The 144179-nt window shown below is 38.2% G+C and overlaps 1 protein-coding gene and 1 long non-coding RNA gene across 8 annotated transcripts; one reads left to right on the top strand and one right to left on the bottom strand.

Annotated features, from left to right (window-relative positions):
- Nucleotides 1-66595: 66595 nt before the first annotated feature.
- LOC129657678 (uncharacterized) lies at nt 66596-122750 on the bottom strand. Of its 6 annotated transcripts, none has more exons than XR_008716965.1 (5): nt 122614-122750; nt 100388-100538; nt 72130-72176; nt 67253-67451; nt 66596-66746 (listed from the first exon to the last, which is right to left on the bottom strand). It is a non-coding gene; the product is annotated as an uncharacterized LOC129657678 (long non-coding RNA). The 6 variants fall into 6 exon arrangements; XR_008716964.1 differs by having other exon boundaries at nt 100388-100413; XR_008716968.1 differs by having other exon boundaries at nt 100388-100524; nt 122614-122741.
- Nucleotides 122641-132020, top strand: SPP1 (secreted phosphoprotein 1). 2 transcript variants are annotated; one of them, XM_055588082.1, is made up of 8 exons: nt 122641-122759; nt 124955-125092; nt 126181-126248; nt 126369-126407; nt 128887-128967; nt 129461-129502; nt 130274-130579; nt 131275-132020. In XM_055588082.1, the coding sequence occupies exons 3-8, from the start codon at nt 126195-126197 to the stop codon at nt 131593-131595; spliced, it is 843 nt and encodes a 280-aa protein (XP_055444057.1). In that variant the 5' UTR covers nt 122641-122759; nt 124955-125092; nt 126181-126194; the 3' UTR covers nt 131596-132020. The 2 variants fall into 2 exon arrangements, with proteins under 2 accessions (XP_055444057.1, XP_055444056.1); XM_055588081.1 differs by lacking the exon at nt 122641-122759 and adding an exon at nt 122803-122968.
- Nucleotides 132021-144179: the final 12159 nt, after the last annotated feature.

Genomic DNA, 144179 nt, shown 5'->3' with positions numbered 1-144179 from the left:
GGTGAAGGGTTTTTCACTTGTTGGGCCAATGTTTGCTGCTAAGTCTCCATATCCCTTACCTACTGTGTCCTTGGCAGTGTATTGATTGATATAATTGGTGTATAGAAATGTAAGTAGTAGCCTCAATGTTTGTAACCTTGAACCCTTGAGTTAATTCTTTTCTTAATTGAGCCCACCTCACCTTTGCCCTATAGGAATGCAACTTTATCTAATAAAGTTTTGGAGGCTGGCGCCTGACTTTAGAATAATTACCTTTAGAGAAAAATAAGTTTCTTAAAATGTTAACAGGCCTCCTGGCTAGAAGATGATGTAAATCACCTAAACTTTTGCATATGATAAATCTGAAAGCCTGGCTTCGATTAGGATCAGGGACTGCTGTCCTTGCATGACTCTACCCCTTCCCCCATTATCCTCTATGCACAACTTAAGGTATAAAACTACTTTGGAAAATAAAGTACGCCTTTTTGTTCACCGAAATTTGGTCTCCCCATGTCGTTCTTTCTCTCACCTTCTGGCTGAATTTTTCCTCTGGGGCGGGGAAGCTCGTCAAGCCTACTAATTTTGCCTGGGCTTCTAAGATCTGACCGGGGAGGCCTTAGTGTCTCCTCTCCTTCGGGAGAACGGGAGGACGCCTGCGGCCTACGTAGGTGACACAAAATTCCTTATTTTGGAATTTTATTAGCTTTCCTCGTAAACCAAGTTATTCAGCCTCTTTTCTCCACTGAATTTCCTCACTGAGCTATCCTTATTTAACCACTCTTTATAGCTTTAATTAACATTTAAATAAGCTGTTGTTTCCTGATCGCTGAAGCCATCTCCCCTTCGCCAAGGTTGAAACCTAAGGTAATATATACATTTTGAATGATGTGTCAATGTAGGTTGATCCTTGGTAACAAATGTACCATCTGGTGAGTGATGTTGATAATGGGGGAAATTATGCACATAGGTGGAGGGAGTATGAGGGAAATCTCAGTACTTTCCTCTCAATTTTATTGTGAACCTAAAGTTGCTCTTTTAAAATTATTTTAAAAATAACAATAATAGATGACTTCTACTTCAGTGAAGATAGATTAGAGGTACTTTTCCCTATTCCTCTTGCTAAGCACAACTAATATATATGGACATGTGTTACAAATATAATGGACATACATATAAAACAAACCAGTGAAAACACTGAAAGGTGGAGAGAATTAGGCAGACTAGTCAGGGACCATGGGACCCAAGGAATGACAAGTTATTAAATTCCCTGGGTTTTCTTTTTGCTTTCTATATCTCTGACTTGGAGCTGAAGATATTGACAACATAGCAATGCCAACCAGAGTAGACCAAAAAAGCCCCAGCTGAAGCCTACACTCTGTGGTCAAAGGAACTGGAATGGGGTCACCTGGCAAGACTGAAAATTTTAGGCAATAATGGCTATACTTCTTAGTTATTTATTTATTATTTTTGGTTGTGCTGGGTCTTCATTGCTGTGTGGGTTTTCTCTAGTTGTCAGGAGCATGGGCTGCTCCTCAATGCAGTTCGTGGCGGCTTCCCTGGTGGCTCACATGGTAAAGAATCTGCTTGCAAAGCAGGAGACCTGGGTTCGGTTCCTGGGTCAGGAAGGTCCTCTGGAGAAGGAAATGGCTACCCACTCTGGTATTCTTGCCTGGGAAATCCCATAGACAAAGTAGCCTGGTGGGCTACAGACCATGGGGTCACAAAGAGTCAGACATGACTGAGTGACTAAGACTGTCTCTCTTGTGAAGTACAGGCTCTAGGGCTCTCAGGCTTCAGCAGTTGCGGCTCCCAGGCTCTAGAGCACAGGCTCAGTAGTTGTGGTGTATGGGCTTGGTTGCCCCCGTGGCATGTGGGATCTTCCCAGATCAGGGATCAAACTCGTGTGTCCTGCATTGGCAGGAGGATTCTTTACCACTGAGTCACTAGGGAACCTTAATGGGTATACTTCTGCCCCACGTCCCACACATACAAGCAAAGGGGAGCCCAGATTTCTATGCTCAAGAGACTATAACGAGGTACCCTAGTGCCCAACCCCACCACAGGATGGAGTCAGAGAAATCTAGAAAGGGAGCTGAAACTTTCATTTCAGCCAGCCTGTGGGGAGCTGGTCCTGTGGTGTCAATGGAGACCAAGTGGGAAGCCTGGGTCCACTCCCACCCAGCACCTTCCTGCTGAGGTGATATAGGGGAGATTTACTAAAGGGTTAAGACATTCACTATCACCCAGCAGTGATCATGCTACCCACCCAGGGTGCCAGTGGAGACCACTTGGGGAGCCAGAAATCTCACTCCTGCCTGCAGTAATGCTGAACCACAGACACACAACACTGAATGTCCACAGAGCCCATGTGAGAAAACTGGGCTTCCATCTCTCCCTGACCCTGACGAGGTAGGGCATACTACTCACTGGCTGCTGTGGAGCCACAGAAGGTCAGCTAAAACAGAAATGAAATGAGATCTAGAGTTTGAGAATATATTATAAAAATATCTAGGACTCAACCAAAATATCCTGAACCAAATGAAAAAAATACATGCCATGAAACAATAGATGGCAACACAGAGATGACAGACATGTTAGAATTACCTAACAAATAACTTTAAAGCAATCATCATAAAATGCTTCAATGACCAATTAAATCAACACTTTGCACAAATGAAAAACAGAAAGTCTCAGAAAAGAAATAGAAGATATGAAGAACCAAATAGAACTTTTAGAACTAAACAATATAATAACTGAAGTAAAAAAAAAACTCAGTGGATGAGCTCAATAAAAGAATAAAGGGGACAGAGGAAACAATCAGTGAATACAGAGAGAAAATAGAAAAAAAGTGGAAAGACTCTAAGAGACCAGTGAGACTATCATATATGTTGAAACCTAATCCCCAGTGTCATGGTATTAGGAGGTGGAGCTTTCAGAAGGCAATTAAGTATCCACAAGAATGGAACTTAGTGCCCTTATAAATAAGACCCCAGAGAGCTCCCTTGCCTCTTTTGCTTTGTGAAGTTACAGGAAGATTCTTCTTCTTCCTGTAACTTCTTCTTCTACGAATCAGAAGTGGGCTGTTACTAGGCACTGAATCTGCAGGTGCCTTGATCTTGGACTTCCAAGCCTCTAGAAGTGTGAGAAATAAATGTTTGTTGTTTAAGCTACCCAGTCTATAACACTTTTTTATAGTGGCTCAAACAGACTAAGACAATGACTATCATAAACTTCTACAGAGTACTCTCAAAAATGTTTGCAACAAAACATTATGATACAAGTTTAATAGGTGAACATGACCACTTACAGGAGAAAACTCTCAAAAGATGTGGTATAATTAGTAGAATAAAAATGGTAAAGATCTACAGAGACAAGACCCAGCTATATAATTTGTGAGGCCCAGTATAAATGAAAATGCAAGGCTTCTCATTCAGAAAGCAGGGGGAATTGTTATTAAAGGTACTAAACTAGAAAACACCTTCTTTTCTCCTGTACACATCATCTGCTCAAGAGCAGGCTGCATTGTCCCATCAGACTTGACTTTAAAAACACAAGTTCAAAGATAATTATTAAGAATTTCAAGATGGCAACACCAGCGCATTAAATCAAGTGTGTGTCCCTTTTAGGTGTGGGTCTATGTGACAGCACAGCCCACCCAGCTGCCCATGGAGCAAGCCCTGCAGGAGGTCACTGCCATTCAGATACTACTAGGCTCTACTGATGCATATAAAAGCTAGAGACTGTCTTTATTTCTTCTTTTTTTTCCTATAAAAACTTCTTATGTTTTGTTTTTTAATTAATTAGTTTTAATTGGAGACTAATTACTTTACAATATTGTAGTGGTTTTTGCCATACATTGATATGACTCAGCCATGGGTGTATATGTGTTCCCCATCCTGAACCCCCCCTCCCGTCTCCCTCCCCATCCCATCCCTCAGGGTCATCCCAGTGCACCAGCCATGAGCACCCTGTCTCATGCATTGAACCTGGACTGGTGATCTATTTCACATATGTTAATATACACGTTTCAATGCTATTCTCTCAAATCATTCCACCCTGGCCTTCCCCCAGAGAGTCCAAAAATCTGTTCTTTACCTCTGTGTCTCTTTTGCTGTCTCCTATATGGGGTCATTGTTACCATCTTTCTAAATTCCATATATATGCATTAATATGCTGTATTGGTGAAAAACTTCTTATATTTTAAATGGTTGTTTCCTTATAGATAAAATAGAAGAAGATTTAGATGAGATCGGGTGCATTCATGGTGGTATGGCTGTAGACAGAATAAGACGTGATCAAGGATGCTAAGAAGAGGTGTTTTAGTTGGGCATAAAAGTAAGACATTTTAAGTGGGGTGAGAGGCAGGAAGGCTCCTGGAGATAGTGTCTTTCTGGCTAGCTTACTGAGGGCAGCCAGTCAGTCCAGGACATGGCAGATTATTTTACCTCAAGTTCAAACCAAACATTTCCCATGTAGGTGGGTTTCAGTAAACATCCTAAAGCCCACTTTATACAAAACTTCATGGAAACACAGTAAGACAGAACTAACATCTCCCAACCCACTCTCTCCCAACACATCATCCCATTCCACCTCATTTCCTATGCTTCCTGTGGCTGCCATGTCTAATTCAGTAGACAGTCACAAAAATGCTGCCTATTAAACAACCTGAGGTTAATTTATTTTTTCATCATGTTTTGGGTTTTTGCCAAAATACACATGGGTGAATTGAAGGAGTATACTAGCTCTAAAACTAAGTTCCTTTAATTCCCTGAAGCATTTCAAGTGAGTGCTTTCTTATCTTTTCAATGATAATTTTCTCCCTGGGAGAAAACCACTTAGTTAATTGTATGCCCTATATTCTTTATTATATACTTTATATTATTATATACTTTGGCCACCTGATGTGAAGAACTCACTCATTAGAAAAGACCCTGATGCTGGGGAAGACTGAACAGAAGCAGAAGGGGACAAGAGAGGATGAGATGGTTGGATGACATCACTGACTCAATGGACATGAATTTGAGCAAACTCCTAGAGATAAGGGCTCCGCTGGTAAAGAATCTGCCTGCAATGCAGGAGACTCTGGTTCAATTCCTGGGTGGGGAAGATCCCCTGGAGAAGGGATAGGCTACCCACTCCAGTATAGTTGGGCTTGCCTGGTGGCTCAGATGGTAAAGAATCTGCCAGCAATGAGGGAGAACTGGGTTTGATCCCTGGGTGGGGAAGATTCCCCTGGAGGAGGGCATGGCAACCCACTCCAGTATTCTTGCCTGGAGAATCCCCATAAACAGAGGAGCCTGGAGGGCTATAGTCCATGGGGTTCCAAAGAGTCAGACACAACTGAGTGACTAAGTACATAGCCTCGAGATAAAGAAGGACAGGGAAGCCCAGCATGCTGCCATTAACGGGGTTACAAAGGGTTAGACACAACTGAGCAACTGAACAACTAAGCATGGAATTAATTACATACTGAATACAGCTTAACAATATAACATAATGTGTAAAAGTTCTGTATAAATATCCCCATCTTCCCCCCAAATGAAGCCAATTTTAGATGTAAATCTTGATTTTGATGCAGTTTCCTAATTAGTACACAATAATTCACAGTGTTACTCAAATCTGGTATATGTATATGTTGAGAATATCAGCATGAGGTTACCATATTTCAAACCCATTCATTTCTGGACCCATTTGTGGTACAGCACAAATTTCCATAAATCATTTTGAAATACTTTCTGAAATTCTTGAAAAAGTTTCTAAACAAAGCAAACTTTAATTGCTATTAATATTAACCACCTAATAGTATAGGAAAAACTGGGGATATCATAAAATCCATTTTTAAAATATCAAGTATTTTTTTCCACTTCCACATAATTCTTCTATCACTTCAATCATATTGATACCATCTGAATCAAGGTTGGTATCACAACTATACTATCTCACATAACTATACTACCTCACAACATAGGTTTAAGCAAAAATGAACAATATTTGTAGTAAGGGAAATAGTAATTATTAAAATATAATCTATATAATAAAATGAAATCTTAGAATGATCCTAAGGAGGAAAACTCTTAGAGAAATGAGTTGAATTTTCCATGACTCTTCTCAAACAGAGAAGAGGCAAAGAGAAGGAAGAAGTTTTAACAGTAAGGACTAAAATTTCCCCAAAGTGAGCATGAGGTAAAAGGTTTTCCAGTCACAGTGAAAATAGAACTTGCTGACAAGGTCATGATCACATCAGACAATGCACAACTGGGAAAAAGAAATTTACAAAACCATTATTTATTTTTAACTATACAACTTGGAAAGTTTCCAAACTATGTCTGGGAAGTCCCTGCTTGCCCTTGACCATTATATTGCTCCTTTTCTATCTTCTATCTCTTATTCCTCTACCAACACATATGCCAACCTAAAGCTAGCAAGGAGTCCACATACATGAGGTAGCTAGAATAGCCTTAAACCCACAGAAGCAGAGTAGACTGGTGGTTGCTGGGGGTTGGGGGAAGAGGGTAAGTGGAGAGTTGATTTTTGATGGGTGCAATGTTTCAGTTATGAAAGATGGGTATAAAACATTGCTCCTCTTGTTATCAACATTGTATCATACACTTAATTTGTTAAAAGGCTAGATCTCATGTTAGAAATTCTTACATTTTTAAAGGAAGTAAGAAAGCACTTAGTTGTATTTAATTCTAGATGTACTTTGCTCCTTTAATTTATAATATATTAATATAATTGATTCAGGTGGCTCAGGGACTTATCATTGGTAAGACATTCCTTATTAAATGTACTAGAACATCTGTGCTCCTAATATAAGGCAAAAATCCTATGCCTTTTTGACCTTTGAGGTCTGGCACTATTTCTGAGAAGTCTAATTTGGTACTTGTATTGAAATCCATTTAACAAACATCCTCATACTCTAGTACAGTGAAGTAAATCTTCCCTGATAACAAAAAGACTTTATTTACAATACAATTGATGATTCTGAGTACATCACTCACAGTGGAAAATGGACCATTCACCTGAAGGAGGATCCTATCATTTTAAGCTAGTAAGTAGAACAAGATGGACTTGAACCCATTTCCCAAGAATGACGTTGATTTTTGCAGTAAGATATCTGTAGGGTCATTTCTCTACATCATCAGAAGACACGACTCCTTCCTGACATTATATCTTTGGATTTCTCTGGACTGGTGGCATTCATACAGAATATGGGTATTCAAAGTTTTGAATATGGGTATTCAAACTTTGAATATGGGTATTCAAAGTTGAATAAAATATACTTGAATGTCTTTGAGGCAGCTTTAAAGAAATGAAACACACACCCAATAGACCATTCAGCCTAAATGACTCTGGAATAATTACATAAACTCCATAACCCAAATAAAGTTCAGGGTTCATGAGACCCAGTCTCTTCAGGTCCTGCTTTCAAAGAAAATCAATTGTTGTGGCTTCTAAATAACATGGGCTTAGGGAGCTGCATTATTGGAGTGTTCAAGAGAACCCATGCTGGTGGCATTTTGTAGCACGGATACAAGATTGACTCTTTGATGCCACCACTAAAGTTCAAAGTAAGTGTAAATCCTTACTTCTTTAGACCAGGATCAAAGGGATTTTATTCACAATCCACATTAATACTTTTTAACCCTCTTTCCCCAGTTCTCTTGCATTCATTTCCTTTCTCCCCACAGATCCCTCAGGTGTTTCTTGCACTCATAATGTTTTCCCTGAAGCCAATTTACTTATTAGCTTTTTTCATTTGGTCTCTTTTCATTTTCACTGTACATACTAAATCTCATCTTTTGATTCACAACCTCTCCCCACCCATAACTTCTTCCCAGGCTTTTGCATTCTGAATTACTCTAGTCTATATCTGTTTTGCAGTTTTCTCTTTATTACTGCATCCCCCAAGATGAAATTTTAGACATATTTTCCCTAGCTCCTTCTCATGAAAATTAAAAAAAAAAAATTTATCCATGTGTTTATTTTATTTATTATTGACTCTGCTGGGTCTTTGTTGCTCTGCAGGCTTTTCTCTAGTTGCAGTGAGCTGGGGGTCAGGGTTACTCTCGAATTGTGGTGCTCGGGCTTCTCATTGCCATTGCTTTTCTTGTTGCAGAGCACACCGGCTGGGGTGCACGGGCTTCAGTAGTTGTGGTACATGGGATGAGTAGCTGTAGTTCCCCGGCTCTAGAGCACAGGCTCAATAGTTGTGGCACACAGGCTTAGTTGCTCCACAGCATGTAGGATCTTCCTGGATCAGGAATCAAACCTGTGCCCCCTGTATTGGCAGGTGGGTTCTTTACCACTGAGCCATCAGTGAAGCCCCTCTCCCATGAAATTAAAAAAAAATTCTCTAAATAAACCCTAAATCACAAAAGAGTAAGTCACTCAGGTGACACATGCTTTGCCTCTTCATAATACTTCAGAGGCATCCTCTTACCCATCATCTCTCTCCCCACTAACATTATCTGTTTCTCTAGACTGGAAGCCAGTGGTGGAGCGGGGAAGAGAGCACTTTTTAATATATTTATATTCACCATGGCTTTTAGTATGGTACATCGAGTTTTGCTGAATGGGCTGAGTTTGGCTTTAAAACTGAAGCCAAAATGAATTCTCAGTTCCATATATTTCTCATTTTAAGAAGTAGTCCTGGGGGAAATCCAAGTCCAGTGGTTAGGACTCCAAACTTGTACTGCAAGGGGTGTGGGTTAGATCCCTAGTCAGGGAGCTAAAATCCTACACACTGCTCAGAACAATCCCCCCCCAAAAAAGGTAGTCCTGCTTTACTTCTGGTCCTCAGCCTCTTCATTCATCAACTAAAAATAAATAAATCTCTGTTTCTAGTAATAAATTTCTTAATTCTGATTAAGATTTCCCTGAGAGGCTGTACTTTTCAAATTTCTTTGGCTCCAACACATAGAAAGCATTACATTTCACATCATGACCAAGACTAAGTCCTCTTACATACACATAAAGAAGTCTCACAAAACAATGTGGGATGTATTCTGCTCATTTTTATCTTATTTCTTAAAATTATAGTTGTCATCCGCTAATTTATTCTCAAGACACAATAGTGAACTGGGATCTGCAGTTTGCAGAACAAAGAATGGAGGTCGAGAGCAGCTGTGAGGTTTGAATCAGAGTCAGAGATGGGGCCAAACTAGGGCAATTTGCTCTAAGAGCTATGTGCTGCTGAATAAGTGATTTAGCCGATGCAGGCTTTGGTGCGCTTGCCTTTAAGACAGAAATAATAACAGTACTCACCTCAAAAGACTGTTGTAGGGGAATAAATAAATAATGCATCCACGGCCCTTTGTTCAGCATATGGCAGAGTGCTAGCTGTTGTTAGCTCTTACAATTTATACCTTGAATTTCTTTGTGAAACTTGGAGAAAGACGCATGTGCAAGTAAAATATAATATTTGCATTTTAGTCACTCTGCACTTAATTATACTCTATAATTTTATGCCCTATTTCATTCAATAATTTTATGTGCCTGTAAATCTTGTCTTCTTGGCTGTGTTTTAACTCTCTATTCTGGGGCTGCTCATGAAGTTTTTCCTCTACCACATGTAGCACTGAGCCCAGAGCTGAGGTTCAAGTTCTATAAAGTTCACGTCCAGCTACTTTTGCAAATGACTTTTTATAAAATGTAAAGGAAAAGAATAGCATAAAATAGACTGGGGAATAGGGAAAGGAGAAAATTACTTGCAGCTTTGTATTAATTCCTCCAGCAATGGCCAACATTTATCTTAAAACACTTAGTTTTCATTACTATAATATGGAACTTTTCCTAAACAGTAACTTAAAATAAATATGAGAACCCCAAATCACAGAATCATGGTGTTTTGAAAAGTACCACTTAGAGCGAAAATGTCTTATGAAAACAAGCACTCTTTACTTGTTTTGCCCTCATAAATCAGGAAGCGGTATTCTAAACCAATGTAGAAAAACAGTGAAAAACAGTTTTTTAAGATCACAAAATTCTATATTGCTATACTCAGAAGTCTAACAAGGCTCCTCCCTAATGGAAGACTATGACATTTTGGTATTATACCAAAAACGCATGTTTTTATGAAAGCACTTTATACATATAACAATAGTGTTAAAACTGATAATAAAATAAAGTGGGTCCAAATTATGCCAGAAAGAGTAAAATGAATAATTATTCACTGAACACCTAAACTAAATATTGTGGGGAATCCAAAGAATTAAAAGATGCTCAAGAAGTTAGCATCTGCTTGGGCAACAAAGACAAATACATATAAAGTCTTCCTTAACAAAATGAATTAAATGATATGTTGAGATAACATGAGAGCTGGCAGAGAGGCATGGATGCTAATTGAACAAGGCATGGCCACTTGTTCAAGAGGGGCAAAGATTGCAGAAGTCCCGATGATGAGGGACTACTTTCTAGAGTGAAATTGAAGACTTGACATCAACTAACCTCCACAGCCACCCTTGTGGGAAAGGACTGGTATACTCTGTCTATGCCAGGAGAAGCCCCTGCCAGGAGGAGCTAGTTAAAGCATTACTGAGTATGTTGAGTTCTGAACTCAACCCTTGGCTGGACCCAGGACATAACAGGGCAACAGAATGCTTCCAAAATTCTGATGACTTCTGTTGTTTACAAATCGGAAAAGAATGATATACTTTAGAGTCTGTGGGTGCCACTCTGGCACCCGTAGAGGATCCACACAATTCCCTCCCTTTTTAAATATAGTAGTTGTGTACTTAGGACTTGGGGTTGGACACATGTTAAAATATGACACAAGTCTTTCCTGAGGGATAGCTCAGAACACCCAGTTATAATTATGTAAACACTGAAAAATGTTACAAAGGAAGTGAGAGGTTTACATATTAAAATGAACACTGGCATTACCAATGGTACGCAAATATAATTTAAATCTATTCTAAGAAAAAGTCCAAGATGTATTCCAATTGTTTCTGCCAGATTTTGCTCTCACTTTGTACTAGACTTTTTAAAGAGTAGAAAAAGTCTTAAAGAAAGATTTGGGTTTTATATTATTCAGGAAGATGATTTTCTATTAATAATTGTCCCCTGGTGGCATCTGGAGGCTTAGCAAGAATAATGAAGACAATGGGACTAGTGATTAAGCATTATTTTATTGGTTTTTCAATTTATCCTTCTTTGATCAAGGCTTCAGGGACTTCCTGAAGTTGACAACCACAGAGGCCCACCAAAGAGGAAATGAGTTGGAACAAAAACAAACCCAATAGTTGGGAGGATAATTTGCAGTTAAATATAATAAGTATGTATCTAAAATTACTCTGAACCATACTTTAAAAAACATTAATAGCTAGACAAACTAATCAAATAAAAATTTGTTGGCCTTGGAGTAAACATACAGCCTTTCCATTTTTTTTTTTAATTTAGTTATTTACTGCAGAGTAAAATCACAGAAAAGAAGAAACATTATCTGTTTGAAGGTTTAAGCAAACACTTTCTGTGTTTGCCTAATTTGAGTTCACACTGCAAGAACTGACCAGGTGCTCTGGGCTATGGGTCTTGTTTCACAAAGCAAATGCCCTAGAAAAATGTCAGGAATGTGTTCCTCTAAATGACTACACAGGTATTCAACAATTTTGTCCTTTAATTTAAAATGCAGGAAAGTGAGCTGACCATAAACTCAATATGAATCAAAGGTGGGACATGTGTCAAAAAGCTAGGAATTACTTTAGCTCACAAACAGATACTCTGGCCAGATTATACCTGTCTGAAAAAGTTAAAAAGCTAACATGTATTAGGAATAGATATTGTCTATTTTTACATAGAGAATAGCACTTAAAATGGAAATTGGAAGAAAAGATTTCAGCCCAATAAAAAGGAATTTTCAATTAAAATAGTTGATCTTGCAAATTAGTAAATCCTCCGTGCCTCTCTCTACAGGTTTAAACAAAGAATGCAAACTTCTCAGGAAATGTTAGAGTGGGGATGAAAAGTTACAACAGAGATGCTAAGGATTTGAAATTCTAAGCATGAAAAATTTTATATTCCATGTCTCACTAAGTCTTATGAACACAATCTAAAACTTTCAATTCAAGCAAAGTTGCTAGAACTCACAGAAATGGAGAAAATGTATTACAGGACTATGGGAGAGTAGAAGTTTTACGGGAAATTGATTGAAAATACCTATTATACCAGTTCCTCCATTTGAAATGTATTTAATCAAATAGAAGTTACTAAATATGAACATGATCATACTTACTGGCTGATTTATTTCAAAAAGCATAGTATTCTGTTACTCTTTTGAAATCTAAAAATACCCTTCCCCTTGAATAAATAAAATATGTTATTTAGACATAATAGTGAGGGAACATGTAGGCTTGACTTTGGTTTAAACAGCAAAACAAAGCATTCTGCTTTTGCCAGTTACAAAATATGGAAAATTGTAAGCAGTACTGTTGGTTGCACTAATCATAAGACCTAGTGTTTCTATTTTTCCCCTCCTCTGCATACTGCTTAGACTTGTTGCTTTCCTTTGCTAAATATAGCTAGCTTCCTGCTATTTTCACAGCCAACTGGAGAATTTCATTAGGAAGGTGGAAAGCTAACACTGTCACTCCGATGAGTAAAGTGGTCAGCTGATATCTCTCCTTGCTCCAGTGGAAAAATTTACAATGACTAGAGGTGCTGAGAGGCAGAGTTTCACTAAAATAGCCACTTAGTGCAATAAGCAAAAGGTAAAAGGTGTTAGTCTTCTTGTCACTGTTTTCTTTTGGCAGGCAGGTGTTAAAGCTCCTGTTGGCTCAGAGTACAAAAGAATATAGTCTTCTCTTCTTGTTCAAACCTCGTCTCAAGGGTGATTTCATGCCTGTAGCCTTATAAAATATGATTAGTGATCACTCTTCCCTGATTCAGTGCAGTTCAGTGAGTCTCTCATCCACCAATTAATCCTATAAGTTTTCAGTGACTTCTTACTGACTGCAGAATAAAGGCCACACCTCTAAACCAGGCTTCAAGGCCCAGATACATTTTCTAACCATACCTGCTTGCACTTCCTCTCTAAGTGAACCCTTAGTGCCAACCAAAGAAGTCTGCTCGCCTTTGTCCAAGCACATCATTACATCTTTGTCTGAAATGCCAATCACACCTGTCCTACCTATCCAATGTACCAAGTCAAGCTCAGTCTCCTCATCTCATCTCTGATCATTCTTTCTCCAGTTAGAACTCATTGGTCCCTCTATCACTTACATAATATCATGCCCTAATCCAGTGTTCTGACCTCCTTCCAACTGACATGAATCATCAATGCAAAGAGCTAAAGTTCCTAACTATTGCTCATTGCCATTGGTTAATAATGCTCAAGATTTAAAGCGAGATTGACCCTCATGATTTAATGACTGTCAACTGTAAGATTCTGCATATGCACTAAATGTCCTTACAGAAATACTGAACTTCTATCAAATTATTTTTCCCATCTTATCTAAAATTATAGATTACTTATTAGGTTTTATTTTTCTTTTAAAAAGTATTTTCATTTTTTAAAAAACTGTAGGATTGTACACAATTCATAGAAACAGACTTCTACTTCCTGCTGGGTCACAAACACTGAGTTCACAGACTGTAAACTCTCCATATGAGTACACAAAGGTTTACTTAATACTTTCTAAAAATGTCACAGCAGTTCACTTGCTAGGATGTAAAACTGATCAGTCTTCTGCTAAAGGAAATTGAGGGTTTTCCCCCTTAGTTTTTATTATAAATAATATTTTAATAATTTATTCATATATCCTTGGAAATTTATCTATAGGATAAGTTTCTTAGAAGTGGAATTTCTAGTTCATAGGTTTTCCTGCATTTTTGATTTTGAGAGATCTTGCAAAATTATACTTTAAAAATACCAACTAACTCCCTAACCAATAACTTAAAAGTTGTTTTGGTGCTTACTAGTTGAATTAATTCATTAATTTTTCTTATGACTTAAAGATATTAATGTTCCAAATTATTAAGAAGAAATACATTACTTTGATTCTTGTATTTCAGGAACACATGACCTTAATTCCAAGCCCATGCAGATGTGTCAAGGAACTTGTTGATAAAAGTCGACAAATTTATGGTTACCAAAGGGTAAAGGGGAGGGGTGGGATAATTAGCAGTTTGGGATTAACATATACATTCTATAGGTAGCTCAGTGGTAAAGAATCCACCTGCCAAGCAGGAATCACAGGTTCCATCCTTGGTTCAGGAAGATCCCTTGGAGAAGGAAATGGCAACCTACATCAGTATTCTTGTCTGGAAAATCCCACAGACAGAGGAGCCTGGTGGGCTACAGTTCATGTGGTTGTAAAAGAGTCAGACACAATTTAGTGACTAAACAACAGCTACTATATATAAAATAGATAATCAACAAGGAGGACCTACTGTAGAGAACAAGGAACTATATTCAATATTTTATAATAACCTATAATGAAAAAATCTGAAAAAATAGATATATATGTAAAACTTTGCTGTATATCTGAAACTAACACAACATTGTAAAGCAGTTATACTTCAATAAAATAGTTAATTAAAATTTAAGTCTATAAACATTAATTCTAAGTTGTACCTTAACATTTGTGAAAAATTGAGAATTCTTTTTTTTTTAGTTTCCTCTCTTTTATTGTTTTTTTTTTTAATTTAATTTTATTTCTTAGCTTTACAATATTGTATTGGTTTTGCCATATATCAACATGAATCCGCCACAGGTATACACATGTTCCCCATCCTGAACCCTCCTCCTTCCTCCCTCCCCGTACCATCCCTCTGGGTTGTCCCAGTGCACCAGCCCCAAGCATCCAGTATTGTGCATCGAACCTGGACTGGCGACTCGTTCAGGTCCTGATTCTTGTTGGGAGAGGGAAGAACAGGACGTAAGTCATTCTATTACTAAACAGAGATTAAAAGTCAGTAAAATAATACCATTATTCTTCAACTCTAATGAATTAATAGGTATTTGTTAACCTTACAAAAATGGAGATAGCCAGGAAATGTGTGCCTCCTGATGAAAGCACTTGTAGAAGTATATACTGAAACACTTATAAATAATATGACATGATACCTGGCATATGCCTCAAAATACCCTTGATGGGAATAGAAGTGCAGAAGAAACAAGATTGGCTAAAAGTTATTAATTGCTGAAGCTGGTTGAGAGGTACATGGAAGTTTGCTTTGCTATCCTCTGTATTTTCTGCAGGTTTGAAATTTTCTACAGTCAAACATTTAAAAACAGACAAGGTTTGCATTAAGATGTTTTGGAATATTCCTTCCTAACTACTAGGATGCATTTAAAGAGGGTTGCTTTAGGAAATTTGAATGCTCTCACATGATGGCCACAAGCTTCACTAAATGCCCAGAGGCTCTTTTCCAAGCACTCTGCCTATGATTTCAGGCAAGAGCAGAACAAGAGTTAGATGGTATGGAAAACATACCACCAAGTTGGATCATAAGCCAAATGAAAACTATAATTAAGGGAAGGAACTGACTATCCTCTTTAGCTTTCAAAATGTTTTTGAACTCAGAAAGGAGCACGAATGGTGCTCCAGCACAAACGTGTAATCTTTGGCGCAGACAAATGGATGCTTTTGTGGACAATGACAATGTAGAATTTGTCATTTCCTTCACATGGAATTTCTTTGGTTACACCGTCTCACCACATCCTTCCTTAGGGGTCCTCTTTTTCCTCTTCCACTTTATACATTCTCCTCCCACTTCAAACTTGTACCAAAGTAAGGAAAACATACTAGTTTCTTTGCCCAGCTATAGAAAAATGTCAGTGTGAGAAATTACCTTTCAATTCATAAAACACTGGATTACTTCTGACCAGTCTTGTTTATTTATTTCTTTATTATTTATTTGGCTGCACGTGTCTTAGTTGTGGCATGCAGAACCTAGTTCCCTGACCCAAGATCAAAGCCAAGCCCCCTGCACTGGGAGCTCAGAGTCTCAGATTCTTAAAATGGATCAGCAGGAAAGTCCCAGTCCTCTTTATTAATCAACTCTTTACTTATGATGCTGGGAGGGATTGGGGGCAGGAGGAGAAGGGGACGACAGAGAATGAGATGGCTGGATGGCATCACTGACTCGATGGACGTGAGTCTGACTGAACTCCAGGAGTTGGTGATGGACAGGGAGGCCTGGCGTGCTGCGATTCATGGGGTTGCAAAGAGTCTGACACGACTGTGACTGGACTGAACTGAACTGAACTTACTGCAGTTAAAGCCCCAGACTGATTAGTTTATCAGAAGGCTGAAAACATTGCCCCTCTACAAGTTCACCATTGTTTACCAGAGTATTCCTAGAGAAGGAAATGGCAACCCACTACAGTGTTCTTGCCTGGAGAATCCCAGGGACGGGGGAGCCTGGTGGGCTGCCGTCTATGGGGTCACACAGAATCGGACACGACTGAAACGACTGAGCGGTGGCAGCAACCAGAATATTCCATCATTTCTTTGTTTTTTTAATTAAAACTCAACATAGAGTGACCTTGAAATGTGCCTTTATTTCTATTCAGTCATAACATTACTCCTTCAGCTTCATCATTTCATTAATTATATGTAATGGTGGTGGTTTAATCACTAAGTAGTGTCTGACTCTGGCAACCTCATGAATCTAGCCTGCCAGGTTCCTCTGTCCATGGATTTCCCAGGCAGGAATACTGGAGTGGGTTCCCATTTCCTTCTCCAGGGGATTTTCCTGACACAGAGATCGAACCCTAGTCTCCTGCATTGCACGTAGATTCTTTACTGACTGAGCCACTAGGGAAACCCAATTATGTGTAGGGGTCATTTAGGAATCTTGGAGCTAGAGCTCAGGAAGTATGTTCTAAATCTCTGAAAACTAGCAAGATATTCCAAAGCTAGTATAAGGGAATAAAACCAGGAGTTGTACATGTTAGTCCAAGGAAAGAATCTTCCCACAAAGTGACTTAAAGTCTCTACTTTCATTGTGTACCTTTTTTGCTTTCAAACTTTCATGCATTTTAATATGTAATTTTGTCTGTTGGTGGGTGGGTGAAAATATTATTCTAAATCTTAATGCAAAATTTTTAAATTATAATTTACTTGGTTATCCATATTATTATGTATATCACTCCCTGTCTGCTCCTCGAAATAATGAATTTATCAGCCTATTCCCCTATTCAGGAATTTATTACCTGGGAAAGTTGGAATATACACTAACATTAAAAGTCCTCAGAAATTCAGCAGTAAAGGAAACTATTTAGCACAGTTTTCCTAAACTTACTCACCTTTTTACTTGTGAGATATATTAATATCCTGAAAATACATTTTAGACTTGTGAATCTCCCTCTCGATCACTTTAGGAATACTTTGGATTAAGGAAAAGCCAAAAGAAAGGGACAGCAAAGATGAGTAAGTTGTTTCTTTGAACATTTTCATGGGACTTTTATTTTAGAAATGAATACATGGCATATTCTCTTCTGGGAAGATGGCATGGTCATACTTTTCCATACTCTTCCCACTAAGGGAAACTACAAACTTTGGGCATTATATATAAAATAAACATAAGAAGACTGCAAGGCAGACTGGCTAGGGACCTTGGGACTTGAGAAACAACACAGTGGTTAAGTTCCCTAGGGTGTGTTTGTTTGTGTTTTTTTTTGTCTCATACATTCCAGACATGAAGCTGAAAATCCAGCAATCAAGAAAGGCCAGTGGGAACAGACTATAATCCCCAACAAAAGTCCTATCTCTCTAACCAAAGAATGAAGCCAGGGTAGTCTAGCCAAACAGAAAACTTTCAGCCGATAACCTCTCTGTGTGCTGTGCTGTGCTTAGTCGCTCAGTCATGTCCAACTCTTTGTGACCCAATGGACTGCAGCCTGTCAGGCTCCTCTGTCCATGGGGATTCTCCAGGCAATAATACTGGGTTGGGTTGCCATGCCCTCCTCCAGGGGATCTTCCCAACTCAGGGCTCAAAACCAGGTCTCCTGCATTGCAGGCAGATTCTTTACCAACTGAGATACCTGGGAAGCCCAATAACTTTTCTACTCCAATCAAATGCCACAGAAAAACTGATGTCCCACTCCTTTCTTCACCAGCAAAGACTCAGTAGGAAGCCTAGGCTTCCACCCTCGAGAGGCTGTGACAAGGCATATTAATCCTTCCATCAAGGTGGCATCTGAGAAAGCCAACTAGGAAGCCAGGGCTTTCATCTGCATTAATCTATAAAGAGCCTCCACACACCCCTTCCCATGGTGTCATGGGGGCTCTGTGAGGCATCTGGATTTCTACCCCTTCCCAGTAGTAAAGAAGTAGTACTCCTTCACCAGAGGAAACCTCATGGAGATTCAAGACTTTGACCACTGTTCAGCATAATGAGGCCACCACCTATGGGGTCACTGGAGACCACATGGGAAAACAGGCCTTTCCAGTGACAAAAAGGAGCCTCTAATACCTTTCAGAGTATATATATGTGTGTGTGTGTGTGTGTGTGTGTGTTCCAATGGGAAACCTGGGTTTCTATCTCTACCAGACAGTAATGGGTAGAAGTTTTCTTTGCTGGAAAAAAAAAAAAAAGGTAACAGTCCCCAAAAAAAGCCAATTAAAAGAGAAGGTTTGAAAAAGACACAGTCTCATAGCATAATCTGAAAATGTCTAATTTTCAACTAAAAAAAATCACTCATTATACCAAGAAACAGGAATCTCAAACTGACTGTAAAAAGAAAATTCACAGATACTAACACCAAGATGATGGAGCTATTAGAATTATCTGACAGAGATTTTAAAGCAGCCATAATACAAATGCCTCAGTGACCAATCACCAACACATTTGAAACAAATGAAAAAAAAAAAATCTTAGTGAAGAAATTTTAAAAGAACAAAATTAATTTTAGAACTGAAAAGTGCAATAATCCAGACAAAAACATCAGTTAATGGGTACAAAAATAGAATGGAGAAGATAGAAAAAAGAATCAGTGAACTGGAATATGGAACATGGAACAATATAAATTATTCATCTTGAATAACAGAGAAAAAATGGAAAAACAAATAAATAGAGCCTCAGGAACATTGGAACTATACCAAAGGAACTAACATTTGTGTCATTAGTGTTCCAGAAGGAGGGGAAATTTTTTTTAAGACAAATTTTAAAAGTACTTGTAGAAATAATGGTTGAAAATTCCCATATTTGGCAAAATATAAAAACCTACAGATTCAAGAAGCTGAATAAATGCCAAGGTACATCATAATTAAACTTTTGGAAACTAGAGACAGAGAAAACCTTGAAAGTAGCCAGAGAGAAGAGACACTTTTGTATGAATGAGAAAAACAAGTCTGATGGCAGATAATTTCTCATCAAAATTCATGGGGCCAAAAGAAAGTGGTATGTGAGCCTACAATTATCTCAAAACAAAATGTTTATTTTTTACAAATCAGTCACTGTGATACACCACATTAATAAACTGAATAATAAAAACCATACAGCTCTCGAATAGATGTAGACAAAGCTTTTGACAAAATTTAACATCCATTTAAGATAAAAACTCAGAATAACGTGGGTATAGAGGGAACATACCTCAACATGATAAAGGCCATATGTGGGAAGCCCATAGTGTAACATCATACTCAACAGAGAAAGGCTGAAAGCATTTCCTATAAAATCAAGACAAAGATAAGGTGACTTACCTTCACAGCTTTTATTCAACATAGTATTGGAATTAGCCACAATAATCAGACATTAAAGAGAAATAAAAGGAATTCAAATTGGAAAGGAAGAAGTCAGATTGTCAGTGTTTACAGATGACATGATACTATATGTAGATAATCCTAAATACAGTTCGGTTGCTCAGTCATGACCGACTCTTTGCAATCAAATGGCCTGCAGCATGTCAGGCTTCCCTGTCCATCACAGACTCCCGGTGCTTGCTCAAACTCATGTCCATTGAGTCGGTGATGCCATCCAACCATCTCATCCTCTGTCGTCCCCTTCTCCTCCTGCCTTCAGTCCTTCCCAGCATCAGGGTCTTTTCTAGTGAGTCAGTTCTTCACATCAGGTGGCCAAAGTATTGGAGCTTCAGTCCTTCCAATGAATATTCAGGACTGATTTCCTTTAGGATTGACCTAAAGGTCAATAATACATAATCTTAAAGATTCCCCCCCAAAACTACTAGATCTCATCAATGAATTAAGTTACAGAATTCTCCAAGCCAGGCTTCAGCAATACGTGAACTGTGAACTTCCAGATGTTCAAGCTGGTTTTAGAAAAGGTAGAGGAACCAGAGATCAAATTGCCAACATCCAAGGGATCATCAAAAACCCAAGAGAGTTCCAGAAAAAATCTATTTCTGCTTTATTGACTGTGCCAAAGCCTTTGACTGTGTGGATCACAATAAACTGTGGAAAATTCTGAAAGAGACAGGAATACCAGACCACCTGACGTGCCTCTTGAGAAATCTGTATGCAGGTCAAGAAGCAACCATTAGAACTGGAAATGAAACAACAGACTGGATGGGAGTCTAACAGATAGGAAAAGGAGTACGTCAAGGCTGTATTTTAACGTGTATGCAGAGTACATCATGAGAAACACTGGGCTGGAATAAGCACAAGCTGGAATCAAGATTGCCGGGAGAAACAACAATAACCTCAGATATGCAGATGACACCACCCTTATGGCAGAAAGTGAAGAGGAACTCAAAAGCCTCTTGATGAAAGTGAAAGAGGAGAGTGAAAAAGTTGGCTTAAAGCTCAACATTCAGAAAACGAAGATCATGGCATCTGGTCCCATCACTTCATGGGAAATAGATGGGGAAACAGTGGAAACAGTGTCAGACTTTATTTTTCTGGGCTCCAAAATCACTGCAGATGGTGACTGCGGCCATGAAATTAAAAGACGCTTACTCCTTGGAAGGAAAGTTATGACCAACCTAGATAGCATATTGAAAAGCAGAGACATGACTTTGCCAACAAAGGTTCGTCTAGTCAAGGCTCTGGTTTTTCTTGTGGTCATGTATGGATGTGAGAGTTGGACTGTGAAGAAGGCTGAGCGCCGAAGAATTGATGCTTTTGAACTGTGGTGTTGGAGAAGACTCTGGAGAGTCCCATGGACTGCAAGGAGATCCAACCAGTCCATCCTAAAGGAGATCAGTCCTGGGTGTTCGTTGGAAGGACTGATGTTGAAGCTGAAACTCCAATACTTTGGCCACCTGATGCAAAGAGCTGACTCATTTGAAAAGACCTCGATGCTGGGAAAGATTGAGGGCAGGAGGAGCAGGTGACGACGGAGGACGAGATGGTTGGGTGGTATCACTGACTCAGTGTACATGAGTTTGGGTGAACTCCGGGAGTTGGTGATCGACAGGGTGGCCTGGCATGTTGCAGTCCAAAGAGTCGGACACAACTGAGGGACTGACAGAATTCAAAATTAATATATAGAATCTGTTGCATTTATATATCCTACTAACAAATTGTCAGAAACGGGAATTAAGAAAATAATCTTATTTACAGTTGCATCAAAAAGAATAAAGTACCTAATAATAATTTTAATCAAGGAGGTAAAAGACTTGTTCCTGGAAAACCACAACACTAATAAAAGAAACTGAAGACAACACAAACAAATAAAGAGACACACTGGCCTTATGAATTGGAAGAATTATACTGTTAAAATGACCATATGAAAAAAGACAATCTACAGATTCAATGAAATCCCTATCAAAATTTCAATGGCATTCTTCACAGAACTAAAACAAATACTTCTGAATTTGTATGGAAGCACAAAAGATCCAAAATAGACAAAGCAGTCTTGAAAAGAAAAAGAACAAGAAAGAAGATTTCAACATACTACAAAGTTCCAGTAGTATTAAAAAATATGTATGGTAATGGCACAAAAACAAACGTATAGAACAATGGAACCGAATAGAAAACCCAGAATAGCCCTCACTTGTATGCAGGTCAGGAAGCAACAGATAGAACTGGACACGGAACAACAGACTGGTTCCAAATAGGAAAAGGAGTACATCAAGGCTGTATATTATCACCCTGCTTATTTAACTTATGTGCAGAGTACATTATGAGAAATGCTGGACTGGAAGAAACACAAGCTGGAATCAAGATTGCCGGGAGAAATATCAATAACCTTAGATATGCAGATGACACCACCCTTATGGCAGAAAGTGAAGAGGAACTAAAAAGCCTCTTGATGAAAGTGAAAGTGGAGAGTGAAAAAGTTGCCTTAAAGCTCAACATTCAGAAAACAAAGATCATGGCATCCGGTCCCGTCACTTCATGGGAAATAGATGGGGAAACAGTGTCAGACTTTATTTTTCTGGGCTCCAAAATCACTGCAGATGGTGACTGCAGCCATGAAATTAAAAGACACTTAGAGACATTACTTTGCCAACAAAGGTCCGTCGAGTCAAGGCTATGGTTTTTCCTGTGATCATGTATGGATGTGAGAGTTGGACTGTGAAGAAGGCTGAGTGCCGAAGAATTGATACTTTCGAACTGTGGTGTTGGAGAAGACTCTTGAGAGTCCCTTGGACTGCAAAGAGATCCAGCCAGTCCATTCTGAAGGAGATCAGCCCTGGGATTTCTTTGTAGGGAATGATGCTAAAGCTGAAACTCCAGTACTTTGGCCACCTCATGTGAAGAGTTGACTCATTGGAAAAGACCCTGATGCTGGGAGGGATTGGGGGCAGGAGGAGAAGGGGACGACAGAGGCTGAGATGGCTGGATGGCATCACTGACTTGATGGACGTGAGTCTGAGTGAACTCTGGAAGTTGGTGATGGACAGGGAGGCCTGGCATGCTGCGATTCATGGGGTCGCAAAGAGTTGGACAGGACTGTGCGACTGAACTGAACTGAACTGATACAATCAACTAATCTACAAAGGAAGCAAGAATATACAATGGAGAAAAGACAGCCTCTCCAATAGATAGTATTGGGAAAACTGAACAGCTGCATTCAACATACTCACTTTTCCATACCATATACAAAAATGTGCTTGAAATAGAAATAAAAACTTAAATTTAAGACCTGAAACCATAAAACTCCTAGAAGAAAACACAGGCAATAGATTCTTTGACATTGATCTTAGAAATATTTTGGGGGGCAGGTGTCTTCTGAAACAAGAGAAACAAAAGCAAAAATAAACAACTGAGACAACATCAGATCAAAAAGGTTTTGCACAGTGAAGGAAACCATCAAAAAAACAAAAGTGTAGCCTATTGAATGGGAGAAGATATTTGCAAATGACAGGTCTGATAAGATGTTAATATCCAAAATATATAAAGAATTCATACAACTCAACAGAAAAAAAATTTTTTAATAGATATTTTTCCTAAGAAGACATACAGTTGACCACAGACACATGAAAAGATGCTCAACATCACTAATTATCAGGGAAATGAAAATCAAAACCACAATGGAATATCACCTCATACCTATCGGAATGGCTATTATCAAAAGCAGAATGAATAACAAGTGTTGGTGAGGATACTGAGAAAAGGGAACATAAAGTGGTACAGCTAGTATGAAAATCAGTATGGAGGCTCAAAAAATTAAAAACCTAACTACCAAAGGATACATCAACTCCACCTCAGTGTATTTTTCTGAAGAAAACAAAAATAGTAATTTGGAAAGATATATTCACCCCTATGTCCATTACAGCATTACTTACAATAGCCAAGATGTGGAAGCAAAGTGTCTATTGATAGATGAAGGATAAAGAAGATGTGAGATATAGATATATATCATATATGTATCATATGTGCATACATATATATAATTTATATATGAAGTTACTTAGCCATAAAAAGAATGAAATCTTGCCGTTTGTAACATGGATGTATCTACAGGGTATTAAGCAAAGTGAAATAAGTCAGACATAAAAAGACAAATGCTGTATGATTATACTTGACATTTCTCCAAAAGAAAACATACAGATGACCAATAAACACATGAAAAGATGCTCAACATCTCTCATTATTAGAGAAAAGCAAATCAAAACTACAATGAGTTATCACCTCACACTGATTAGGATGGCCATCATAGGGAAAAAAAAAATCTACAAACAATAAATACTAAAGAGGATGTGGAGAAAAGGGAATCATCCTGCACAATTGGTGGGAATGTAAATTGATACAGCCACTATGGAGAACAGTGTGGAGTTTCCTTAAGAGACTAGGAATAAAACTATCATATGACCCAGCAATCTCACTACTGGGCATATACCCTGAGAAAATCATAATTCAAAAGATGCATGTACCCCAATATTCATTGTATCACTATTTACAATAGCCAGTACCATGGAAACAGCCTAGATGTCAATCAATGGATGAATGAATAAAGAAGTTGTTATATATACAATGAGATACCCCATGCCCCTAAGCCCGAGGCCAGGGGCGGCGGCCGGGAGGAGTAACCCCAGGACCGAGGAGCCATGGCTGTGCGGACGCAGGAGGGCCTAGAGGAGCTATCCCATGTTGAAGGTCAGGAAGGGTGACGGTGAGGAGATACCCTTCGTCCAAGGTAAGGAGCAATGGCTGCACTTTGCTGGAGCAGCAGTGAAGAGATACCCCACGCCCAAGGTAAGAGAAACCCAAGTAACACAGTAGGTGTTGCAAGAGGGCATCAGAGGGCAGATACACTGAAACCATACTCACAGAAAACTAGTCAATCTAATCACACTAGGACCACAGCCTTGTCTAACTCAATGAAACTAAGCCATGCCCGTGGGGCAACCCAAGACGGGGGGTGGGGGTGGGGGAGGGTCATGGTGGAGAGAGCTGACAAAATGTGGTCCAATGGAGAAGGGAATGGCAAACCACTTCAGTATTCTTGCCTTGAGAACCCCATGAACAGTATGAAAAGGCAAAATGATAGAATACTGAAAGAGAAACTCCCCAGGTCAGTAGGTGCCCAATATGCTACTGGAGATCAGTGGAGAAATAACTCCAGAAAGAATGAAGGGATGGAGCCAAAGCAAAAACAATACCCAGCTGTGGATGTGACTGGTGATAGAAGCAAGGTCTGATGCATAGGAACCTGGAATGTCAGGTCCATGAATCAAGGCAAATTGGAAGTGGTCAAACAAGAGATGGCAAGAGTGAATGTCGACATTCTAGGAATCGGCGAACTGAAATGGACTGGAATGGGTGAATTTAACTCAGATGACCATTATATCTACTACTGCAGGCAGGAATCCGTCAGAAGAAATGGAGTAGCCATCATGGTCAACAAAAGAGTCCGAAATGCAGTACTTGGATGCAGTCTCAAAAACGACAGAATGATCTCTGTTCATTTCCAAGGCAAACCATTCAATATCACAGTAATCCAAGTCTATGCCCCAACCAGTAATGCTGAAGAAGCTGAAGTTGAACGGTTCTATGAAGACCTACAAGACATTTTAGAACTAACACCAAAAAAAGATGTCCTTTTCAACATAGGGGACTGGAATGCAAAAGTAGGAAGTCATGAAACACCTGGAGTAACAGGCAAATTTGGCCTTGGAATACGGAATGAAGCAGGGCAAAGACTAATAGAGTTTTCCCAAGAAAATGCACTGGTCATAACAAACACCCTCTTCCAACAACACAAGAGAAGACTCTACACATGGACATCACCAGATGGTCAACAGCGAAATCAGATTGATTATATTCTTTGCAGCCAAAGATGGAGAAGCTCTATACAGTCAGCAAAAACAAGACCAGGAGCTGACTGTGGCTCAGACCATGAACTCCTTATTGCCAAATTCAGACTGAAATTGAAGAAAGTAGGGAAAACCACTAGACCATTCAGGTATGACCTAAATCAAATTCCTTATGATTATACAGTGGAAGTGAGAAATAGATTTAAGGGCCTCGATCTGATAGAGTGCCTGATGAACTATGGAATGAGGTTCGTGACATTGTACAGGAGACAGGGATCAAGACCATCCCCATGGAAAAGAAATGCAAAAAAGCAAAATGGCTGTCTGGGGAGGCCTTACAAATAGCTGTGAAAAGAAGAGAAGCGAAAAGCAAAGGAGAAAAGGAAGGATATAAACATCTGAATGCAGCGTTCCAAAGAATAGCAAGAAGAGATAAGAAAGCCTTCTTCAGCGATCAATGCAAAGAAATAGAGGAAAACAACAGAATGGGAAAGACTAGAGATCTCTTGAAGAAAATCAGAGATGCCAAAGGAACATTTCATGCAAAGATGGGCTCAATAAAGGACAGAAATGGTATGGACCTAACAGAAGCAGAAGATATTAAGAAGAGATGGCAAGAATACACAGAAGAACTGTACAAAAAAGATCTTCACGACCCAGATAATCACGATGGTGTGATCACTCACCTAGAGCCAGACATCCTGGAATGTGAAGTCAAGTGGGCCTTAGAAAGCACCACTATGAACAAAGCTAGTGGAGGTGATGCAATTCCAGTTGAGCTATTCCAAATCCTGAAAGATGATGCTGTGAAAGTGCTGCACTCAATATGCCAGCACATTTGGAAAACTCAGCAGTGGCCACAGGACTGGAAAAGGGCAGTTTTCATTCCAGTCCCAAAGAAAGGCAGTGCCAAAGAATGCTCAAACTACCGCACAATTGCACTCATCTCACACGCTAGTAAAGTAATGCTCAAAATTCTCCAAGCTAGGCTTCAGCAATATGTGAACCGTGAACTTCCTGATGTCCAAGCTGGTTTTAGAAAAGTCAGAGGAACCAGAGATCAAATTGCCAACATCCGCTGGATCATGGAAAAGGCAAGAGAGTTCCAGAAAAACATCTATTTCTGCTTTATTGACTATGCCAAAGTCTTTGTCTGTGGATCACAATAAACTGTGGAAAATTCTGAAAGAGATGGGAATACCAGACCACTTGACCTGCCTCTTGAGAAATTTGTATGCAGGTCAGGAAGCAACAGCTAGAACTGGACATGGAACAAGAGACTGGTTCCAAATAGGAAAAGGAGTACATCAAGGCTGTATATAGTCACCCCGTTTATTTAACTTATGTGCAGAGTACATCATGAGAAACGCTGGACTGGAAGAAACACAAGCTGGAATCAAGATTGCCAGGAGAAATATCAATAACCTCAGATATGCAGATGACACCACCCTTATGGCAGAAAGTGAAGAGGAACTAAAAAGCCTCTTGATGAAAATTAAATTGGAGGGTGAAAAAGTTGGCTTACAGCTCAACATTCAGAAAACGAAGATCATGGCATCCAGTCCCATCACTTCATGGGAAATAGATGGGGAAACAGGGGAAACAGTGTCAGATTTTATTTTTCTGGGCTCCAAAATCACTGCAGATGGTGACTGCAGCCAAGAAATTAAAAGACGCTTACTCCTTGGAAGGAAAGTTATGACTAACCCAGATAGCATATTCAAAAACAGAGACATTACTTTGCCAAAAAAGGTTTGTCTAGTCAAGGCTATGGTTTTTCCTGTGGTCATGTATGGATGTGAGAGTTGGACTGTGAAGAAGGCTGAGCGCCGAAGAATTGATAGTTTTGAACAGTGGTGTTGGAGAAGACTCTTGAGAGTCCCTTGGACTGCAAGGAGATCCAACCAGTCCATTCTGAAGGAAATCAGCCCTGGGATTTCTTTGGAAGGAATGATGCTAAAGCTGAAACTCCAGTACTTTGGCCACCTCATGCGAAGAGTTGACTAATTGGAAAAGACTCTGATGCTGGGAGGGACTGGGGGCAGGAGGAGAAGGGGACGACAGAGGATTAGATGGCTGGATGGCATCACTGACTCAATGGACATGAGTCTGAGTGAACTCCGGGAGTTGGTGATGGACAGGGAGGCCTGGCGTGCTGCGATTCATGGGGTCGCAAAGAGTCGGACACGACTGAGCAACTGATCTGATCTGATATATACAATGGAAAATTACTCAGCCATAAAAAGGAATGAATTTGAGTCCATTGAACTGAGGTAGATGAACATAGAGCTTGTTATCCAGACTGAACTAAGTCAAAAAGAGAAAAACAATATCATATATTAACACATATATATATGGAATCTAGAAAAATGGTACTGTTGAACTTATTTTCAGGGTAGGAATAGAGATGCAGAGATAGAATCAGACTTGCAGACACAGTGGAAAAAGAAGAGAGTGGGATGAATTGAGAAGTAGCATTGAAACATACACATTGTTGTTGTTGTTGTTGAGTTGCTAAGTTGTGTCCGACTCAAAGCCCCATGAACTGCAAAACATCAGGCTTTCCTGTCCTTTATTATCTCCCTGGGTTTGTTCAAACTTATGTCCATTGAGTCAGTGATGCCATCCAACCATCTCATGCTCTGTCACCCCTTGCTCCTCTTGCCCTCAATCTTTCCCAGCATCAGGGTCTTTTCCGGTGAGTCATCTCTTCCCATCAGATGGCCAAAGTCCTGGAGCTTCAGCTTCAGCCTCAATCCCCCCAGTGAATATTCAGGGTTGATTTCCTTTAGGATTGACTGGTTTGATCTCCTTGTTGTCCAAGGGACTCCCAAGAGTCTTCTCCAGCACCACAGTTTGAAGGCATTAATTCTTTGATGCTCAGCTTTCTTTATGGTCCAACTCTCACATCCATCCACGACTACTGGTAAACCATAGCTTTGACTATATATAAAAATTAGCTAATGGGAAGTTGCTGTATGACACAGGGAGCCCAGTCCAGTGCTCTGTGATAGCTTAAAGGGTTGGGATGGAGTGAGGTAGGAGGAAGGTTTAAGAGGGAGGGCACATACATAGGTCTATGTCTAATTTGCACTCATGTATGGCAGAAGCTGATGTATGGCAGAAACCCACACAATATTGTAAAGCAGTTATATGCCAATTAAAAATAAATAAATTTTAAGTAAAGAAAAAAGATAATTTTGAGACTTAGAGACAGTGAATACTAAGAAAAAGCAATTTTAATTCAAGGAAATTCTGCCCCTATCAACTATAACACAAAATGAAGCAATTTTATAAGATCTGTTTTTCCATGTTCCTTGAGAAAGAGTTAAAATACAACCATGAATTCTTAATCTATTAAATAGTACATCCCACTGATATTCAATTCTAGTTAGTATGTTTAAGGACATTAAGTTATTATTTATCTTAGTAGAATATTTCTGAAATAAATGAAGGAGGCTGACTTGGTTAGAGTAGGCAATTTAGGGTAAGGAATTATGAATAACAATAAAATTTGCATATTAAATAGAAACACACTAGGTATTTATAGAATACTAGTTTCTTACGTAAGCCCACATTTACTGAGAGGTTCCTTGTGTGTCACTCATTGCACTGGGATCTACAGGCAATCCATGAATCATTAAACAGATTGTTTTCTAAAGATATATTTATGAAACTGTCTTTGAGTTGTGTCATTATATGCATTTTTTTACATAATGTGTTAAATGTGTTATATCTATTAATCAACAGATATATACAAAATCAACATGTACAACAAGATAGATACATAATCAACATATACAAAACATACCACTTACACATTTATATAATATTTTTATTGATTCCCTGGTGGCTCAGATGGTAAAGAATCCACAAGCAATGAGGGAGACCTGGCTTCAATCCCTGGGTTGGGAAGATCCCCTGGAGAAGGGAACAGCTACCCACTCCCGTATTCTGGCCTGGAGAATTCCATAGACAGAGGAGCTTGGCAGACTATGGTCCATGGGATTGCAAACAGTGGGACACGATTGAGCAACTTTCATTTCACTTTACTTCAAACATATAACATATATACCTAAGAAATCCGAGGAAGGCTGAAATAATTTTATAAATATATTTTATATGTGTATATATAAATAAATAAACATGTATATATATGTGCACACATATAATTCTAGAAAACAAAAAATACTCTACATCATACCTATACAAATTTTGCAAACCAAATAAAAAGGGTGAAAGCTTACCTAAAAAAATACCTGGATACAATCATTAGAGAAAAAGAAAAACTAACATTTTGTAAAACTTTCATTCCATTTAAAACTCACAACCACCCATGAGAAGATCATCATATTTATTTTACCAGTGAGGAAATGAGACTCAAAGAAAGTAAGGGACTGACTTAAGGTCACAAAATCAGCAAATAACAGAGCTGAAATTAGATTTCAGGTCTTTTCATCTTCAAGTCTCTGCTTTCTTCATCACAGTAAATTGTATTATAATACAGGCAAATAAGAATGTTTTAAATGTGTGAAAGTATCTGAATATGCTGTAATGGAATCTTAAAATGATCCCATGAGTTCAGAGGGTAGATGTTATTCTATGCACTTTACAATCAATGAAACAGACATGGGAAAAGGATAATGACTTACTCAAGGTCAACTGGCAAATCAGGGCTGAAGTCAGGGCCAGAAGCCAAATCCCCACTTTACTGGGCTGGAGCTATGTTTCACAATGTCATACCCTCTCTGGTGTCCCTTTAAAATACAAAGTTCATGACAGGCCTAGGAGCTGTTGAAGGAAAATCCTCACCAGCCTCAGGAAGTGGCATTGAGCTGGCAGGAGAGGGTGGCACAGCTATGACTCAGAGCTAACAACGTCCCAGGAGGGCCGGGAAACCCACCCTTCAGGTGAAGCAATAAGCCACATCCTTGACTATTTCTGTGGAGACTAGAGGAGGTCCCCTAGGACCTTCTTTAAGCACTGCTCTTTGACCTAAACTTGCGAATTTCAGTTGAACAGAAATACTTTTCCAAGAATTGTAACTAGATACCCTTTTCTTGACTTCTTGACCTGCAAGTGTTCCTCAGCCCTGTGCAGTTTTACATGACTCTCTCTACCCTGGAAAAGCCTGTCCTTTCAGGATAATCACACTATTCACAGTAGTAAAGTTCAGGTAAGAAGAAGAAGAACATAAGAAAGATAAAATGAAGAAGATGAACAGAGAAGGAGCTAATGTTTCAGGGCTCGGTCTATGCCAGACATCATGCCAAGTTCTTTATATGGATAAACTCATTCAATCCTCACAACACACTGTGAGGTAGGTGCCATTATCATTACATAGAGAGGCTGTGTAATTTGCCTAAAGTCACACAGCTTGATAAAACTAAGGTTTGAAGCCAAGAGACTCAAAAATTTTAACTCTGCTGGATATGATATCATTTAACCATCCAGCTTTTATATCCTTGTCTAGAGAGTAAACAATTAATGACCCATACTTATAAGCTGAAACTACTACGTGTTGTTGCTCAGTCGAAAAGTCATGTCCAAATCGTTGCGACCCCATGGATTACAGAATGCCAGGCTTTCCTGTCTTTCACTGTCTCCTGGAGTTTGCTCAAATTCATATCCATTGAGTCAGTGATGGTATCTAACTATCTCATCCTCTGCTATCCCCTTCTCCTTTTGCCTTCAGTCTTTCCCAGCATCAGGGTCTTGCTGTCCAAGGGCCTCTCAAGAGTTTTCTCCAGCAACACTCTTTGAAACCATCAAATTCTTCAGTGCTCAGCCTTCTTTGTGGTCTAATTCTCACATCTGTACATGACTACTGGAAAAACCATAGCTTTGACTATATAGACCTTTCTTGGCAAAGTGATGTCTTTGCTTTTTAATATATTGTCTAGGTTTGTCATAGCTTTCCTTCAAAGGAGCAAGTGTCTTTTAATTTCATGGTTGCAATCACTGTCTGCAGTGATTTTGGAGCCCAAGAAAATAAAACCTGTCACTGCTTCCACTGTTTCCCCATCTATTTGCCATGAAGTGGTGGGACTGGATGCCATGATCTTTGTTTTTTGAATGTTGAGTTTTAAACAAGCTTTTTCATTCTCCCCTTTCACCCTCATCAAGAGGCTCTTTAGTTCTTATTTATTTCCTGTCATTAGAGTGGTATCATCTGCATATCTGAGGTTGCTGATATTTTTCCGGTCAATTTTGATTCCAGCTTGTGACTCATCCAGCCTGACATTTTGCATGAGGTACTCTGCATGTAAGTTAAATAAACAGGCTGACAATATACAGCCTTGTCATACTCCTAACCCAATTTTGAACCAGTTGTTTCATGTAAGGTTCTGTTCTTGATCTGCATACAGGGTTCTCAAGAGACAAGTTAGGTGGCCTGGTATTCCTATCTCTTGAAGAATTTTCTACAGTTTGTTGTGATCTACACAGTCAGAGTCCCTTGGACTGCAAGGAGATCCAACCAGTACATTCTAAAGGAGATCAGCCCTGGGTGTTCTTTAGAAGGAATGATGCTAAGGCTGAAACTCCAGTATTTTGGCCACCTCATGCGAAGAGTTGACTCATTGGAAAAGACTCTGATGCTGGGAGGGATTGGGGGCAGGAGGAAAAGGGGACGACAGAAGACGAGATGGCTAGATGGCATCACCGACTCAATAGACGTGAGTTTGAGTGAACTCTGGGAGATGGTCATGGACAGGGAGGCCTGGTGAGCTGTGATTCATGGGGTTGCAAAGAGTTGGACACGACTGAGCGACTGAACTGAACTGAACACAAAGGGTTCTGTGCAGTCAATGAAGCACAAGTAAATGTTTTTCTGGAATTCCCTTGCTTTCTGTATTCTACAGTGAATGTTGGCAATTTGATCTCTGGTCCCTCTGCCTTTTCTAAACCCAGCTTGTACATCTGGAAGTTCTTGGTTCACATACTGCTGAAGCCTAGCTTGAAGGATTTTGAGCATAACCTTACTAGCATGTGAAATGAGCACAATTGTCTCATAGTTTGAACATTCTTGGCACTTGTTTGGTATTGGTATGAAAACTGACATTTTCCAGCTCCATAGTCACTGCTGAGTTTTCCAAATTTGTTGGGATATTGAGTGCAGCACTTTCACAGCGTCATCTTTTAGGATTTGAAATAGCTCAGCTGGAATTCCATCACCTCCACTAGTTTTGTTCATAGTGATGCTTCCTAAGGCCCACTCATCTTCACACTCTAGGATGTCTGGCTCTAAATGAGTGATCACATCATCATGGTTATCTAGGTCATTAAGACCTGTTTTGTACAGTTCTTCTGTGTATTCTTGTCACGTCTTATTAACCTCTTCTGCTTCTGTTAGGTCCTTACCATTTCTGTCCTTTCTGTGCCCATTCTTACATGAAATATTCCTTTGATATCTCCAATTTTCTTGAAGAGATATCTAGTCTTCTCCATTCTATTATTTTCCTCTACTTCTTTGCACTGTTCACTTAAAAAGGCCTTCTTATCGCTCCTTTCTTTCCTCTGGACCTTTGCATTCAGTTGGGTGTATCCTTCCCATTCTCCTTTGTCTTTCACTTTTCTTCTTTCCTCAGCTATTTGTAAATCCTCCTCAGACAACCACTTTGCCTTCTTGCATTTCTTTTTGTTTGAAATGGTTTTGGTCACTGCTTCCTGTACAATGTTAGAAACCTCCATCCATAGTCCTTCAGGTACTCTGTCTACCAGATCTAATCCCTTGAGTCTATTAATCACCTCCGCTGTATAATCAAAAAGGATTTGATTTAGGCTATACCTGAATGGCCTAGTGGTTTTCTATACTTTCTTCAATGTAAGTGAATTTGGCAATAAGGAGCTCATGATCTGAGCCACAGTCAGCTCCACATCTTGGTTTTGCTGACTGTAAAGAGCTTCTCCATCTTTACCTGCAAAGAATATAATCAATCTGATTTCAGTATTGATCATTGGGTGATGTCCATATTTAGAGATGTCTCTTGTATTGTTGGAAAAGGGTGCTTGCTATGACCAGTGTATCCTCTTGACAAAACTCTGTTAGCCTTTGCTCTGCTTCATTTTCTACTCCAAAGCTAAACTACCTGTTAGTCCAGATATCTCTTGACTTCCTACTTTTGCATTCCAGTTCCCTATGATGGAAGGACATCTTTTTTTGGTATAGTTCTAGAAGATCTTGTAGGTCTTCATAGAACTGGTCAACTTCAGCTTCTTTGGCATTAGTGGTTGGGGCATAGACTTGGATTACTGTGATACTGAACAGTTTACCTTGGAAATGAACTGAGATCATGCTGTCATTTTTAAGACTGCACCCAGGTACTGGATTTCAGACTCTTTTGTTGACTGTGTGGGCTACTCCATTTCTTCTAAGGGATTCTTGCCCACAGTAGTAGGTGTAATGGGGATCTGAATTAAATTCACCCATACCTGTCCATTTTAGTTTATTGATTGCTAAGATGTTTCCTCTTGTCATCTCCTGCTTGACCACATTCAATTTACCTTGATTTATGGACCTAACCATGGTGTGATCACTCACCTAGAGCCAGACATCCTGGAATGTGAAGTCAAGTGGGCCTTAGAAAGCATCACTATGAACAAAGCTAGTGGAGGTGATGAAATTCCTGTTGAGCTATTTCAAATCCTGAAAGATGATGCTGTGAAAGTGCTGCACTCAATTTGCCAGAAAATTTGGAAAACTCAGCAGTGGCCACAGGACTGGAAAAGGTCAGGTTTCATTCCAATCCCAAAGAAATGCAATGCCAAAGAGTGCTCAAACTACTGCACAATTGCACTCATCTCACACACTAATAAAGTAATACTCAAAATTCTCCAAGCTAGGCTTCAGCAATATGTGAACCGTGAACTTCCAGATGTTCAAGCTGGTTTTAGAAAAGGCAGAGGAACCAGAGAGATAATTGGCAACATCCAATGGATCATCAAAAAAGCAAGAGAGTTCCAGAAAAACATCTATTTCTGCTTTATTGACTATGCCAAAGCCTTTGACTGTGTGGATCACAATAAACTGTGGGAAATTCTTCAAGAGATGGGAATACCAGACCACCTGACCTGCCTCTTGAGAAACCTATATGCAGGTCAGGAATCAACAGTTAGAACTGGACATGGAACAACAGACTGGTTCCAAATAGCAAAAGGAGTACATCAAGGCTGTATATTGTCACCCTGCTTATTTAACTTATATGCAGAGTACATCATGAGAAACACTGGGCTGGATGAAGCAGAAGCTGGAATCAAGATTGCTGGGAGAAATATCAATAACCTCAGATATGCAGATGACACTACCCTTATGACAGAAAGTGAAGAAGAACCAAGGAGCCTTTTGATGAAAGTGAAAGTGGAGAGTGAAAAAGTTGGCTTAAAGCTCAATATTCAGAAAACTAAGATCATGGCGTCTGGTCCCATCACTTCATGGGAAATAGATGGGGAAACAGTGGAAACAATGTCAGACTTTATTTTTTGGAGCTCCAAAATCACTGCAGATGGTGATTGCAGCCATGAAATTAAAAGACGCTTACTCCTTGGAAGGAAAGTTATGACCAACCTAGATAGCATATTCAAAAGCAGAGACATTACTTTGCCAACAAAGGCCCGTCTAGTCACTGGTTTTTCCAGTGGTCATGTATGGATGTGAGAGTTGGACTGTGAAGAAAGCTGAGGGCTGAAGAATTAATGGTTTTGAACTGTGGTGTTGGAGAAGACTCTTGAGAGTCCCTTGGACTGCAAGGAGATACAACCAGTTCATTCTAAAGGAGATCAGCCCTGGGTGTTCTTTGGAAGGAATGATGCTAAAGCTGAAACTCCAGTACTTTGGCCACCTCATGCGACGAGTTGACTCATTGTAAAAGACTCTGATGCTGGGAGGGATTGGGGGCAGGAGGAGAAGGGGACGACAGAGGATGAGATGGCTAGATGGCATCACCGACTCGATGGACATGAGTTTGAGTGAACTCCGGGAGCTGGTGATGGACAGGGAGGCCTGGCATGCTGCGATTCATGGGGTCACAAAGAGTTGGACACGACTGAGCGACTGAACTGAACTGAACTGGACTGATGGACCTAACATTCCAAGTTCCTATGCAATATTGTTCTTTACAGCATTGGACTTTACTTTTACCACCAGACATGTCCACAACTGAGTGTCAGATTTCCACTTTAGCCCAGTCACTTTATTCTATCTAGAGCTATTAGTAATTGCCATCTGTTCTTCCCCAGTAGCATACTAGACACCTTCCAATCTGGGGGGTTCATGTTTTGGTGTCATATCATTTTGCCTTTTCATACTGTTCCTGTGGTTCTCACAGCAATAATATTGACTTGGTTTGCCACTGCCTCCTCCAGTGGGCCACATTTTGGCAGAACTCTTCACTATGACCAGTCCATCTTGTGTGGCCCTGCACATCATGACTCATAGCTTCATTGAGTTATGCAAGCCCCCTTCTCCATGACAAGACTGTCATCCATGAAGCTACTAAACTACTTCTAGTATCATTAATACCAATAATCACAGTCAATATTGTTTGTGTACTTGTCATTGCTAAGTACTTACAGCTATTATATTTAATATTTGTAGCAATTTTTGAGGAAGGTATTATTATTACAGTCAATGAGCAAACTGGAAAATTGAGATGAAGAGACATTAAGTAACATCTATTTCTGCTTTATTGACTATGCCAAAGCCTTTGACTGTGTGAATCACAACAAACTGGAAAATTCTGAAAGAGATGGGAATACCAGACCACCTGACCTGCCTCTTGAGAAATCTGTATGCAGGTCAGGAAGCAACAGTTAGAACTGGACATGGAACAACAGACAGGTTCCAAATGGGAAAAGGAGTACGTCAAGGCTGTATATTGTCACCCTGCTTATTTAACTTATATGCAGAGTACATCATGAGAAACAGTGGGCTGGATGAAGCAGAAGCTGGAATCAAGACTGCTGGGAGAAATATCAACCTCAGATATGCAGATGACACCACCCTTATGACAGAAAGTGAAGAAGAACTAAGGAGCCTCTTGATGAAAGTGAAATTGGAGAGTAGAAAAGTTGGCTGAAAGCTCAACATTCAGAAAAATAAGATCATGGCATCTGATCCCATCACTTCATGGCAAATAGATGGGGAAACAGTGGAAACAGTAGCAGACTTTATTTTTGGGGGCTCCAAAATCACTGCATATGGTTACTACAGCCATGAAATTAAAAGACGCTTATTCCTTGGAAGGAAAGTTATGACCAACCTAAAAGTTAAAAGTTAAAGTTAAATTGCTTGCTCAGTCATGTCCAACTCTTTGCAACCCTGTGGAATGTAGCCCACCAGACTCCTCTGTCCATGGGATTCTCCAGGCAAGAATACTGGAGTGTGTTGCCACTTCCTTCTCCAACCTAGACAGCATATTAAAAAGCAGAGACATCACTTTGCCAACAAAGGTCCATCTAGTCAAAGTTATGGTTTTTCCAGTAGTTGTGTATGGATGTAAGATTTGGACTATAAAGAAAGCTGAGTGCTGAAGAATTGATGCTTTTGAACTGTGGTTTTGGAGAAGACTCTTTAGAGTCCCTTGGACTGCAAGGAGATTTTAAATTAGTTTTTACGGATGCATAGTTGCCTACAAGGAGATCCAACCTATCAATCCTAAAGGAAATCAGTCCTGAATATTCATTAGAAGGACTGATGCTGAAGCTGAAACTCCAATACTTTGGCCACTTGATGCAAAGAACTGACTCATTGGAAAAGACCCTGATGCTGGGAAAGATTGAAGGCTGGAGGAGAAGGGGACGACAGAGGATAAAATGGTTGGATGGCATCACCTACTCAATGGACATCAGTTTGGATAAACTCTGGGAGTTGGTGATGGACAGGGAGGCCTGGTGTATTGCAGTCCATGGGGTCGCAAAGAGTCAGACACAACTGAGTGACTGAACTGAACTGAACTGAAGGTAGTAAAATCCAAGAAGTATAACTACAGTACTATCAATTTAAAAAAATTATTTGTTTATTTATTTTTGCTGCACTGGGCCTTTGTTGTTGTGTGTGGGCTTTATCTAGTCACAATAAGTTGGGGCTACTCTCTAGTTTTGGTGTGTGGGCTTCTCATTGTACTGGCTTCTCTTCCTGCAGCACATGGGCTCTGAGGCACTCAGGCTCAGTAGCTGTGGTGCATGGTCTTAGCTGCTCCTCAGCATGTGGAATCTTCCTAGACCAGGGATTGAACCTGTGCCCCCTGCATTGGCAGGCTAATTCTTAACAACTGGATCACCAGGGAAGTCCAGTACTATCAATTTTTAAAAATTTGCTTTTTAAGGAGAATCTTTGATCAGTTAATAGGACCAAGTTTATTCATTCAAGAATCATCCACTCAACTGTTTTAAGAGTATTGTTCTAACCAGCTAAGTGAACTAGCTCTTGACAAATCCAGAAAAGAAATATAACAGCAATCTTTTGAGAACATTTCATTAGGAAAATATCAGTGTTTCATATGCAATTGAGTTTCAAGAGCTCTACAAGGTACCCACTGACAGCAAATTTTTCATATCTCCTCCTTAGCACATCATATTCCACATGGTAATTTGCTATTTACTTAAAAATACTAGAAAATTATCAAATCTACTCACAGCCAAAATAAAATAACCTTGATATTTCAAAATGTATTACACCTAAAGCATTAACCTTGTCTAAAAAAACAGGGTAAAACAGACTTTCCACTGTGTTTGGGTACTGAGATTCTCAGATCTAGGACCTCAGTATTCCTATACTTTTAAAGAAAGCAGAAAAAATGTTTAATTGTAGCAGTAGTTTCCTATTACTCTGGGCAGTGGGAGACTTTCTCTTGGGGAAAAGAATGAATTTGGCACAAAACATAATGGGTCTTCTAGCTGTGCAAAAGTGAATGTCCAGCCTTCAGTTAGAGAGAGAGAGCTCTAAGTCTTCACGTAAAAAGCGGTCTTCAGTGCAGACTGAATTCAACAATGATCATGATGAGGAGGAAGATAACTGGAGGGCTGGTATGCACAGTCCATTTCCCTTGGGACTGAAGAAACTAGGACATGAGAACTGATACATAGCCATCTGGAATAGCACCTGGACTGCCACCAGCAAGAAGATGGGGCCTAGAAACAAATGACTTTCAGCGATGGTGTGAGGCTGACAGATGTTACAAGAACCTGGAACTTATATCTTGATCTAATACAGAGTTACATGGTTTTCTTTCTTTTCTGCATTTTAATTTCCCTCTGTCATGCATGAGTCTTCTGCAGAGCTTTGCTAAATGCAACTACCTGGTGATAGTTATGCTTTGGGGAAGTAAGGAAGTAGCTTACATCCACAATTGGGGAAAATCTATAAGGGGACAAAAGAAGACTGGAAAGTCAGCTCAATGGTAAGAGGTGACAAGGGAAATAAACGGCCAACAACAGTAAAACAGATAGAGTAAGAGAGAAAGAATCTGATAAACTGACTGGATTCCTATGGCCATGTCTGATGGGAGTAGGAACCATTTGAGTTTTAAACGGGAGATGCCTGAAGGCATCTTGGATAGGTTTACTTACATTTTTTTTAACCTTAAAATTTTCTGAATTATTTTTATCATGAGCAAATAGTCACTAATGGCTCTACTATACACACATTGTAGAGCCATAAGAATTCCATGGACTGTACGATCCATGGGGTCGCAAAGAGTCAGACACGACTGAGCGACTTTCACTTTCACTTATCACTTTCTTACACACATAGTTGCCTTGAGGAAAATAGGGTAGACTACACTGTTAACAGTTTGATCCCTGAGTCAGAAGATCCCTGGGTGGAGGGCATGGCAACTCAGCCCAGTATTTTTGCCTGGAGAATCCCATGAACGAGGAGCCTGGCAGGCTACAGTCCATAGAAGCGCAGAGTTGGACATGACTGAAATGACTTAGCACGCATGCATGTATGCATACTAGTAAGAGCATTTGGTACAGGGTTAGAAAGCCCAGGGTTAAAATACCAGTTCTGTCCTTTATTCTCTCAGAACCTCAGTTTCAGTATCAACATAACATGAACAATCAAGTTGTTTTTGTTCAGTCACTAAGTCACATCCGAGTCCTTGCAACCCCATGGACTGCAGCATGCCATACTTCCTTATCCTTCATTATCTCCCAGAGTCTGCTCAAACTCATGTCCATTGAGTTGGTGATGCCATCCAAAATCATACCAAGATTTATATGGTTTTATGGTTATATGATGAAATCTAGTATTAACAATATATATTAAGTGACAGTATTTTTTTTTAATTAGAAATGAAAAAATCTAAACAAGATGCAAAAAATTAAATGTTTAAAAAGGAAGGGTTAGCTGAGGAAGTTCATACAATCATTCATTCAGTGCTATGGCAAGTCCATTAATGTTGTATTTACCATATGTCAGCAAAAACAATACCGGAAACTGTCCGTCTTCTTTAATACTAACTCTCTAGTTGCAGTCTCTCTTTTTTTAAAAAAAATATGTATTCTGTATCCTCTGAACATTTTCCTAAAAAAATAAAATAAAATAAAGGAAATAAAGAGTGGCCCTCCCCAAAATATTGAACAGTCAAGTGTTCCTTTGCTCTTGGTCTACCAATGCAAGAGGAAGAATTGCTCTCTTTTAGGGAAAACATAGCTTTTCTTCAAAGGCATTAAGGAAAAAGAGAATATAAATTGGCTGTGAATCTTACGTTGGTCTAGCACACTTGCTTAGAAATCTGTCTTATTTTTCACACTCATCTTACCTGAGCTCCCCAACACCACCTATACACACAAAAGAAACCTGTCTTCCAGTGATACAATTTTGAAAAACTTTAGATCACTCAGCAAAAAAAAAAAAAAAAAAAAAATTAAGAAACCAAGAGTTTTTTAAGTGAATGAATCTTCATTCTGAATACATCTTAAAGGATACAGAGTGGCAAAATAAGTCTTCTCATCTAGAACTGAACTGTGTGCAAAGAGAAAAGAACAAAAGAGCAGCAGCATTTTCCTTCTTATGTTAGTTTTAAAACTGTTGGTAAGATCTTGCCTAGTTTAAACTGTATCCAAAGCAGACGGTGAGCTGCCCACACAAAAAACTAACAATTTAAAATTCCTACCTCCCTTTTCCTCCTTCAAGTTTAAAAAGTGACCAATATTAATTTCAGTGTTCTGCATGGTTATTAAGTCCCAAGCCACACTGGCTGGTGAGAAACAAAGAAAGAAAAGAGCCATTATTCCAGGCAGACCAGACAGTCTCACAAATAGCTCCAGAAAAGTCAACCAGTTTATGATGTTCACTCCTTCATGAGTCAGAAGAAAACGGTTCTAACTATCCAGCTATGCAAGTTTGGGGTGCCAATTAATTAGACAAGTAAACAGAGTGTACTTAAAGGAGATAAACGATCAGTAGAGAAAGTATAGTCGGGTAGGGAAAGATGGGCCAACTTTTCCTCTTCTGCTGAAAATGCGATATAGGGCCCAGTAAGCCTGGGATCAAATGGGGTTCTCGCCTTGTCTCCTCCCCATGTTATTGCACACTGCAGGCCACCCCACTGCATGGTTCTGCCCTACCTTGCTGTCACAGGTCTTTCTTTCTGCCTTGCCTTTCTCCCTCATCCCACTTGCTCTCTGCTTCCTCTCCTTCCTCCCAGTAGAAACTTCCCACTCCCACTTTCCTTCAACCATAATGGACATCTCCCCCTCCAATTCGCCCCAAACATTTTATATTTCCATTGTATTACTTCCCCTCATTCTTCTTTCTGAGTGTTGACCTAGGGCAACCCCTGTTCCTCTGCATGCCACGTATATAACTGCACATTTGTCTCCTTGCTTCATCTTTCTTGGCGTGGCGTGATGCTTAGTCGCTAAGATGTATCCAACTCTTTGTGACCCCATGGGATATAGCCTGCCAGGCTCCTCTGTCCATGGGATTTTCCCAGCAAGAATACTGGAGCATGTTGCCATTTCCTTCTCCAGGGGATGTCAGTGACCCAGGGACCTAACCCACATCTCCTGCTTGGCAGACAGATTCTTTGCTACTGAGCCACTAAGAAAGTCCTTTATCTTTCTTTGTCCTGCCTTATTCTTGGCTTCGAAAGTATATGGTGTATGGGAGACAGGAGGAAGCTGAACTTATTAGTAAAAGATTATACATTAGAAAATAGTGAAATATATGATGTCTGTTTCATGTTCAAAGCACCCCCAGTAAATGTCTTATTCTCTCATCAGAATCCAAATCAGATCTATAGAGAAAAAATTTTGGAATTTATTAGTATTTCTATTATTTTCTGATGCAGCGTATTCTTAAAAGTTTCTGGGTTTTGCCCTCAAAGCTAAATTTGAATATCAGTTTTGCCCCCTGTTAACTTCTTGATCGTGACAATCTCTCTGAACCATAATAAAATAATAAAATTAATTATTTCTTAGAATTATAATATCAATTGAGTATCCACAATAAAGTTTGTGTGAAGATTTAATGAGATGATGAATTTAAATTTCTTAGTGCTGTGCCTGGCCTGTGGTAAGTCAGGATGTTAGCTATTGTGAGACAAGTACTAGAGTAAGGATTTAGTGTGTGTTTATTATATTTAATCCAGACACTAGCCCTGGGATTTGGACATTATTATTCTCCCATTTTAATCAGGGAGGGAACAGGTTTAAAAAGGTTATTCACTCAGCTGGATTGTTAATAAATAGTGACAGAGAAAATTGACAAGTCTATTTAACTTCTCATCTGTGAAATGGGGATAATAATATCTACCTTACAGCACTGATGTCAAGATTAAGTTAGCTGCTGGAGCATATAGTAGTCATTCACTATGCTTTCATTTTCCTCTCCTTTCTGCCATCACGTAACACTGTCTTTTGCATTCAATCCAATTAAATAAAAAAGTATTAATGTTATTCCTTAGTATCACTACCCCCAAAAAGATCCAACTTTTGCCAACAATTTTTTTAGTAGAACTATTCACATTCCCATATAGAGCATGTTAATATTTAACTACCACATTGCCATATTCCCAAAACAAAGATAAATGCAAACTCCCAAGTTTACCATTACCTATTGACCATAATAGATATTTAGATGGTAAACCAAGTAGCAACTTACTTGATTTACTCAGATTCAACATCATTCTAAAAAAAGATATGGATATATAATCAAGATTGATTTATTCTTTAGAATTATTTTTAAAGGGCTCATTTTTCCTTTTTAACGCATTCTAAAATCATTACATTTTAAATTTCCCCAACCCCTAGGCAATTCCCAGCCTCTTGTTTAAATTATTTTCTCCTGAAGTATCCTTCTGAGGTCAGTCTTAATCCTTATTTGTAAGTCTGTGAAGGTTTCCTGCTACTCATTGAATTAATTGCAAAATTCTTAATCTGACATTCAAAACCATCCAAGACCTTACTCAAAATGGATTTTTCTGCCTTAATCTCACTCCCTGTTGTGTGTATCCCATCCTGTACAATACTGTTCCCTAAAAATGACCACTCACTGTCTTTACTCATGATATTCCCTTTATCTACAATCTTTCCTCTCCAACTCCTGGAAAGGGGGTTGACCTCTTGACCTCTTTCTGTTTTTTCCAAATGTTTTCCAGAAACATTTTGAACACTTTAATTAAGTTTATTCCTTAATACCTTATAGCTTGTGTCACTATTTTGAGTTTTATCTTTTTTTCTAATATGTTTTCAAATAGATCACTGCTTGGTAAAAGAATATTACTGATTTTTATATGTTGGTCTTGCTTCTAACAAGTGTGCCAAATTCTTTAATAAGTCTATTGCCAGTTTTCTATGGAGTATACATTATTTTTATAATAAAACCTAAAAAAATAATAGTAGCAATCACTCTCATATCACTAATACATATGGGAGCTGTTCTAAATGCTTCATATGGGCAAACTCATTTACTCTTACTGAAGTGCACTTTTATTTTTAACCCTCATTCACAGATGAAGAAAAGGATGCATTAAAAAATGAAATTATTTGCAAGAAGTCTCCAAACCAGGAAGTAAGAGAACTGCAATTGAAGTCCTGTTAGTTTAGCTCAAGTATCCATATTCTTAATTTTAGGGCATATTGTTTACTCCTATGAAGACGGGCCATGGAGTCAGAGACCTGAGTTTAGGTCCTGGGTCTTCTGATATAGGAAAGTCACTGCCTTTCCATGACCCATTTTACTCATCAGGAACGTGAAGTGAACAATAGCCACTTACAGAGTTTTCCTAAAGACTCAGTGAGAAAGTATGTGATGGCATTCTATTAAGTGTAGCATAGAAATAGGGTTACAGATACCATCATTTCCTTCTCTCTCCAAAGATTCTTAACTGCTTTTTTTGTTAAAATCTCAACCATCTGGCTCTGAACTCCCAAGAACTCTGTATTTTTCTCTTGGTAGTTATCATGTACTTTCTTGCCAACCATTTGGCCCCAGTCTAATCTTCTCTGCTGGACTATATCCTACTTGAGGACAGGAAGTACACCCCATTTATTTCAGGCTCCCCACAAAAACAGTGTCTCGTCTTACACGTTGAATTTGCTCAGCAAATGCATGTACCTGAAAGAATTTTCAAAATCACTGGTTGTAAGAAAATGTAAATGTATCTAAGTCTGGTAATTGTTTACAAAATAATGTTTTCATCTCAGAAACACAAATTTACATAGAGGTAATCCTGCAAGAAAATCATCTTGCTTTCCATTATACACTGTGGGCATTCATATGGTCTATTTACTACAAACCCTTTGTATTTTTACATAAAAATTACTTATATTCAATATCCTATAAGAAATCATAATGGAAAAGAATATGAAAAAGAATATATATGTGTATAACTGGAACACTTTGCTGTAGATACAAATTACCTATTAGCTTTCAGGTTGAAAAAAAAAAAAAGTCCCTGGTGATTTTATGTGAAAATGGGTTAATCCTAGTGACCTGCTTGGTTTTCATTCACAGGAGACAGTGGTTGGTGGAGGGAAATAAAAACAGGGAAGCTATGTTGAAATCACCGTCAGAGAATGAGAAGCCATCTCTGAGTAGAGCAGCCTGCCCTGCATCACGCCCAGAGAAGCTGACTCATTTCCTCTTCTCCCCGTCATCACCTCGGAAGCCTTCTCCCCTTACTCCACCTCTCACTGAAACCCACCACCCTTGCCATTGATTCAGTGAATCACAGGAGGAAAATCTAAAGTAAGAGAAGAAATAAACTTTCTTTTTTATAATTAGAGAAAAACAAATGGAACTCTCCATTGGAAAGTGTCTTACAATTATTAAAAGAGTTTATTGGACTATGCAATAATCTTTTCTTAAAAATCTTCTTGTTGGGTTATAACATGTACCATAAAGTTCACAAATGGTAAGTATGCAACTCAATGAATTTTTACATATCGGCAAGATGCCAGTTCATACATATGTGTGTACATGTGTGTAAAAAACATGTAATCCCACCCCAGATAAAAGATAAAATATTTCCAACACACAAAAAGACTCATATCCCTTCCCAGTCAATAAACACCATTTGCCTCCACAGAGGTAACTATTCGGACTTCTCTCACCACAGATTTGTTTTCCCTATTCTTGAACTTCCTGTTATTGAAATCCAGGATACAATTTTGTGTCTGGTTTCTTTCACTCAGCCTTGTGTCTGTCTATGAGATTCATTTCATATTAGAGTGTATATCAGCAATTTGTTCTTTTTTATTGCTATTGATCATCTACTCTATTGATTTTGTGAATAAAGGTGCTGTTACGAAGGTAGTACCATAAACACTAATGCATATCTTTTGGTGGATATACAAAGACTATGCATTAGCCTGTTACCTAATCTCCTACTTACGCTTCTCTACCTCAGCCCCCAGCATGCCAGGACTCTCCCCAGGTCTTCTCAGTCACTGGATCCCTACAGAGCCTTCAGTGAATCCCCACAGTCTACAGAGTTAGTTAAAACTCAAACCAGGCCTTCCAGGCCCTCTGTGATTTGCCCATGTCCTACCTTCAGGCTTATTTCCTGAATAATTTCAAGATTTATTACCCTGCCACAGTCTCCAGTCAAAACACATAACTCACCTTTCTCCACACACACCCCAAAATTATTTATGAGCATACCAATCCCTCCTTATTCAGAAAGTATTTTCTCACCACTTGTAAATTAAGAATAAATATTTCAAATTTTAAAAAACTGTTGGTCTCAGATTATTTTAAAGGCATCTTCCTGATATGACATTATGGAGAGGTTATAAAAAGTAACAACTTGAATGGAATTTTCCATTCAGTCTGGAGGAAGTTAGAAGCATACACCTGGGACAATTTTACACTCAGGTTCAGGTTATGGTTTGGGGAATACCAGTTCTGCCATTTCCTAGCTATGTGACCTTGAGTAAGATATTAGTTTTCTCATCTGAAAACTAGAAGCAAAAACTTTCTTCATAGGGTTGTTTTGAAGAATAAGTGAAATATTGCATAAAAACTACTTTAAAAATGATGACAGCCACAAAGGAAGCACAAAATAAATAGTATTTGTCATTATTAATAAAGAAGCTGTACATCATAGAGGCTAAGAGTAAGACATTGGGAACCAGATTACCTGGGTTCAAATCTCAGCCCCACCATTTACTAGTAATAAGACTTGCACACATTGCTAACAAACTGTGGCAGTCTCCTTGTATGTAAAAAAATAATTACAGTAGTATCTTCTTAAAGAGGCTATCAGAAGGATTCAAAAACTCAGTATATGGAAATGCATATATTTTCAATGCATCTGCCACACAGTAAGTGGTACATAAGTCTCAGCAGGTGGTGCTAGTGGTAAAGTACCCGGCCCTGCCAATGCAGGAGACACAAGAGACACGGGTTCAATCCCTGAGTCAGGAAGGTCAGCTGGAGGAGGACAGATGGCAACCCACTCCAGTATTCATGCCTGGAGAATCCCATGGACAGAGGAGCCTGGCAGGCTAGATCCATAGGGTTGCAAAGAGTAGGACACAACTGAAATGACTTAGCACAGCACAGCACAAGTCTCAGCCACTCATAGAGCTACCATTATTATGTATCAACACTGCCATAACTAATATCATTAACAGAACACTATCATTCTTATAAATTTAAGTCTTGATAGATAAGAAAAACACTAAAGGAGATTAACATAGAGATAGAGAACGTTTTAGAAGGGTCATTCCAAATGAGAGAAATTCTGTAGAAGCAGAATCGTAGACTCCAAAGTAACAGTAGTTTGAACAGAGTGTAGCCAATGAGATGTGGGAAGCCATATTACAAAGCTGTCAGTGTCCAAGGTGAATTCATGATTCAAAATGGGCATCTCTGAGAGTCTTCAGTTTTAACTGATGGGCAACAGGCAGAAGGTGGTGCCAAATCATTCACACTGATGCCATCTCTGCATCTTGAGACCCAATATCAGCTTCACCTTTAAAGCTTTATTATCTCAGGAAAGTGGCTAACGCTAGCTTCTAAACTGTTCCAGAGTAAGTCATACTTTCTGAAGAAAAGTAACAAGTTAACAAGAGATGGAAACTAGAGTTCAATGTCTATAGTGGAAAAAATGATTACTTATTATCTTATTACAATTTCAGATAAACAAACTGAGATAAGAGCAAATTCAGTAAGTTGCCTATGACCAAAAGCTCAGTAGGAACAAAGACAGGATAGAAATTCACAAACTTGAATCTAAAGCCTATGCAATTCCAACACATAAAGCAAACTTTAAAATTTTTCTGTTGGTAGGGATTTCTTAATAACTCTCAACAGAACCTCTTGGAAAAATAAGTTCAGATAAGAAATTCCTCCATTTTAGAGTCAATGAAATAAAAGAAGCAGTGACTTCAGGGTCTATTCTTTCTGCGAACTTCTCTGGAGTAGAGCTTGCTGGCTAAAAAGAAATGCAGAGTGGAGGAGGCCAGACAGGAGTAAACTTGGGCCTGCCTTCCACAACAACCTAATTCTCTGATGAGAAGAAACAGATGGACTTCTCAAAGTTGAGCAATAGTCTCTGAAATCTCTAGGTGATGCATATGTATTGCAGGAAGAGGGATCCCTTCCAGGGCCCAAACAGGGGCTCTAGTCTAACACTCAGAAATGAATTCACACATGCTGACAAAGTAAAAGACTTTTTTGGGAAGGGGTGCCGGGACAGAGAACAGCAGGGTAAGGAAACCCTGGAGGACTGCTCTGCTGGATGACTCACAGTCTTGGGTTTTATGGTGAAGAAGACGTGGCAAGAATACACAGAAGAACTTACTAAGAAGATCTTCATGACCCAGATAACCATGATGATGTGAACACTCACCTAAAGCCAGATATCCTGGAATGCAAAGTCAAATGGGCCTTAGGAAGCATCACGACGAACAAAGTGGAAGTGATGGAATTCCAGCTGACCTATTTCAAATCCTAAAAGATGATGCTATTAAGGTGCTGCACTCAATACACCAGCAAATTTGGAAAACTTAGCAGTGGCCACAGGACTGGAAAAGGTCAGTTTTCATTTCAATCCCAAAGAAAGGCAATACCAGAGAATGTTCAAACTACTGCACAACTGCACTCAGCTCACACACTAGAAAAGTAATGCTCAAAATTCTCCAAGCCAGGTTTCAACAGTACGTGAACTGTGAACTTCCAGATGTTCAAGCTGGGTTTAGAAAAGGCAGAGGAACCAGAGATCAAATTGCCAATGTCTGTTGGATCATCGAAAAAGCAAGAGAGTTCCAGAAAAACATCTACTTCTGCTTTATTGACTATGCCCAAGTGTTTGACTGTGTGCATCACAACAAACTGGAAAATTCTTCAAGAGATGGGAATAGCAGACCACCTCACCTGCCTCCTGAGAAACCTGTAGCAGGTCAGGAAGCAACAGTTAGAACTGGACATGGAACAACAGATGGGTTCCAAATCGGGAAAGGAGTACATCAAGGCTGTATATTGTCACCCTGCTTATTTAACTTATATGCAGAGTATATCATGTGAAATGCTGGGCTGGATGAAGCAGAAGCTGGAATCAAGATTGCTGGGAGAAATATCAATAACCTCAGATATGCAGATGATGCCACCCTTATGGCAGAATGTGAAGAAGACCTAAAGAGCCTCTTGATGAAAGGGAAAGGGGAGAGTGAAAAAGTTGGCTTAAAACTGAACATTCAGAAAACTAAGATCATAGCATCTGGTCCCATCACTTCATGGCAAATAGATGGGGAAACAATGGAAACAGCGAGAGACTTCATTTTCTTGGGCTCCAGAATCACTGCAGATGGTGACTGCAGCCATGAAATTAAAAGACACTTGCTCCTGGGAAGAAAAGTTATGACCAACTTAGACAGCATATTAAAAAGCAGAGACATTACTTTGGCAACAAAGTTCCGTCTAGTCAAAGCTATGGTTTTTCCAGTAGTCCTATATAGATGTGAGAGTTGGATCATAAAGAAAGCTGAGTGCCAAAGAATTGATGCTTTGATCTGTGATGCTGAAGAAGTCTCTTGAGAGTTCCTTGGACTTCAAGGTGATCAAACAAGCCAGTCCTAAAGGAAATCAGTCTTGAATATTCATTGGAAGGACTGATGCTGAAGCTGAAACTCCAATACTTTGGCCACCTGAGGGGAAGAACTGACTCTCTGGAAAAGACCCTGATGCTGGGAAAGATTGAAGGCAGGAGGAGAAGGGGACAACAGAGGATGAGATGGCTGGATACCATCACCGACTCAATGGACCTGAGTTTGAGCAAGCTTCAGGAGTTGGTGATAGACAGGGAAGCCTGGTGTGCTGCTGTCCAAAGAGTCAGACATGACTGGGTGACTGAACTGATTTAGTTTGCAGGTTTTCTCTGACTCAAGAGTCCTTCCTGGTGGTACACACATTGCTCAGACAAGATAGATTCCAAGAAGGATTCTAGAAGGTGATAGGACACATGGTATCTCCTTTTGACCTTTCCTGAGCTTTTCTGGTTGGTGGTAACTTATCATTAATAGTTCCATGTTCCTTAGTAGGACCTCCTGTCATAAAATAACTCACACACATGGTTACTGTGGTGCCTGGCCAGGGTGGACGGTTTTGGTCTGTGTTTTCCCTAACATAGGTAGCTTGAGGGCCCTATTGTCACATCTGTACCCTTAGAATCTTTCTAGGTCCCATCACCCACCTTATGTCCCCGACTTCACCAAATTTTTCACTTTTACTGAATCATTTTTTGTTAACATACTAAAAGAGAACAGATTTGAAGGGCTTCTTTGGTGGCTCAGTGGTAAAAGAATCTGCCTGCCGATGCAAGAGACACAGGTTTGATACCTGATCTGAGATGATCCCCTGGAGAAGGAAATGGAAATCTACTCTAGTATCCTTGCCTGGAGAATCCCATGGACAGAGGAGCCTGGTGGGCTATATTCCATGGGGTTGCAAAGAGTCAGACACGACTTAGTGACTGACCAACCAATCAACAAAAGATTTGAAATGCTCATTTTTAAAAAAGATGACATCAGTATTCTACTTTAGGGTTGGAAACTTTCTCAATAAGCCCTGCTGTGACTTACAAATGTTAAAATGAAACTTCTTTTTTAAATGTCTAAAGCACTATGTTTATTTATAACTTTCAATCATTAACTGAAGCATTAATCTGCTTTAATGGATTCTGTGTTAAATATTGCTTAGAGCTCATGATCATTTTGGACAGAGTCACAAATACAGACAGAAAAGGGGGAAAGATAACTAAACAGAAAAACTGCATAATCTAAATATCCCCAAAACTGTATTGTATTCAGGAAAAGTGATGAAGGCATTTTGTGTGGTGGTTAAGTGAAACAAATTAAGGATGAGCCTGTGTGTGGCAGAGGCAATGGTCTTATTACTACCTCTTTTGTTTGGCAGGAAATGCTTCAGGGAGGGTAGTGGGGTTTTAAGAAAGGAAAAGAAGATTTAGAAGAGTCCTATTCAAGAAGTGTCACTTAGAATAAAAGTTTCAAGAAGATAGAGGATGATAATTAGTCTGTAAAAAGGGAACTCCAAGGTCACTTCAGAAAACAAAGCAGTTGGACATATTTTATGTGAATACATCACCTCTCATAGGATCTCATTTCTCTGTGCTCACTACTCCTGGTCCAGGGTTTTATTTCATTTTTAGGATATTGACATTTTCTGAGTAAATTAGTCATTTCCATTGTCCATTCCTAAATGAGACTGCCCTTACTGTGTTTAAAATTAAATAATGACAGTTCAGTTCAGTTTAGTCGCTCAGTTGTGTCCGATTCTTTGTATCCCCAAGGACTGCAGCACTCCAGCCTTCCCTGTCCATCATCAACTCCAGGAGTTTACTCAAATTCATGTCCGTAGAGTCGGTGATGCCATCCAACCATCTCATCCTCTGTCATCCCCTTCTCCTCCCAACTTCAATCTTTCCCAGCATCAGGGTCTTGTCCAATAAGTCAGTTCTTTGCATCAGGTGGCCAAAGTACTGGAGTTTCAGCTTCAGCATCAGTCCTTCCAATGAATATTCAGGACTGATTTCCTTTAGGATAGACTGGTTGGATCTCCCTTCAGTCCAAGGGACTCTCAAGAGTCTTCTCCAACACCATAGTTCAAAAGCATCAATTCTTTGGTGCTCAGCTTTCTTTATAGTCCAACTCTCACATACATACATGACCACTGGAAAAACCAAGCTAAATTAAAACCTCTCCCAAATTTCCATTTCCTGTATACATATAGGGAACATCTGTTGTATTATTTTCTATCAACTTCCATTTTCAAGTGTTTTCTTCTTGACAATATGAATTCAGTGAAGCTAAAGAGCAAAAATGGTGCTTCTTTGTTGAAGTCCCATTACACCTGCTCTGTGCATATTGCTTAAATATAAATACTGGTGGAATATAATTATAAACTCAAAATGGCATATTTATGTCCTTCAGTGGAAACCCTAATGTTTTCCATTCAAATTTATGAATGTTGCTGTGCTTCATATTCAACCTACTATAATTCAACTAGAGATTATACTGAAACACATGAATTTATCAAGGGAGGTAGTTAAGAACATACACCTAAAATTGCCCTTGTTTTTGGTTAATATATCCAACCTTGTGAGTATGTAACTAGATCATATGTAGTATGGAAAATATTTCAACTTCCTCCTCAGATATTTTTTCTGCTGAGGAAAGAAAATGTGTAGTTTAATTTCAAAACAGGGAAGTCAAAATTTGCTAGAATGGGGCTAGAATTATTGCAAAATGTTCACTACCTATTCAGATGGTTCTGCTGTAAAGATGATCAGGAAATATAGATTCTGAGCTATAAATATTCTCAGAGAACCATGAAGCATATGCTTTTAATTTGTGCTTGGTTGGCTTATCCATCAGACAGGAAAACATCTTTGGTTTTAAGAGGTTTGAACAGATGCCATAGAGTAAGTTCCCATTTCTGAGTGTTTGTTGTCATTTTGGTTAGTGAACTCCACCTTCCAAAACAAAAATGAACACTATACTTCAGAGGCTGCCCTTTCAGCCCAGTTTTAACATTTAAAGAAGAAAAAAGGAAGGAAATCTTTTTGCCTATCTGCCATATAGATGTGTTTTTAACCAATAATTCAAAAAATATTGTCAACATTTTACATAAGCCAATTATGGCATCTTTATACAGCTCTTTAATTTTGGAGTTAATTCAATCTTAGTTTCTTTGCCTCTTTGCCCCATCATGGTTCCTGTTGTACCCTAGATCTGCCTGTTTTGTATTTAACTTCACACAGCACCCATTAATCTGATTAATGCTCCATTTGATCACTTTTATGAGTAATGTCTTTACAGCTTAAGAAAAGAGGGTAATTGTGGTTGCATCTAAAAGCTAGGCAGTAGTTGCCACTTAATGTAGGAAAAATTGGGTCAAATTATGGGAAGTCGACCATGCAGATTGGCAAAGCCTCTCTCAGGCCTTTCATTCTTCAATTCTGCCCCATTTATGTCTTCCCACATTTATACCGTGTAAGTTCTAAATGATGCAAGAATCAAAATCTTCTATAGGATTTCTGAAAATATAAATATTATTGTGAGCAAGGGCAGACAGAGTCTTGGTAGAATTGGGGCTTGATCTAGACCATAAAGAATGGAATGATTTGAGAAGGTAAAAGAAGGTTGAAGGACATGTGCTTTAGATGTAAAAGCAAAGAGCAGGAAATGAACTTGTATCAGATAAACAGTGAGAGGCAGGGCTGAAGAGATAAGGGCTTTATTGTTCAGGTTTCTGAGAACCTTATGTCTGAAGTTCTTTTGTTGACTATTTTCACTTCTTGATTAGTGCTGGAGGACCCCTTAAGCTTTTCCCTAGGGCAAAAAACAACTCTCAATTGTCTGCATGAGAAAGTAAAAGAGCAGAGCATTTGGATTTCCTAGATAGCTACTAGCCAATGGACATTTTGGAAATGTGTCAGTGCCTTAGCCCCTTGTCTAGTCTTCCAGATGCACTCTGTTGAAAGAGAAGGAGGGAGGGAGGGAGAAAGAAAGGAAGGGAGGGAGGCAAAATGGCCACATTTGTATAATTAGTGACAGCTATCAATCTTTATTTCAGATATGAAGGAAAACAGCACAGAATATAGGAGGCATGGCGATACAGTCATGTAAGTGATTCTTTACTAAATGCAGCAAAATGTGCAACATCAAACAGTTTTGTCTTTTTCAAAGCAATCCTATTGAAAGGCTGTGTGATTATTCAAAGATGCTTCCATTTTTCAAGTCATTTTTAGAGCCCTTCTTTTTGAATTATTCTGGGAGCCTGAGGCACAGTCTTCAGATGAGCTTCTTCCCCAGAGCAAACCCTCCACCCCTGCCTCCTGCCCTCTGCATCTTGTGTGCTGACTCTTCCCTGCCAAACTGGTACACCTCCCTTTGCTCTGCTCTTGTATTGTCTATCAGTTCCATTCCTGTCCCAGCATTCAGGCAGTGCAGGGTAGGGGCAGAGGATGGCTTGAACCTGGGAGATATACTAAATTATGACACAAGAAGAAGACAAATAGAGAGATGACAAAGATGTGAGAGAACTCAAATGGGTAATCAAAACATCAACCACAACCAAAAAGTCCTTTTGCAGTGGGTGAGTAGCTACAATGCTGTGGGAAATGAATAGAACATATGCCACAATGCAGGGGAAACAGCACAGACACTAAAACCTGTGGTGAGAGATACTAGAATTGTAAACTAAACATGATAAAAAATATTGATAAGTTAGAAAAGATACATGCACCCCACTGTTCATAGCAGCACTGTTTATAACAGCTAAGACATAGAAGCAACCTAAATGGGTAAAGAAGATGTGGTGCATATATACAGTGGAATATTGCTCAGCCATAAAAAAGAATTAAATAATGCCATTTGCAGCAACATGGATAGACTGAGAGTGTCATACTAAGTGAAGTAAGTCAAACTGAAAAAGACAAATACCACATGATATTATTTATATGTGGAATCTAAAATATAAGACAAATGAACTGAAAAAACAGAAATAGACTCACAGATACAGAAAACAAACTAATGGTTACCAAAGAGGAAAGATGGGGGTGGGGGATAAATTAGGAGTTTGGTATTAACATATATACACACTATTATACATAAAATAGGTAAACAACAAGGGCCTACTATATAGCTCAGGGAACTATATTCAGTATCTTGTAACAACCTATAATGGAAAAGAATCTGAAAAAGAATATACATATATGTATGCATAACTGGATCACTTTGCTGTACACTTGAAACTAAAACAACATTGTAAATTAACTATACTTCAATTAAAAAATACTGAATGGATGCAACTACAGATTATCACACCCAAGTGAAGTAAGTGAGAAACAGAAAGACAAATACCACATGATATCACTTATATGTGGAATCTAAAATAAGACACAAATGAACTTATCTATGAGAGAAACAGAATTAGGGACATAAAGAATAGACTGGTTGTTGCCAAGAGGAAAGGGCTGGGAGAGGATAGGAGTGGGAGTTTGGGATTAGTAGATGCAAACTGGTATGTATAGAATGGATTAACAGCAAGGTCCTACCGTTTAGCAGAAGGAACTATATTTAATAGCCTGTGATAAACCAAACTGGAAAAGAATATGAAAAAGAATGCATATATATGTATGTATGTATAACTGTGTTACTTGGCTGTACAGCAGGAATTAACACATTATAATTCATCTATATACTTCAATTAAAAATTATTAATAAAAAATATTGATAAGGGAGTATTATCAAGGGAGATTCTCCCTCTTCCCCACCCCTCAAAAATTACCAATTGATTCCTGACTTATCAAGCCAATTTTTTATCCAATTTCTCTGAAGTAGTCCATCTCTGCCAAACTCTTTTCTAGCCTTTTGGAATGTATAATTGGCAAACAGAACACTACAGAACCCAATAGCCAAGAGAAAGGAAAAGGCTTAGCAAGAGAGGGGGAATTGGAGCTGGCAAATGAGAATCTGGAATGTCAAAGAGAATGAAATGTGGAGGAATAAGGGTCCAAGAAAGAGTCCAAAAGACCATTAAGTTCTATACACTTTAATGCTCTTCAAGGTTTTCAGTTAATAAATTGAACATCTTTTTAGGGTAAGAACCATGCTCCTTGAACAGACTGTCACTCTGAGACTCGACCACATGTGACATAAACAGATACAACCACTACATTGTTCAAGGCCTATAAATGATGAGCTACGCACATGTGCTTTCTCACAGGGTAGTAAGGCAAGTGGTGTTGTGGCTGGCCAGGCATGGACATAGGCACTGTGCCCATTACCTAAACTATGAGAACAGACTGCTGACTATGAATAGGCACAAACAAACCCCTATGCATCAGTGCTTTGAAGTCCATGGACCCTTCCAGGGTAGGACCTAGGACAAGAGACTATGGCATCACTGATATCAAGTCAATTTCTTCCCTTCTTTGGTGAGTTCAGTCAACCTCAATCGGGGAAAATCCAGTTTACACACACGCCTACTTTTTTAAGACTCTCATCACACTTATCCCAAACCACCTCTTCAGCTCATAAAATAAAAAAAAAAAAAAAAAAGAAATTTACTTCTTGAACCCAGTAGGCCTGGAGTTGGAGGGCATCTTTACAGTTTTCACTTGGCACATTTGTCTCATTATAACCCTGGGCTGTTACATCTACCATGACCAAGAGGTAGAACCATAAAATACTAACATTATTTTTTCACTAATCAAAATACAAGTGAAAGTAAATGTGTTATTTCCAGAAGGTCACCATCGATGATTTTATGTTGAATCCAAATATGCTGACCTGTTCCAAGTATTTCTGAAATAATTTTTGGAAGTGACATTCAGAGATATTTTATGAGCACACAAGAAAGTGTCATTTTATACTTACACCTCATTAATTGTATTTGGTTGCACTGAGTTTTAGTCATTTTCAGTATTACATTCATCCCCAGGGTATGAAAACTTGCCATCAAAGACTATATTCAAAGAATGAGAAACAGCTGAGGGGTCAAGTGAAAAGGGAGAGTTTAATCCCATTTCAAGTACTGCTAACCTAATTTAAATGTGAAAAGTAAAGAAAGAGAAAGTGTTAGTTGCTCAGCCATGTCCAACTCTTTGGGACCCCATGGACTGTAGCCTGCTAGGCTCCTCCTGAAGACCAACTATAAAAAGGAAAATACTAACTTTGAAAGTCTATGTTTTGGGGAGGGAGAAGACTTTTTAACACATTTTCATTGAGCTATAATTCACATAGCATAAAATTCCTTGAAAGTGTACACTTTTTAGGATAGTCACAGATTTGTACAACCATCACTACTAACTAATTTTAGAACATTTTCATCACCCTAAAAAGGAACTCCATTCCCCTAGCAATCATTCCTCATTTCCCCTCACTCCAGCCCTGGTAGCCACTAAGGTGCTTTCTGTTCCTATGGATTTTTCCCTATCTGGACGTTTTATTTAAATATAACCATAAAATATGTGGGCCTTTTTTATCCTAAAATCACAGTCTTCAGTGGAGAATGTTGATACCAACTTTAGTCTTTCAATGACAAGAAAAAACAATTTCCTGAGTAAATTTTCACATAGAACTATAAGTAATAAAGCATTTTGCAATCAGGCAACGTTTTATTCCTAAATGTCCATAACATTTAAGAATAGTCATCAAGGGACTTCCCTTGTGGTTCAGTGGCTAGGACTCTGTGCTCCCAGTGAAGGAGACCCAGGTTCAATTCTGGTCAGGGAATTAGATCCTTCCTACATGCCACAGCTGAAGATCTTACATGCTGAAACAAAGATTGAGGATATTGCATGTGGCAACTAAGACCCAATACAGCCAAAAAAAAAAAAAAAAAAAAGAACAGTCATCAAGTTATCAGTTTAAAATAGTTTTTGAGAGTTTGGTTTTAAATAAAAATGATAAAGAACTTCATTCAGTGTTAAAGCATGTTGGTGACAGAATGCAAAAAAATTTCCCGATTCTCAAATTGAAATGTATTCTGTACATGTTCCTTAAATATAACAAAGAACCTATTGACCCACAAATTTGTTTAGAATTTCTTCCATCGTATCTCCCTTATGATAACATATACTAGATAGTCATCCAGGAGAGTGAATAAGGATGAGAACACGATGTTCAGAAAATAAAATGAAAAGGCTAATATAATTAATACTAATAACTAAAATTCTAGTGGAAGGATCACATCACAGGCTCACAACTTCATAAAATAAAAAGAAGATAAAAATATTTTAATTTCCAAAAAGTAAAAGAGAACTTTTAAATATAACTCAATATTAATTTTCAAAAGGCATTAGAGTTAAAATGCTGCTCATATATTAGGGTGGAATGACAAGGAAATTGTCATTCGGTTCTTCCTTCCTCTTTCTCCCATCGTGCTCCTTGCCTCTGTTCTTTCTCCTACAATCATTAGATGCTGAGAACATTTATTGGCACTGGAATTCAGCCAGGAACAGGTCACCTGGAACAAGTCAGAGATAGTACTTGATCTGCTATCTTCAACATTGCTGGGAAAACATATTAATCAAGTTTGAAGGATATAATTAAAAGAAAAAAATCAATTTTTATTTTTCACTCAAATGACAAAAGTAATCTTAGTCTAAGTGATTGTTAAGATTTTCAGTCTCTGTACCTTACATTAAAAATATCACATCTCTTCTTCTGAGATGACATCTGATTGCTAGTAATCACATTTAAAATTTTTCTCATAGATATAATCCAATAATGATACTGCTAGCATGACTGCTAATTCTGCTTAGCAGAAGTTTTTACTATTTTTGCATCTTCATTCTTTTAAAAGCCAAACTGCTCTTTTTCTGTCCAAACCAGAAATATTTAGATTTTTCTAACTTTAAATTTGAAATTGTTAACATGTACTTTCATTCTGAAATATGTCAAGTCAAAAAGATTTGATAGAATGAGGTATCAGTATACATTTCATCAGCCCTTTTCTAGGGCTTTCATAGCAAAGTACCACAAATTAGGGGGCTTAGAACAACAGAAATTTCTTGTCTCACAGTTTTAGAGACAAGAAGTTGAAATCAAAGTGTTGGCAAGGCTATCCACCCTCTGAAATCTGTAGAGAAGGATCCTTTTTGGCCTCTTTCTGGAGCCTTTGGTGGCAATCATTAATGTCCCTTGGCTTAGAGATGCACCATTCCAATCCTCCATCATCAAGTGGCCATTTTCCCTCTAGACAGGTTTGTCTCTGTGTCCAAATTTCCTCTTTTTACATATTGGATTAGGCCCACTCTAATGACCTCCTTTTAATTTGATTACCTCTATAAAGAACCTATTTCCAATAAACTCACATTGTGAGGTACTGAACTGCAACATAACAATTCAACCAATAATGGCCCCCAACCAAACTGATACATTTTTATTGACCATTGTGTTAAACAACTAGGCTTACTGAACCACTCTACTGTGCACTGTGTAAATCAGGTTTTTTTGGTAGAAAGTTTTACGGACTTTTGAAAGTCAATCTAAAAATTCTACAACTATAATTTTTCTCCATTGTTCATGAAGAAGAGTCCTGAATTAAATACAAACTCTTAGGTCCAATTTTTTTTTAATGTGGAAATTTCCATCACTTTGAAAAGAACTTGACAACACCAGAAAATTAATAAAGGAACATTACTACAGTACAGAACTAGATTTCTTTTTTTCTTAGCATGATCTATTCCTTTATATCCAAATGACTTCAGCACCTGGTTATGATGAGAAAGGTACAGTTAAGGCACTGGGAAATGTTAAGTTAGCTCTACCATGAGGAAGAATAATGGTAAACAGTTGAATTTAAAAAACATTTATCAAGTGCAGTTGTGTGTAGCTATACCAGACAGTGTGAGGATGCAAAGTTGACTACAACATGGGCCTACCTTTAAGGAATTTATCTCCCCAAAATAAGAAATAAAATAAATGTTAAGATATATATTACACAAAATATTTTTAAAAAACAGAGGAGGCAAAGACAGATTCCAGTGGAAAATGAGAGAAAATAAAGTAGAACTTTTAAATAGAAGTATATTTCCAACAGTCAAGATAGAATAATAGTGATTAAAATAGCTGTTTTAGATATTCCATGGCATTAAGTATTAAAATAATAGTATTTTTGTGGTGGAACACTGTAACTTAGATTTTTTAAACTGAAATCTTAAATTTTCATGTCTTGAGAAGTAGCCAAATGATTAAAATTTTGAATTGAACCAAGCATTCATTTTTAAAAACATTTCCATTTCCCTATAGTACTCATGAGGACAAAGAAAATCACAATGGACAAAGCAAGCATCTATAACAAGATGATTTTTACTCTATCTCAAGAACCAGAAGTATGGTAGTATTTAAGTTTATGTAAGTAATTAAGAATCAGAATTTCTATCTATACATAATGAATTACAGAGATAAAGATGACCCAGAATTCTTTATTTGAAACAAAAACTAGAGCTGACTATCAACTGAAACATCTTCAAATACACACTGGAATATGCCCTTATATATGTTAAAGTTTTTCACAAAGATGTCTTTAAAGTTATTAAACAAGAAATGGAGTTAATGGACAACTTCTGTTTGGAGTTAGCATATAATTAGAGCTTTACCATTTCCATGCTAGGGCAAGGTCAGAAGAGTTACAAAAATAACTCAATGTTGGTACAATTAATGGATTTTATTGTTAAAGATTGTAACAGTTTTAAATCATACTCATTTTCTTCATTTTTATTTTGTTAGTTTCATTTTTATTTCATTAGCTTTTTATACAATATTTATTTTAATAATTTTTATCTGCTGATATAGAGTGAGAGTAGTGGTAACCAGGCTGAAAGGTAGGTGGATGCCTGATTGCAGAAGCTACAAAAGAATTCTAATCTGAGCATGATTAGAGTTTAAGGAGTGACATGGAGGCAAAAAGAGAGCAGCAAGGTAAGAGATGCAGAGACCAAATGAAGTAGGTCCACTGAAACTTTTATCTGAATCACAGTCAGTAACACACTGGATGGTGATGTACAAGAAATGGCTGGACATACTGAGAAAGACTGTGCCATGCATGGAGTTAAGTCTGCATTACCAACCACCTCGTCTTTGGTCCATTTCTACATATTTCACTGTCCCCATGTCCCAAAGAGAGCTTTTCTTTTTCAAAGATTTTTTTAAATTCTTGACTGAACTGTCCTTTTAAAATTTTACTTGTATGTATCACTGGCTCCTCAAATTCCACATCTAGAAGCTAACCCATCATTCCCACCCACAGCCTATACACACGCTATTCCTCCTGGATTCCCCGTCTCACCTGTGACAGTTCTGTCTTCCACAGCACCCAAATGAAAACTTCAACCTTTCCTAGTTGGTCACCCAGTCCAGTATAATTCACCTTCCAAGAATCCCTAGAAACTACTCTTGTTTTCCATTACCACTGGTAATCAAGACTCTTGCCTCTTCTTGCCTGGACAATATGATCATTCTAAATGGGTTTCCCTGCTTTGGATCTTCTTCCTCCTCTCAATAATCCACTTTTCATCCTGCTACTAAAAAGACTTTTCTTAAATGCAAATATGACTTCATTAGGGCTTTGCTTTACATCACTGAATATATTTTCATTTGTCTTCAAAAATTAAGAAAAACTCCTTAATGTGAGTTATAAATTCATCCAGCTTCCAGCCCCTGCTCATGACTAGAGCTTTCTCTCCCACTGTGTTCCCATGTGTGTGTGTGCTAAGAGGCCAACCTGCCAAACTGGTGCCTTGTAATATCCTGAACAGCCCTTGTCCTGTAACAGCCTTTGTTATGCTATTCTCTTGCCTAGAATGTCCTTCTCTGGGTTCCCCCACTGTATTAAATTTCCTGTTGCTGGAAATGTACACTGATACCTCAAATTATCACAGACTTAGTGGTATAAAGCAACTTTACTTTCATTTCTCTCAAACTCTGGAGACCAAAAACTGAAATCACTTTCACTGGGCTAAAGTCAAAGTGTCAACAGATCTGGTTCCTTTAAGGAGCTCCAGGGAAGAATCCATTTCCATTCCTTTTCCAGCTTCTGGAGACCATGAACAGCCCTTGGCTGGTGTTCCCTTCCTTACATATGACTCTAGCTTCTTGTTTCCATCTCCTGTTCTGTTGTCAAATCTCACTCTGCCTTCCTTTTATAAGGACACTTAGGATTACATTTAGGAACCGCCTGTATCATCTGGGATACTATTTTCATCTCAAGATCCTTAATTTAATTCCATTTGCAAAATTCCTTTGCCATAGAAGGTAACATTCACAGGTTCCAATGATAGGACCTGAGTCAGCCTATAATGCCTAATTTGTTTTTTTTTTTTTTTTCTATCTCCACCTTTCTAGACATAGTTTAAGTGTTTTCCTCTCCTCTGGGAGACTTTCTTAGATTCTATTCTCCATTACTATCCCCAGTGACTTACAACTGGGTATATCTCACTAAGATGCGCAACTGTCTGGATTTGGCTGGAACGGAGGGGTTTCCCAGTCAAAACCAGGACTGGGCTTTCAGTGCTAAAACCAGAACACTACCAGGCAAATGGGGATGAGTCAGTTACCCTAAGTCCTCATTTTTCTTCCCACATCACACTCTATTTAGCACTCATCACTCTGTATTAGATTTATAATTCTCAGTTCTCTTTCATACTCTTTTGCTAGACTACGGGCAGGAATAGGCTGCTTTCCTGCAGATCTTTATGTCTCAGCTTCTGGCACACAGCAGATAAGCTAATGAATGTTAATGGAGTTTGTGGCTCAGCCCTGCAGTGGCAGCCAATCTAGGCAAAATGGAAATTTTTATCCTGTGACTAGAACAAAAACAAAACAGAACAGGACACTAAACACCCATATGGTGTGCTATATTCCCTTGGATATGTTTTCTTCTCTCATCTGCACTTGCAAATTTCAGTTAAACTAGACACAGTTCTTTGCAAGAATCCAAATATTCACATTGCAGAACACACTGTCTTCAAATAAACACAGGCTCTATTTATAGCTGTTTGCTTTGCCACTTTCTGGTCTTGCCTGTTTCTTGAATGCTCCCTTGCCATAAACAAAGCAAACTGAAAAGAGATTTTCTGGGCATCCTATGAGATTTCTTTATTCTCTTAAACATTGATAAAAAAAACTGACCCGTTCTGGGAATTTACATCCTTGCTGTCAGCTGGAGAACCAGAGCTGTGACTCACTGTGATATCACTTTTCATTACCTACATCCAACTTTGTTCACCTTTACTTAAATTCCTTGGGAAAGGTGCCCTGCATCTTTGCCAGAGTTAATGGAAATGTAACTGAGTAAATATTAGAAAGTGAGATTCAGACAAAGACATCATTTAGCCAAAGCCATTAATTCTACAGTGTCTGTTGAGAAAAAAAATTTCTATTTCTGAATAGTAAATATATTTACATCCTGATATCAGTTATAACTATCCTGATAGTCATAGCTATGATTGGAATGATTTCCATTCCAATCAAATGAATGGAAACCCTGGACAGAATAAGAAAGGGGGCAAGAAAGAAATATACTGTTTGCCTATATTTTTAAAAAGAAAAAGTAGAAACTCAAAACCTATTTGTGTTGCACAGAAAGCTGTGTAAGAAGAGACATTCCTGATGAATGAGAAAATGGAACTTTTAAATGAAGACTGACCATATTTTATCAATATATACCTAGATCTACAATGAGAAGCTCTGCCTTTTATATGGAATGGAATCACATCAACAAAAGTAAAGAATTCAGTATAAATTAGAGGGAAATATTTGGAAAAGCCTTCCCCCTGCCCAAAATATAACAATGTAGTTAAAAATAGATATATTTTAGTTTGGAAAGATATCTTAAACTCTGCTTAAGGTTTATAAATCTTGTCTTCAGCATGCAATAAGAGAAGAAAGCTTTAAATGATTTTCCTTAAGAATATTATAGTTAAGTGAATTAATTTGAATTCTTCCCTGAATAGTGATAATCCATAAGGAATAAGATGGAGCTCCTCAAATACAGCCACTGAAGCCCTGATTTGAATCCTGGTTGACAGCTCTTTAAGTTCACCTATTATTTACCCACAAATAAGTCACTACAATTATAACTTACCTCTAAACCCAGTGATGAGTCATCTATCAAAAGACGACCAATTGGTTTTTACTACCTAGTGACATGCAAGGCTGAAATTTAAAACCAGCTCTATAGAGAAAACCACATTTTTTCAGTTTTTATTGTTAATATATGAGGATATTAAGCTATTCAAAAGGAAATGTCTCCTCTCTTTTTCTACAGTCTGGCTTTCTGCTTACCCTGCTCCATCAGATTAAAATTGAAAACTGAGATTAGTAAAGCTTGTTTAGATAATCTCTTTCATCTAACCATGAAATAAATTGGAGGCTCAACTAAGGACATGTTAAATGTTAACTTTTATCAGGAATTGAGACTGAAAGTTCTACCAGAACAGGGAAGTTACGTTGTGTGAACCCACAGTTACTGCCCTCTATTGTGTTTACAGAATACGGGGTAGCATTAATAATCCAAAATGGCTAAAAATCCACAAATGATTTGTCTTCACAATATTTTTTGTTTTGATTTTATTTTTTTGATTTCTGATTCTCTAACTAGGTGAGGGTTTTACTGCTCTGAGTCCCTAACATCTTATCTTAGAGCTTTAGGATTTTAGAGTTGGAAGGGATCATGTAAGGCAGTGGCTCCCAGATTTTTAAATTACATTAACTAGTAAAAATTTCCTTAATTTGGTAACTGGTTTAAAGTTGCCAACTTTGTATTTTTGTCTTGGTACATTAAAAAACAAGGCAGAACAAATAACTACCAACTATCATCAGCATCACTTCATAAAAGAAAGAATATTTCCACTCCAAAAGAGAGTAGAAGGCTATAAACTTGAGGGAAGAGAGTGGGAGAGAGAGAAAGATATACTTGAAAACATTTGATTATCTTAAAAACTTATCAACTGCTTTTCCTTTTTATAAGAGACTGGGTAGAATTTTGTCCAAAATGAACACTAATCCACAGACTACAGTTTGAAAACCAATGATCTAATTTCCTCTCCTAACCTTCAGCTGAAGAAATTAAAACTTGGGGTCACTTAGCCAAGTTCTCTGTATTAATTACAGTTAGGGGAGAGAGAGAAAGAGAGAGAGGGAAATTTATTTTAAGGAATTGGCTAATGTGATTGCAGGGAATGGCAAGTCCAAACTCTGAAGGCCAGGCCATCAGATGTGAGTTAAAACGTTGAGGCAGAATTCCTCCTTCTTCAGGAAACTTCAGCCTTTGTTCTTAAGACCTTTAGCTGATTAGATGACGTCCACCTATGCTATAAAGAGTTCTATTTTACTTTTTATTTTGATTGAGGAAAAATATACATAACATAAAACTTACCATTTTAACCATCTTTATGTGTCCAGTTCAGTGCTGTTAGGAACATTCACATTGTTCTATACCCATTACTACTACCCATCTCCAGAACTTCATCCTCCCAGACAATCTGATTTACTAAAAGTCAACTGGTTATAAAAGTCAATCATATCTTTAAAAAAATACCTTTGCAGTGACATCTAGACTTGTGTTTGACCAAACAACTGGCCACCATACTCTAGTAAAGTTGATACAAGAAAGTACTCATATCAGTCACAGACTTGATTAGTTTTGGGTGACCAAGTCTTCTGACTTCGTTTAGTATGTATTTTATCCTTCTCCACCTAACCCCACTCCATTTATGCTAATGCTACTTCTTTTATATACCATTAAAAGTCATTTACAGAATTAAACAAGATGGCTTATATTTTTTAAACCTGATAATACCAAGTACATAATAAGATTATAAAAACTAAGACTTTATTCTTAGATCGGTTATGATTTATAAGTTATAGTTATAGTGCCATAGTATAATACATTCCCATATTCAAAAGAAAAGTAACAATTTAAGGCAGTGAACTAATTTATCAAAATGACAGGTGATGCAAAAATTAAAATATTTTATGATAAATTTATTTTATTTTTATAGTAAAGCTATTTTAAAAGCATTATGCAAAATTATATGGACATAGTTATCTCAAAAAAATAAATTATATATAAAAATATGTCTGAAAGATATAAAGCACTATTCTAAAATAATAATGGCTATATCTGATAATAACATTATAGATATATTTTTCCTTTTAATACTTTTCTTACAGTTTTTAGTCTTTTTAACAATGTTCATGATTTCACTTTTTGTAATCATAAAAATCAACTATACTTTTAAACCCAAAGAATAAAAATAAGTCTAACATTATGTTTGTGTCAGTATGTTATGCCAACATGCTCTTAAATTTTTTTCTAAATAACATAGATGTGTCCATTCAAATAAGTTGACATTTTCATTTTGGTTTCATCTTGGTTGAATGGTTTGATGAAAGTCCAAATCACATGCCAGTGAGCAAACTCACTGACCCACATGACCCTGTTCTGAAAAAAATTTTTTAACTATATAATTGTGTTTCACAAACATTGAGGAGCAATAACTTTGGGAAGGAGGGAGTTTGGGAAGTTGATCATTTCTTGACCAACATTTGTGTAAAATGCATGTGCCAGAAATTCTAATGAAAAAAAGGAATCTGACATCAAACATTTCAGCCAATTATACTTTGTACTCTAGAAACACTTCCATGGGGAGAAGACCATCAATTTGAGTGGATGTGTATTTTCTGTTTTCACAATGCAATGTAGGCAGATTATAAAGTAATAAATGTGTATGCAACTGTGTGAGTTTTTAATGTTTAAATGTGAATAATAAGGATCAAGCTTGTTGTCAAGTTAATGGAACTTAGAAGTCAGACAGAAAATAATGCATTTTATTTCACTTCCCACGAGTCAGTTTTAAAAAGAATTAAAAGCTCAAACAACTAAAAAGTTTACAGGAAAGAAAATGGAATCAACAGTGTCAAATTCTGTCCTGAGTTCATCTCATATTAAAGAGCAAACAGATGCCTGGCCGTGTTAATAGAACTATGGATCACAGTAATGAGTAGCCTCTATGAAGATTAAATGGGTTGTTTTTTGTTTTCTTTTTAGTATTATTTATTTTAAATTTTATCACAAAAATTTTAAAAAGAAAGAAGAGTACATAAGAGTAGAAAGGAAGAGTACAATATAGTAACAGTTGGGAATATTTGCTTTGCAAGTTTCAAAAATTCAACCCAAGTTAGCTTAAGGAAAAGGAGAACTTATTGCTTCATATATCTGAAAAATCAAGGGAAGTGCTGGCTTCAGCTGTGGCTGGATCTGGGAACATATATGATGTCATGAAAACCTGGTCTCTCTTAATCTCCTGAACCTGCTTTCCTCCATTTTATTTTATTTTTGCTGGAGTATAGTTGCTTTACAATGTTGTGTTAGTTTCTGCTGTACAGTAAAGTGAATCAGATACATGAATACATAGAACCCTTCTTCCTTGGATTTCCTTCCCATAGGTCATAACAGAGCATTGAATAGAGTCTCTTCCTTTTAAATTCTGTTACTCGTTCTCATTTGAAAACAACAGAAAACAATTATGACTAGTATAAGCAGAAATTTTTATTAAAGGATTTTAGCTAGCTCACAGCATCATCAGAAAGACTTGAGAAACTTTTAGCCAGAAACACATCCCAAGAGAGGAATAACAGCAAATTCTTCATAGAACACTTGTCCACATATGGTCGACTGGGAAACAAAAAGAAAGATGATAAATCATCTTTTAAATAGCAAAATACCAAATCTCCCTCACTAGCAGTTACCCAAAATCTTATTAAATATCACCAATGACAGGTATCACTCTCTGTAGAATCTACAGTATGTAGGTAAGATAATGGATTCTGGAACCAGATTGTCCTGGTTCAAATCCCAGCTATTCTACTCAAACAACCATCTGACTTTGACCAAATTACTTAACATCCTGTGCCTCAGTCCTTTATTTGTAAAATGGAGGTAATACAGCCAATGGACAGCCATGTGGGCTTCCCATGTAGTCCTAGTGGAAAAAATAACCTGCCTACCAAAGCAGGAGACATAAGAGACCTGGGTTCGATCCCTGGGTTGGGAAGATCCTGTGGAGGAGGAAATGGCAACCAACTGCAGTGTTCTTGCCTGGAGAATTCCATGGACAGAGGAGCCTAGTGGGCTACAGTCCATAGGGTTGCAAAGAGTCGGACTCAACTGAAGCGACTTACCATGCATGCACACAAGGAGAGCTGTGTCCACATTTCCAAGTAGCTTCTACGGTTTAAGGCTGGTCACAGATTTGCTGTCCACAGACAAAGGTGTTTTGTTTACCCAGTTGACTTACTCTCCTCACTCATGTCATGTGATTCCAAGGAGGAGCCTCCCCAAGCCTCTTACACAAATCTGTTAGTCACAATACAGTTGCAACTGAAAGACAATTTAGTACCAATGCACTTTTATTGTCAGTTTCCATATTTGACTTAGCAATTTTTACTTTTTACTAAACTGTTCTCATCATGTTAAATATTGAACCTGTGGCTGCGAAGCTGATTACATTCATATGTACTATGAGAAGTACATTGTTGTCCCCTACCATAAAATCATTGTCAAGCACCTTGAGTGGGGAACTGTCCTAGGCAGTTGCTATGCATCAGTGAACAAACAGAAAAATATTCCTTCTCTCCTAGGGCATATATTTCAACAAGGAAGTAAGAATGATATGAAAAGATTTCAGAAAGTTCTTTAAAATATCATGAATCGATGCTGTGAACTGAGATAGCAGAATCCAACAAAACTAGGACATGGAATCCAATATATTCAATAATTCATGTCTGACTCATTCTGAGTTACTGCCAGTACTAAGGAGCTACTGAGATTGCTCACAAATAAATAAAAGAGTCAATCTTTCCAGTTCATCTAATAACCATTCATTGCTCATTGAAATTCTGCAAAGAAAAAAATCACTCTGGATGCCTACTAATTAAGTAACTAATTAATAAAACTCTCCCTGCCTCACAAATTCTGATTAAAGTCAAGCCCACATCAAACTCATATTAGTAAGTTCTGCTTATGTTACTCATCTTGATTTTGATGGCTTGTCTAAGGCTAAGCAGTTAAAGTAACAGCAGTTCCTAAATGATAGAAGTTGTCATTAGACAAATTGGTTAAAATAGGTTCACATTTTTAGGCATGTATTAAGTTATACACAATTGCGATCAGAAGCATCACTCAAAAGCAAAGAAAGTTTCTTTTCATATGAAAAGAAATACTTTGTTTAATGTGTGTAGGGATAAAATAGTCTTCTAAAAAGATGGTTAAACTGGTTAACTAAAAGATTCTTGATTCCTGAATACCTTGATTAGATAAGTTTGGCTATCCATATTTGATTAGCAGTGGCTGGAGAGAGATAAATTGTTCTGTATGATAAATAAAGACCAATGTTTATTTGTAGGGGTCTGAAAGACAGGACATGAGAATCAAAGAAGAGAGGTAGAAGACGGGCAACTAGGATGAACAAATCTCTGGTAATGGGATAGCTAGCTTGTGGGGACTTGATTATTTTTTAAAGCCTCTTCTTTTTATTGTGTCTTTAATAGACACAACATATATGAAATATAAATGTAAAATTCAATGAATTATCACAAAATAAATTCCCATATAGCCACCACCTGAACCAAGAAGTAAAATATTATGAAACTAAGAGTTGATTTTTTGAAAAGATAGACAAAATTGACAAACTTGTAGCTAGACTAAAAAAAAAAAGACTCAAATAACAAAAATCAGAAAGAAAAAAAGAGTAATTACAAAAATAAAGAGGATTATAGGTATCTACTATGAACAATTATGTGCCAACAAATTGGATAACTTAAAATAAATGGATAATTTATTAGAATCAGAAAGAAATTTTAAAAAAAATTTGAACTGACCTATAACCAGTAAGATTTAACCAGTAATCAAAATTCTCCAAAAAACAAAGATCCAGGACCAAAAGGCCTCAACTGTAGAATTCTACCAAACATTTAAAGAAGAATTAATACTAATCTTTCTTAAACTCTTCCCAAGAATTTAAAATGAGAGCACACTTACAAACTCATTCTATGAGGCCAGCATTACCCTGATACCAAAGCCAAAGATATTACAAGATAAGAAAATTATAAACCAATATCCCTGATGCACATAGATGCAAAAATTCTAAACAAAAAAATACTCAGTAAACTAAATTCACCTTAAAAGGCTTATACACCACAATTAAGTGGGTGTTATTCTTAGGATGCAAATATGGCTCAACCTACAAACAATAATCAATGTACTACATTATATTAACATAACAAAGGATAAAAATCCCATGATCATTTCAACTGATGCAAAAATAGCATTTGACAAAATTAACATGGTTTCATGATAAAAAAACATTCAACAACTGAGAGTAAAAGATTACCTTAAATAATGATAGTCATATATGATAAGCCCACAGCTAACATCATATTCAGTGGTGAAAAACTGAGAGCTTTTGCTCTAAGATCAGGAACTAAGCAAGATGCCTACTATCACCACTTTTACTCAACACAGTGTTGGAAGCCAAAGTAGTTAAGCAAGAAAAAGGTATTAAAGGCAAATAAATTAGCAAGGAAAAAGTAAAACTACTTCCATTCAGAGATGACACAATCTTGTTTGTAGAAAAGCCCAAAGACACTGCTGCTGCTGCTAAGTCACTTCAGTCGTATCTGACTCTGTGCGACCCCATAGACGGCAGCCCACCAGGCTCTCCGTCCCTGGGATTCTCCAGGCAAGAACCCTGGAGTGGGTTGCCATTTCCTTCTCCAGTGCATGAAAGTGAAAAGTGAAAGTGAAGTCACTCAGTCGTGTCTGACTCCTAGCGACCCCACGGACTGCAGCCTACCAGGCCCCTCCGTCCATGGGATTTTCCAGGCAAGAGTACTGGAGTGGGTTGCCATTGCCTTCTCCACCCAAAGACACTACACACACACAAAGCTGTTGAACTAATAAACAAATGCAACAAAGCTTTAGGATAAAACATCAACACAAAAATTACTTGAATTTCTATACAATCTGAAAAGTAAATTAATAAGACAATCTTATTTTTAATAGCATTAAAAAAAGCTATTTAAGAATTAAATTTAACAAGGTGAAAGTCTTATATACTGAAAACTACAATATATTGCCAAAAGAAATTAAAGAAGCCCACAAATCAATGGAAAGACAGTCTATGTTCATGGATCAGAAGACCTAATATTGTTAAAAATGTTCATAGTATTCAAACTGATTTACAGACTCAACACAATCCCTGCCAAAATGCTAATGATGTTTTTTGCAGAAATATGATGAAAAATCTAAAATTCATATAGAATCTCAAAGAACCCTAAATAACTAAAGTAATCCCCAAAAGGGAGAAGGCAATGGCACCCCACTCCAGTACTGTTGCCTGGAAAATCCCATGGATGGAGGAGCCTGGTAGGCTGCAGTCCATGGGGTCACTAAGAGTCAGACACAACTGAGCGACTTCACTTTCACTTTCCACTTTCATGCATTGGAGAAGGAAATGGCAACCCACTCCAGTGTTCTTGCCTGGAGAATCCCATGGACGGAGAAGCCTGGTAGGCTGCAGTCCATGGGTTCGCACAGAGTCAGACATGACTGAAGCGACGCAGCAACAACAACAATCCCCCAAAGGGACAAAGTTAGAACCTTGCATTGTTTGACTTCAAACATATTACAAAGTTTCAATAATCAAAACTGTGTGGTACTGGCACAAAAACAGACACATAGACCAATGGAACAGAATAGAGAGCTCAGGGATGGTATATTTAAAAGTTGTTAAATCCTAAGAGGTCTCATCATGAGGGAAAAGATACATTTTTTCCTTCTTTTAATCTGTTTAAGATGCTGGATGTTAACTAAATTTATTCTGGTTAATCACTCCATAATATATGTAAGTCAAGTAATTATACTACACATCTTTAACTTATACACTGTTATGTGTCAATTATATCTCAATAAAACTGGAATAAAAAGTAATAGAGAGCTCAGAAATAAATTTCACATATATACTCAAATGACATTTAACAAGGGTGCCAAAACTACAATGTGAGGGAAGGATAGTCTCTTCAACAAATGTGTTGGCAAACTAGATATCCATATGCAAAAGAATGAAACTGGATCTTTACTGTATATTGGGTACAAAAATCCATTCAAAATGGAATAAAAACTTGAAACTATAAAAACCCTAGGAGAAAACACAGGAGAAAAACCTGATGGTATTGGTCTTTGCAATGATTTCTTAGCTGTGACATGAAGACACAGGCAACAAAAGTAACAGAGACAAATGGAACTACATCAAACTAAAAAGCTTCTGCATGGAAAAGGAAAGTATCAACACAGTGAAAAGGCAACCTACAGAATGGCAAAAAATATTTGAAAACAATTTATCTGATAAGGGATATCTCAACAACAACAAAACCACATAACCTGATTTTGAAATGTGCAAAGGACTTGAATAGACATTTTTCTGAAGAAGATATATAGGCGGGCCAACAAGCATATGAAAAGATGCTCAACATCACTAATCAGCAGGGAAATGCAAATGAAAACCACAATGATATCAGCTCATATCCATTAGGATGGCCACTATCAAGAAAATCAGAAAGCAACAAGTACTGATTAAGTTGAGGAAAATAATAGAACCCACATGCACTGTTTTGAGAAAAAAATTATCTGGTCACTATAGTCTTGAGTATACTTATCTTCCATTGTGGCAGATGATGCCAGACTGTTGCCCAAAGCGACCGTACCAGTTTACAGTCCCATCTGTTTGGGGACTCTGTAATCATCCTATTGGTCTATTGTCAATTCTTGCACCAAAAAAAAAAAAAAAAAATTCAATTTTGTCACTTAACAGTAAATCTTTCTATCCAACAAAGCAAATCCTTTCACCTCATTTTTGTTCAATAGTATATACTCTGTGTCTTAGTGTTTCCATTTGCATCTTAGATTCACCTTTTACCAAATAAGCTCTGGGAAACAATAATATGACCAATAACAGCAATCCCAACTATGTTTAATTTCATGAATATATAACAATACTCACTGGTTATCTATGGAGGGTATTAGGGCACCAACAGATAATTTTGAAACCTATTAAATAAAGGGAAAAAACCAAGCATTTAACAACACTTTTCTAAGTGAACTGTATCTCAAAGTAACCCAAGAGTTCATGAAAGTTTTTTATAGAAGCATTGCAGCTAATAAAGGAAGAAGCGTCAAAGAATTACAATATCACCATTTTGTAACCCCTAAAAAATAAATGTTCAATGACATTTAATATCACAAAAAGGACACATCTGGGTGTGGTGCATCTTCGAACACCACCACCTATGAAGTGTTCTCATGAAAGGAAACCAGAATCTGATCAAGACTATGTCAGTTTCTGGGAAACACTGGAGAACTGTTAAAAGGCACCACAGAGATTCAACTAACAAATTCCAGGTTGCTAACATTCTAGTGTACCAGTTTCTTCAACAAATAAGTTGTGGGGCTGGAAGGGCAGGAGCAAAATAGGGGAATTTATATATTAAAAGATACTTCAGACATTGTTTTGGGCAAAAGTTCTTCACAGGTGTTTCTGAAAGTCTTGTGAGCAGAGATATTAACTGGTTTTTGTTGTTGTTGTTGTTGTTGTTGTTGTTCTACACTATATTTCAAGGATGTTTTTATAGTGTACAGATTTGGAAGACTGAAATAGTGTCTCCTTCCAGAGCAGAGAGCAGGGTATGGTTTGTGTCCACTACAATAATGACAAGGTCTCCCTCCATGTTTGTGGCTGGCAGGTTAGCTTACAGCTTATTACAAAATTTTCACATTTCCTAAACTTGAAGTTCTTCATCTGTATACTATGTACAGTGTGTACACTGTCTATGTATGATGTCTGTCTGGCCACTCCAGAGAGGTAAAGAGAAACGGAGGAAGAGAGAGAAGTATCTAATATACAAATCTGTTTGTTTGAAACAGTATGCAATTCCTTTCTCCTCTGGTAGTCTACTATAGCCATTGAATGATGTGGTTTTGTATAGGGAGGAAAGAAATATAAATTGGCGAAAGGATTAAATATCACATCTGGGTCATTATGGTGCAGAGTGTTTATTAAAAAATATTTACGACCTAAAAGCTGAGAGTTATGTTTTAGTCAGCAGACATATTGAGGACTCAAGCCCAAGAGTCAGCAATGCAAATAACCCTGGGAAAACTGCTCTGAGGAGGTGAGGGGGGAACTAGAATATATAGGAGTTTTGCAACAAAGAGCAGGAGGTAGAAACAAAAGATTACTGTTAATAAAAGAAAACTAGATGTCTCAAGTGAAGGAATTTAGCGGCTTTTCTATGTGTGGGAAGATGCAAGAGTCTGGGCTGAGTGAAGTCATTCCTTTGATATGCACCTCAGCTTTCTGGGCCAATATCCTGTGTTTTCTCATCCTGAGTTTCCTCTGGGCTCACCATGGGGAGTGGCTGCAGTCTGATGATTGCTAGATGGCAGGTATTCTTTGTTTCCTTCCTGAGTGCCCTCAGGGCTCACCAGCTCACTGTTGGCAGTCATTGCAATCGCTGATGACTGTGACATCCTTTGTTTACTGATATGGCAGGCAATATTTTATTTCTCAAGAGCATGAGAACAGGAGCCCAGGAAATGGAAGAGTTCCTGAGAATTCACAGAAATGTTGGCTAGAGCTTTGGATATCCTCACTACATGAACCTCTGGATGGCATTTGGGTTCAAATATAAAGAACCATGCAAGTGACATGCTATTCAGTTCCTCGCCTTTTCTTTACCCATGCATTAAAAAACTTCTTTTGTTTGTGGTCATTTTAAACTGTGCTGCAAACACAATTATAAGAGCAAGTCAAAGTTAGAGATAACAGAGCAAACTGAGAGGCTTCTGCTTAGATAGATGAAAAGGTAAGGAGGATGCTTCTAAGTCTGGTTTCTGTTTCTGTCTGTTTTTCTTTAAATTTATTTATTTTTAACTAGACTGAACTGAACTGAACTGAATCGCTTTACAATATTGTGTCCATGTTGATAAGCCAACTTATTTAGCATTCAATAACAGTTTATCCTTTATAGTTTGGAAAACACTTTAAAAAACACTTTACTAAAACACTTTAGAAAACACTTTACGAAAATTTCTGTGTGGAAAAACAACTTCATTCTTGCTATTCTTATGTATTCTAGTCCCAAGTCCCTTTTCCTTATTGAAACCTCTGCATTTTTAATTTTTTAAAAATATCTTCGGTCTTCCTAGAAACTTAACTCATATTACAGAACAGACTACAAACTACAGCAGTGCAGACTGTATTGGAGGTAGACAACTAGCAGACTGCTTTAGAAATTGTCTGGATCTGGACAGAAGACATCCATAATAGACTTAAAAATGTTTCAACACTTTTACCAGAATAGTTAGGCTATCAGAAATAATATGTGGTCTGACCAGAGAAATAAAAATTTGGCAGACACTTACTTGGAAAAAAAAAGCCTTCATGAAACTGAATAAGCCACACATCAGAACAAAATTTAGAAGATGCCAATACAAATATATTCTTTCTTCTCTAAAGACAAAATAATTCTTTATTAAATGTATCTGTATAATGAAATTGTTCTGCCAACATGATCTCTACCACTGGAGATTTAACTTCATGTTTACCCACTGTGTTCCAGGAAATGCATGCTTTTTAAGATGTTGATAGGATTCTCATCAAAGTATTTTCTATGCTGATCAATTTTGGTAGCTGTACATCCACCTCCTAGAAATTCACAATGTACATATTAAAGTCTCTAGGAATCCCTACAGTAAAGAAATGGGCTTAACTCAGCATTTAGCAAAGTTATTTTGGCCACTGAATTATCGAACACTTCTAATATCTTACTGAATTGCTCAGCAGAATGTTTGGAGAGAAACTGTAATTCAATATCCAGAAGCAATTCATTTCCAAGCCCATTTTGGGTGAAGAAGATAAGAGACCCAGAATTATTTTTCTAGGAGTTTTGGATCTGATTAGTTGAGAATGTGCTCACTAGCCCCTCTCTGATGGCATTCTGTCTTCCATGGCTTTTTTTTTTAATCAGTATTTTTTAATTGAAATATAATGGATTTACAATGTTGTGTTAATTTCTGCCATACAGCAAAGTGAGTCAGTGAAATATATATTCTTTTTAAAATACTTTTCCCATTATGGTTAATAATAGTATACTGATATTGTGCTATACAGTACAGCCTTGTCCTTTAGCCATTGTATATATAAAAGCTTACAGATTCTGTTTCTGTTTCATAGTCATTTGTCAAATGTTAGATTCTACACGTAAGTGATATCATGTGGTATTTGTCTTTTCTCTGTCTGACTTATTTCACTTAGTATGATAATCTGTATTTGCATCCACATTGCTGCAAATGGAATGATTTCATTCTTTTTTATGGTTGAGTATCTCATTGCATTGTTGTGTTCAGTAAATCAAATGGGGAACGGATCCTGGCATATGGATATCAGAAGTCACAGGTGCTGATTCTGCCACCAGTAATTGTGAATCCTTGAGGAATTTAAAACCTCTGAACTTCTGTTACTTTATCAATAGAACAGAATTAATCCCGGATTTTTTACTCAGTATCAACAAATATTAAAAGCCAGTTCTCAGGAAATTTACATTTTAGAAAGGAGGAGGGGCCAGAGGAGGGAGAAAGAGAGAGAGGGGGGATAAATAGATTTTATAAATATAAAAATAAATAATAAAATATCAGCTAGTGATAAGTTCTGTAAGAAGAGTTAATATGGGATGGTGTGATAATACCTGGATGACTACTTTTGATTGAACGGTTAGGGAAAGACCCTCAGAGGAGATGATATTTAAACTGAAATCTGAATGACAGGCAGGCAGATATTTGAGATGAGACTCTCAGGAGAAAGAGCAGTGAATGGTCTTGGAGAATGAGGCAGAAACCAGATCAGGGATGGCTTTGCAAGTCATGCTATTTGGATTTTATTTCAAGTACAATAAAAAGCCACTGGAATGTTCCAAAGACAGAAGTGACAGGATGCATCCAACTTATATCATAGCATGTTTATAAAGATTAGATGAAGTATTGTATATGAATCAGTCAGGGTTCCAGGAGAACATATTGAGACCAGGTAAGCTGAGGAGAATTTTTAAAAAGAGACCATTTGCCATGAGTAAGTTTTAGGGAACAACCCAGAAATATTTCTAGTTCAGGACCTGTGTGCTATTAACAAGGGAGCCCAAAGTCTATGAGGACTGGCTAACCAAACCCAGAGAAGGTAGTTACATGGAGAATGTCAACTGAAAAGAACTTCAAGAAATGGACTTAGACAACCTGCAAGATCAAAAAGGAAAGAAGCCACCATCTCATGCTACTCTGCATCTTACTGGCTCAACCCATTCAGGAGTCAGAAGTAAAGAAGTCCATTGATGAAGATCCACACAGAGAATGATGCATGAAGATGGAGAAGCAGCAGGAAGTACCTAGCACTCTCCACTCCTCTTGCCTCTCAGCATTCACTCCTGGCCTTTGCCCAGGTGAAAAACTTGTGTCCCCAATCCGTTACCATCCCTTCAAGGTCAATTCAGTCCTGTCACCACTTGCAACCAAAAATGGTAACCACAAACAGTGTTCTTCATAAACTGAGTGGGAGGAAACATGCAGAAAAGAAACAATTATTATATGGCAAAGATGTTACAATCTCTGCTTCTGTAAATGGTCACTAGATCTAAATTGTTAACACAGTGACTTTCTTCCAATCCTTAGTCCATGTTTTCCCTGTCTTCTTAAAGCACATTGGTTGGATGGATTCTTAACCTAATGACTTGAGTCAAATCTTTAGTCCTACAGGACCTGGGTCCTTTAGAGATCCTGTCTTTATCATATTGCCAGTTTTCTATTGCCAAGGGCCATGGTGTAATAGGGTCCTAAGTAGCTAAGAGTCCACTTGGGTTCCAGAAATAGTTCTCATCACCCTGAACTGAATAGCAATTACTCAATCTCCCCTTGATAATCAGGATCATCACCCCAGAGAGTACAATAACCTCTTCTCTATCTATTGCTTTAGTAGTCTAAAATGGCCAGAGGGAAGACTCATTTTAATTCAATGGAATTATTATTGAATTCCTTCATGGATGCATCCCTCCCTCTCCAGTACTATAAATCCACTCAGACCAAGGGTGAACAGACAGGAAGAAAAAATTCTCCAAATTATACATTTGGTGTAATAGTTGGAAAGTCCATTCTCAACTCCAACTCCCAGATACATGGAAGATAGTACCTTATATTGGACCTGGATTAAGGTGTTTACTGAACCTTGTACACAGAATCCTTACTTCTTAGGACTTTACTCCTGGTGGTGCCAAAAATGAGCCTTCAGATGCCATCCCACAATGCCAGGAGACTAACATGAACACCATGCATGGTACCATATTGAGAGCAAGCCAATGGCCTTTGGTACAGGTGAACTGGACACATAGAGATGCTGTCGACAAATCAGCCTTGATATGAGTGTACCCCTGTTTGTGAGCCTACACATAGTCTCCATTCTTGTCATCATATCTACTTAATATATCTCAATTGACCAATCATATTAAAGGGAAATAGGCTGACTGACACCCTGAGGAGTTATCATCTTATTCTCTTAATTTTCAAAAGCACTCATTCACCTGTATGATACCCTCTAGTGGACTTTTACATGGAACACAAATATCCCCCCACCTCTGCTATGCTGAAAGGCCTATCCACATACCTCTCCCCAGACCTTGTCACCAACATTCCTATGTTCTACTTCCCAAAGCCTTAACTGCTGGCCTACCTAGTTTATATAAATTCATACTGCAGGCTAGCTCTCCTTCCATATTAACTGGGCAATCAGATGACTGCTTAAAGTTCTGCCCATTGAAAATACTGTCTTTCATTGCTGTCTTTCAGTGCCACTCCTCAGTGAGGCTATACATGGTGACTATCCATTTCTGTGTGATGCCCACATACTATGCATTCACAAACCACCCTCTTTTATCCACTTTCAGCTGGCCATAGAGAGTTCCCCATGAGACTGTAGGTGTCATTTGAGGGAATGGCAGGAAAGCAGTAGGAGCAGTGACCATGGGAGTCTAAGCTACTCATTCACACCATTTATTTATGCTTTCTGACTCTCCTTGGCCCTGTCTCACATACACCATTTTCATTTTATATTGGAATGGTACATACATGTCTACATTATTGTGCAATGGATTAGGTGCAATGTTCTCTAAACAGGCAGTTCACAAAGAGCAGTTTGGGTCACATTTTCACTTACATTCAAGGATCAGGTGTTCAGTCTTTACCATGCCCAGTAGCAAGTTAAAAGATATTTTTCAAGTGGAGAATAGTTGTCAGAAGAGGTCAAGTTTTCCAACCACATAAGGGTCTGCTATGGTTTTTTCCAGTGGTCATGTATGGATGTGAGAGTTGGACTGTGAAGAAAGCTGAACGCCGAAGAATTGATGCTTTTGAACTGTGGTGTTGGAGAAGACTCTTGAGAGTCCCTTGGACTGCAAAGAGATCCAACCAGTGCATTCTGAAGGAGATCAGCCCTGGGATTTCTTTGGAAAGAATGATGCTAAAGCTGAAACTCCAGTACTTTGGCCACCTCATGTGAAGAGTTGACTCATTGGAAAAGACTCTGATGCTGGGAGGGATTGGGGGCAGGAGGAGAAGGGGACGACAGAGGATGAGATGGCTGGATGGCATCACTGACTCGATGGATGTGAGTCTGAGTGAACTCCGGGAGTTGGTGATGGACAGGGAGGCCTGGTGTGCTGTGATTCATGGGGTTGCAAAGAGTCGGACACAACTGAGTGACTGAACTGAACTGAACTGCGGGGTCTGCACTATGAGCCTAAAGGAAGCCCTGTACACCTCTGCCTGAAACAAATGCTTAATGCCATCAGGTCTAACAGGTCACAAGTGTGACCAACACAGTCTTGCCAAATAGCCTTTTTTGTTTTTCTTACTCCAACCTCTGCTTAAAACTGGCAGCATTACACATTTTCCAATAAATGGTAAGACTAGCATCTCCACATGTGGTATATGTGGTCTCCCAGATCCAAAGAGGTTCAGAAAGAGGTGCCTGTTCCTTGGAGTGAACCATGTAAGACACAAGGACTTACATCTCAGTTTAGAAGGGGTATTTCAATACATCCAAGATGACTGATACCTAAGAAACTCCACCTACGTGACAGGTCCTTGAAATCAGCAGTTTTTCACTCTCCCTCTGACACATATCTCTTTTAAGATGGCACATAGATGCTTCATAGTTTCTGTTCACTAGGTCCAATAAACATAATTTCATCAAATTAATGCACTAGCATCATGTGCTATAGAGTATCAAGAAGATTGAGTTCCCCTTGAACCACATTATAAGAGGACTGAAGTGGGCTGACAGAGATTAGCTAGCCTTTAGGCAAGTCAGTATTCTCCTATCCCTGTTTCTAGAAAGCAAAGTACACCTTACGAATTTAGCTGATAGTGATGCCAAAAAGCATTTACTAGGTCAACAGCTATGTACCAGGCAGGGGACTATGGTTATTTCTTGCTTGAGTGAAGATATACCATCCAGAATTGCAACTGCAACCACATTATCATCTTCTTATATCTGTGATGATCTACAGCCATTAATAAAGGGTAAAATATAAAACAAAATCTTAATGAATTTCCCCCACTGCTAAATGGACTTACAAGCAAAAGCATGCAATGCCCAACTGGAGTGGGCAATGGCACCCCACTCCAGTACTCTTGCCTGGAAAATCCCATGGATGGAGAAGCCTGGTAGGCTGCAGTCCATGGGGTCGCTAAGAGTCAAACACGACTGATCGACTTCACTTTCACTTTTCATTTTCCTGCTTTGGAGAAGGAAATGGCAACCAATTCCAGTGTTCTTGGCTGGAGAATCCCAGGGACAGGGGAGCCTGGTCGGCTGCCGTCTATGGGGTCGCACAGAGTTGGACACGACTAGAGCGACTTAGCAGCAGCAGCAGCAGCAAAAGCATGAAAAGGTCATTTCCTCAAATAAAAATAATACCTGGCCTCTTTTTCATGCATGCTGGGATCTCTTGCCCAGGTAGGTGTTAATATGCTGTGAGTTCAGGCCTAGAGTAGTAAGAAAGTAAATTGCCCTGTTAGTGGTTGGTGGAGATCTTGGACTTTGAGGTCAAAGGGAGGTCTGATCTTACTCCAGGAGACAGTTGGTTTCCTTGAGTTTAAAGGGATGGTTAAGTGGTGGTTTCCATAAGAAGTAGAATTCTGTATTTTATCCAGGGTAGCACCCTTGGGAATTGCCAGACCTCTGAATGGAGTGGCAGCATGGATCTGGAACTAAGCCACGCAGCACCCGCACATCATGCAGCGAGGATGTGGACAGCCAAGCCAGTGGAACTTCCCATCTGGGAATGAGAGTAAAAGCTCCAGCACAGAGCACATCCATGGTGACTAGAACGGACTCAAACCAGAGGCCAGGTCTTGTGTAATCCCAAGAGACAAGGAAAAAAGGTCCATGAAAAATTCTTAGATTTGGATATCACATTACTCTGGCAACCTGCAGCTGAGACAGACTGCACATATTCAGTAAGATTCTTACAGGTATTTTGTCTGAGTGTATAAAGCATGTTGACACCTTGATATAAAAATACACAGGAAGCAGACTTCTAACCATACTCTGACAATGTGTCTAAACCCATGGATGATAATGCAGAAGTGAGCTAATGACAATGGGACGGCCCTTTGTTTTCCTTCTCTTTGTCTGTCACTCTTGCTTTCATGCTGCTGCTTCTCAAGTCTTTTCATAATAGTCATAACAGTCATGTCAACATACCAATTTTAAATATAGTTTAAAGAAGTACTACTATTGGAACACTGTATTCAAAGGAGAGGTTGATCCCCTGCTGCTCACATCCCTTGGATCAAAAAATCTTATTTTAAAAAGAACTAAAACTAAAATATTTTGTATAATATTTTCACAAGGAATATTTTTTAAATCACCCTCGCTAGAAAAACAATGTAGCTCACTCCATCAGGACAGAGTTAATTAAAGGCAGACCTCTCTACACACTTTGAGAAGTAATTTGCCCAAGGTCTGTGGCTTTCTGCATTATTCTAGCTCCAGCACAAAGAAAGCATTCTCTGCTTGCCTCTTGCCAGTTGCATAATGGCTAAAAAACTAGCAAGAGAATTTTCAGCCCAAAGTTGGAAGCTATGTTTTATTGGATTTTAAAAACACCCTTAAAAACACCCAAGAATTACATGTTTTTTACAAAGTCAATGGTTCCTCTCTAGTTGGCAGAACTAATGGCATCTTATTTAACTCAATAGATGTTATTCTTGCAATCTACCTGTCTGTTCACATTCTCCTCTTAGGGTTTGAAATGATGCAGATCCCTAGAGAATTTTTTTTCTTCTAGATCAATGAATACTTAAGCATACAAAAAACTGCAGAATCATCCCAAAAATAACTCTATAAAAAATATTTTTTAAAATCCTACTGCAAGATACTCATGGAAACCAAGAACATTTAAATCATGGCCATTATCGATTCAAGAGTCATGACATTCCACAAAGGAAAAAAGAATAAAAATTGGCATCTAGGTCATTATATGGTACAAGCTGGGATGCTCAGGGGTTTAAAGGGAAAAGACTCAAAATGCCCCCTAGAAGCTTCTGTATACATATTTTTACAATTTATTCCCATTCGTTCTCACTTTTCTACTTGTGGCCCAATAATGATGTAATAGGATCTGGAAACATCATTCATCGAAATGACAGGTAAAGGTTTTTTCATCAACATCAACTCATACATGGTACAAGTTATGGCAGGAGGTCACTGCTTTTTGGGTCTATAAGCATCAAAATTTTGTTTTAATTTAACTAAAATACTATACTCTGGTGTCTCCCTAGATCATGAATGTTCAAAACACTTGGAAATAGTGTTCTCTAGGATGTTGTCCAGAGAAGTTAGAGGTCCAGTGCTGGATACCTCTAAGAGGTGTTTGTTTCTAATATGTACCTTTCCAGCTTTTGCAAAGAGTAGTCCATGTTTGCCTCCTGGGACACCACAGCCTTAGAGCTGTAATAAGCAAGTATAAGAAGGTGATTTCTCTCAGGATTCATAGTCAATGTTTTAAAGCTTCCTTTCCTTCCTTCAGCCAAAATTTGAGAAAATTTATATGCCCTTAAAAGTTGCAAATGAAAGAGTACCACTAAAAACAGCACAGTGGGAAGCACTGGTAGAGGAGCTTTCAAATCTACTATCAGTAAGGGAACTGAGTAAACAGATATAAAATATGACCCATGAGAGCCCTTCTATGATTGCTTTAATTAAGTAGTGTCCTAATGAACCTAAAATTAGTGAAATGTATTAGAATCAGCACCAGATGCCTCACTCTTAGCTTGCTGACCAAGAAATGAGATCCTCAAAGTTCACACTGGTGCTAACAATATAAAATGTATCTTCAATAGATGGATAAAGGACACTTCCTTCTTTTCAGAATTTATCTTCTCTGTAGTACTCTTGTTGGCAGGAACAGTGTGTTGCAGGTTTGGGGACAGTTCCTTTGCAAAGAAAGAAGACTTCAGTGGTAATAGTCATTGTTGATTAGTTTTTAGGGGGGAGGGTTCTGCTTTCTCCCCATGAATAGCAATGTGAATTCAAGTTTGATGTAAGACCTACAGTAACCCCATGTTAGCAAATATTTTATGATTAAAATGAAAACACATAGATTTTATGTCTGAATTGATGATGGAATCCTCTGAGATTAAAAAACAATACAGAGCAAAGTTTCAGTTTCTAGTTTCAGGGTGACCATATCCTGCTTTGTCACTGACAATTGCCTGCAATTCATCATCTCCCCAAAAAGGACTGCATAGGCCCACAGTTACTGCACCAAGAAATGCTAACTTGTTTGTTCCCATTCTCCATTTCCAGCCACACCACCCTCATAATTTCTGATTCCTGTTGTTACATAAATTTAAAATGTAATCAAACTCATGTGTCTGTGTGGTAGGGGAAGGGACAGTAAATAAGTTGGGAGTACTTCTTCCTACCCATCTGTCATCAACCTTAAAAGACTTGATTGATTAGTTGAATTGTTTGTTTTACTAGAAAAGACTTACTAAAAGGAAGTCAAGTAATGTTATGGGTTGGGTAAAGCTGGTCAAGGCAATGTACTTGACCAGAACAGCATTCCTTTAAGAAAGAGCTCGCTACTTTCTTCAGGATCATGTCTGTGTTCTTCTAAGAACAGACATGTATGATCCATCCTAGTTGCACACTGGCAAGGCAAGTCTGAATTAAAGCAAAAGATGTCCACTTGTAGGTACCTCCCATCTAATATAACCAATTTAATCAAGTCAAGAGCAGAAGGATGTACAAGTGAAACCAAACCCAGTACTTGAACAACTTCACAGAACAGTATCAGAAGATCTAGTAAAATATATCAGATTAAAGACATCTTCTCTTCCCAAACTCACTACAATGATCATAAAAATACCAAAACTTGTAAATTCAGAGAGAGAACATAGAAGATGAAATAAGGCTGGACCAAAGATGCTGACCCATTAGAAGACGGGAAATAGAAGGAGTGGTAATAACTGAAATGGCTGATACAGGAGCGGCATCCGAAGGAGGAAGTGTGACAGTCCTGCCAGGATAAGAAAGGCCCAGGGCACTGGTTATTGACGGTGGGATAAGGTGTGAGGTTGATGGCAGGAGACCAGTTGAAAGCCAGGTAATTTCCTCCACTTGGTTGATCAGGGCAACTATTCCTCCTTATCCCCACCACCTACACTGCAACATGTAGACCAAAGGTAAATTTCCTGGAGACATTCAATCAGAAAGGCTTCAGATTGGAAACATTGGCTTCAATGAGTATGCAGAGACTTGGGGCTGAAAGTGAGATTAAGTGAAGTCTGCTTAGGTTTTCATTGCCTTCTCCCATTGAAACTTCTCTCTAGTTTCAAATGCTGGGAGCCAGAAATGTATCTACCATGAAAGTGACTGAAGGACTCCTCTCTGGAGATATTAACTAGCCACAAAGAAAAGAGCTAGAGTTGTAGACATTAAGGAGTATCCCAGTTTTAAAAAAGCACTTCAACTCCCCAGTCAAGCTCTGATATGTTAAACAAGTCCTGCCCAAAGGCAAGAATGTCCAATCAGAAAGGGAGTAGAACATTGGTGAAGGGCTCAGATTCAAGTATCCCTTCCCCCTAATGGCCTTGGCTAATATTTAACCTCCCTGTGCCTCTGTTTCTTCATGTGTGAAATGAGGATAATAATGATTTCTTTGTTGTGGTTACTGTTGTTGAGATAGGTGTTAGTTAGCCACCCACACACTGGGTGATGTATTCATCAATAACACAAATGCATTGTCTCATGGATCTGGAGAATAGAAGTCCAAGGTCAAGTTTTTGGCAGAGTTATTGCCTCTGAGGCCTCTCTTCTTAAGATGTAGTCGACCACCTTCTCTCTGAGTCCTCACATGGTCTTGCCTCTATCTGTGTCCATGTTCTAATCAGCTCTGTTTATAAAGACTCCAGTCATATCAGATTAGGGCCTACTCAAACGCCCTCATTGAACTTAGCTACCTCTTTTAAAAACCTTGTCTTCAAATACAGTCACTTTCTATCATCCATATCACCATACAATTCATACTTTGGTATTGTTTTTTTTTAATTAATTTACTTTTTATTGAAGGATAATTGCTTTACAGAATTTTGTTGTTTTCTGTCAAACGTCAACATGAATCAGCCATAGGTATACAAATATCTCCTCCCTTTTGAACCTCCCTCCCATCTCCCACCCCATCCCACCCCTCTAGGTTGATACATAGGTTGATACAGAGCCCCCTGAGCCATACAGCAAATTCCCGTTGGCTATCTATTTTACATATGGTAATGTAAGTTTCCGTGTTACTCTTTCCATACATCTCACCCTCTCCTCTCCCCATGTGCGTAAGTCTATTCTCTATGTCTGTTTCTCCATTGTTGCCCTGTAAATAAATTCTTCAATATCATTTTTCTAAATTCCATACATATGCTTAAGAATACAACATTTATTTTTCTCTTTCTGACTTACTTCACTCTGTATAATAAGTTCTAGGTTCATGCACCTCATTAGAACTGACTCAAATGTGTTCCTCTTTATGGCTGAGTAAATATTTCATTGTGTGTATGTACCACGACATCTTTATCCACTCATTTGTCAGTGGACATCTAGGTTGCTTCCATCTTCTAGCCATTGTAAATTGTGCTGCAATGAACAATAGGATACATGTGTCTTTTTCAATTTTGGTTTCCTCAGGGTATATGCCTAGGAGTGGAATTGCTGGGTCATATGGTGGTTTTATTCCTAGTTTTTTAAGGAATCTCCATACCATCTTCCATAGTGGATGTATTAATTTATATTCCCACCAACAGTGCAAGAGTGTTCCCTTTTCTCCACACCCTCTCCAGCATTTATTGTTTCTAGACTTTTTGATGATGGTCATTCTGACTGGTGTGAGGTGATATCTCATTGTAGTTTTGATTTGCATTTCTCTAATAATGAGAGAGTCCCTTGGACTGCAAGGAGATCCAACCAGTCCATTCTGAAGGAGATCAGCCCTAAGATTTCTTTGGAAGGAATAATGCTAAAGCTGAAACTCCAGTACTTTGGCCACCTCATGCAAAGAGTTGACTCATTGGAAAAGACTCTGATGCTGGGAGGGATTGGGGGCAGGAGGAGAAGGGGACGACAGAGGATGAGATGGCTGGATGGCATCACTGACTCGATGGACGTGAGTCTGAGTGAACTCTGGGAGTTGGTGATAAGACAGGGAGGCCTGGCGTGCTGCGATTCATGGGGTCGCAAAGAGTCAGACACGACTGAGCGACTGATCTGATCTGAATAATGAGAAATGTTGAGCATCTTTTCATGTGTTTGTTAGTCACCTGTATATCTTCTTTGGAGAAATGTCTCTTTAGGTCTTTTTCCCACTTTTTGATTGGGTTGTTTGTCTTTCTGATATTGGGTTGTATGAGCTGCTTGTATATTTTGGAACTTAATGCTTTGTCAGTTGTTCCATTTGCTATTATTTTCTCCCCTTCTGAGGGTTGTCTTTTCACCTTGCTTATAGTTTCCTTTGCTGTGCAAAAGATTCTAAGTTTAATCAGGTCCCACTTGTTTACTGTTGCTTTTATTTCTGTTACTCTAGGAGCTTGGTCATAGAAAATCTTGCTTTGATTTATGTCATCAAGTGTTCTGCCTATGTTTTCCTATAAGAGTTTTACAGTTTCTGGTCTTTCATGTAGGTCTTTAATCCATTTTGAGTTTATCTTTTTGTATGGTGTTAGGAAGTGTTCTAATTTCATTCTTTTATATGTAGCTGTCCAGTTTTCCCAGCACCATTTATTGAAGAGGCTCTTTTTGCCCCAATGCATATTTTTGCTTCCTTTGTCAAAAATAAGGTCCCATAGGTGCATGAGTTTAATTCTGGGCTTTCTATCTTGTTCCATTGGCCTATATTTCTGTTTTTATGCCAGTACCATACTGTCTTCATGACTGTAGCTTTGTAGTACAATCTGAAGTCAGGAAGGTTGATTCCTCCAGCTCCATTCTTCTTTCTCAAGACTGCTTTGACTATTCTGGGTCTTTTGTATTTCCATATGAATTGTAAAAGTTTTTGTTCTCAGTTCAGTTTAGTTCAGTCACTCAGTTGTGTCTGACTCTTTGCAACCCCATGAATCGCAGCACGCCAGGCCTCCCTGTCCATCACCAATTCCTGGAGTTCACTCAAACTCATGTCCATTGAGTCGGTGATGCCATCCAGCCATCTCATCCTCTGTCGTCCCCTTCTCCTCCTGCCCCCAATCTCTCCCAGCATCAGAGTCTTTTCCAATGAGTCAATTCTTTGCATGAAGTGGCCAAAGTACTGGAGTTTCAGCTTTAGCATCATTCCTTCCAAAGAAATCCCAGGGCTGATCTCCTTCAGAATGGACTGGTTGGATCTCCCTGCAGTCCAAGGGACTCTCAAGAGTCTTCTCCAACACCACAGTTCAAAAGCATCAATTCTTCGGCACTCAGCCTTCTTCACAGTCCAACTCTCACATCCATACATGACCATAGGAAAAACCATAGCCTTGACTAGACGGACCTTTGTTGGCAAAGTAATGTCTCTGCTTTTGAATATGCTATCTAGGTTGGTCATAACTTTCCTTCCAAGGAGTAAGCGTCTTTTAATTTCATGGCTAGAGTCACCATCTGCAGTGATTTTGGAGCCCAGAAAAATAAAGTCTGACACTGTTTCCACTGTTTCCCCATCTATTTCCCATGAAGTGATGGTACTGGATGCCATGATCTTTGTTTTCTGAATGTTGAGCTTTAAGCCAACCTTTTCACTCTCCTCTTTCACTTTCATCAAGAGGCTTTTTAGTTTCTCTTCACTTTCTACCATAAGGGTGGCGTCATCTGCATATCTGAGGTTATTGATATTTCTCCCGGCAATCTTGATTCCAGCTTGTGCTTCTTCCACCCCAGTGTTTCTCATGATGTACTCTGCATATAAGTTAAATAAGCAGGGTGAGAATATACAGCCTTGATGTACTCCTTTTCCTGTTTGGAACCAGTCTGTTGTTCCATGTCCAGTTCTAACTGTTGCTTCCTGACCTGCATACAAATTTCTCAAGAGGCAGATCAGGTGTTCTGGTATTCCCATCTCTTTCAGAATTTTCCACAGTTTATTGTGATCCACACACTCAAAGGCTTTGGCATAGTCAATAAAGCAGAAATAGATGTTTTTCTGGAACTCTCTTGCTTTTTCCATGATCCAGTGGATGTTGGCAATTTGATCTCTGGTTCCTCTGCCTTTTCTAAAACCTGCTTGAACATCTGGAAGTTCACAGTTCATGTATTGCTGAAGCCTGGCTTGGAGAATTTTGAGCATTACTTTACTAGCATGTGAAACACGTGCAATTATTTTTGTTCTAGTTTTGTGAAAAATGTCATTGGTAATTTGATAGGGATCACACGGTGAATGTGTAGATTGCATTTGGTACTATAGCCATTTTCACAATATTGAGTCTTCCCACCCAGGAACATGGAATATCTTTCCATCTGTTTAAGTCTTCTTTGATTGTTTTCATTAGTGTCTTATAGTTTTCTGTGTACCATTCTTTTGTCTCCTTAGGTAAGTTTATTCCTAGATATTTAATTTTTTTGTTGTTGTTGCAATGGTAAAGGGGATTGATTCCTTAAATTCTCTTTCTGATTATTCATTGTTAGTATATATAAATGCAAGTGATTTCTGTGTATTTATTTTGTATCCTGCAACTTTGCTAAATTCATTGATTAGCTCTAGTAATTTTCTGACACTATCTTTAGGGTTGTCTATGTACAGTATCATGCCATCTGCAAACAATGAGAGCTTTACTTCTTCTTTTCCTATCTGGATTTCTTTTATTTCTTTTTCTTCTCTGACTGCTGTAGCTAGGACTTCCAGAACTATGTTGAATAATAGTGGTGAAAGTGAACACCTTTGTCTTGATCCTGATCTTAGGGGGAATGCTTTCAGTTTTTTACCATTGAGAATGTTTGCCATAGGTTTATCATATGTGGCCTTTACCATGTTGAGGTATGTTCCTTATATGAGTTTTAATCATAAATGTGTGCTGAATTTTGTCAAAGGCTTTTTCTGCCATCTATTGAGATGATCATATGGTTTTTACCTTTCAGTTTGTTAATATGGTGTATCACATTGATTGATTTGTGTATATTGAAGAATCATTACATCCCTGGGATAAACCCAACTTGATCATGGTGTATGAGCTTTTTGATGTGCTGCAAAATTCTGTTTGCTAAAATTTTGTTGAGGATTTTTGCATCTATGCTCATCAGTGATATTGGCCTGCAGTTTGTGTGTGTGTTATCTTTGTCTGGTTTTGGTAGCAGGGTGATGGTGGCCTCATAGAATGAGTTTGGAAGTGTTCCTTCCTCTGCTCTTTTTTGAAAGAGTTTTAGGATAGGCATTAGTTCTTCTCTAAATGTTTGATAGAATTCTCCTGTGAAGTCATCTGGTCTTGGGCTTTTGTTTTTTGGGAGATCTTTTATCACAGCTTCAATTTCAATGCTTGTGATTGGGTTGTTCATAACTTGTATTTCTTCCTGGTTCAGTCTTGGGAGATTGAATTTTTCTAAGAATCTGTCCATTTCTTCCATGTTATCCATTTTATTGCCGTACAGTTGTTCATAATAGTCTCTTATAATCCTTAGTATTTCTGTATTGTCTGTTGTAACCTCTCCTTTTTCATTTCTAATTTTGTTGATTTGATTCTTCTCTCTCTTTTTCTTGATGAGTCTGGCTAAAGGCTTGTCAATTTTGTTTATCTTCTCAAAGAACCAGCTTTTAGTTTTATTAATCTTTACTATTGTTTCTTTCATTTCTTTTTCATTTATTTCTGCTCAGATCTTTATGATTTCCTTCCTTCTACTAATTTTGGGGATTTTTTTGTTCTTTTTCCAGTTGTTTTAGGTGTAAAGTTAGGTTGTCCATTCGATGTTTTTCTTGTTTCTTGAGGTAGGATTGTATTGCTATAAACTTCCCTCTTAGAACTGCTTTTGCTGTATCCCATAGGTTTTGAGTTGTCATGTTTTCATTGCCATTTGTTTCTAGAAATTGTTTGATTTCCCTTTTGATTTCTTCAGTAACCTGTTGGTTAAGAAACTTGTTGTTTAATCTCCATGTGTTTGTGTTTCTTACACTTTTTTTCTTGTATTGATATCTAGTCTCAAAGCATTGTGGTCAGAGAAGATGCTTGATATGATTTCAATTTTCTTAAATTTACTGAGGCTTGATTTGTGACCCAAGATGTGGTCTATCCTGGAAAATGTCCCATGTGTGCTTGAGAAGAAGGTGTATTCTTCTGCATTTGGATGGAATGTCCTGAAGAAATCAATGAGATCCATCTCATCTAATGTATCATTTAAGACTTGTGTTTCCATGTCAATTTTCTCTTTTGATGATCTGTCCATTGGTGTGAGTGTTAAAGTCTCCTACTATTATTGTGTTACTGTCAATTTCTCCTTTTATAACTGTTAGTGTTTGTCTTATCTGTTGTGGTGCTCCTATGTTGGGTGCATCAGTTCAGTTCAGTTCAGTTGCTCAGACCCCATGAATTGCAGCACGCCAAGCTTCCCTGTCCATCACCAACTCCTGGAGTTCCCTCAAACTCACATCCATCGAGTCAGTGATGCCATCCAGCCATCTCATCCTCTGTCATCCCCTTCTCCTCCTGCCCCCAATCCCTCCCAGCATCAGAGTCTTTTCCAATCAGTCAACTCTTTGCATGAGGTGGCCAAAGTACTGGAGTTTCAGCTTTAGCATCATTCCTTCCAAAGAACACCCAGGACTGAAATCCTTTGGGATGGACTGGTTGGATCTCCTTGCAGTCCAAGGGACTCTCAAGAGTCTTCTCCAACATCACAGTTCAAAAGCATCAATTCTTTGGCGCTCAGCTTTCTTCACAGTCCAACTCTCACATCCATACATGAACACTGGAAAAACCATAACCTTGACTAGACAGACCTTTTTGGCAAAGTAATGTCTCTGCTTTTGAATATGCTATCTAGGTTGGTCATAACTTTCCTTCCAAGGAGTAAGCGTCTTTTAATTTCATGGCTGCAATCACCATCTGCAGTGATTTTGGAGCCCAGAAAAATAAAGTCTGACACTGTTTCCACTGTTTCCCCATCTATTTCCCATGAAGTGATGGGACTGGATGCCATGATCTTCGTTTTTTGAATGTTGAGCTTTAAGCCAACTTTTTCACTCTCCTCTTTCACTTTCCTCAAGAGGCTTTTTAGTTCCTCTTCACTTTCTGCCATAGATATTTACAATTGTTATGTTTTCCTCTTGGATTGATCCCTTGATCATTATGTAGTGTCCTTCCTTATCCCTTGAAATCTTCTTTATTTTAAGGTTTATTTTGTCTGATATAAGGATTGCTACTCCAGCTTTCCTTTGCTTCCCATTTGCATGGAATATAGTTTTCCATCCTCTCACTTTCAGTCTATATGTGTCTTGAGGTCTGAAGGGGGTTTTTTGTAAACAGCATATATGGGTCTTGCTTCTGTATCCATTCAGCCAGTCTGTGTCTTTTGGTTGGAGCATTTAATCCATTTACATTTAAAATAATTATTGAGATATATGTTCCTATTGCCATTTTCTTAAATAGGGTTGATTTTGTAGATCTTTTTTCTTCTTTTGTATTTCTTGACTATATAAATCCCTTTAACATTTGTTGTAAAGCTGGTTTGGTACTACTGAATTCTCTTAACTTTTGCTTGTCTGAAAAGCTTTTTATTTCTCCATCAATTTTGAAGGAGATCCTTGCTGGGTACAGTAATCTTGGTTGTAGAGTTTTCCCTTTCAGTACTTTAAATATATCCTGCCATTTCCTTCTGGCCTACAGAGTTTCTGCGGAAAGATCAGCTGTTAAGCATACGGTGTTTCCTTTGTATGTTACTTGATGCTTCTCCCTTGCTGCTTTTCTTTCTGTTTAGTCTTTTTTAGTTTGATTAGTATGTGTCTTGGCATGTTTTTCCTTGGGTTTATCCTGTACGGGACTTTTTGTGCCTCTTGGACTTGATCGACTATTTCCTTTTCATATTGGGGAAATTTTCAACTATAATCTCTTCAAAATTTTTCTCATACCCTTTCTTTTTTCTCTTCTTCTTCTGGGATCGCTATAATTCGAATGTTGGTGTGTTTGCTTTTGTCCCAGAGGACTCTGAGGTGATCCTCAGTTCTTTTCATTCTTTTCACTTTATTCTGCTCTTCAGAAGTTATTTCCACTGTTTTCTCTTCCAGCTCACTGATTTGTTCTTCTGCTTCAGATATTCTGCTCTTGATTCCTCCTAGAGTATTTTTAATTTCAGTAATTGTGTTGTTTGTCTCTGTATGTTTATTCTTTAACTCTTCTATGCCTTTGTTAATTGATTCTTGCATTTTCTCCATTTTGTTTTCAAGGTTTTTGATCATCTTTACTATCCTTATTCTGAATTCTTTCCCAGGTTGTTTGCCTATTTCCTCTTCATTTATTTGGACTCCTGTGTTCCTAGTTTGTTCCTTCATTTGTGTAGTATTTCTGTGCCTTTTCATTTTTTTGACTTATTGTCTTTGAGGTCTTGTTTTCCCAGGCTTCAAGGAAGGTTAAATTCTTTCCTTAAAGAAATTTGAAATTTTTCTTCCTTTTGGTTTCTGCCCTCCTAAGGTTGGTCTAGTGGTTTGTATAAGCTTTATATAGAGTGAGATTTGTGCTGAGTTTTTGTTTGTTTGTTTTTCTTCTGATGGGCAAGGCTGAGTGAGGTGGTAATACTGTCTGCTGATGACTGGGTTTGTATTTTTGTTTTGTTTGTTGTTTAGACAAGGTGTCCTGCCCAGGGTGCTACTGGTGGTTAGGTGATACTGGGTCTTGTATTCAAGTGGTTTCGTTTTTGTGAGTTCTCACTACTTGATACTCCCTAGGGTTAATTCTCTGGTAGTTTAGGGTCTTGGAGTCAGTGCTCCCACTTCAAAGTCTCAGGGCTTGATCTCCCAGACAGGGACGTAGATCCTCTGGAAGGTGCAGTGGCTGTGAGCTGGAGTTTAGGGATTGTGGAACAATCACAGGGCGAGGGCTGCTGTTAACTGTGGAGAGACAGATCAAGGGGATGCAAGGGAGAAGATTGTGGTGGGAAATGCCTGTGGAAGAAAGCTGGGCAACCATGGAAGCAAGGCGATCTGTATTGTTTTTCAGTTAGGTTTTCTCCTATAAGAAGATGATTATTTATATGAAGAGTTTGAAGCCTGTATGTTAATTATTGCTGAATATTTTTTAAATTTTCAAAAATTAATAAATGTTACACTAAAGGAGAATTTAAAATGCAAGTCTGAGCACGTCACCACTCTGCTCAACATCCTTCTTTGGCTTTCCACACAGCTTATCATGTACATTTAGAGGTGGAATCAATCTACACATCCTCATTCCTACAGCTTCACTCTGCAGGAGTATGTTGGAAATGTTCAGAAGAATTCTGCCACATGTATTAGCAAACATATGTAAAAGCAGTTGTTAGCAAACATCTATAAAAACACACTCACTGATAAATGTTTTGAGAAAGAAATGAATCATACTTCCTTGTTCTGTTGAAATTTTCTCATGGGGAATTCTGTTAAAGAATCATGCCAATGAAAAGATAGTTGAACTAACATTTCTAGTCCAGTCTGCTCTTATCTTTAGGATAATACATAAAAGAAGAACTACTTTCAGGAAAACATTTTGTTCAGAAAGTACCCTCTCCTCTTATCCACACTGTCTGAGGTACAAAGATCATCATGGGAATTTTAACATATTACCCAGGTCTACTAGTTCTTTAAAAATGTCCGTGTAAGCAATGAATCACTGTAGCACTGGATATCTAGAATTTCTGAGACAAACCATAACTTGAATGGAACATCCCAGCCCTGTAGAGTGGGAATGTTGTTAAGACAGTGTTATTTTGTAAAAGAAACATTGGAATGAATCCTTGTTCATGTATTACTTTCAGTTTCTGGGTAATGACAGCAGTATCATGGGTAACATTTATGTGAAAGGACAATCAGAGGTAATATTTATATGGGCACCAAGTTGTGGGATGACACATAGAAGATACTTCATCTCGTTAGCAAAGCTCTCCTTCATCCTCTTCCAAGCAGAATTCATTGGATACTCATTTGTTTACATTGTATCATTATTTTATCTCTCAACACATTGCACAGTAATCAGTTCAGACCCTTGCCATGCCACTTACCCTTTGTGCAACCCTGGGTTGGGAAGATCCCCTACTGAAGGAAATGGCAATCCATTCCAGTATTCTCGCCTGGGAAATCCCACAGACAGAGAAGCCTATCGGGCTACAGTCCATGGGACTGCAAGAGTCTTAATGACTAAACATGGGGCTGTTAGTAGGATTTAAGCATTCAATAAAAATTAGCTATTGATTATGTTTATGCCTCTCTTCTCTATCATGATGACTTAGGAAAAAAGGAACTCAGAAGAACCAAGAATTTAACTTAGACACCTATAACACAATGATTTTTTATTATAGGTGGATTAGGTCCCAAAGTTCCAGTTCTGGTGACATTTTAACTGGGCCCTAATGACACATACACAGAAATGCAGGAAAGGCAATATCAGCACAATCAAAGGTTTTGTTCTTAAACCCCTCTTCAACCTGTGTTTGTTTCCTTTGGACGCTAGCCACCGTGTTTCATTCTCTTGTCTCTCCTACCGGGTTTTTCATCTTGATTCACCTTTTGAACTGTCTCCTGGTTCATGAATGTTTCATTTCTTTCCCAAAACTTTCACTGACTTGTGGCTTCCTGGAATAGTGTCTCATTATTTACTGTCCTTTGGCACTGACCCAGCACTCCTTCCCTTCAGGGCTTCCCACCAACCACTGAGCCCCTCCCCCTGCTGTGTAGGACCCTGACCGGCGTGACTTTTTTCACCCTGCTGAAACCAGGAGGGGCTGGCCACAACTGCCAATATGCAAACTGATGTCAACTAGGATGGGAAAGTAAAACGCAAAATTACTAACAGTAATCTTAGAGGATTATGAGTTAGGGATAATCCCCCAAATATTCTTTTTCATATTTAGAAAGAGTCAAGAGTAACATAAATTTGGACAGATCTTACGGTATCCAAATATTGAAGACAAGACTTAACAGTGTCGAGAATTCCAAACTCTTTTGAGAGTTTGAAAAGTGGAAGTCTCTTATTTCAACTATTCTTGTGCAGTACAGAGTGGAGACAGTAGAACCTGGCAGACAGAGATTAAATTCAGATTCTGTCACTAAATAGCATTAAGACTGAGACTCTCATCAATTAACTCTCATCTGTAGTTTAATAATATCTACCTTACAGGAATGCTGTGAAGATTAAAGACAATATAGATCAATTGTTCAATAAAGACTTCTTGAGTGATGAGTCCCGAGAGTGCCCTTGAATTGAAAAGGAAGTCTTCAGTTCCAAGTGGAATTGAAGGAAGAGCTGTCAGGAGAGACTGTGGATGGAGAGGCATGATGAGTCAGGTGTTACTTTGACTTATTGATGATGGGTAACGTTATGCAATGGATAAACTTTTATTTTTTTAAAAATCCTGGAATGCATGTATTAGCAACTGACAAGGTATTCCCTTTTCTCTGAGTTAATTTTTATGAATTCTTTTTGTAACTTAAGTGTATAAATTCAAGAGAAGATATATGAGTTGGAAGAAGGAAAAACTAAGCATCTCAGCCAACTCCATCCCATCCACTGGGTCTTGAGGGAACTCTGGGACAAGGAGAATAATCATATGTGTTCCTCACATGTACAAAGACTGATGGAGTACTGCCATAGAAATTATTTATATTGGAGGAGAAATTATACTTTTGAAACTTTCACCTGAGCTAAAAAAAATGAAATCTGAAAATAAGACATCATTTTGTTTCAAACATACAGAGAGGTTTTTTAATGGAAAACAAAGTTGTTCTGCTTTAGAAAAGGAACTGAAATTTGGGGATTGGAAAACTGGCAATAGAACATAAAAGAAAGGACTTGGGAAATAGTAGACTTAATTGTGTCCTCCTCCCTCCAAATTCTTATGTTGAAGGCTTAAACCCTCAGAATGTGACTGCATTCTTATGCTGAAGGCTTAAACCCTCAGAATGTGACTGCATTTGAAGACAGATCTTTACAAAGATGATTCCATTCAAATGAAGCTGTTAGGTAGGCTACATTCTGACCAGTGTCCACAAAAGAAGATGGGATTAAGACACAGGAGAGTCCCCAGGGATGCATGCACAGAGGAAAGGCCCTGCCAGGACACAGGGAGAAGATGGTCATCTGCAAGCCAAGGAGAGAGACCTCAGGAGAAATAAAATCTGCCAGCACCTTGATCTTGACTTCCAGAGCTCAGAGACAATAAATTTCTGTTCTTAAGCTACCTGATCTGTGATATTTTATTCTGGCAGCCTAAGCAAACTAATATGAGAGACAACAGGGAAAGGTCAGGAGATGGAGGGTGAGGCCTTGACCAGAAGTGAAGGCAGAAAGCCTAAGGAGACAAAGCCAGTAAAAAATGGTGGATGGATGACAAATAGAGGCCATGATAGGACCATGATGACTCCTGTTAAATTTTAATTTTTGGCTTGTAGTCAATAATGTATCGACACTATAAAACTTTGAAACTTCAGCATGGTCTGCTAAATATAAATGCCTTGTGTTACTGTTATTTTAGTCAATAAAGGAATGGAGCAGAGTTCAGAATGGAGAAAAGTGACTTAGAGAAAGGACTGCAGTTGCAAGAATCAAGAGAGAAGTTAAAAACTAAAAATTCAGCAGATCCAGGTATCAAAGCAAGAGGAGACAATGGAGATTTGACGTCATCCAAACAGCCGCTCCTGGAGTCGCTGGTATAACCTGACCATACTAAACGAATACCCTGTGGGAAGATACATTTCTACTCTAAAGAGCCCAGAGGGATTTTAGCATTCCTGGAAAGTGAATCTTAGGTAGATATGAAAAAAAAAAAAAAAAAAAGTTTAATGCATAGTTACCACTTGGCATATTACTTCACACTGAATTTCACATTAATGCAAGACCCACTGACTGAGCCCAGATTCCTTCTGAAAAGCTCCAGTGAAGTAGATAGTCAGCATTGTGCTACCATAGCAAGAGCAGAAAATAGGCACTTAGGTAATATGTGTTGCATCTCTACTTAGGCTTCCCTGATGGCTCAGCAGGTAAAGAAACCACCTGTAATGCAGGAGACACAGGAGATGCAGGTTCAATTCCTGGTTAGGAAGATCCCCTGGAGGAGGAAATGACAACCCACTCCAGTATTCTTACCTGAAAAATCCCATGGACAGAGTAGCCTGAGGGACTATAGTCCGAAGGTTCCCAAAGCATTAGACACAACGGAGAGACTAAACACAACCTTGATTAGACTAGTGTCTCAGCACTCATCTTTCAGCACTCATCTTTGTCTTGATAGATTGCCACACAGTCACTAATAAATAAATATCCTAGTACATAACCAAGAATAAATATCCTAGTACACTGATATAAAAGATAGTGAAAAGAATGAAAATGGACTGAAATGATTCTCACATTCTAAATACTTCAGTACCTCTAAAGCACAATTAGATAACTGTCTTGTCTAACATATAAAATAAAGCACTGTTTAACAGACTACTTAATTTTACATTTTACTTTATTTTCCCAGTCAGCTAAAGAAGTGTTTCTATATAAAAGGAATAGAATTTTCCATCTAGTGACCACTTTTTTTGAAGAAGAAAATTTTTTTATTATTGAATTTTGCCTCTAGTAATTACTATTATAAACAATGACTTTGGGGTGCTCAAGAACTGCTCTTGTTATAATTGTAATCTTTGTCAGTTTAAGTTTTCCAGTATAATTCCTAACTTCTAAAATGGGAATGTGGATAGTACAAGTTTTGTCAATTCAGCAAAATGTACATATATGCTGTGGTGAGGGTTTCATCTTCTTAATGCTATGCTTATGGGCAGGAAAAAAACAAAGTTTGCCAACAAATAAACTGTCATTATCGCTTGGTCAATAGTAGACTTTCCTAGACTTCTGTTCAACTACTTAAACAGGAAGTTAAAGAGACAAGAGCTTTCTTCACAAACCTAACTTTATATATTTGAAAAAAATGTTTAAACTAGAAACCAAAAATAACTGCTTATTTAGCTCCAAGTTACTTTCCAAATTTCTATACCTTATAAGGTATTTGACTGCATTTTACAAAGGAGTATGCTTTCCATTATTTTCTAAAAAGACAAAAATTAAGTTTTATAACGACCAAATTTGAATATAAGTACATTGATAATTAACAGTATGAACACAATCCACTACTTTAATACATTTATCATTATACAATGTTATATTGCATATTTATTTGTTAACTTTATTGCAGTTAGCTTTGTCACTAAAATTCAGACTCTGAAGGCAGAGACTTTGTATGGTTCACTGCAGTTTTGTTAACGGAATGAATGAATTTCTGATAGTTATTAGTACGCGCTTGTATATCACATTCCTTTCGTTCTAAAAATAATTAAATTAATTGCACCATAAAATTAAGCTACAAAATTAAATATTTCTGTCACTTCATGACTACAAACCTTAACAAAATTAATCAAAAGATATTTTGTGACCACTTTGGGTACATTGCTTATATATTACTTTTCTATGTTCAAATACATAGGCAGAAAGTAGATGACATAGTAATAAAGATCCTTCTTAAGACCATACATCTCTCAAAATGATGAGATAACAAAAGGATGCATTTTGTAAAAATGTGATTATCTTGTCTTGAACTTTCAGTATATTTTTAAATGGAAATGCATCCAAAAAATTCTATACACATTATGAACAAAACTAAACTTTTTAAGTATAAATTTGAATTGACAATTATCCTTTTCTGTTTCAAGCTTTCCAGTAATTAACAAATCATTTCTGCATTATCTTCATTATACAAAGCATGCTAAATAATATGGATAAAACTACTGTGTCTAGTCAAGCACTATAATCCAGAAAATAATGATGGGGAACACGTGTATACCTGTGGTGGATTCATGTTGATATATGGCAAAACCAATACAATATTGTAAAGTTAAAAAATAAAATGAAAAGCTAAAAAAAAAAAACCATTTGACCAATGAAATTAGATGTGGTACAGTCAGGCTCTCTTCTTTTATTTTTGGGGAGATCAGGGGATATGCTGTGGCCAGTGGTTTGGCTGGGTGATCAGGGACTTGGAAGAAACATGATTGGGAAACTGGGGGCAAAGAAACTGGGGGAAGAGATATATGGATCAATTACCAGAAGAGTGAAAGATTGTGAAGGTATTTGTGTCCTATGTGAATGCTCACCAGCAGAGGCATACGTAATAACCAGTAGCAGAGGATGATGTGTTCTGTCGACACCAGTCAGCCACGTTCTCTAGTCATCGCTGTAATCACCCAGTGGGCTCATTAGCATGCCTGGAGGTTATGCATGGGCTCAGCAGCACAGATTCCCATTCACCAAGGCCCACCTGCTATGCCCACTGCTGAGCGCCTGATCTGCAGCAGCAGAGACCAATGCTGAGTCCCCTTATGTTGCCACTCCCCCAGGGCAATCAGCCAGCTCCCAGGTAGCCAGTTTATTACACTGGAACATTTCCATTATGGAGGTGAAAAGTTGTTGCTGAGCCATGAAAGACGCCAGGATTCTTGGCAACCAGAGGGGAAGAATTCAATTCAGGGCCACTGACGAGGCTTGATCACTCAGAGCTTTTCTGTAATAAAAGTTTTATTAAAGTATAAAAGAGAGAAATCTTCTGACATAGACATCAGAAGGGGGCAGAAAGAATGCCGCCTGATAGTCTTTAGCCAGATGTTATACAGCTACTAGCAGTCTGCTAATTGGAGAAAGGAAATGTCTCAAAACTCAGAGACTGGCACCAAGCCCCTCAACCACAACATGCATTTTGAGATAACATTGGCACAAGGTGAGTTGTCCCGGGCCATAAAATGACTGACATGAATCTTGAAGAAAGGCAGGTTTCCAAGCAAATGGAGCCTTCCCTAAGGTTCCCTTCTGCTGTGAATGTTCACTGAGTTCCAGTCAGATTGGCCTGCAATCAGCTCCTCATGCACACCCACGGCCCTTTCTTTCCTTGGGGCCTTTGTGCATGCTGTCCTCTCTCTCAAACATTCTTTCCTCTGTTTTTACAGCCAGTTCCTGCCCATTCTTTATATATCTACTCCTCAAAGAGGCCTTTCTTGAACATACTATCCAAATAACTTATTTGTAATTACCAAATCTGTTTGTTTAGATTCACTCGCTGTATTATTTTTTTTTTTACCTTTTCTCCCACCCTCATCCAACTGAGAGGGAGAAGAGATGTGAGTTACCATAAAAGGGGCATTTTTAAGTTCTACAATAACTTAGAGAGAAATATTACTACTTTGAGGATGGCCTAGAAAAACTGCGTAGGAGAGATGCTGCTCCTTGCACACAGTGAGTGAGATGGCATTCCTCCTTGTCCAGGTGGCTCATGCAGTGTGTGAACATTCAGGACAAAGGGAAGAGTTGTCCCACGTGAGTCTAACTTCCTGTCTTCTGTTAGCTTTGTAATGTTGCTGCCTAGTTGTCAATCTCACTACCTTCACTATGTTCCTTTTTCTTTCCTCTGTTCATAAACTAGTTATTAAAAAGTTGTGATTCATCTCATTTACCTTAGCTGTTCTGAGGCTTCATCCTTCTGAGTGTTTGCAAAATGGCACAGTCACATGGGAGGCAGGAGTCCAGGAGCAGTGGTGCAGTCACAGATCCACAGAATATGTAAATAAAGCCAGAAGAAAGAGTGAGCCGCCTGAGAGAGTAGTACTGAAACAAATACATTAACATATGTAAAGAAGACAGCCAATGGGAACTTGCTGTATGATGCAGGGAACCCAAACCTGGTGCTCTGTGAAGACCTAGAGGGGTGGGATGGGGAAGGAGGTGGGAGCACAGTTCAGGAGGTGGGGGACCTATAGCTGAATCATGTTGATGTATGGTAGAAACCATCATAATATTGTAGAGTAATTATCCTCCAATTAAAAATAAATTCTAAAAAGTGGTACAGAGTGTCATGGGAGGTGGGAGTCCAGGAGCAGTGGGTATGGTAACAATTCCACAGACTGTGTTAATAAAACCAGGGGAAAGACAGTGAGATGGGTTTTTTGAGCCCCCTCGACTCATCCCCCCTCAGGCCCAGGCACATAATGACTGTTCACCCGCATCGCTTTTACTCACTACCATGTACTCTCATTTCTTGTTCTGTAAATTTTGCTCTACATTCATCTTTAATCAATGTTCTCTGCTACCACTGCACACGTGAGAAAGTGAGGGCATTAAACTACTCAAAAGCCACAGGTGTTTCCCAATTCTAAGGAGGAGGTATTGGTGTCAAAATACGGCCTGTGTTCTACCTAAAGTGCTGCAGGTATATCAGTGGGTTCACTGTAAAGAGCTGCTCAACACTTAACGAGCTCAAAATCACTTCCCATATTTTCCTAGATTCATGGGACTATCCTACTGGCTTGGAAATTTGTTCCAGTCAGATGAGTTGTGAGAGATGGAAACACCAGCTTATTTGAGCCACCAAGCATTAACTTTGTTCTAGCAGGGGAAATTATGACTGTAAGGTCCCTGACAGTATGTACACGGTTATTTACACTCTCCTAAACTTGAGTGTATTTACAAATAGTGTCATTTAGCTATTTTTAGTTAAGTCTTTCATTTCCACAGTTCTCAAACAGGAAATCCTGCATGGACCTGATCCACCATTAAAGTCATTCTAGCAGAACTTGGTCAAAACCTAAAAATTTGTGTTTCAATGATGATAGTGATAGACTGCATGTCCACTCAAAATGCAGGTGGCAGCCTTTATTGCTGGGTTGATATTTGTTAATATGAAGACTGAGACTACCACCCATCAGAAGGAAGGAAGGTGGGGGTAGAAAGAGGGAAAGAGAGAGAGAGAAGGAAAGTTTCTATCAATTGTTTTCTATCTAAACACTTTTTTAAATTTTCATTTTCACTTCTTATGGAAAAGGTGATGTTACTCAGTTAAGACATGTGCTTATTTTCCTAAATAGCTCATAATTTTCCATCGGTTAAAAAAAAAAGTCATTTGACTTAGTAGGCTAAAAATTCTCAAGAAGCAGAGGGAACCTAAGATGAGTATTAATCACAGTCTCAGACCTAATGTATGTCCAGCTAAATGTGGTGACTTTTTTTGCTGCAGATTACCCAATCCCAGTTATTCTGCTTTCTTTGCTACTATAACAGAGAGTCACTTTTTTCTTCAAGATGTACGTGCAGAATGTGCCTGCAGAAAGGAATTTCATTTTTTAGTGTTTTAAATGTTTTTCGGCTACTATCTATTTGTCAAATCTCCCAGCTGTCAATACAGTGTTTGTTTTTTTTTTTCTTCTCCTTGGGCTTGTAAGCTAGAAATTATAAACCAACATAATTTTTACATCTAATATCACATATAAATGTATGCATTTATCTAAAATATATTTTCTATGCTTTGAACTTAACACAGCTCTAAAATCACAGGTATCACTTCTGAGCTATAATAATGTTTAGCTTTTATTGTTTACTGAATTACAGGTGATGGTCTAAGCTGTATATGTAGGCACACATTTAATCCTCACAACAGAGTTCTGAAGGAGGTGTTATTTCTGCCCCTACTTAACAAAGGAGGCCCAGAGAAGTTAACTTGCTCAAGATGCCTCAGTTAGGAAGTAATCAAAGCAGTGTAACAGCAAAGCTCTTGTGGAAAATGGTACACTGTATAGCAATAACGCCTTGGGACATTTAAGAAAGGCATTTATATTTGACGCCAGAAAGCAGTGAGTGGATCTGTGACTTACACAAATTCTAGTTCAGGGTTTGACCTTGCCTAACAGGTCAACTAACAAGGCCCTTAGCTCACAAGATGAAAGGTAAATTTCCTGGAGTAAGGCATTTTACACTTATACTAACCAAGGCTATGCGTGTACCACCCCTCCATCAGGTTTGTGCCATTGCTGCCCATTTGTCAAGGACACTGCATTCACTATGTAAGATTTTTCCTATCCTTTGAGGGCAAACAAAGAGTTCACTGAGAGGTTGTGATTATTAATATTTACAATGTCTATAACAAATATCATTTCCTATATTGTCTATGGCTTATGATTTCACTCAAATAACTGAAACATGTTCCCGAACCTACAGAGTTATGAGCAACATTTTGAGAAAATAGATTTTTTTAATCCCCCTTTAATCAAAGCTATTGCCCTTCTCTCCAAGAGGATAGCTTATTATCTGATTCCATGTCATCTTCCTATTTTTCCCGTTATCTCTGAACTCCTTTTCCCCTTCCATTTCATTCTTTGTTCTCTTCTCCCTTACATATTCATTTTAAGGATTATTGATCTAGAAATGATAGCATCCCCCCTCCACTAGAAAGAATGGAATTGTCTACATTCCTTAAGAAAATAATGGAAGACTTTGTTTGAGGCCAAGTGCAGGTTCATGCTCTACTAGCCAAACATTCTTATGAATCGTTTTCTCTGGAAGATCCTGATCCAGAGCCTCTTGAAACAGAGAAATCATTAGTGCTATAGGAACAGTTGTTCACTCATTTATTTGAAACTCCGTGAAGATGATGTCAAGGAGAAAAGAACATGGATCTTTAATTTTCTGATATTCTCTTAAAAATTTCCATGTTCCCTGTGTCGAGCTAGGTCTATCTGGAAAACTAGAAACCAGTACATAAAACAGAAAGACTTTAACACAGGGCTACCATGAAAGATCTGAGAGGCCAAACAGGCTCCATGAGGCAAACCCTCAGGGGCCACTGCCCTCCTGAAACCAGAGCAGAGAATGGGAACAGCAAGAGAGCCCAGGGCCTGCGGCCACCAGGGGAAGGCTAAGGCCAGGAGGAAGGCACGGGTTCTGTCAGAGCTGCTGCCCAATGCAGAGAACGAGGAGAAATCCCAGGCTGCTCCCTTCTTCCAGCCTGCCTATCTCCTGTCAACACCATCCTTGGACTTTTGAAACTAGCCAAAGGCAGGATGATGCAGGGGCTGGGGGGATGTGCTTGGGAATGCAGCCTATGGGGCCATTCTCTCTGATTCAGAGCTGAGCCCAGAGAATGAGAGGACTGGAGCTGACAGCAATCAGGTCCTGGATGGCACACACTCCCGTTCTATCTTCCACTTTTCTGTGGCTACACATAGTCATCTTTTCCCCACCAGAGAGCTATTAGTCAATCTAAAAAAAGTGGAACTTTAGAACTCATGTGGTAATTGGTCAGTCATCCAATCACATTACATCATCAAGATAAATTTCAAGGAATAATGCGTTTAAAACTGCAAAAAAGTCTCCTAAATCAATGTACAAAGGACCTTGACACAAAGCTCCATCTCTGGGACATTTATTGAAATTTAGTTGCAGACTATTTCCTTATTGAGTTTTGTTTTTCTATTTTCCCGGAAAATAGTTATAAAGTCAAATTTGGCCAACTTACACTGATAAATCATATTCTGCAAAATACCATTTCTTTTTTATACTTCCACAAAGAGATTTCAATGATTATTTCAGAAGGGTAGAAAAGTTGATGAAGATGCAAAGAAAATAATGCAATGTTTGAACTCTAAATTTAAAGTTTTTTTTTAAATTTCTTAGTTTTCAGAAAAACATTCTAGTCTTAAGCATTTACTGCTGCTAAGTCCCTTTAGTCGTGTCCGACTCTGTGTGACCCCATAGACGGCAGCCCACCAGGCTTCCCCATCCCTGGGATCCTCCAGGCAAGAACACTGGAGTGGGTTGCCATTTCCTTCTCCAATGCATGAAAGTGAAGAGTGAAAGTGAAGTCGCTCAGTCGTGTCCGACTCTTCACGACGCCATGGTCTGCAGCCTACCAGGCTCCTCCATCCATGGGATTTTCCAGGCAAGAGTACTGGAGTGGGGTGCCATTGCCTTCTCCAAAGCATTCACTATAGTTGTAAATTAAATTATAATTTAATTATAAATTAAAATTTATCATTTTAAAAACTTCGTTGTTCAGTTACTAAGTTGTGTCTGACTCTTTGCAATCCCATGGACTGCAGCATGCCAGGCTTCCCTCTCCATCACTGTTTCCCAGAGTTTGCTCAAACCCATGTCCATTGAGTCAGTGATGCCATCCAACCACCTCACCCTCTGGTGTCCCCTTCTTCTCCTGCCCTCAATGTTTCCCAGCATCAGGGTCTTTTCCAGTAAATCGGCTCTTTGCATCAGGTGGCCAAAGTATTGGGGCTTCAGCTTTAGCATAAGTCCTTCCAATGAATATTCAGGGTTGATTTCCTTTAGGATTAACTGGTTTGATCTCCTTGCTCTTCAAGAGACTCTCAGGAGTCTTCTCTGGCTCCACAATTCGAAAGCACCAATTCTTTAGCACTCAGCTTTCTTTATGGTCCAACTCTCACATCCATACATGACTATTGGAAAAACCTTAGCTTTGACTATATGGACCTTAGGCAGCAAAGTAATGTCTCTGCTTTTAAATGTGCTTTCTACAATTGTCATAGCTTTTCTTTCAAGGAGCGTCTTTTAATTTCATGACTGCAATCACCATCCACAGTGATGTTGGAGCCCAAGAAAATAAAATCTGTCACTGTTTCCACTTTTTCCCCATCTATTTGCCATGAAGTTATGGGACTGGATGCCATGATCTTAGTTTTTTGAATGTTGAATGTTAAGCTAGCTTTTCCACTCTCTTCTTTCACCCTCATCAAGAGGCTCTTCAGTTCCTCTTCACTTTGTGCCATTAGAGTGGTATCATATGCATGTCTGAAGTTGTTGATATTTCTCGCAGCAATCTTGACTCCAGCTCATGAGTCATCCAGTCCACCATTTTGCATGATGTAGTATGCATATAATTTAAATAAGCAGGGTGACAATATACAGCCTTGATGAACTCCTTTCCCAATTTTGAACCAATCTGTTGCTCCCTGTCCAGTTCTAACTACTGCTTCTTGACCCGCATACAGGTTTCTCAGGAGGCAGGTAAGGTGGTCTGGTATTCCCATTTCTTTCAGAATTTTTCAATTTGTTGTGATCCACACAGTCAAAGGCTTTAACATAGTCAATGAAGCAGAAGTAGATGTTTTTTCTGGAATTCCCTAGCTTTTTCTATGATCTAATGGATATTGGCAGTTTGATGTCTGGCTCCTCTATCTTTTCTAAATCCAGCTTGCACATCTGAAGTTGTCAGTTCATGTACTGTTGAAGCCTAGCTTGAAGGATTCTGAGCATTACCTTGCTAGCATGTGAAATGAGCACAATTGTGTGGTAGTTTGAACATTCTTTGGCATTGCCCTTCTTTGGGACTGGAATGAAAACTGACCTTTTCCAGTCCTGTGGAATCTGCCGAGTTTTCCAATTTGGGTTAAAAAAAAGGACAAAACACCCAAAATACTAAATTCAAATTTAACAAGGCTTCTTGTTCTTATATTTTCATTTGCTAAATCTGGCAACACTGTCCCAGGATTAAATATTCTGTTTTATCATGGTTTAAAAATGGCTTAATTATCAAACATACTATAGAATATGAGATTAGAATAGAATAGAGATTGCTACCTAAAGAGATTATCCAGGCATCAGAAAATAAACTAGTATCTATCATTCTTATAAATAATTTTAATAAGTTTTATGAATAAAACAATTCAGTTCAGAAGCATATAATCCAATAAATAAATAGGAAACAAATCTGTGACATTTAGGAAAGTTATGTTTGAGTCCTGATCCTATGATTAAGTGAACATATGCCATTGGAATACCATTTATCCTCTATAACTTTATAAAATTGTTCTAATTTCTTTTTCTTGGAAGAAAACAAAGACACAGATTAAACTATTAAATTTCCTTTATACTCATTCCTCTCTCACTCCCTTCCATAGAAGTAATCACTGCTATAGTATGAATACTTTTTGTCTTTTCAAAATTCTATATTGAAGCCTAATCCCTAGCATGTAGACTTTAGGAGGAAGGGTCTTTGGGAGGTTCTTAGGTCATAAGGGTGGATTGCTTATGAATAGTACTAGAGATCCCAGAGAGCTCCCTAATCAATTCTGCCATATGAAGACACAGCAAAAGGTGGCCATCTATGAACAAGAAAGTGGGCTCTCAGCAGATATCTAATCTGCCAGTGTCTTGTCCGGGACTTTTCAGCCTCCAGAACTGTGAGAAATAAATCCCTGTGTTTATATGCCACCCAGCATTGTTATAGCACCTTGAACAAAGACAAATCATTGATCTGTATCATTCCCAGCATTTTGTGTGCATTTATAGACATACATGTATTTATGCACATGTCATTTTTTATTAAAAAAATATTTCACACATTATTGAGACTTCATTTTCATTTGTCTTAAATGCCTAAAATTATTTATTTCATTTCAGTAAATAGATAATACACACAGGTGACAAGCAGACTCTAAAATGACCTCTCTAGGATCCCCAACTCCTGGTATTCATGCCCTCAAGTAATTCCCTACCCTTGCGTGTGGGATGGTCTAATGACTTGTTTTAGCACAAACAGGCAAAGAAGTCCCACAGAAGTATACGATGTAAAATTTTGACTTCTGTGTTGCTATCAGACTCCTTCTATTGCCTTCTCAACTTGCATGCTTTGATGAAGAAAGCTGTCATGTTGGGAGAGGAACAGAGGCCTCCAGCCAACAAACAACTATGAACTGAGGCTCTCAATCCAAAAGTTCTCAAGGAGCTGAGTACTGCCAATAATCATGTAAGCCTGGAAGCAGATCCTTTCACAATCAAGTCTTCCAATGAGACTCCAGCCTCAGCCAACACTTTACTTACAGCTTGTGAGGGCCCTGATACAGGGACCCTGCTAAGCCATGCCTGGCTTCCTGACCTACAGAAACTCCGAGGTAATAAATGTGTGTTATTTTAAGCTTCTAAATTTGTGGTTATATTGCTATTCAGTAATAGGTAACTAATACACATACAATACAAAATTTAAAAGCCATACAAGTAAGGTCTGTGAAAATTTAAGTCTCCTTTGCATCCTTGTCTCTAGCCAATCAGATCCCTTTCCCACAAACACCATTGCAAGATCAATTCACATCATCAATGTGAAAGCATTTTAAATGTTTCAAGACAATAAATAAAGGTATTAAAATTGTTTATACTAAAATTCCCAGATTTACAAGAGATACTAAGATTTTGAGTTGCTGGAGAGTAGGAGCAACAGGTGTCATTATACAATTATCTCACAAGGGATCATATGGACAAGGCAGAAAAAGTGACAGATAGGTTTCAGATGAGTACAAGGAAGAAGGGCTATTTACACACAACAGAAATTCCAAGGACATGTACCAGATTGTATCCAGCGAACAATTGCTCATAATCAGAAAGAGTTCCAAGGATCATTAAACGCTTGTCTTTAATACAGTTGGTTCAGTGTCCTGTGCTCACTGTAAAGCAGGGCATTATGAGGATGAGGGAAAACAAAATAGAAAGCATTGTATTGCATGATTAAAGCCAGGTACCTACATCAGACACCACACATGGAATACTGTTCACAGCTCAAAATTGGCTTGAAGTAGCTAGAAATGACAGGGCTGGAACTAGGGTGAGAGACTGACTCACATACTTGAGTTAAAGAACAGATTTTTTTAAAAAAGATCTTTCCTCTGAAACAGGAGTGAGCCCTTAAAGGGACAGATGGTATTAAATATTTTAAGCTTTGCAGGCCAGATGGTCTCTATTCTAACTACTCAACACTACCTTCGTAGCTCTAAAGCAGCCATGAAAAGTGAAAGTGAAGTCTCTCAGTCGTGTCTGACTCCTTGCGACCCCATGGACTGTAGCCTGCCAGGCTCCTCTGTCCATGGAATTCTCTAGGCAAGAACACTGGAATGGGTTGCCATTTCCTTCTCCAAAAGCAGCCATAGACACTACATAAATAAATGGGCATGGCCATGTTCCAATAAGACTTTATTTACAAAAATAAGTAGTGGATTTGGCCCAAGAGCTTGCTGAGAGATATCTGGAAAGGTATAACAAAAGGTAAATACAGTTGAAGTCTTTCAGTTTGGCACCTGGTTAAAATCAGATACCAAAAAGTCCCCCAGCTCATGCCAATTCCCATGATGCTTTCTGAATACAGACGCTTTCTGAATACACTGATTTGACTATATTTGAAGATACCTTTCTTTGTTTTATTTTTTATTAAAGTATAGTTGATTTACAATGTTGTGTTAGTTTCTGGTTCACAGCAAAGTGTTTCAGTTATGTGTATATATTCCTTTTCATATTTTTCCTTTATAGATTATTATAAGATATTGAATATAGTTCCCTGTGCTGCTCAGTAGGTCCTTGTTGTTTACCTATTTTGTATATGGTAGTGTGTATCTGTTAATCCCAAATTCCTAATTTATCCCCCTCCCTTTTCCCTTTGGTAACCATAAATTTTTTTCTGTGAGTCTGTTTCTGTTTTGTAAATAAGTTCATTTGTATCATTTTTTTAGATTCTACATATAAGTGATACTAAATGATATTTGTCTTTGATTTACTTCACTTAGTCTATGATAATCTCTAGGTCCATCCTTATTGCTGTAAATGGCATTCTTCCACTCTTCTTCATGGCTGAGTAGTATTCTACTGTGTGTGTGTGTGTGTGTGTGTGTGTGTGTGTGTGTGTGTACCACAGGAGATACCTTTTTATTTGAACTGAGACTGGTGCTCTGATCTCCATTTTTAGTGATTTTCTGCTCATCTAGAATCCAAGCAGTCTTAGAACTAGAAGAGAGCCACAAGTTAAGAACTACCCCTCCTTTTCTCAATGCCCTGCCCTGTTACCATTCCTCTTCCAGGTACTTGGGAGATTCTAGGACTATAACAATAGTGTTAGATCGGGAAATGCTATCTTTAATAGAGGGCTCCTCTTTATCTTTTGGGATTCCTACTACCTATTTTTTTTTTCAAATAAAATTTTTTATTAGCTGAACAGTATACACAATCCACATTTTAAAATTCTGTTGACTAAATTAGTGTTTCTAAGCATTTAGTACTAAATTATGTTGCTTCAAGGCAACTAAAATTAATATTTATAAGCCCACATATATAATGACATTTTCTCATTTTCTATTTTTCTGCTAAATTTACTCCAACATCTGTAAGTTTTATTAATTTCATAGCATTTTCCCCAGATTTCTCAAATATTTATTATACATTTTTATGTTTCATGGATTTTTGTTTAAAAAAGGAAAAAGACTCCAACCCTTCCTATGAAAGAGCCACACACAGACAGCTTTATGTTCACACATACCTGGTACAGTGGAATAAAATTTAACTGAATTTATTTCCCAATCCTAGTTCTCTTGTTCATGTGGTTAACACTCAGGAGAGAAGATAGGACCACCAGATATATCACAGTTGCCCAATTTAATGAAAATACTATGAAAGTAAAATATATTTTAGGAAAATAGACTTCCTGTGTGTACGATTCTTATCTTTTTCTTTAAAAAGAAATTAAATGCTTTCATTAATTTACATCCCCAAGCATTCAAAGATTATGAGGTTTAAATGAAAGTGTGTCTCTTTCATCTTTCTAAATTCAGAATACTATCACCTCTAAAACACAAACTAGATCCTTAAGTGACCAAGCTTGATGAAGCAAGATATAAGTCTAAAATCTTACTAGAGGTTAAGACACCACAATTTTACTTGTGTCTGAACCAACTCCACATAAACAAAAATAAAGTGAAACCCCAGCCTGAGACATTCTGGTACTGTCTAAAAGCGGGAAAGGGCTGCTCTCCTGACCCCAGCCTCCACTTCCTCCCAAACTAGACGAGTGGGTGTACCAGCTCTGCTGAGATGCCATAGGCCACCGCTTTCACTGCCTCACTAAGAACTCTGGCTCACCTCCTGGCTAAGCTATGATCCACAGACCAAAAGACCACTAAGGTTTGGGGAATATCAGTGAAATATACAGGAAAGTGTCAAAACTCCAGCTCCCAACCATAGACGGTTTCTAACTTAATCTACCGTTTCCTCTAATTATGGTCATCTCTATAGTGGGAACCATGGTAAAATGTTTTAAAACTCTTCAAGTTTCCTTGAATTTACCACTTACACAATATTTAATCTGGTAAAAGGCAACTGAAACTAAAATTAATCTATAAATACATTCCTAGCAGGGAAAAGAAGTCATCCAAAACCTTCAGAGGATATGACTTCAAGTCCTCAAATATAACTAGGTAAATTGATTTTACTTTCATCCCTACTTGCCCACCCACCCCTTGATGAACACAAGGCCCAAAAGCAAAAGGTACCCAAACAACACTAATTAGTCATCTAATTAAGAAGTAAGAGCAAATGATACTGTGCAAATAGTCAGAAGTTCCAATATCAATTTATTATTTATTGGGAGATAACTGTAGCCTCTCTCTTTTCACAGGCAAACTAACTGAATATTTAATAGAGCTTGCGGTATAGTCAACAAAGACCTCAGGTTCCCTGGTTTCCAACATCGGACTTTATTCACTAAAACCTGTACCAAGGCTAATCCTCTTCTGTTAAAAGTGGGAAAAACAAAAATAGACAATCAAGAGAAACCTGTTAACCTAATCACTTAAAATATCTACTGATACTACACATCATCTCCTTTTAGAATTGATGTACTTAATGTATAAAGTAATTAACTCCAATTTTAATAGATGAGAATTTCACAAGGACTAATTCAGTGTTTTAGAAATGGGGAATCAAAAATGAATAGAAATTTAAGTAAATAGAAATTATAAAATAGAAATCATATATATATATATGTATAATATATACATATGCGTCATGATACCACAATTTAAATCCAAACTTGTGTGTTTAATGATCTGCCACACAGATGCTAACATTCAAAAACTATGGACTGAGAATTTAATGTGTACAGGGTTGTATTAATCTGTTACACCTATTATTGTAACAGGTAACAGGGATATATGGTAACAGAAACATGTTTTTCCTTCATAGAGTATCCAATACCAGGGTCTCTAGTCAACAGACAGTTCAAGCTATCTCCTCCTTGGATTTCTGCCCTCCAAAAATGCTTCAGAGTTCTTTCCATTCAGCCAAATGGTGAAGAAGACTATGAAGGAGACATACTTAGTTTTGAGGCACTTCAGCTTAAATGTGAAACATACAACTTTGTTTCACATTTCACTGGCAACAGCTAGTCACTCAGCCACACTCAGCTGCAAGGAAGGCTGGGAAGTATAGTATCAGCTGGGCAGCTGCTTCCCAGCAACTACTTGAAAATTATGAATCTTCAGTGTACAGCCAGCAGTTACTTACCACAACTATTATGGTAGGTATATAAGTGCTTAGTCATTCAGTCATGTTGGATTCTGCAACAGTATAGCCTTTCAGGTTCCTCTGTCCATGAGGATTTTCCAGGCAAGAATAGTGGAGTGGGTTGTCATGCTCTCCTCAGGTATCAGTTCAATTCGGTCACTCAGTTGTATCTGGCTCTTTGACACCCCATGGACCACAGCACACCAGGCTTCCCTGTCCATCACCAACTCCCAGAGCTTGCTCAAACTTATGTCCATTCAGTCAGTGATGCCGTCCAACCATCTCATTCTCTGTCATCCCTTTTCTCCTCCTGCCTTCAATCTTTCCCAGCATTAGGGTCTTTTAGAATTAGTCAGTTCTTTGCATCAGGTGGCCAATTTATTGCAGTTCCAGCTGCAGCATCAGTCCTTCCAATGAATATTCAGGACTGATTTCCTTTAGGATTGACTGGTTTGATTTCCTTGCTGTCCAGGGGACTCTCAAGAGTCTTCTCCAACACCACAGTTCTAGAGCATCAATTCCTCAGCACTCAGCTTTCTCTATGGTCCAACTCTCACATCTATACATAACCATTAGAAAAACCATCACTTTGACAATATGGACTTTGTCAGTAAAGTAATGTCTCTGCTTTTTAATATGCTGTCTAAATTTGTCATAGCCTTTCTTCCGAGGAGCAAGCGTCTTTTAATTTCATGGCTGCAGTCACCATCTGCAGATTTTGGAACCCAAGAAAGTAAAGTCTCTCACTGTTTCCAATGTTTCCCCATCTGTTCGCCATGAAGTGATGGGACTGGATGCCATGATCTTAGTTTTTTGAATGTTGAGTATAAAAGTACTAAATGTAGTAAGACATAAGGCTAACTATGAAATATGCCTTTGTCTAGATTTTTGGTCCCTGTCAAAATATGATGAGTGATTCACTCAAAATTTAGCTAATCAAAACAACTAATATTTAAGGTCATCATATGTATTAAGTATGGGATTCCCAGGTGGCACTGGTGGTAAAGAACCCGCCTGTCAACACAGGAGACGTAAGAGACGTGGGTTTAATCCCTGGGTCAGAAAGATCCCCTGGAGAAGTGGGTTGCATGGCAACCCACTCCATTATTCTTGCCTGGAGAATCCCATGGACAGAGGAGTTCAGTCCATAGGGTCAAAAGAGTCAGACACAACTGAAGCAACTTAGCACACACACATGCAATGATATTAACCCACAATCAGTAATCATTGAACTGCTGATTCACAACAGTGTGATTAGCAGAGACGTACTAACCTTCTATCACACTGTGTGGCTCATGACTATACCATGACGTTAGCTGCATAGCATATGTGGAAAAATAAAGCTTTACATTTTTATTAGATTTGAACCTATTAATGAAAATGTTATTCACCCTCTAAAGGATTTCTCATCAATATCATTGTAACTTACAGCTTTTGCTGTATGCTTGTTTTTTGTTTTTTTTTTCAAGAAAGACTGGTCAAAGTTGAACGCTTCTAATTTTGATTCACATCTTAGAAGTTAGTCTCTCAAAACTACAATTCAAAAAGATACATATATGCCTATGTTCACAGCAACACTATTCACAATAGCCAAAACATGGAAACAGCCTAAATGTCCATCTGTAGATGAGTGGATAAAGATGTAGTACATATATACAATGGAATACTACCCAGCCTTAAAAAATGAATAATGCCATTTGAAGCAACATGAATGGACTTAGAGATTATCACACTAAGTAAATTAGAAAGAGAAAGACGAATACCATATCATATCACTTATATGTAGCATATAAAATATGACACAAATGAACCTACCTATGAAACAGAAACAGACTCACAGAGAACAGGCTTGTTGTTGCCAAGGGGGAGGGAGGAAGGGGCGATTGGGAGTTTGGAGTTAGCAGATAAAAACCATTATATAGAGAATGGATAAACAAGGTCATACTGTACAGCACAGGGAATAATATTCAATATCCTGTATTAGGCCACAATGAAAAAGAATTTTTAAAAAAGAATGCATAAATATATGTATAACTGAATCCCTTTGTGGTACAACAGAAATTAATACAACATTGTAAATCAACCATGGTTTTTTTTAAATAAAAAGATTCCTGATGAACTATGGACAGAGGTTCGTGATATTGTACAGGACACAAGGATCAAGACCATCCCCATGGAAAGAAATGCAAAAAAGCAAAATGGTTGTCTGGGGAGGCCTTACAAATAGCTGTGAAAAGAAGAGAAGCAAAAAGCAAAGGAGAAAAGGAAAGATGTAAGCATCTGAATTCAGAGTTCCAAAGAATAGCAAGGAGAGATAACAAAGCCTTCCTCAGCGATCAATGCAAAGAAACAGAGTCAATCAATAGAATGGGAAAGACTAGAGATCTCTTCAAGAAAATTAAGAGATACCAAGGGAACATTTTATGCAAAGATGGGCTTGATAAAGGACAGAAATAGTATGACCAACAAAAGCAGAAGATATTAAGAGGTGGCAAGAATACACAGAAGAACTGTACAAAAAAGATCCTCATGACCCAGATAATCATGATGGTGTAATCACTCACCTAGAGCCAGACATCCTGGAATGTGAAGTCAAGTGGGCCTTAGAAAGCATCACTACGAACAAAGCTAGTGGAGGTGATGGAATTCCAGTGGAGCTCTTTCAAATCCTGAAAGATAATGCTGTAAAAGTACTGCACTCAATATGCCAGCAAATTTGGAAAACTCAGCAGTGGCCACAGGACTGGAAAAGGTCAGTTTTCATTCCAATCCCAAAGAAAGGCAATGCCAAAGAGTGCTCAAACTACCGCACAATTGCACTCATCTCACACGCTAGTAAAGTAATGCTTAAAATTCTCCAAGCCAGGCTTCAGCAATACTTAAACCATGAATTTCCAGATGTTCAAGCTGGTTTTAGAAAAGGCAGAGGAACCAGAGATCAAATTGCCAACATCTGCTGGATCATGGAAAAAGCAAGAGAGTTCCAGAAAAACATCTATTTCTGCTTTAATGACTATGCCAAGGCCTTTGACTGTGTGGATCACAATAAACTGTGGAAAATTCTTCAAGAGATGGGAATACCAGACCACCTGACCTGCCTCTTGAGAAACCTATATGCAGGTCAAGAAGCAACAGTTAGAACTGGACATGGAACAACAGACTGGTTCGAAACAGGAAAAGGAGTACATCAAGGCTGTATATTGTCACCCTGCTTATTTAACTTATATGCAGAGTACATCATGAGAAACGCTGGGCTGGATGAAGCACAAGCTGGAATCAAGATTGCTGGGAGAAATATCAATAACCTCAGATATGCAGATGACACCACCGTTATGGAAGAAAGTGAAGAGGAACTAAAAAGCCTCTTGATGAAAGTGAAAGAGGAGAGTGAAAATGTTGGCTTAAAGCTCAATGTTCAGAAAACGAAAATCATGGCATCTGGTCCCATCACTTCATGGGAAATAGATGGGGAAACAGTGGAAATAGTGTCAGACTTTATTTTGGGGGGCTCCAAAATCACTGCAGATGGTGAGTGCAGCCATGAAATTAAAAGACGCTTACTCCTTGGAAGGAAAGTTATGACCAACCTAGATAGCATATTCAAAAGCAGAGACATTACTTTGCCAACAAAGGTCCATCTAGTCAAGGCTATGGTTTTTCCAGTGGTCATGTATGGATGTGAGAGTTGGGCTGCGAAGAAAGCTGAGCGCCAAAGAATTGATGATTTTGAACTGTGGCGTTGGAGAAAACTCTTGAGAGTCCCTTGGACTACAAGGAAATCCAACCAGTCCATCCTAAAGGAGATCAGTCCTGGGTGTTCATTGGAAGGACTGATGCTGAAGCTGAAACTCCAATACTTTGGCCACCTCATGCAAAGAGTTGACTCATTGGAAAAGACCCTGATGCTGGGAAGGATTGGGGGCAAGAGGAGAAGGGGATGACAGAGGATGAGATGGCTGGATGCCATCACTGACTTGATGGACATGAATTTAGGCAGACTCTGAGAGTTGGTTATGGACAGGGAGGCCTGGCATGCTGCGATTCATGAGGTCGCAAAGTCGGACATGACTGAGTGACTGAACTGACTGAACTGAAACGTCAATTCCTCCTCCCTATTATATTCCAGAGTCCCCTAGGAAGCCTTCTTGCCCAGAATGGTAGAACTAACCGCTCCCTCCTCTGGGCCTTTACTTACCCTAAACATATTACATTCAAAGTTTTTGTAAAGAGTGAATATAATCATGTATATAGAAGTGACTGCACAGCAGATGTCTTCTATTATAATTAACTGAAAAATTAAGGTCATAATACTGAATCCATAGATTGTTAAGCATATTAAACATAATATATACTTTCAAATCTAGTACATTATAGGTGTTCCATGAAAACCTATATAATTCCAATTCTTATTATTTTGAATAGGTCTCCTTTTAATGAACAAAGGCAGAAACTCTGGAATTACTCTTTGTTACTATAGAGAAGATAAATTACAGGGAAGTATTTCTCACAGAAAAAACAAGCAGAAATTTGCTAAGCATGAAATGGGTGAAAAGAGGAGAGGAATAGGTCACAAACTTTGATTCTCGAATAATTTCATCATGTATAAAGTGAAATTAGTAGGTTTCTAAACCATTCTTATCCACAGATGCTTTAAAATTAAGAGGATACGAGTGTGGGAAAGGAAAATCTAAAAACAACACTAGATTATGCAGAAGCCTGATGTTCCTGATCTGTTTGGCAATGAAATTGCCTCCTAAAACCACAGAGGGCATCTTCCAGGAAAGAAACAAGACAACCTTTTCAGTTACTTTGTCCTTGATCTCCTATTCTTGGTGTAAAAGAATCTGAAAGAAATTCACATAACCCATATTGAGAAAAATGTCTCTAGAAAACTCATTTGGGGGGAGGTAAGAATATAAAATTCTCAGACCATCAAAGATTGACTTATTAGAGTCATATGTTAGGAGGTATTTCTCTACTCTTTAAAAAAAAGAAAGGTTTTACTTGTATTAATATTATTATAAAATTATATATAAATTTTTATCCATGATTTAAAAGATATGAAAAACACATGATAGTTTACTAAAAAATACCCTTAAGACTCTTCAACTTTTCACATTAGGGATTCTTTGTGTTTAAATCTTCCCCTTTTACTGATGGACCTATTTGCAGGGCAGGAATAGAGATGCAGACATAGAGAACACGCTTGTGGACACAGCAGAGGAAGGACAGAGTGGGATGAATAGAGAGAGTCGTGTCGATATATACACCCTACAGTGGGTAAAACAAATAGCTAGTGAGAGGTTTGCTGTGTAACACAGGGAGCTCAGCCCAGTGCTCTGTGACGACCGAGAGGGGTGGGATGAGGGGCAGGGTAGGAGCAAGGCTCAAGAGGGAGGCAATATATGTATACTTATGGCTGATTCACACTTTTATATGGCAGAAACCAACACAGCACTGTAAAGCAATTATACTCCAACTAAAAATAAATTTTTAAAAAATCTTCTTTTTCTGGTTTTTAACCTGAACTTCTCTTACAAGCTTGACATCATCTCTGTTTTTAAAACCTGTTTGTTTTTTCTATTGTTTTGGCAATATTTTATTACTCATGGGCCTATAAAAAAACAAAATTGCAAACTATTAGAGCTTTTAAAAATCATCTCAATTAACTTTATCAAGAAATCTGAGACCCACACAAGTTAAAGAGCTTGGCCAGAACCACTTAGAGAATGAAAGAGGGGGCTGGCTCTTCAAAGTCTGCAATAGCATTTTTAAATGTGTATATAAGTTGTTCTGAGGACCCAGCAGTTGTGCAGCTCTCTGGAGCCGATAGTAAAATTAAGTGTTAGTTGCAGCCCCCATAGGTGTAAGCACTATTAAAGTAGTGTTCCTTCATTCATTGCCCATTTACTGAGTACTGAGTGACTTCAGATCAGTCGCTCAGTCGTGTCCGACTCTTTGCGACCCCATGAATCGCAGCACGCCAGGCCTCCCTGCCCATCACCAACTCCCGGAGTTCACTCAGACTCATGTCCATTGAGTCCGTGATGCCATCCAGCCATCTCATCCTCTGTCGTCCCCTTCTCCTCTTGCCCCCAATCCCTCCCAGCATCAGAATCTTTTCCAATGAGTCAACTCTTCGCATGAGGTGGCCAAAGTACTGGAGTTTCAGCTTGAGCATCATTCCTTCCAAAGAAATCCCAGGGCTGATCTCCTTCAGAATGGACTGGTTGGATCTCCTTGCAGTCCAAGGGACTCTCGAGTCTTCTCCAACACCACAGTTCAAAAGCATCAATTCTTCGGCGCTCAGCCTTCTTCACAGTCCAACTCTCACATCCATACATGACCACAGGAAAAACCATAGCCTTGACTAGACGAACCTTTGTTGGCAAAGTAATGTCTCTGCTTTTGAATATGCCATCTAGGTTGGTCATAACTTTCCTTCCAAGGAGTAAGCGTCTTTTAATTTTATGGCTGCACTCACCATCTACAGTGATTTTGGAGCCCAGAAAAATAAAGTCTGACACTGTTTCCCCATCTATTTCCCATGAAGTGACAGGACCGGATGCCATGATCTTCGTTTTCTGAATGTTGAGCTTTAAGCCAACTTTTTCACTCTTCGCTTTCACTTTCATCAAGAGGCTTTTGAGTTCCTCTTCACTTTCTGCCATAAGGGTGCTGTCATCTGCATATCTGAGGTTATTGAGATTTCTCCCAGCAATCTTGATTCCAGCTTGTGTTTCTTCCAGTCCAGCGTTTCTCATGATGTTCTCTGCATATAAGTTAAATAAGCAAGGTGACAATATACAGCCTTGACGTACTCCTTTTCCTATTTGGAACCAGTCTGTCGTTCCATGTCCAGTTCTAACTGTTGCTTCCTGACCTGCATACAAATTTCTCAAGAGGCAGATCAAGTGGTCTGGTATTCCCATCTCTTTCAGAATTTTCCACAGTTTATTGTGATCCACACACTCAAAGGCTTTGGCATAGTCAATAAAGCAGAAATAGATGTTTTTCTGGAACTCTCTTGCTTTTTCCATGATCCAGCAGATGTTGGCAATTTGATCTCTGGTTCCTCTGCCCTTTCTAAAACCAGCTTGAACATCAGGAAGTTCACGGTTCACATATTGCTGAAGCCTGGCTTGGAGAATTTTGAGCGTTACTTTACTAGCGTGTGAGATGAGTGCAATTGTGTGGTAGTTTGAGCATTCTTTGGCATTGCCTTTCTTTGGGATTGCAATGAAAACTGAGCTTTTCCAGTCCTGTGGCCACTGCTAAGTTTTCCAAATTTGCTGGCATATTGAGTGCAGCACTTTCACAGCATCATCTTTCAGGATTTGAAAGAGCTCAACTGGAATTCTATCACCTCCACAGCTTTGTTCGTAGTGATGCTTTCTAAGGCCCACTTGACTTCACATTCCAGGATGTCTGGCTCTAGGTCAGTGATCACACCATCGTGATTATCTGGGTCGTGAAGATCTTTTTTGTACAATTCTTCTGTGTATTCTTGCCATCTCTTCTTAATATTTTCTGCTTCTGTTAGGTCCATACCATTTCTGTCCTTTATCGAGCCCATCTTTGCATAAAATGTTCCTTTGGTATCTCTGATTTTCTTGAAGAGATCTCTAGTCTTTCCCATTCTGTTGTTTTCCTCTATTTTTTTGCATTGATCGCTGAAGAAGGCTTCTTATCTCTTCTTGCTATTCTTTGGAACTCTGCATTCAGATGTTTATATCTTTCCTTTTCTCCTTTGCTTTTTGCTTCTCTTCTTTTCACAGCTATTTGTAAGGCCTCCCCAGACAACCATTTTGCTTTTTTGCATTTCTTTTCCATGGGGATGGTCTTGATCCCTGTCTCCTGTACAATGTCATGAACCTCATTCCATAGTTCATCAGGCACTCAATCTATCAGATCTAGACCCTTAAATCTATTTCTCACTTCCATTGTATAATCATAAGGGATCTGATTTAGGTCATACCTGAATGGTCTAGTGGTTTCCCGTACTTTCTTCAATTTCAGTCTGAATTTGGCAATAAGGAGTTCATGGTCTGAGCCACAGTCACTTTCACTTTTCCCTTTCATGCACTGGAGAAGGAAATGGCAAGCCACGCCAGCGTTCTTGCCTGGGGAATCCCAGGGCGGGGGAGCCTGGTGGGCTGCCATCTCTGGGGTCGCACAGAGTTGGACATGACTGAAGCAACTTAGCAGCAGCAGCAGCAGCAGGAAAATACAGATGCAAACATGAATAAGACCCATATGGACTCAACCATAGCACCCACACATTGTATTGATAAGCAAGAACTATATGCTCAGAATTAGTTGCTGTGGATGGAGAGTTGAGTGCTTACTCATTAACACTTTATTGAATATTTATTTACTCTATAACAATTCTATGGGTCTAAAATGAAACTTTTTTCTGTGACATTAATGTTTACCAATAGACTTTTTTAAGGAGATGAATTTTGTTGCCTAATTTATTGAGCAATAGGATACAAAGTTTGGGAGATTTTTTTTTATATATTTCTTAAATATTCTAATTTCATGTCTGAACTTTTAAAAATAACTTCAAACGAGTTCCTTTTATGGCTGAGTAATATTCCATTGTATGTATGTACCACAACTTCTTTATCCGTTCATCTGTTGATGGACAACTAGGTTGCTTCCATGTCTTGGCTGTTGTATACAGTGCTGCAATGAACATTGGAGGACATGTGTCTTTTTCAATTATAGTTTTCTCAGGGTATATGTCCAGTAATGGGATTGCTGGGTCATAAGGTAGCTTTATTCCTAGTTTTTAAAGTATTATCCATACTGCTCTCCACAGTGGCTGTATCAATTTACCTTCCCACCAACAATGCCAGAGTTCCCTTTTGAGTCAGGTATAGTGAGGTGGATGAACCTATTGCCTGTCATACAGAGCAAAGTAAGTCAGAAAGAGAAAAACAAATATCATATATTAATGTATACATATGGAATCTAGAAAAATAGTACTGATGAACCTATCTGCAGGATAGGAAAGATCCAGACATAGATAACAGACTTATGGACACGGTGGTGGAAGAAGAGAGTGGGACAAATTGAGAGGGCAGCATTGAAACACACACATGGCCATATGTAAAGCAGGTAGTTAATGGGAAGTCACTGTATAACACAGGGAGTTCTACTAGGTGCTCTGTGACAATCTGGAGGGGTAGGATGGGGGAGGGGGAGGGCTCAAGAGGGAGGGGATATATGTATACTTATGGCTCATTCATGTTGTATGGCAGAAGCCAACAAAATATCGTAAAGCAATTATCCTTCAATTAAAAACAAACAAAAAAAACCCTTATCATCAACCCTTGCTTCCCTCCAATAAATAATTCCCTTCTTCCCTAGACTACATATGAATAAATAATTGAATAGTAGGCTTCCAATGAAATATAATTCCCAACTTCTCAATGACAGATAGCAATGGCACAAGATCAGCTTTTTATCTGAACCTTTACTCAAGGGAAAAAATATTTACAGAGCTGAAAAAGTCAAAATTGTTGATTATACTTAGTAAAATATAATTACAAATATCCAAATAAACTAGAAGTCAATATAATAAAGTCCACCCAAACTGGATACAACTGGACACAAATTTTCTTATTATATGAAAATTTTCATGTAATTTGTGGGAAGAAAACATAATGTTCTTTATGCCTCCATACATCCTCTTACAGTGTTTATATTTTATGATCACAACTCACTCTCCATTTCAGTTTAACACTAAACTTATTCCCTTTCTGGATACAAATTTTACAAGGAATTTGATCATGTTGACCTTTTGGTTATATTAACCAAGGATTAAACTGATTCAAGAATGGAAATAGTGTGGAAATGCTACAGATCAAGCCTCTCTGATTCAAGTCATTCAACATGCTAATTCCGACAGCTGGAAAACCTTACTCAGAAAAAAAAAAAGTGTCAACAGCATGTTTGACTATGAAAAGCTGGAAGCAGGAGTCTCTTCAAAAATCAGAATGGGGATTCCTCAGTGTCTTAGTGTCAAGAACCCGCCTGCCAATCTAAGAGACCTGCAGGTGCAACTAATCCTGTGAGCCACAGCTATTGAGCCTATGCTCTAGAGCGGGGGGAACTGCAAATACCGAAGCCTGAGAACTCGAGAGCCCGTGCTCCGCAACGAGACGCCACTGCAACGTGAAGCGCAGACATTACAACTAGAGAAAAGCCCAGCAGCAACAAAGACCCACCTCGGCCAAAAATAAATAAGTAAAATTATTCAAAACAATTAGAATGACGCACTATACATCTCATACTTTACAGAACCGTCTCTACCATAAACCATTTTATCCTCTCATCTCTGAACATGCCAGACGTGTTCTTTAACCATGAATTCACAAGCCTTTAGAGTGAACCTTGCGATCAGTAACCTCTTGAGCGAGTGTGTTAAACAGGGAAGGAGTCCATAGCTTACACCTGGGGTCGCGGAAGACAACACAGCAGAAAAGAATGTTTTTCTTCTCATGTCCTCTGTGTCCCCTGTTAATGTGTAGCGGGTCATTGTTGGGAAATATATCCTCACCTGACATTCCAAGAAATGGAGGGCCTCACGGTTGTTTTATGGCTCAGTCATTAAATGCATGAACGTTCCATCCTGCCGGAAATCCCTGATGCAGCCAGGCTGTGAAGTCCTTCTCAGAAACGCTGCCACCGTGTGGTAATTTGGAGGTATGACCGGAAGAGCCGTATGGGTCATATGGTTCATCTCAAGATGGCTGGGCTCCAGCAGAATCTATTCCTATAACTTTCTAACTTCCTATTAAATCATTCCCGTGGGCACAGAGTAAACCATAGTGAATCCTGTGGAAATCTTGGGTTTTTTTTTTTAGAATGTGTGCGCTTCCCTCCACTACATTGACAATGTGACAGTTATGCGGGTAATGTGTTTAAAGGGAAACAACAGTTTTTAAGAGCAGAAATAAGAAATCTGTTTTTGCAACTTTATGACCTATGTGTTTTATATTTTATAGAGATAGCTGCCAATTGAGTTGTTAAAATGTGTGTTTAGAACCCACAAATAAAAAACATCAATTTATTTGAAATGCATCCAATTTAAAAGAGACATATTCCACCTGCTCCCCACCCTCAGCCCGCCACCAAATACCTACAAACCTATGGATTTAATCAATTAAATTTTGATTTTTTAAAAAATTATTTTTGATTAAATAGTCAAAACATTATTTAATTAATATTTATATTAAAAGCAAAATTGGGGGAACTTCTCTGGTGCCCCGGCATCTAAGACTCCACACTCCCAATGCAGGGGGCCCGGGTTTGATCCCTAATCAGAGAACTAGATCCCACATGCCACAACTAAGAGATCCCACATGCACCTAGCACCCGGTGCTGCCAAAGAAAAGTTTTCTAAAAAGCAATTTTGGTAAATAGGAGCTGACATCTTACATAGGGCCATTTATAATAAATAGGCCATTATAATAAATAGGACCATTTATCTTTACTCTCACGTTTTACATGATTCTTACAATGGAAGTGCGAGATAAATGAATAGTGCAATCTCCATTTCACAGCTGAGAAAGGTAGATGAAGAAGTTAAGTAATCTTGAAACAATATTAAATGTTTAAAATGAACTCAGAGCTCTGCTACCCCTAACTTCTGTTCCAATATTCAACCTTCATCCATAATTTTCTTTCAAACACCTTTTAAATGCCCAGTAAAGTTTTTTTTTTATATAGAATTTTTATTTTCTTATTCAGTAACCAATTTTATATATCCTGAGAGAAAAATTAGAAAATGACAATTAAGAAATCTAAGCCAGTCCTTCAGAGACATGCAAATTATCCTGTTGACATACAGTATAAAAATCTTATATCCGATCTCATTACAATAAACCATTCCATTTAGAGTTAATACAAATCATGACTACCTTTTTCTCCTAAAAATCTTAATAATTGTTAACATACAATTAAATATGGTTAAAATATGCAGGGTATTTGCAAATATGTGGGAGGTATTTTTAGTTTTACACATTCTAATTCACTTAAATCTCTCAAAAACCCCAGGAACTCTGCATTTGACAGATGAAGAAACAAGTATAGATAGGCTAAATGATTTGCCCAAGGTCACACACCTAATTTGTGCAGAGTAGAATTCAAAGCCACGTGCTGGCTCCTGAAACAGCACTTTCAAGCAGTAACCCTGCTCGGTCATAAACTGCTTTACCTCTGCCACACTGAGAATAAATTACCATTCTTTTATTTTATATAGCAGTTATCAGATCCATCAGCTCCAAATAATTCAAACCATGTTACAAAAATCCATGTCCTTGAAAGTCATTGTGAATCCAATTTAATGAACGTGACTGGGGATTTTAATGTTTCTAATGCCATTTGTCTAAATGACAAGCTGCTGCACGCTTGAAACTCAAAATGAAGCTTAAGTAAAAATGGAGGAAGGGTATCTGAACTCTTTGTATGTATCTGAACAATAGCCTGGTACCTCTTAAATAAGTATAATTCCGTTGCATATATCACATTAATCTGTTATTTAAACCAAAAGAAACAAGACTATTCTATTTAATTTTATCTAGGACTAATTTAGATAATATTTTCTTCTAACTCAGAAATAAACCCTTTTCCCTCCCTAGACGTTTTCATGGGCCCTCTAGATGCCCTTCCAGGATGCTGGAAGTCAGTGCTATGAACGAAAAAAGACAGTTAATGATATTGTACATAAGTAATGTTTTAACTTTAACTAGCAGGGTAGTGGGTGTTTGTGTGCGTGTGCGCGCGTGTGTGTGCATGTGTTCGTTCTGTGACCACAAAACCAGAGGGGGAAGTGTGGGAGCAAGTGGGCTGGGTAGTGGCAAAACGCCCCATGACACATCTCTCCGCCCCCTGTGTAGGTGGAGAGCATCTGGAGCAGCCTTTAAATTCTGGGAGATCCTGGTTGTCAGCAGCAGGGAGAGCAGGCCAGGAGGGCAGCACTGAGCCCTGCATCAGCATCACAGGGCACTGGACTCTTCTCGCCGCCGCAGACCAAGGTAAGCCTGCAGTTTGCTACAGACTCCTGTCCTCTCTGTGCGCTGCCTCATTTCATTGGAAAGGTCAATTTGTAAGGAAAAGAGTATAATGGTAAACGCTGTTAATCAGACTTGAGTTGTTCTTGTCTTTTGAATATGCATGCCAGATCCAGGGCTGATGCAGGAAAGGTAGCTGGTTATTTTGAAAGACAGTCGAATATAAAACTTGAAAATATTTCCATGGAGTCCTCAAAAGAACTGAGACTACTTTTTTCAGTCAGGAAATAAAAGAAAAATTCTATGCCCTTTTGGGATGATTGTATATACATCATTTTAAATGGATAAATGACCATGGGACATTTAAAAGGAAAATGCTTTTTAGTATTCATATAACCTGATGTTAATGCTAATTTTTAATGATTTGATTTATCGCTTTTTCAAGGAAAAAAAAAAAAAAACCCTTTCTGAATATTTTCACCTCTGTATTTAGCTATTAAAATTTCACCCAAATATCTATATGATACTGTTTAGACTTACAAATAGAAAAGCTGTTGACTTCAGTGTTTTCTTTTTCATTTCAAACTTTTAGAATACCTTGACTTACTAACTTTAGAGACAGCTACATTTCACCTAAGTAATACCTTTTAAATAATTTAAAATCACATTTGAAATGCATGTTGGAAAATGGAGACAGCAAGTTTCTCTTTCTTATTTTTATCTTCTCTCTTCATGTTTTTCTTCTCTGAAAAGTAAATATTCTCATTCTTGCTTTATTATTTTAATTCAATTACTGCTGATCTGTTTTTAGGTTTAGATAGCTGGAGATATCAGGTAGTAATGGTGTAATCTCTGAAACTCTAAATGTTAAAGTTGAATAAATATAGATTTGTAAAATTCCTCTCTCCCTTGCCTAATAGTGAGAGATGGAAAATAGATGTGGCAGTACAAATATTAACTCAAAAGATCATAATATTAAAAAGAAATTAGTGGAGTGTTTCCACACAAAATACATATTTATTTGTGATGATTTTGTAATGTGGTAGCCTAAAAAAAGTATCACTGTTTTGACCTTAGAAAAGATAAAATATTTCTTACAAAATATTTTGCAGGAAAAATCATTACCATGAGAATTGCAGTGATTTGCTTCTGCCTCTTGGGCATTGCCTCCGCCCTTCCAGTGAGTTCAACTGAATCTTTTTTTTTTTTTTTAATGTCCTTAAAATAAATGAATTGTGTGTTTCAATGCTGTTAGAAACACATTCACACTGTAATCTTTCTTCACCTTTCTATTTCAAAGGTTAAACCGACCAGTTCTGGCAGCTCTGAGGAAAAGCAGGTAAGCATCTTTTTGGTTTATTATATAGTTATTTATGCAACTGCTGCAAGATGTACTACAAACATATGACAATTTTACTTATTTGCACAAATAAAATAACTGTTAAGTATTTATTGCGTGCCTGCTATGGTTCTAGTGCAGTACCAAGCATAGAATTGCTTTTAATTAATACAGTCTCTTAAAACTAAACTAGATTTCTTAATACAATAAAATGATGCTTTAGGTCGATAATTTCTATAAAATGAGTTCTGTGAAGTTGTGTGACTTTTGTTTCCATGACTCAACTTAGTTCTAGAAGTAAAAAAATCCATCTTTCACTTTACTTAATGGCAAGCTAAGTTTAAAATTCACTTCACGTATTGGAGAGTTGGCATACCCATAATATTCACAGTATCTCTGAAGATATTTGCTAAGAAACCCATTATCTTAAAAAAAAAAAAACAGCATATTTATGCTGTTTGTATCTATTGTGCTTATCAGACGACTTTAGATTTTTCTAACCAAACATAAGACCAAATCAAACTCTTCATAATTATTCCACCCAGCACCATAGATGTACCTGTCCCTCCACAATAGGTGAAACCATGCCAGCCAAACAACAAACGGGTATTGTCCCAAGGAGCTTGAACAAAAAGGCACACAGGGTTCAATTCCAGATAAACAGAATAAAGGCCAATATAGAGCTGTCTGAGGTCACTGCAGTTAGATTGCTCAATGAAGATGTTAGGAGAAGTACTGCAGTGGGTGTTTGGATATGCAAATAGGCATGTGTAAGTGTGTCTGTTTTCCAACTGATCTAAGAACACAAGTATTGAATCCCAATAATAAGCCAGAAAATTAACATTTCCAGAGAAAATAGAGGTCACAGTCTTTAAGGCAAGAATTAGTGCCTTTTTAATAGAATAAAATATGGCACATGAAGCTATGGCAGTGTAAGTGGTTAAATGTTAATTAAGAGATAAGTGGAGAGCAGAATCTTCTAGAATCCTAGAAATGTAGAGCTAGTAGGAAGTATGGAAAATCTATAAAGAGACACCCCTGAAGATGAAAACACTGGTTATCTATGAGTGATATGATTACTGAGCAATTTTAGTTTGTTTTTCTTATCTGTATGCTCTTCATATTACTTTTTAAAAGTTATAAATTTATCTTATAAATACAGATAAAGAATGATTACATCTATCATCAGAAAATATATTAAGTATATATCAATTATAACATTTCTGTAAATATTATATATATATTTATATAAATATATATTTTAAAGAAAAAAATAGGAACCTTTGAACTCATCTACAGCAATAGTTTTCACATTTTTTAGTTAAAGAAAACCCTTCTTTCAGCAAAAACCTTCATAGAAGTCCAATATGAAACTGCTGTGGTTAGAGCCAGACATGGGGAAACTCAACGTGCTACTAACTAGTTTCCTTCCTTTCTTCCCCTCCTTGCCTGTGAAAGAATTCTTGGAACCCCTAGGGTAACTCTTCTCAGTGACAGAGATGTGAAGTGATTGCCCTGGGCCATGCAGCCCACCAGATGACACTTATTCAGAGCAATTTCCACTCCTCTGCACCAGCATCTTATTGCCATTTCCCAGATAAATAATTTGGCCGAGTGAAAGACCATTCCATTCATGTCTTTGGCAGCTTACAACAAGAGAACTTGTATGCAATGGTGTTGATATTATATTTCTGCACTGTCCACAGGTAGCCATAAACACATGTGGCTGTTGGACACTCACAGTGTAGCTAGTGCCAGAGAAGATAGTTTTCTTTATTAACTTAAATAGCCATGTGTTTCATGGCTAGAGGATACCATTCACGACAGCACAGCCTGAGAGTTTCTTCTTCCATAGAGGAAGGAAAAAAGGAAGACCAGTGCTAATTAAGGGCACCTCTGCTTTAGTTGTGTTTCATCTGAGGAATTTCAGCTATCAGACATAGAACAGGAAGGCAGTGTATCATCAGTGTGAGGAGCCATTGGATTTAAACCCTGGCTCTGCTACTTACTATCACTTAACTTTATTGTGGGCTTCCCATCTGATGGCTCAGATGCTAAAGAATCTGCCTGCAGTGCAGGAGACCCAGGCTTGATCCCTGGATCAGTCAGGAAGATCCCCTGGAGAAAGGAATGGCTATCTACTCCAATATTCTTACCTGGAGAATTCTGTGGACAGAGGCCGAAGGAATAATAATAATGATGATGATACTCATCTCAGGATTAAATGAATTAGTATTTATAAGTCACTTTGAAAGTGTGCCTGACTTACAGTAAGTGCTATGTAAAAGTCTGTTAAATGAATCTATCAGAAAGAATAAATTATGAAAGGTATCACTAAGGTTCTAATTGACTAAATAATGCATATTATGCTTATTTGTCAAGATTGGGGAAGAACAGTTGTTATTTCAGCTTATCACTTAGAGACCCCTGTTTCTTTAAAAAATAAGAAGAATGACAAATATGCAACTCTCTTTTGTAGCTTAACAACAAATACCCAGATGCTGTAGCCACATGGCTAAAGCCTGACCCATCTCAGAAGCAGACTTTCCTAGCACCACAGGTATTTTTCATTTTAATTAATTCTAAATATTAAAATTCTCACAATTAAAGAACAACCACTCCAAAAAATAGCCACCAAGCAGGCCATTTGGGCTGGTTAAATGGATCTTCCCTACCTGTTGGGCTTCCCTGATAGCTCAGTTGGTAAAGCATCTGCCTGCAACTTGGGAGACCCGGGTTCAGTCCCTGGGTTGGGAAGATATCCTGGAGAAGGAAATGGCAACCCCCTCTAGTACTCTTGCCTGGAAAATTTCCATGGACTGAGGAGCCTGGTAGGCTAAGAGTCAGGCAGAACTGAGCTACTTCACTTCACTTTCCTGCCTGTTTGTAAAAGTGAGCTTAGGACACCAATTAATCTGTCAGGTTGTCTTCCGGCTTAATCCTTCCACAATGAGGCTAGAAAAATAAGACCTGCTTTGGATGGAAACAGCTAACTTTTGAATAAAAAAGTTAAGTTGTATGATGTGCACTGATTTGTGTCTTTTCTTCTTCAGAATTCTGTGTCCTCTGAGGAAACTGATGACAACAAACAAAATGTGAGTTTTTGCTTTGATTCTGATGTCTGTTGTGCCTTAGACTCAGGAAGGCACTCTTTCTCCTAATGACATTGCCCAGGTTCAAATTCTGGCAAAATTCCACTAGCAAACCCTCCAGGAACTACTTTTTATTGGGACTATTAATTGGCATAAGTTAAATTTGCTTTCCTTAAGATTCTATTTGAAGATGCTGAGAATCTATAAGAGAAGTTAGATAAATGACCCAGGATATTTGCAAATCAGAAGTGTAATAGACATTAACTGAGCTATAGTTTCTACACATGGATAAGAGAGTCACCTTTTGATTATCCAGGCTAAAAGGCAGGTGATTTTAGTTTTGGGGGTGTGCATTAATACATGGATTCTCTGATCCCCTGAGAATTTTCATTTCAAATAGAAAAGGTAATTTCACAATTATGTATCTGTATTTATTGGATCATTGAAATTTGGTAAATTAGTGTTTAATATGAACAAGGAAAAACAGTGTCATTGATACAAATATTATAACTCATACGTTTGGCTTGAAAATATCTATGAAAATCGTTTTTATGAGAAACCAAGAAAAATGCCTTAGAATAGGATTCCATTTACCCTTGTGTTAAAGGGGAAATTGGAATAAGCTCATTTTAGCATTTAAAAGCCATTAAGTGCTTTGTTGTGAATACAAAGATTCTAAAACTAAATAAAGATAGTAAAATACTAATGCACTGTTGAAGCCTAAGGGACAGTAAAAACCCTGACACCCATTTTTCTGGCCATCTTGATTTCTAGACCCTCCCAAGTAAGTCCAATGAAAGCCCTGAGCAAACAGACGATCTAGATGACGACGATGATGATAACAGCCAGGACGTCAACTCTAATGACTCCGACGACGCTGATACCACTGACGACCCTGACCATTCCGATGAGTCTCACCATTCTGATGAATCTGATGAAGCTGATTTTCCCACTGACATTCCAACAATCGCAGTTTTCACTCCATTTATCCCTACGGAAAGCACAAATGATGGCCGAGGTGATAGTGTGGCTTACGGACTGAAGTCAAGATCTAAGAAGTTCCGCCGATCTAACGTTCAGGTAAATCTTGAATAGACACATCAGATGGTTATAATTAGAGCCCAATTCTAGGAAACTAGAGTCTGCATGCTCACTTACGTGTTCATTCAGCAACTATTATTACTTTATGATCACTGAATACAAAACCTTTCCCACTTGGTTTTTGCATTCAAGTCCATATAATTTCTCCTTAATTTTGTCTCTCAATCACAATGCAATTTTTCCAAATCCTGCTTATAAAGCACTTATTGTATTCACTTTTTTTAATTTAAAAAGACTTTGGAAAAGAGTAATTATTTTCACAATATAGTGGTCATATCTTGAAGTTAAACACATAAGAACTGGAGAGTTGCAAATCACACTGACTTTATAGTCAAAGGATCTAGATATGGCACATAGCCTTGCCATTTACTGTTGACCACTTTTAACTTTCAATCCATTTTCTCTTTATGTAAAACAGATAATGAGACCTACCTCATAGATTTCCTCATATACATAATTCACGTACTTATTAAACTAAAGGAGATGACATAATGAAAGAACTTGGTTTTTTAAAAGGTAGCATGCTATATTTTCTTTTCTTTTCTATTTTTGCTTCAGCCAAATTTAGACATTTTTATAGAATACTTTGGTGTGGAAGTTAGAAGGCATTAGAGAATTACAGTGCTTCCCTCCCTAGCTGTTCACTGAATTCTCCTGTTTGTGCTGTGATTCAGAGTCCAGATGCCACAGAGGAGGACTTCACATCACACATAGAGAGTGAGGAGATGCATGACGCACCTAAGAAGACGAGTCAGCTGACTGACCACAGCAAGGAAACCAACAGTAGAGAGCTTTCCAAAGAACTCACGCCAAAGGCCAAGGATAAGAACAACAAGCATTCCAATCTGATTGAGAGTCAGGAAAATTCCAAGCTCAGCCAAGAATTCCATAGCCTTGAAGACAAGCTAGACCTAGATCATAAGAGTGAAGAAGACAAACACCTGAAAATTCGCATTTCTCATGAATTAGATAGTGCCTCTTCTGAGGTCAATTGAAAGGAGAAAATACAATTTCTTACTTTGCTTTTAGTAAAAAGAAAAGGATACGTTAAAGCAGGGTGGGAGACAATATGAAATGCATATTTCTCAGCTTAGTTGGTGAATGTGTATGTGTGTAGATCTGGAAACAGATCATGTTTTTGATCATTAGTTTAATGTGTGGCTTCATGGTAACACCCTTATAAACTAAAAGCTTCTGGGTTTAGTCTATGTTCTTTCCACTTACAAAATGCAAACCATCACAGCATTTTAATGTTTGCTACCCTTTTAGGAATAGAAATTCATGTAGAAGCAAACAAAATACTGTTACACACTTTTAAGAAAGAATATAAAATTTCATGTCACTATGATCTTTTGTTTTTTAAATTAGTATATATTTTGTTGTGATTATTTTTTCTGTTGTGAATAAATCTTTTATCTTGAATGTAATGAGTCTGGTGATATTGATTGTGTTTCTTATTTGGTTTCCTACAGTTGCCTAGCAATTATAAATGTAATCATTTTAATTACATTAATATGCTGGACATAATAGAGAGCAATCTAAGACCTTCTGGGTCAGTTATACAGACTCTGACTGAGCTAAAGTTCCCGTTGAGGAAAGAAGAGTCAAGCAGGGGTTGATATTCAATCAGGAATGCTCCAACCATGCAGGGCTCCGTGGATCACTTCCACTCTATGAAAGCAACCTTTTTCTAATTTTCACAAAGCTAATAAAAAGTTAATAAGGGCTTCCCTGGTGGCTTAATGGTTAAGAATCCTCCTGCCAATGCAGGGGACATGGGTTCAATTCCTGATCCAGGAAGATCCCACATGCAGCCCAAGCACCACAACCACTGAGCCCACATGCCTAGAGCCTGTGCTCCACAACAAGAGAAGACGCCACAAGAAGCAGCTCCTGCGCTGCAACCAAGAATAGCCCCCACTCCCCACAACTAGAGATGGCCCGCGTGCAACAACAAAGACCCAGCAGCCAAAAAAAATAAATAAATCTTTTTTAAAAAAAGAAAAGCTAATGAGTGCCTAGATGCAACAACAAATCAATTTTACTGTTTCTTATCATTCTCCATCAATTCTCTCAATATTGGTTTCTTGCCCTTGGATGACAACTTGATAGTTCCCATAGCTATTCTGATCATCTGTAGATATTGAACAAATAGTCCTTTTTTTATTGGAAAAAACCTAATGCAGTTTCAGCTAATACTCAAAATTTTCAACTTCATTCAAAACTAAAAGTTCTGGAAACCTGAAGTGGAGCACGTGCCTTTATTTCATGCTTTGCTTCTCTGCTCTTCCTAAAACTAGAAACCCCATTGGAAAATTTTTAATTCTTTATTAAACAACTCTTGGGATAAAGTGGAAAATTTTAAATTGCAGAATTTCTTTAAAAGTGTTGTAATGAAATGTAAAGTCAAGAGTACAGTTAAACTGGTGATCAAAGAAAATCCATAGCATTAAATTCTTGCAGCAACAACAAAATAAAAGAATGAAAATAAATATATAAATACATTGAGTTCGCATCTTAAAAATTAGAAAAGAACAACAAAGGAAAATAAAGCATAAGGAAGGAAATAGTAAAGTTAAAAGTAAAAGTAATGAGGTAGAGAACAGAAAAGCAATAGAAACTAATCAATCAAAATGCTGATTCTTTGTTAAAAAAAACAAATCAGCACAACAGATAAACCCCTAGCTGACCCAATAAAGGAAGAAAGGGAGAAAACACAAATAAGAAATAAAAACAAGGAGATAATCAAGGACATGACAAAATTTTAAAAATCAAAAGTGACTCACTTTGTACAAGTCAAACAGAAAATCTAGGTGAATTGGATTATTTCCTAGGAAAATACAATTTACCAAAATTGACTTTGCTAATCATAGAAAACACAAATGGAAATTTTCTATAGTGGAAAAAGAAAAAGTTATCAAAGAACTATCTATAAAAACTAGGCCCAAATGATTTTACAGTGGAATTTTATCAAAACTTCAAAAACTAGATAATCTCAATACCATTTAAATTGAGGCAGAAAAGGAAAACTCTCACATGACCGTTATAAAACAAGTATTACTTTGACACAAACCTGGTAATGATTGCAAACACACACACACACACACACAACTATAAATCAGTCTCACTTGTGACTGGCAATGGGAAAATCCTAAATAAAATGCCAGCAAACAGAATCTAAAATCAAATTTAAAGAATGCATCATAATCAGGGGGATTTATTTCCAGACAATGATGCTTCAGTATTAGTAAATTCATTCCTATAATGGACCATATCATTAAATCTAGACAGAAAGCTGTCATATGATTAGATCTCCATCCGAATACTAGCATCATTATTAATGGAGAAGCATTACAGGTATTTCCATTGAGAACAAGGACCAAGTAAGCTTCTCCTTTCTCTCTGCTATTATATAACATAGCTTTGGAGATAAAGCTAGCAATTATAAGCATTTAGAGGCATAAGAAGTGAAAAATAATTTATGTTTTTATGTAAACTAATACTACACTTAGAAAACAGGGAATAAGTACTAAAAATAACAACTAACAAGTTCTGTAAGGAAGCATGATATAAAATTTAGCTGAAAGCATATTTACAAAAACACTGAGTGATCATTTAAAATATATAATGTTATTAACATAGAAACAAATAAAGATAAAACACTTAACATAAAATGTGCTAGAACTATTTTGGAAAACTGTGAAACACTCCTGTAAACCAAAAAAAAAAAAGAGGCCTGAAACAAATGGAAAGGCTCTGTTTATTCTCACACAGGAAAATCCATCATTAACATATCAATACTCCCTTCATAATATATAAATGCAATGTGATTCCAAATAAAATAAATCATTTTTTCCCTGAAGCTATGCAAGCTAATTCTATAATCCATATGGAAAAGTAAACATACAACAATATGAAGGAAAATCCTGAAAAATAAAAGCAGTAAGTGAGAACTAGCCCTAACAAGACCATAAAGCCTCCCTAATAAAAACACTGTGGTATCAGCAAATAAATATATTTGTTGTTGTTCAGTTGCTCAGTTATGGCCAACTCTTTCTCTCCCCATGGACCGCAGGTGCCAGGCTTCCCTGTCCATCACCATCTCCTGGAGCTTGCTCAAGTTCATGTCCATTGAGTCAGTGATGCCATCCAACCATCTCATCCTCTGTCACCCTCTTCTCCTCCTATCTTCAGTCTTTCCCAGGATCACGGTCTTTTCTAGTGAGTCAGCTCTTTGTATCAGGTGGCCAAAGTATTGGAGCTTCAGCTCCTTCCAGTGAATATTCAGGACTGATTTCCTTCAGGATTAACTGGTTTGATATCCTTGCTGTCCAAGGGACTCTCAAGAGTCTTCTCCAACACCACAGTTCAAAAGCATCAATTCTTCGGCACTCAGCCTTCTTTATGGTCCAACTCTCACATCCATACATGACTACTGGGAAAACCACAGCTTTGACTAGATGGACCTTTGTTGGCAAAGTAATGTCTCTGCTTTCTAATATGCTGTCTAGTTTTGTCATAGCTTTTCTTCCAAGGAGCAAGCGTCTTTTAATTTCATGGCTGCCATCACCATCTGCAGTTATGTTGGAGCATAAGAAGATAAAGTCTGTCACTGTTTCCATTGTTTCCCCATCTATTTGCCATGAAGTGATGGGACCAGATGTGATGATCTTCATTTTTTGAATGTTGAGTTTTAAGCCAGTTTTTTTCATTCTGTTTTTTTCACCTTCATCAAGAGGCTCTTTAGCTCCTCTTTGCTTTCTGCCATAAGGGTGGTGTTATCTGCATATCTGAGGTTATTGATATTTCTCCTGGCAATCTTGATTCCATCTTGTGCTTTGCATAACGTATTCTGCATAGAAGTTAAATAAGCAGCTTGACAATATACAGCCTTGACGTACTCTTTTCCCAATTTGGAACCATTCTGTTGTTCCATGTCTGATTCTAACTGTTGCTTCTTGACTGAAATAAATAGGTAGAGTGAACCAAAAAGCAAGCTACACCATATCTACTGATGCTTTGATCCTGCACTTTCCAGCTTCCATAACTGTTGGTATTTGTAAGGCACCAGTCCATAGTAGCCCAAACAGACCAAGACACCACCATCCTTGTTGTCACCATTAGTCAAGTATATTGGACTCCCAATATACTTGCTTTAATATTCAGTTCATCACAATAAACTGTAGGTAATATCTTTATTAATTGTTACGGTGTACCAAAGAAGACAAGAACCCATTTCCCATTGGTTAAGTGATTTAGCACTATACTCAAATCCAAGGACATGACCAAGTTAATCCTGAAACTGCAGTTTTGAATGGTGGTACCATTAAAGACCATCCTCTGCACTGTATCGGTTAAGATTCAGTGAGAAGACAAGGAACACATCGGTTATTTAAAAAGGGAAAATTTAATATAAAGACTTATTAACAAGAAGCTGGGGATGAACCAGAGGACATTAAAAAAAAAAATCACCTTAACAATACCATAGGATTACCTGCTTGCTCAGTTATATCTGACTCTTTGCAACCCCATAGACTGTAGCCTGGTAGGCTCCTCAGTAGATGGAATTTTCCAGGAAGAATATACTGTCGCTATAAAAAGGAACACATTTGAGTCAGTTCTAATGAAGTAAATGAACTGTTATATTATACAGAATGAAGTAAGTCAGAAAGAGAAAGACAAATATCATATATTAATGCATATATATGGAATCTAGACAGATAGTACTGACAATCCTACTTGCAGGGCAGCAAAGGAGACACAGACATTTGGGGCACCAGAGGGGAAGGAGAAGGTGGCATGATTTGGGAAAATAGCACTGAAACATATACATTATCATATACAAAATAAACAGCCAGTGGAACAATGTATGATGCAGTGAACAAAAAGCCAGTGCTCTGTGGCAACATAGAGAGGTAGGATGGGGAGGGAGGTGGAAGGGGAGTTCAAGAAGGAAGGCATATATGTATACCTAATGCTGATTCATGTTGATGTATGGCAAAAAATATTACAATATTGTAAAGTAATTATCTTCTAATTAAAAAAATTTTTAATTAAAATAAAAATTAAAAAAAGAATACTGGAGTGGGTTGCCATTTCCTCCTTCAGGGGATCTTCCCAACCCAGGGATTGAACTCATGTCTCCTATGTCTCCTGCATTGGCAAGCAGACTTGTTTACCACTGCACCACCTGGGAAGTCCACCCTAGGATTGAGAGTACTCAGGAACAATTTGGAAAGAGGGGCCCTCTCCCCAAGGCTGAGATTCAGACTTCATTAAAGAGAATGTAGCTGTAGCCCAGGGGATAACGGAGCAGTTTGTGGTGTTACCCTGGGCCAGACCTGGTCCATAGCTGGTGGGCTGAAGTTGTCAAACAGGGCACTTCCCACTGGAGTGCCTAGGTCTGCTCAGGAAACTATGGGCCACGACTGAGCAGGAGACTGAGTAGGAACTGCCTGCCAGCATGACAGCTAAACCAGCTGGAGAGTGAGCTGCACTGAATGTTCTGCAAGCACATTACGGCAACCTTTCTTTAGAAGCAAAAAGAGAGGACCTACACAAGCGCGAGCAGCCTGTTCCTGCGGTGTCCTTCCAGTGCCCTCTGCTGACGAAGCCTGCCATCGTGCCAGCTGGCAAAGGAAACATGCTGACAAGGTCCAACTCCATTATTACAAAGCACAGCAGAGGCAATGGCCTCTGAGAAGGACAGCAGTCAACTGAGCGCTGTCACAGGCCTTGGGAGGAGGAAAGGGTTATTCCTGTTCTTAAGCAAAATGAGTTAAAAAATAGGCCTGGAAAATCGCTTTGATGATAAAAGCAAGGAATCATTCAAAGACAAAATGAAATCATATACAAGGGACAAAAGAGCAGACTTCAAGGAGACTTCTATTGGCCAAAACTGGAGTAATCTGAGACTAAAAAGAATAATGGAAGTAATAGATTATAACAAATTGAATTTCTTAATTCCATTAGTATACAGTGAGACTGTAAGAGAGCATAAAAGAAAGGTCTTCTTTGTAGATGAATGCCAGTTAATAATAATAAATGTAGAGGAAAGAGAAAATTACAAACTCATTTTGCAACCCACAGTGTAATATTGATTCAGGAAATGATCACTAATGAATGTTAAAACTCATTGCAGAGGTTATTGGGAACAGGAAATTCGACTGGTCTCAGAACATTACTCTACTAATTACTAATTCCAAAGGAAGAAGATGCTTTTAACTAGAGAGATTTACTACTCACTCTCTTCATCCAGTAATCAGACAGCTTCACTAATGGAACTGCTAAATATGTGCCTTCTGCTGCTGCTGCTGCTAAGTCACTTCAATCGTGTCTGACTCTGTGAGACCCCAAAGATGGCAGCCCACCAGGCTCCCCCGTCCCCGGGGGAGTGGGTTGCCATTTCCTTCTCCAATGTGTGAAAGTGAAAAGTGAAAGTGAAGTCGCTCAGTCCTGTCCGACTCTTAGCAACCCCATGGACTGCAGCCCACCAGGCCTTCTAAGGTGATCGAATAAGAAGATATACCATCACCTATGAAAAAAAATTTTCAAAAACTGTTTAACTGATTCAAATCAGAAGAAAACAGAACAAATCTAGAAACGGAACTGTTCAGTTATACAACAGGCCTCAACTTTCCAAAAAGTAGAGTTGCCAGATAAAATACAGGACACTCACTTATATTTGAATTTCAGACAAACAACAAATCATGTTTTCGTATAAGCATAGGGCATATGATAATAAAAGATGATTCATTGCTTTTCTGACTTTCAAATTAACTGAGCATCCTGAGCATATTTTTATTTTCTAAAATTGTTCAATCCTACCCACCCCCCCCAAAAAAGTCAATGTGATGAGAGAAAAAAGAGGGAGAAGATGAGAGAGGATGCTAGATTAAAAGTTCAAACAGGCATAGCCAAGGGCAAAACAGGAATTTTGATTGACTCTTAGATTAAAAAAGAAATAAAGCTACAAAGCACATTTGAGGAACAATTATGGCAATTTGAATATACACAGTATGTTAGGTGATTTGTGGAATTATTAATAAGTTTCTTAGGTGTGATCATTGCATTACATTTTTGAAAGTGGTTCAGGCTTTATTCTTTAATCAAATATTTAGGGGTAGATTTAGGAAAACCTCTAAAGCAATCTTGAGACAGAAAAGCAAAGCTGGAGGCATCATTTCCTGATTTCAAACTATTTTATGGTACTGGCATAAAAAGACACACACCAATGGAACAGAATTAGGAGCTGAGAAATAAATATATGGTCAACTAATCTTTGACAAAGGCACTAAGAATACTCAATAGGGAAAGGATAATCTCTTCAGAAAACGATGCTAAGAAAGCTGGATGCCCACATGCAAAAGAATGAAATCAGATCCTTATACCAAACACAAAAATTAACTCAAAATACATCAAACAGTGTATTATAGTGCTGGTGGAAATGTAAATTGGCACAGCCCTTAAGAAAAAAAAAAGGAGGTTCCTAAAAAGTTCAAAATAGAATGAACTAACAATAAGCTGTATGAACTAACAATCCCACTTCTGGATACATATCGAAAGGAAATGGGATCAGGATCTCGAAGAGATACCTGCATTTCCATGTTCACAACAGCACTATTCACAATTGCCAAGGTATGGAAACAACATGTCTATTGACAGATGAATGGATAAAGAAAAAAGGGTATGTACATATACAGTGGAATATTATTCAGTCATTAAAAAAAACAAGGCAATCCTGCTGTTTGCAACAACATAGATGAACCTAGCTGGAGGAGGGCATGGCAACCCACTCCAGTATTCTTGCCTGGAGAATCCCATGGACAGCGAGCCTGGCAGGCTATAGTCCATACGGTTGCAAAGAGTCAGACATGACTGAAGCGACTTAACACACATGCATGCATGCAGATGAACCTAGAAGACATTATGCTAAGTGAAATAAGACAAGACACAGAAGACACATACTATATGATCTCACCTATACACAGAATCTAAAAAAATCCAGACTCAGAACCAGCCATTGCCAGGGCTGGGGTCTGACAGAAATGAGATGTTGGTCAATGGTACAAACTTTCAGTCACAGGGTGAATAAGTTCTGGAAATTTGATGCACAGCAAGGTGATTATAATTAATAATACTGCATTTAGTTGAAATTTGCTAAGAGAGTAGATCTTCAGTATTTTCACCATGACACACATCTACCCACAAAGTAACTATGTGAGCTAATGGGTTTGCTAATTAACTTGATTATAGTAATAATTTCACAATAAATAGGTATATTAAATCATCATATTGTACAACTTTTAAAAAATCACATCATACAACCTAATTATATACAACTTTTAATTAAATCAAATCACAATAATGCTGAAAAAAAATGTTAATAGATGAAGCCCCTATGTTCAAAGACAGATCAATATAAGGAGAAAAAAGTAATAATCATAAAAAATGCTACATCATTCTCTTTGTTTTATGTGTTTTCCTTATAAACAGATTCATTTTTAAAAAATGATTGCAATATTACTGTCAAATAAGTAGAATTAAAAAGCAAATAGCACACAATGCAGCTCTAAGTTTATTCTGTATTATTAAAGGTCCAATAAAAATAAAACTATTATGAACCATCACACACCAAATAACAGGAAGACAAAATGTTACATAATAAAAACTATTACAATCACAGTAAATAATTGATGAAAACATAATAATAGGAAAACCTAGATGACCTTGGGTATGATTATGACCTTTTAGATAAGATACCAAAAGTGTGATCCATGAAAGAAAGGATTTCTAAGTTGGACTTTATTAAAACCTAGAAGTTCTGCTCTGCAAATGATAAAGTTAAAAGAATAAGAAGACAAGCTACAGACCAGGAGAAAATATTTTTAAAAGACATATTTGACAGAAGACTGTTATCCAAAATATAAAAAGAACTCTTGAAACTCGACAATAAGAAAACAAACAACACGATTAAAATATGGTCCAAAGACCTTAACAGATATCTTACCAAATAAGCATATAAAAAACCTCCATATCATATGTCAGGAATTCAGTTCAGTCACTCAGTCATGTCCGACTCCTTGTGACCCCATGGACTACAGCATGCCAGGCTTCCCTGCACATCACCAACTCCCGGAGCTTGCTCAAACTCATGTCCGTTGAGTTGGTGATTCTATCCATTACCTCATCCTCTGTCTTTCCCTTCTCCTCCTGCCTTCAATCTTTCCCAGAATCAGGGTCTTTCCCAAGGAGTCAGTTCTTCGCATCAGGGGGCCAAAGTGCTGGAGCTTCAGCTTCAGCATCAGTCCTTCCAATGAATATTCAGGACTGCTTTCCTTTAGGATTGACTGGTTTGACCTCCTTGCTATCCAAGAGACTCTCAAGAGTCTTCTCCAGCACCATCAGGGAAATGCAAGTTAAAACAATGAGATACCACCACACACCTATTAGAATGGCCAAAATCCAGAACACAGATGACATCAAATGCTGGCAAGGATCACTGTTGATAGGAATGCAAAATGGTACAGCTACCTTGGAAGACAGTTTGGTAGTCTCTTACAAAACTAAACATACTCTTACCACCTGCGTTTGTGCTCAGTCATATCCAACTCTGCAACCTCAGGGACTGCAGCCCACCAGGATCCTCTGTCCATTGGGATTCTTTAGGGAAGAATATTGGAATGGGTTGCCATTTCCTACTCCAGGCTCCAGGGTATCTTTCCGACCCAGGGATCAAATCCACATCTCCTGCATTGGCAGATGGATTCTTTTACCACTGTGCCACCTGGGAAGCCCCAGTTCTTACCCCAGGATACAGCAATAGCACTCTTCGGTATTCACCCAAATGAATTGAAAACATAACCACAAAAACCTGCACATGGATGTTTATAGCAACTTTATTCATAATTGCCAAAACTTGGAAACAACCAAAATATCTTTCAGTAAGTGAATGGCTAAATAAACTGTACTTTTTCAGCACTGAAAAGGAATGAGCTATTAAAGCCATTAAAAGACACAGAGAAAAATTTAATGTGTAGTAGTACTAAGTTGGGAGAAGGCAATGGCACCCCACTCCAGTACTCTTGCCTGGAAAATCCCATGGATGGAGGAGCCTGGTGGGCTGCAGTCCATGGGGTCGCTAAGAGTTGGAGACGACTGAGCGACTTCACTTTCACTTTTCACTTTCATGCATTGGAGAAGGAAATGGCAACCCACTCCAGTGTTCTTGCCTGGAGAATCCCAGGGATGGGGGAGTCTGGTGGGCTGCCGTCTATGGGGTCGCACAGAGTCGGACACGACTGAAGCGACTTAGCAGCAGCAGCAGCAGCAATACTAAGTGGAAGAAGCCAATCTGAAAAGTGTATGACTCTTAACTAGATGACATTCTGAAAAAGACCAAACTATGGACACAGTAAAAAGATCATCCCTCATGGAGGGATGAACAGGCACCACTCCGAAGATTTTTACAGCAGAGAAACTATTCCATATATGCTAAAATAAGGGATATAATACATGTCATTATGTGCTGTGCTATGCTATGCTTAGTCGCTAAATCATGTCTGACTCTTTGTGACCCCATGGACTGTAACCCACCAGGCTCCTCTGTCCGTGGAGATTCTCCAGGCAAGAACACTGGAGTGGGTTGCCATGCCCTCTCCAGGGGATCTTCCCAACCCAGGAATTGAACCCAGGTCTCCTTTATTGCAGGCGGGTTCTTTACTGTCTGAGCCACCAGGGAAGCCCAAGAATACTGGAGTGGGTAGCCTATCCTTTCTCCAGGGGATCTTCCTGACCCAGGAATTGAATCAGGGTCTCCTGCATTGCAGGTGGATTCTTTACCAGCTGAGCACCAGGGAAGTCCATATGTCATTATACACTTGCCCAAAACCATATAATGTACAACACCAAAAGTGAACCCTAATATAAACCCTAGATTTTGAGTGATAATATTGTACCAATATAGGCTCATTAATTGAAATTCATGCATCATCCTGATCAGTATGTTTATAATTGGGAAAGCTAGGCAAATGTGTGGGCAAGGGTTAGATGGGAACTCTGTATTTTCTTCTCAACTTTGTGTGAAACTACACTGACTTAAAAAATACAAAGTTGTTAAATACAGGGAAAGAACATAACAGTAGTAAAAAAATTTAATGTATCACTTAGATTCACTTAGAAAACATGACATACTCAACAGACTATTTTGACTAGATGTTCTAGGCTAATGAGTTTGTAGGTTAATGAGTTTGGACAAGTTCTGGGAGATGGTGAAAGACAGGAAAGACTGGCATGCTGCAGTCCATGGGGTCGCGAAGAGTCGGACAGGACTGAGCGACTGAACGACGATGAACCCAGCCCCACTACTGAGGCATGACCCTTCTGAGGTTTCTACTCAACACCCATGGATTACAAAGTTTCTCTACTCTGGACGTTTGAAGAATTTTAAAAATTCCCCATTCCATGAAAGCACTGAGAATTTTTTTACCTGCTGGTAGTTTAGTCGCTAAGTCATGTCCAACTCTTGCAACCCCATGGATAGAGGAGCCTGGCAGGCTACACTCTGTGGGATTCTCCAGGCAAGAATATTGGAGTGGGTTGCCATGTCCTTCTCCAGGGGACCTTTCCAACTCAGGAATCGAACCCGGTTTCCTGCATCATAGGCAGATTCTCTACCAACTCAGCTACAAGGGAAGCCCCAAATTTTTATTCATTTTTTAATTTATGTTTTTGGCCATGTGGCATGTGGGATGTTAGTTCCCTGACCGGGAATCAAACCTGCATCCCCTGCATTGAAAGCATGAAGTCTTGACCACTGGACCACCAGGGAAGTCCTGGTAATTCTTCCTTTTGCCTAGGCAGATTCTTCAAATGCTTTGAAGACTTCAAAGGAAACACCTTGGACATCTCTGGAGCTCTTTGTGCAGCTCTCTCCTCTCTGGTACGCTGTGACTTCCATAAACCTTGGCTTCCCCAAATTCTCAACTTACTCTGCCTTTTCAATGAAGGAAGACTGTACTGTAGCCTGGAATCATGCTTTAGAGAATTACTGGAGAAACCGTAGGAACCATGTTGTTTAGTTTTCTTCTTTCAAGGATTACTATTCATCACCATCTATTGTCCAGTGTTTGAAACCATTTTTCATAAGTTTTAATTGGTTATTTATTTATTTAAGGGAAGTGGGTAAATATGCTTCTGTTGCTCCATGAGGTCCAGGAACAGAAATCCTTTAAAAATAATATTAACTTAAAAAATAAAAAATGAATGAAAAAGATCAAATAAAATACATGGCCAGGCAGAAATGAAAAGTGAGTTGGCATAATTCATGAAGAGAATTAAAGATTTAAAATGAATAGCTAAGTAACATTTAAAACTACAAAAATATGAAAGGTGGAGTAAAATGAGGGACAGGATATGTAAAAATCCTATTGAAAACAAAACCAGAAAATGACAAAAGGAGAAACCATTGGAAAGAGGATAATATGTAAATTAAATAATAACTTCAACATATGCATAATTGGTATTCCTGGATTAATGGAACAAAACAAATGAAACAGAATATTTCAAAAGTATAAAAGTA

Source organism: Bubalus kerabau, chromosome 7, assembly GCF_029407905.1.
Source record: "Bubalus kerabau isolate K-KA32 ecotype Philippines breed swamp buffalo chromosome 7, PCC_UOA_SB_1v2, whole genome shotgun sequence".
Taxonomy (NCBI): Eukaryota; Metazoa; Chordata; class Mammalia; order Artiodactyla; family Bovidae; genus Bubalus; species Bubalus kerabau.
This window is presented reverse-complemented; position numbering and strand designations above follow the sequence as displayed.

Coding starts and splice junctions, on each gene's coding strand:
- SPP1 (XM_055588082.1), top strand. CDS start 126,195: ATGAGAATTGCAGTGATTTGCTTCTGCCTCTTGGGCATTGCCTCCGCC. Junction 126,408..128,886: donor GCAGCTCTGAGGAAAAGCAG/GTAAGCATCTTT, acceptor TCTCTTTTGTAG/CTTAACAACAAATACCCAGA. Junction 130,580..131,274: donor TCCGCCGATCTAACGTTCAG/GTAAATCTTGAA, acceptor GCTGTGATTCAG/AGTCCAGATGCCACAGAGGA.